General features: G+C 42.6%; 1 protein-coding gene and 1 pseudogene across 1 annotated transcript; one reads left to right on the forward strand and one right to left on the reverse strand.

The window, feature by feature from the left end:
• Window positions 1-13,806: 13,806 nt before the first annotated feature.
• Window positions 13,807-110,687, forward strand: IFI16 (interferon gamma inducible protein 16). The gene is made up of 12 exons (XM_035722176.1): window positions 13,807-14,248; window positions 18,428-18,712; window positions 19,645-19,781; window positions 20,301-20,468; window positions 21,516-21,932; window positions 23,340-23,528; window positions 81,322-81,489; window positions 92,938-93,105; window positions 101,781-101,948; window positions 107,321-107,740; window positions 109,197-109,382; window positions 110,360-110,687. Exons 2-12 carry the CDS (start codon window positions 18,448-18,450, stop codon window positions 110,426-110,428), a joined length of 2,355 nt encoding a protein of 784 aa, XP_035578069.1. The 5' UTR covers window positions 13,807-14,248; window positions 18,428-18,447; the 3' UTR covers window positions 110,429-110,687.
• On the reverse strand, window positions 39,437-39,996 carry LOC113932301 (annotated as a pseudogene).
• Window positions 110,688-144,179: the final 33,492 nt, after the last annotated feature.

Below are 144,179 nucleotides of genomic sequence, written 5' to 3' on the forward strand. Positions count from 1 at the left end.
AAGGGACATGCATTTTGACTTTTGCAAATTTAACATTAATTCTCACATGTCTACTGGCATAAGTTGGCATTTAGAGGAAAGCTTTGTTTTGTCCACTGGAGGATGAGCAGAAAACCTGGTGACTGGTGTTGGGCCTGGGTAAAAGACAAGACAGTAGCATGAGAAAATCACCATGAGCTAACATTAAGTAAAAGGTAAATCAGGACTTAAAGCTGTATTATGTGTATTAATACTAAGGGACTATCCCAATAAAAAAAAAAAAATACTAAGGGACTATCCCAATTTACCAGGAGATAATCTCTCACTTCTACAAACGCAGTTGCACCAAAATGTGGTTTCTTTACTTTTTCACGAGTCTGTTTAATTTTATTTTGAGTTTCATTCTACAACAAAGGCCAAAGGCATTATTTCAAAGCGTTTTTGGATGGTTCCTCCTTTACTTAGTCACAGACAACTTTCATTGGTGCCAAGGGGTGAGGAAGAGTTTTAAATATATGACCTAGCTTTGGGATACATTTTGACCTTGTATGGCCTGGTACATGATGAATATTTTCTAATTATTTCATGGGTGCTTGAGAAGAATTTAGAAGTGTGGGATTTAGCATCCTGTCAGGTAGATAAAGGTTCTTAAGCTTGTTAATTGTGTTGGTCGAATCTAAATCTAAATCTTAACTATTTTTCACCTTGTTCTTTCAGCAATTGAGAGATGGTAAAATCTCCACCACTGATGGTGATTTTGTCAATTTCTCACATTGCAGTTCTCTTGATTTCAACCATATGTTTTTTAAATATAGTTTGCATATCCATGCAAGTATATATACTATGTGTGCATATGTGAAAATAAAGAAAACAAATATACTATATGCTTCTGTGTTGAGTAAAATGATAGCAAATAATATATATTTTTTATTATTATTCAAGTACATAATTTAGCTTTTATTTTCTTGGGAGTTGAACATTTTGTCATTATGTAGTGAAACTCCAACTGTACTGACATTTTTTTTCCCTAAAACTTTATTGCAAGCTACACGACTAAACTGGCTTTCTTCAAGTTAAGTTTTGAATAATATAACTTTTACTACGTTTTTGTTAAGTGACTTAATGCTCTATGTGCATTTGTTCAAGGATGTATAGCTGGATTTATTTTTAATCCAAATTGAAAACACTTGTCTCTGAGCTAGTGAGTTTGGTCCGTTTATATACATATTTTATGACTACGTTTTAATTTGATTCTGTCATCTTAGTTCATTTCAGTTTGCTTTCTTCTTCTCCCTTCTTGCCAGGTTTCTTTAACAATTTTTTATCTCTCTTCTCCTTAAAGACAAATGCCTTAGCAAACTCTCATGTCCTCTGGCTCCTAACCTCCCGTTACTATGTTGATATACTTTCTGTTTTCCTCTCTCTGGTTCTTCCTGTGTTTATTTATAAGACTGCTGAGGAAGACAGTCGTTCCCTCTTACTTCCCTTTTGGTCCCCAACGTTTCTTAGACTTATTCTTTTCTAGAATAGTTCTTGCCAAAGAGTTGTTAGTGTGGGTCTTTGTGTTGCCACACTTTTGAAGCTTTGAATCTGAGATTAATTTTCATTGTGGAAAAACACATGTCACATAAAATTCACCATCTTAACCATTGTTAAGTATACCATTCAGTAGTGTTGAGGGCATTTACACGGTTGTGTGACCAATCCCCAGACCTCTTTTCATCTTGCGAAACTGAAACTCTGTCCCTGATAAACAGCAAGGTCCCCATTCTCCCTCCCTCAGCCCCCAGCAAACATCCAAAACACTGCTTTCTGTCTCTGTGATTTGAATACTCTTGGTACCTCATGCGAGCGAGTGTAATCATATAGTATTTGTCTTTTTGTGACTGTCTTACTTCACTTAGCATAATGTCCTCAAAGTTTATCCATGTTGATCAGGTGCCAGAATTTCCTTTTCCTTTTTTTTCCTTTTTGCTATAAATGATTGCATTTATTTATTTATGTATTTATTTATTTTTATTCAAGTATAATTAACATACAGTGGTACATTAGTTTTAGATGTGCAATGAAAAAGGAGACTCTTAAATATAAAGAACAAAGTGGTGGTTGCCAGAGGGGAGGTGGGGAAGCGACTGGGGGAAATAGGGGATGGGGGTTAAGAATGCACTGATTGTGATGAGAATTTCCTTCCTTTTTAAGGTGGAATGATATTCCATTGTATTGTATACCACATTTTATTAATCCCCTCACCCATTAATGGACAATTGTATTGCTTCAATCTTTTGGTTATTGTGAATGTCGCTGTAAGAAACATGGGTGTGTATATATTTCTTTCAGATACTGCTTTCACTTCTTTGTGGGTATATGCCTAGCAGTGGAATTCCTGGATCATAATAATTCTATTTTTAAGTTTTTGAGGGTTTTCCATATTGTTTGCATAACTGCTGCACATTTCCAACCACCGTATACAGGGGTTGTGACTTCTCTCTATCCTGACTGATTTATGCTATTTTCTGTTTGGTAGCAGCTATCCCAGTGGATGTGTTATGGTATCTCACTGTGCTATATTTCAATTTCCATAATGATTATTCTATAGTGAGTATTGATTATTATTACCCATTTTCTCCTATGCTTATTGTCCATTCGTATAGCATTTTTGATAAAAAGTCTAGTCAAATTCTCTGCTCATTTTTAAACCAGGTCATTTGTTTTTCATTGAGTTGTAGCAGTTTTTATACATTAATCCCTTAGCAGATATATAATTAGCAAATATTTTCTGTCATTCCAAAGGAAAAGGTTTCCTTTCCCCCTGTTGCTTGTGTAGTATGGTGCACAGAAGTTTTTCATTTTGATGTGCTCAGGGTTATGTGTTTCTCTTTTGTTGACAGTACATTGGGTGTCACACTGAAGAACCCATTGCCACCTCCAGTGTCAGAAACCTTTGTCCTGATGTTTTCTGAGAGTTTTATCATTTTAGCTCTTATGTTTAGATCTTTAATCCTTTTGAGTTAATTTTTATATATGGCCTAAGCCAGTTTCATTCATTTGCATATGAATGTCCTGACTGCCCAACACTATTTTTGAAAAAAGAAGAAGAAGAAAAGAGGAATCCATCAAAATCCTAGAGGAGAACATAGGCAGTAACCTCTTTGACATCGGCCACAGCAACTTCTTTATTGATTCATCTTCAAAGGCTAGTGAAACAAAAGCAAAAATGAACTTTTGGGACTTCATCAAGATAAAAAGCTCTGCACAGCAAAAAAAAAAAAAAAAAAAAAGTCAACAAAACAAAGAGGCAACCCACAGAATGAGAGAAGCTATTTGCAAATGACACTACAGATAAAGGGCTGGTATCAAGATCTATAAAGGACTTCTCAAACTCAACACCCAAAAAACAAATAATCAAGTCAAAAAATCGGCAGAAGACATGAACAGACACTTCTCAAAAGAAGACATGCAAATGGCTAACAGAAACATGAAAAAGTGTTCATCATCATTAACCATCAGGGAAATTCAAATCAAAACCACACTGAGATACCACCTTATACCAGTTAGAATGGCAAAAATTGACAAGGCAAGAAACAACAAATGTTGGAGAGGTTGTGGAGAAAGGGGAACCCTCTTACACTGTTGGTGGGAATGCAAGTTGGTCCAGCCACTTTGGAAAACTGTGGAGTGCCTCAGAAAATTAAAAATATAGCTACCCTATGACCCAGCAATTGCACTCCTGGGTATTTACCCCAAAGACACAGATGTAGTGAAAAGAAGGGCCTTATGCACCCCAATGTTCACAGCAGCAATGTCCGCAATAGCCAAACTGTGGAAAGAGCCGAGATGCCCTTCAGCAGATGAATGGATAAAGAAGATGTGGTCCATATATACAATGGAATATTACTCAGCCATCAGAAAGGATGAATACCCAAATTTTACATCCACATGGATGGGACTGGAGGAGATGATGCTAAGTGAAATAAGTCAAGCAGAGAAAGCCAATTATCATATGGTTTCACTTATTTGTGGAACATAAGGAATAGCAGGGAGGACATTAGAAGGAAGGGAAAAATGAAGGGGATGGAAATCGGAGGGGGAGACGAACCATGAGAGACGATGGACTCTGAGAAACAAACAGGGTTCTAGAGGGGAGGGGGTGGGGGGATGGGTTAGCCCGGTGATGGGTATTAAGGAGGGCACGTACTGCAGGGAGCACTGGGTGTTATACGAAAACAATGAATTGTGGATCACCACATCAAAAACTAATGATGTAGAGTGTGGTGACTAACATAACATAATAAAATTAAATTAAAAAAAGAAGAAGAAAAGAAGAAAAGAAGAAAAGAAAAAGAAACAGACTCACAAATGCTGAGAAGCAATGATTTCCAGAGGAGGACGAGTGAAACAGATGTGGGGGATTAAGTGGCACAAACTTCTGGGTATAAAGTAAATAAGTCACAGGGATAAAAAGTACAGCACTGGGAAGATAGCCAATAATATTGTAATAACTTTGTATGGTGACAGATGGTGACTAGGCCTAATGGGGGCAAGCTCTGCATAATGTATACGGTTGTTGAATCACTGTGCTGCACACCTGAAACTAAGGACACATTGCACGTCAACTACACTTCAATTAAAAAAGTGTGATTTAAAAAAAACATTTGACCATATATGCGAGGACTTGTTTCTGTGTTATTGTTTCCCACTGGTCTTTATGCCAGTCCCACGCTGTTTTGATTGAAATCAGAAATGTGAGGCCTCCCAATCTGCTCTTCCTTTTCAAGACCGTTTGGACTGGTGGGAGGGATGGGGTGGCTGGGTGATAGACATTGGGGAGGGTGTGTGCTATGGTGAGCGCTGTGAATTGTGCAAGACTGTTGAATCACAGATCTGTACCTCTGAAACAAATAATACATTATATGTTAAAAAAAAAAGAAGAAGATAGTAGGAAGGGAAAAATGAAGGGGGGAAATTGGAGGGGGAGACGATGGACTCTGAGAAACAAACTGAGGGTTCTAGAGGGGAGGGGGGTGGGGGGATGGGTTAGCCTGGTGATGGGTATTAAAGAGGGCACGTCCTGCGTGGAGCACTGGGTGTTATGCACAAACAATGAATCGTGGAACAGTACATCAAAAATTAATGATGTACTGTATGGTGATTCACATAACATAATAAAAAAAAGATTGTTTGGACTATTTGGAAGCCTTTAAGATTCCGTATAAATTTTAGCATGAATTTTTCTCTATCTGCAAAGAAATGCCACCGGGATTCTGATGGGGATTGCATTGAACTTGTGGTTCATTTTGGGTACTATCAATACCTTAAGGTATTAGGCTTCCCAGTCCATAAATACAGGATGACTTCCCATGTATCCTGTCTTCTTTTATTCTTTTCAATCATGTTTTGTAGTTTTCTTTTTTTGTTGTTGTTGTTTGTTTTTTTTGTTTTGTTTTGTAGTTTTCAATGTACAAGTCCTTTACCTTCTTGGTTAAATTTACTCCTAAGTATTTCATATTTTTGAAGCCATTGTAAATGAAATTGTTTCCTAATTTCCTTTTCAGATGGTACTTTGTTAGTGTATAAGAGTGAAACTGATTTGTGTGTTTGATTTTTTTTGTCCCACAATTTTACTGATTTTATTAGTCGAATAGTGGAATCTTTAGGGTTTTCTGCATATAAGTTCATATTGTTTTGAGTTGATTTTTGTGTATGATGGAAGGCAGGGGCTCAGTTTCATTTTCTCATTTGTGTGTGTGTGTGTAGATATCCAGTCTCCCCAACATCATCTGTTGAAGAGACTACCCTTGGCACCTTTGTCAAAGATCAGTTGACTGAATATTCGTGGGTTTATTTCTGTGCTCTCTATTCTGTTCCATTGGTTTATATGTTTGTCTTTATACCGTGTGAAGTAAAGAAGCCCCCTCCAAATCAATTAAGTGTCTTTGATAGTGATACTGCTAAAGTTGAGAACTCCATTTCAACACAAGATTCAGGAGAATTGTCCGAGCAGGTAAGCATTTTTTTTTTAATTTTTAAAATTGATTTCAATTCAACTATATTTAACACACAATCTTATATTAGTCTCAGGGGTACAATATAGTGATTCAACAATTCTTCACATCAGTCAGTGCTCATCATGAGAAGTGTACTTTTAATCCCCATCATCTCTTTCACCCATCCCCCGCCCACCTCCCCTCAGGCACCCACCAGTTTGTTCTCTGTATTTAGGGATCTGTTTTGTTTGTTGGTTGGTCTCTTTTTTGTTTGTTTTTATATCTGAGTTGTAGGTTAGGTTGCTTTTTAAATAAAAATTTCATCTCATATTCTTCTGTTTTCTGGGAATACTACAGTTTGCATATTACATCCAAAAAGTAAATAAATAAATTTTATAAAATTTACTTATTATATTTTTCTATATTTGCTAAGAATATTACATTTTATAACTAACACATTTATAAGGCAAAAAAAAGTAAAACTTCCTTTTTCAAAGGGCATCATCTGCCAAAGCGCCAGATACAGTCTCTTTAATCCAGGAGCGAGCTGTGTGAGGGTGGTTGATTTGTGTGCTGTGAGCCACATGGGGCGGCGGGGGTGGGGTGCTCTGGACCTCACCAACATGGGGGTCTGCATGCTGACTGTGACTTCCAGAGGGCCCTCGCTGGGGTCAGCCTCAGGTGATGCAGGTTGGTCCCACAGCATCTCTGAAAATCAGTGAGTCCTATGCCCTGGAGAAAGGTTTATTCGGTCCCCCGAAAATAGCTCCTTTCTGCAATTCTGTCCCTCTGAAGGGGAGCATTCATGGCATTGGTTTCTCTGGAGGAAGCACCATTGGTGATTTATACAGAGGGGCCAATATTTTCAAGAAGCTTCCCTATCTCTAGCTACAGTGAAACATCTAGGCCCATCCCCCTGATCTGTAGGTACACCACATTATTACTTTTTCAACGGTATTTTCCCATTCTCTTACGTGTGTGGATTCCAGACCCATGTGACCCAAAGAGGGACATGCAAAGAGCAAAAAGTCAGAAAGTAGTGAGTGACAGGGCGCCTGCGTGGCTCAGTCGTTAAGCGTCTGCCTTCGGCTCAGGTCATGATCCCAGAGTCCTGGGATCGGGGCCCGCATTGGGCTCCTTGCTCCTTGGGAGCGTGCTTCTCCCTCTGCCTCTCTCTCTCTCTCTCTCTCTCTCTGTCTCTCACGAATAAATGAATAAAATCTTTAAAATAAAAAAATGAAAAAAAAGTGAGTGACATCTACCCTATGTGACAACAAATATCACCTAAAGAAATTAAATTCCTAAAGTCAATATTTAAAATAGAGCAGCTGACTCTGTTTCTAGGGATTGCAGAGTAGCCTCCCCCCAGAAGCAACACCATGACTCCGTCCTAGGACGGGAGGTGACAGCTTCAGGCTTGGAGCAGCAGGCTGCACAAGGATAAGACCCCTGAGGGGAAGCCGACTCAGCAGTAAGCACCGCAGGTGCCCGGGGTGGGTTTTCCGGCTGCAGCCGGGGAGCAGGTGTCAAAGCAGAGTCTGGCAGCCACACCGGCCACGGCGGTAAACATCAGTTTGCGTGGCACCAAAACAGCTGGCATCTGGAGAGAAGAGAGCTCTGCGGAGGGCGCCTCGTTCACCGGCTGAGTCCTGGGATCTGCACGTATTGGGGCTCAGATCAAGCGAGGCCCAGGAGCTGCTATGGGGTTGAGCGCAGAGAGGAAGGATGAGGGAGCGCTCAGTGCTGGCTAGTGGATGTTACTACAATAGAGACACATCTTTCCAACCTGGGCAACCAACTAACCAAGCAGGGAGGCTGCACATGCGGGGTAAACATCACACAATGGACAACTCTAGACCCATCCTACCAAGACCAAAAGCAAGCCTCAACCTGATTCAGAAAAAAAAAAAAAAGAAATGAGTCTGAGTTGTGGGTTTTCCCCACTTTCATTTAGATATGATTAATATTTAACATCATGTAAGTTTAAAATGTACAATGTGATGGTTTGATACATGTAGATTTTGGGAATTTATTCCCACAATAAGATGAGTTAGCCCCTCCATCACCTCACACGATTATCTGTGTGAGTGGTGAGAACACTTAAGATTTACTCTCTTAGCTACTCTCAAGTAAACAATGCAGCCTCGCTAACTACCGTGCCATGCTGTGCATTAAACCCCCAGAACTTATTTCGCACCTGGAAGTTTATATCCTTTGTCAGTTACTCAATGCTGAAAAGTTGGCAGGCTATCCTCCAAGATGAGGAGCAAGACGAGGGTGCCCGCTTTTATTCATATGGTGCTGGAAAAGCTCGCCAGAGTGATCAGGCAAGACTAAGAAACAAAAGACATCCAAATTAGAAAGGGAAAGGTAAAATTTTCCTTTTTTGCAGAGGATATGGTCTCAGACATAGAAAATCCTAAAAACTTCACCAAAAAACTTCACTATTAGAACTAATCAAGGAATTCATAAGTTAATAAGATACAAATATCAACATACAGATATCAATTTCGTTTATATACACTAACAACAAACTATCTAAAAAAGAATATCCTACTCACAATATCATCAAATAACAAAATATTTAGGAATAAATTTAACCAAGAAGGTGAAAGGTCTGAACATGATTAACTGTAAGAATTTGTTGAAAGAAATTGAAGACACAAGCAAATGGGAAAATATTCTGTGCTCATGGATCAGAAGAACATATATTGTTAATATGTCCCTACTGCCCAAAGTCAGTTATAGATTCAATGCAATCTCTATCAAAATTACAAAGGTGGTTTCACAGAGATAAAAATTTTAAAATCCTAAAAATTTTGTTGGAACCACAAAGACCCCAAATAGCCAAAAGTAATCTTGAGGAAGAAGAAAAAAAGCTGGAGCCATCACACTTCCAATCAAACTACACTACAAAGCTGTGGTAACAAAAACACTATCATACTGGCATAAAAATAGACACATAGATCAATGAAACAGAATCAAGGACCCAGAAATAAACCCCTGTTAACTAATATTTGATAAGGGAGACAAGAATACTCACGGGGGGAAGGCTAGTCTTCTCAATAAATGGTTTCGGGAAAACTGGATCACCACATGCAGAAGAATAAAATTAAACTCCTATCTTACCACACTCATAAAAATGAACTTGAAAAGGAATATCGATGTAAACATGAGACCTGAAACCATAAATCTCCAAGTAGAAAACATAGAGAAAAGATCCATGACATGGGTCTTGGCAACATTTTTTTAGATATAACACCAAAGCACAAGCAATAAAAGCAAAATTCAATAAGTGGGCCTACATCAGATAAAAACTTCTACATAGCAAAAGAGACAATCAACATAATGAAAAAGCAACCTAAGGAATGGGAAGAAATATTTTCATGCCATATATCTGATCAGGGATTAATATCCAAAATATATGCAGACTCCCACAACTCAATAGCAAAACAAAACAAAAATGAAAACCCCACAACAGACAATCCAATTTAAAAATGGGCAGTTGAACTAAATAGACATTTTTCCAAGGAAGACATATTAAGAGCCAACAGGTATATGAAAAGATACTCAATATCACTAATCATCAGGGAACTGCAAAGCAAAACTGCAATGAGACATCACCTCATATCTGTTAGAATGGCCATTATCAAAAACACAAGAGATAACCAAGGCTGGTGAAGATGTAGAAAAAGAGAACCCTCCTGCACTGTTGGTGGGATGCAAACCGGTGCAGCCACTGTGGAAAACAAGATGGTGCTCCTCAAAAAACTAAAAATGGAACTACTATATGATCCAGCAATCCAACTTCTGGGTGGTGATAACAGGATATCAAAGAGATACACCTGCACCTGCATGTTTACTGCAGCGTTAATCACAATAGCTGAGATATGGAAACAACCTATGTGTCCATCGATTGATGTATGGATAAAGAAAATGTGCATATACACAAAAGAATATTAATCAGGCATGAAAAAGAAGGAAATCTTGCTATTTGCGACAACACAGATGGATCTAGAAGGCATCATGCTAAGTGAAATAATTCAGACAGAGGAAGACAAATACTGTCTGATCTCACTATATGTAGAATCCACACACACACACAAAAGCCGAACTCATTGAAACAGAGTAGAGTGTTCTTTACCAGGAGCTGGGTGGGTGTGGGAAATGAGATATTGGTCAAAGTATTCAAACTGCCAGGTATAAAGTGAGTAGGTTCTGGGGATGTAATACACAGCATCATGATTGCAATTAACAATTATGTATCACATACTTGAGAGAGCAGACCTTGAATGTTCTCAGCACAAGAACGGAATGGCAAGTATGTGATATGAAGGAGGTATTAGCTAAGGCTCAAGTGTCAATCATTTTACGACAGGTAAGTGTATCAAATCAACACACATGCCTTCGAGGTACACAACATTATGTGTCAGGCATGTCTCAGTAAGGCTGAAAAACAGTAGGGGCACAGGAGAGTAAACGGTGCTGGGGGACATTGCAGATGGCTGAAGTAGAGATATAAGCCCTTGCGATCCAGCGTGACACCAGAAAGACTGAATCCTGGGAAGAAGGCCCAAGGACCGGAGTAGGGACTGTTATAAAACACATGCTAACAAAGCCCCAAACCAATCCCTGACATGCGTCCAAGTGTGAGTCATGACAAATAAGTAGGACTAGGCAAACAGCTTGGGATTTACACAAATCCACCTTAACAAAGCCTAAGCCAAGCTCTGACATAGTCCGAGAAAGCTGGTTGGAGACGGGACGAAAAGAGAAGCTTGGGAAATATCTTGGCCAATTTATCAGAAATTCATAGCAATTCAAAAAATGTGTTTAATTAAAGCTTCAAATTATAAAGCAAAGCCTAATAGCATTAATGCAGTATCAGATAAGCCAATAATCACAGATATTTAAAACCTCAGACACAGTAAGTGATAGAACAAGAAGAAAAACACCAGAAAGGAGACTGAAAAATTACAACCCTACATTCAACCAACATGATCTTATTTTCATTTAAAGAACACCAGAAAAACAACTCAATGGTACATACTCTCTTCAAGTGTACATGGAATGCTCACCAAAGTAAGATGTATGCAGGGACTTAGAGCGAGTCTCAGTAAAACTCACCTCTGAAATCTTAGAGTATATTTCATGACCACAGCAGGACTAAATTAGAAATCAACAATACGATATGTAGAACATTTTCAACTTGCTTGAAATTATGTAACGCATTTTAAAATAAGCCATTACTTAATACATGCCAAAGATGATTGGGGACAATAAAATTACACCCCATAAGACCTAGGGAGCCAAACAAAAGCAGTGCTAAGAGGGGAAAAAAATGTTGCTTTAGGTGTTTTAATTTAAAAGAACACAGTACTAATATAATTGATATACATTTATGTCTTACAACATTAGAAAAAAAGGAGCAAAGCAAACAATAAATAGTATATAGAAATAACAAAGCTATAAACAGAAGTCGATACACAAATTTGATTTTGTATATTGTAAATCACAGGTAAACAGACAAAAGAGTAAACAGCAAATGTACAAACAATAAAATAAAGAACATAAAGAAAATTAATACAGGAAGTGTTGGTTCTTATATTAATTCAGGTGGCTGCTAACTTGATCACTTGGTAAATGTGTAAATCAATTTGGCTGGCTCAGGCTCACTCAGGAAAGGTTTTGTTCGGTCCTCAAGCGCCAGAGGTGGGGAGTTTTGATTGGACGATACCCAGCCTGCTGTCCCTCCCACTTTCTTCTCAGAGACTACAAAACGCTCTATACTTTGATCTGGATCCCAAGGTCTAATATGGAAGTTAAGGACCTGCCTGGTATTTCTTAGTGTAGATGCCCTTCCACCTGCCCTAGATCCTCCCCTTAGGAGACCTCTCATATCAGCAAGACATACAAAGGGCATCAACCTGGTGGCGACTCTTGACTGAGGATTTTAAGTGATTCTTTCAGATAGTACTTGGGAATAGGACTTGAGATGACAGGAGGTCACACACATTTTCCAGACATTCCCCTGCCACCCTCCCAATACTAAGAGTTCTTTCATTTCCCAGTTGGCCAATACCATTACAACAATGAAGCCTGGCAAATTCTGGAACCCTGGTCTTTTTAGTGGGTTGAGAGCCTGATAAATCACTGTGTATCTCTAGAATGGCCCAAGTCACTGATTGTTGGACCACTGACTAAGAGTCAGGAAAAGGCATATTTGTTTTTCATCTCTTTGGTGCAGCTTTTAAAATTCTAAGTGCACAGATGTGATGAGGGAGCTGAAAGCAAGCTGAGGACGAAGCACAAGCTGACACCCTGCGACCCCCACCCCACCCCCTGGATCTGTGTGACGTTCCTCAGGCACTCCCAGCTGCCCTAAAGCTAGGGGACGGAAGGAAAAAAAACAAATGGTTAACAAAGATCACAGTCTAGCAAGACAGGAATCTCCCTCGGTTTACCAATGTCTTAGTGATTTACAAGGAAAAAGCTTTCTTATCAATAGGCTAAGTTTCAGAGACCCATAACTCAATTTCCTACAGCCCTAACATCACGCCCCCGCCCCCCCGCCCCCAGCTTCCAGGAGTGATGTGGGAAACCAAGGCAGAAGGGAATGTAAACAAAGTTAAATTTCTTTCTGACCTGCAGCCTATAGACAAGGACTTGAGATAGGAAGACAATAACACTCCTCTAGGAAACTCCCAACTGTCTTATTGTTAATGCTTTGCTAGACGGAAAAGCTACCTTAGCCTGACAATAGCCAGGCCTCCAGTATCCTAAGGGTCCTTAGCATATCAAAGTCCTCTTGGACGCCTCCCTTTTTCCTCACCTCCCCCAACTCCGGAGCATATAATCAGTCACTCCTCACAACCCCACTGCAGCCGCGTTTTTTGCGCCCAGGACACGGGTCCTGTCCCCTGCTTTAATAAAATCATCTTTTTGCACCAAAGATGTCCAAGAATTCTTTCTTGGCCGTCAGCTCGGGACCTCACCAACATTCTAAAACTACACTGTAAAGATGTAGGAGCATTGCTCCGACTTCCCTTTGTTTGGGCCAGTAGCCTGTGTGTTTGCTCCTGGAGAAACAATGGAGGGCATCACCCCACATAAGTTAGTTTCTAGTACAGGGAAAAGAAAACATCCTGAATCATGGATATTTCTGTCCTCTGCCTCCTGGTCTCTAGTTTGGGGCCCTCTGACCTCCCTAATGTCCCTCAACTCCTAAGAGAGCTCAAGTCATCCACATAAGCAGCACTAAAGTCTGTAATGAAGAGTCATGACAACCTGCTGGTATTTTTGGCGCCTGCCAGACTCTCCTTGATTTTGCCCGACTCACTCCTGCATATTCAAAGGTTTTCAAACCTAGACTGCAACTGCCTCCTGCACAAACCTGGTTTCAATGAACTCAATCAGTTTTCTTCTCCCTTCACATGCCCTGGTCTTTGGGACTCCTTTTCATTTCATGGCCCCTTCCTTCCTGCAAGTCAGACAGTGGGTTACCCCCATACTAGATGCTGATTGGCTCCATTTATTTGATGTCTCAGGGTTACAATTCTCCAAATGGTATCTGTTGTAAAATACAGAAAAAACACTGTAGACAAAGTATTCACTGGGCCCTCAACTCTTCTAGAAGCTTCCTGCTCTGCCAGAATTTGAAAGAGTTATTGCTGTAATGATATGAGCCTATTAGTCACTTGTGTTTACCCATGAACAATCCCCCAAGATCTCCTCCTGCCTTGGTTGCTATGTGAACAGAAAGGGAGGAAGTTGGGGTTGGTGACTCACTCTTCCTTCATGGTCTCCGAGCCTCACTTAAGGGACTCTGTCATCTACTGACCCACACTGAAGTCTGCTGGTTCAGAAAGTTCTAATGTTGTAACTCCTTTCAGACATTTGTAAAAATAAAATAAAATAAGTGATAATTTAGCTCTGATTTTTCATTGTGTCTAAGATGTGTAGGAGAAAGCTGTTCAGCTCCTCTAAGGAAACACAGAGCTAAAGCCCTGGATGGGAGGAGTCTCAGATTAAGTTTCGTAATCTCTGCCTCTCCGGGCTGAACTCAAGGCGCGGCAGCCGGGGGTGGCTACTCTGTGATGCTCACCACTGCCGTTTTCTTATCTCAGAAATTATTTTCTTAGCATTTCAGAAGATTGCAGTATCCTGCAGTTCAGTTTCTGAGAGCTTTACTGGTTTATCTTCTTACTCAAGTCAAGCAAATACTGATTGCTCCCTTTCTGAAGAAGATCTCAAGATCCAGACTACTGGGGAGAATCTTCAGTGAGGTGAGTCCGGTCAGGACTTTTGTAGAGGAGATGCGGGTACTTCCTTGATATCACAGGATCACAGGAGGCCAGTGAGTTTTTGAGTCGTTCGGGGAGGGGGGAGGAATGGGGAGTGGGGCCGGTATCAACTGTATCCTGAAAAGTGAAAATCTCAGTGCCTTCTTCCTAATCCTTCCACTACATGGGACGATAACAGGTATCTTTGACTGTTGCGGCTTTAAAATTCATTCTGTGGGTGTTTATAGCACGAGTTGATATTTAGAAGCGGGCCTTGGCTTTCGAGCCTGGAGCGGGCCCAGGGAACTTGGCGGCTGTGGTGGGAGCTGGGGTAGGGCACAGGATGGTGGGATGGAAAAGTATTATGCAATGATATTAAGTAAGAAAACACATCTGGACAGAAAACTATATTCTGTGGTATTATCCCAGTTTCACAAAACATGAGAACATACACACACAGGAGAGCGTTTCTCAGGTTCATGGGCACGCTCACTCAAACACATGGTGCCCTAGCGCTTTCCTGTGGGCCCGCTGTGCCTCAAATGGCGGGCCAGCATTTCAGGTCGTGGCAGACACACTCCCCGGGTTCCTCAAAGGCTGAGGCAAACGGTGGTGGAGTTTGTAGAAAAGAGGTGGTTGGAGACAAATCTGTAGCCACAGTTTGGAAAATGCTTTAGTCTTTCTGCAGAGCTTGGTACACAAACATTTCATGTGCATTTGAGAGAAATGTAACATTTTAAATATTAGCTTCGGAATTTCCCAAGTGTTAGATCAAGCTTTTTATTTAAGCTGAGCAGTGTTACTCAACTTTTCTAAGTATTTTCTGCTTTTCTTCTTGCTTTGTTCAGTAACTAACATATGCTAGAAGCAAACTATAATCATGATTTTGGCCATTTTTCCTTGTAGTTCTCTCAGTTGTTAACCTATATGTATGAATCTATAGTGAGAAATATGCTACATAACTCTTCATAATAATATGAATAACAAAAGTTCATAATAAATAATATGTATTTATTACTCTTAGGCAAATACATAATTAAAACTGTTGCATCTTTCTGGAAGGTAAACCTTCAATCATTGTGCAGTGAAACTAGTTCTGATTAAAGTCTTTGTCTTAAGGTCTATTTAACTCTACACTGACACACGTACTCTGTCTGCTCTCTAATGTTTCCATGTAGAACCTCTGCAACAATTTTTTTTAAACTTTGAGTTACTTTTTGTCAATGATACATACGTAGATTTTTTTTAAATCCATTTTAGAAATGTTGCCTTTTAGTGGTTTATCCCTTTATGTACATTAGGTGAAGTGTTGTATTTTGACTGACTTAAAACGTTTACCTATAGTGTTTATTCTGTGCTTTCTTCTTCTTCGCCAATAATTTTAAATTTCTATCTCCAACCCCTCCTAACAGGCTAGTAGCTCAGTAAGCACAAATCCTTTCTTCCCTGTCCACCCCACCATGTTGATCTACTTCCTGTTTTGTTTCTCTTCAGTTGGGGCCTTATTTATTTTTAAAATATTGAAAGAGTCAATCAAGGTCTTGTTCTCTCTTTCTTTTTTGTCAGCAGCTTTTTTTTTTTCTTTCTTTTTTTCCTGACCTCTTTTATTTTCCAGGGGAATACTGTTTCCAAAACACTGCTTCCTTGGTGTCTTTGTGTTGCAAATCTGTTTACCGTGTTGGTCAGTATCAGAGATTCATCTGTAGTACATTGCATTTCAAAGCCTTTTGAGCTAGATACAAAATTCTGGTTTCCAAAATTATTTTTTCTTCAATTTCTATTGGCCAATGCCTCTCTGAAACATTTGGGTTCACATGAGTTTTGAAATTCAGAATTTGAGTGACTTAGGAAAGGCTGTCTAATGCACACACCACATCTTGTGTGTCATATAGATGATGGAGTAAGATCTGAGTCCTGACTCAGCTCACAGGCACTCATGGTTGTGTAGCAATGTTGTGGGAAACAAAGGCAAAAGGAAATGTAGATACAATTAAATGTGCTTATAACTTGCAGCCCATTGACAGATACTTGAGGCAGGCAGAGAGCATAGGTATTGCTTTGCTAGAGGGAAAAACCACCTTAGTTTAACAGTAGATAGGCCTCCAGTGTCCTGTGCGTCTTCTTTAGCATATGAAAGTCCTTTTTCGAGAACTTCCCTTGAACTTCCCTTATCTTTATTTCCCACAGCCCCAAAGTATATAATGGGTCACCCCTCACAACCCAGGGGTGCAGCAGATCTTTCTGCCCACGGGTTCTGTCCCTGTGCTTTAATAAAACCACCTTTTTGCACCAAAGACGTCTCAAGAATTCTTTCTTGGCCATTGGCTCCGAGACCCAGCAATTCTGCTCAAAACCACATCAGGAAGACATGGGAGAACTTGCATTAAGGTGGAATTAAAAAAAAAAAAAATCTACACAGGCTCCTGAGATCTCACATCAGATATTTTTCTAACAAAATCTGTCATCAAATTGACACACACGTACATGTGCAGTCATACACACCCACATAACTTTTGTTTTCACAATTTGGGGAGATTTCAATAGTGCAGATATGGAATTTGGGTGAAATACTATACGAAGGTACTCCATGCCAGTTTTGCTGTTGAAAATCTGATTTTGAAACTTTGTAAGTGATCTACTCTTTTTCTCTGGAAGTCAAATTTTTCTTGCTGCTTTGGATATTCTTCAGTTCCTCTACATTATGTCCTGATGTGGGTTTTTCCTTTGCTCTCCTATTTGGCACTCTACTGGCCAATCCCTCTGAGAATGTTCATGTTATTTTAATTCCAAGAAGTGTATCTCATTATTTCTTTCAATATTTTCTCCTTTTCATTTTATATTTTGTTCTTTTAACAACAAACAGCATGTGGGTGTGGACACTTTGACCTGTGGCCTGAGAGGTCTCACATGCATTTTCTGTCTTCTATTTCTGAATCCATTCTGTCTTCTTGTGGGACGGCTTTCGATCTCATCTTACAAATCACTCACTTACATTCGAGTATGTGGTCACATGATTATATTCTAGGAGCTAAGTCTTCTGAACTCCATAGTCTAAGCTATTAACAGTCATCTTCTGCTTACTGAGTCATGTGTTGGGGGAAGATACGAGAGGAAAAAAAATGACAAAAGTGACATTTTTCACAAATACTGATTTTCATAAGCTGAATTAGATTCAGAGTTTAGGATACTATGTAAAAATATCCAACATAAGAATATGATTGGATTTGGGCTGAACACCTCTGCACATGTACATAATTTGGCAGAATTTGAAGTTACATTATACTAGTTTCATGAAGACCATGTATTCTCTAGATTTACCTTTCAAAAAAAGGGGGGGGGAAGGAAGTACATTCCATACAGAGAGCCTGACATAGCACGATGCAATGCATATTTCTGGGACCTAAATATGAAACATGGACAAGGGCAGAAGTCAGGAAGAGACATTATTCAAGGCCTCCAAGCCGGGCTAAATATCCAGGAGTACTTCCTAAGGAAAACAGGGAACTACTGAATGATTTTGAGACGGCTAGAAGTATGGCTTATGGAGAGATAACTGAGTAGAGAAATTAGCCGGGAGGAGGAAATTCAAGCAACTCTTAAGTAATTCTGGCCAATCAGGGCTACAGTACTGCACGAGAGAGCAGGTAGACCAGGGCACAGAGGACACGGAGAACATGGCCCGAGCCCCAGGGAGAGAGGACATGAGAAGGGCTGACTAGGGAAGGGTCGGGTGTGCTGGGCTGGTACCCAGCAGGGAGGGGGACGGTGGGAGGACAGTCACAGGGAGTGAGAGGTGACAGAGCCCAGAGTCAGCAGGCGGACATCCAGGGAGAGACCTCAGCCCCAACACAGGATGGGAGGAGGGAGCAAGCGAGCGGGGACTCTGACCCCCTACAGCCCACACTCCACACGGGGCAACAGCAAGGCCTCTTTCCCGACCTCCTGCCACCACACCCACCCCCAACCCAACTCAACTATCATTATTAAAAGGAAAGAATTTCTTAGAAGTCCCGAATACAGCAGTTCTCAACCCACAGTGACACACCTGGAAATTAAGTTCCTCTTTGTCACACACACTCAGGGATGACACCTTGACATGGGCCACTCATTCACATAGACACAGCCAGACTTTCAAATCTTCTGGAGAAAGGTGTAACACCGTATGGTATTTTTCTCTTGCAGGCTCAGCCACACCTGGAGAGATGGGGAGTGAGTACAAGAGGATTATTCTGCTGAAAGGACTGGAGCTCATCAACGACTACCAGTTTAGCATAGTTAAGTCCCTACTGGCCCATGATTTGGGACTGACTTCAAACATGCAAGAAGAATATAACAAGGTCAAGATTGCTGACCTGATGGAAAAGAAATTCCCAGGGGCTGCCTGTGTGGACAAGCTAATAGACCTCTTCAAGGACATGCCACCACTTAAGGACATTGTTAAGCAACTTAGAAATGAGAAGATGAAAGGTAATAAGGAAGATCCCACACCTGACTGCTCCACCCTGACCCCCCCCTCCCCAAATTGAGTAGAAGAGCACTTGGTGAGGGTGGCATACCCCTTTGCCAGTGCGTGACTCAGCAGCGGTGACCATGCAGGATGCAGGGGCCAACAAGCTGACAGCCCTGGACCTTCCCTTTCCCGGGAAGGGGACTGACTGATTGATCTATGCTGGAGGTTGTGTTAGGCGTGAGGGCAAAGAATGAAAGATAGAGGGAGCCCATGAAACCCTGAGGCTTCCAGTGCTTTGGAAATGTTAGAAAATCACAAAATAGTCACTAATTTTAAAATAATTACGTTTAACCAATGAATGTGCCTATTGTAACACTATTTGCCACATGATCATCTGCCTTCTGGTAGCAAAGGTACAGCGTGCTTAACATAAAACCTACCTCTCAGAGAGGCGGACGACTTGCCCCTGGTAAAATCACCGTGTTGAAACAAAATTTTAAAAAATCCAAAGGCCGATGTCGCCATTTGGTCACCTCACCGATCTGTATCCTATTTCCTTTCATTGGTTTCTGTTATTTTAATAGATCTTTTGAAGAACTTGACCAAAGCAGTCAGTATCATGAAAACCTTGGATTTTTTTTTTTTTTTTTTTTTTTTTTTTAAGGAAATGATGGGAGAACAGGCGTGGGAAAGGATGGGATGGCAGCACCTCGGAATCCAGAGGATGGGGAGGAGGTGCTCGCTGCCGGGGAGAGAGTTTGGAAACCACGGAGGAGCAGGTCGCAGTCTCCCAGCCTGCGGTCGCGCCGTGGGTCCCCTCGGGCCAGGCCGGCTCTGGCAGGACAGGCAGACTCGCGGGTACCTGGATCCGCCGCGGGAGCTGAGAGGACTTAGCTTCGACAAGGCTTCAGCTCTGGGTTCATTGTGTCCTCCTTGTTTTTGTTATCAGTTGCAAAGAAAATGAAGACAACAGAAGAAACTCCAAAGAAAAAGCCGCAACAGGCAAGGGTGGGTCCCAGGGCACTTGCCCCCACCACAAGTAGCGCTCTGCTGTGCGAGAGAGCGGAGGGGACCACTGCGTCTCAGGTAAGCCTGGGGACGGGCAGGAGGCTTCCGGGGGCCCGAGGAAGGAGCTCTGCCAGGCACTTGCTTCTTTATCAGTATTCTATCAGCGCAGATTTGCCAAATGGAGGCATTCGGGCCATCTGCTTCGTGCCAGGCAAAAACGTGGAGAACGTTTCCGTGACATAAACATGATGACATCACCTCCTTTATACAGACGAGCTCGCAGCCAGGCCGGCCACGCGACTCGCGCACCCTCGCGCACCCCGATTTTCAGGAGGCTGGAGCTCTTCCCGTGCCAACGCAGGGGCGGCTCCAGCAGTGGGCTGTCTGCGTCCGTGAACATCCCCCCCCCCCCCCCCGTGGGCTGTCAGCCCTGCCCCCTCTCCCCCACTGCCTGCCTCTAGGTGACAGCCGGCGACACCCTGGAGTTTCCCAGGACGCCACCTTCCCTGTAGGAGGAACCTGCAGCCAAGTAATGAAACTGTGTGGTGCTTCTCTTAGTGCTGAAAACCGCTAACAGGAACGTTAAACTACTTTCAGAAAAGAAAACCTGTCGCCAAAGGAACGGCTGCGGCAAAAAAGAACAAGGGGTTCCAGCCGCAGACTCTGCCGGTCTGCCATTCGGGAGCCAGCACGTCGGCAGCTGTCGGCTTTCTTCCGCCGCCCCAGACCTCGTCGTCAGCTCCATTCGTTTCTGCCTTGCCCGAGGTACCGCTGCCCGTTTATCCTTGCCAGGTTTCCTCGCGCCCGGTGGCCGCCCCTGCTGTCCGTCGCAGGCGTCCCAGCTCCCTGGGGCAAAGGGGCCTCCCTTGTTCCGGGTAACAAGACCTCCCTTGTTGGTCCCATGAGGAGAAGCCACAGCCACATAAAGTAGGATGGTGCTCGCCGTGTGGACTACCCCAGGCCAGACCCGTCTTAAGTACCTCCGGACTTGGGGGGGTAAATGGCTTGGCTCCATGCCCCTCCATGTTCTGGGACCCCAACACCCATCCCTGCCGGCCACACTTCCTGCGCAGAGGGGGTGGCTTCCCCTTCCTGACAGGACTCGGCCGCTGCTCACACAGACCAGGCCACGGTGAGAGAGGGGATTAGAGGTGAACACATCTGTCCTCCTTTTTTCTGTTAGAGAAACGTTGTGGCTACATGGTTCCGGGCACATATCCTCTACGGAGCCAAGTAGAATAGGGAATTTGGAGCCACTAACAGCACTGTTTCTTGTGCAGAGATGACATGAGCTGGACCCTCACCATGGCCCCAGATACACCGAGAACCCTGAATCTTTGTGGCTCGTGTGGGTGCTGGTCCCCACCTGCAGCGCTCTTGGCGTTGTTTGTTCACACTTTTTACTTTCTTTAGTCGTTTAAGACTAAATGGGTGGAGGATCTATTTGAATGAAATATCTGAACCTGTTCCTTTGGTGCTTGAGGGCAACGCTCTGGTCATCCACAGTTCTGTGCCGCTCTTGGGAGGATCTGGCTTTAATTCAGAAAGACGCTTCTGTTGAAGTGAGGGTGTTTGGACTCCTAGGCCACTGTCTGCTACCTTATACTTTTGCTAGATAAGCTACCGGTTCATTAGCTTTTCCTTTCTGTTAGGCACTTCCTTTCTAGCCTGGCTCCAGCTCCAAATATCTGTGAGGGTCGTTGTGGTCCCGGTGTTATAATCAAGGTTTCATGCATGAGAAAATGACCTGACTGGTGTTCCCTGTCCAGACTTGTAAGTTTGTTTCCCTGTTTCTGTCCAACACACAACCAGATGATGAAGGGCCAACATCAAGCTGCTCCTAGAGGACGTGTCCTTCAGCAGGGCCCCCTGACTGTCCTGGTACTGAAAGCAACGGAGCCATTTGAATACGAGTCCCCAGAAGACGGGAGAAGCAGAATGTTTCATGCTACAGTGGCCACTCCCAGTCAGTTTTTCCATGTGAAGGTTTTAAACAGCAACCTGAAAGAGAAATTCACAAAAGAGAATATCATTACCATATCAGATTACTATGAATGCAAAGGAATCCTCGAGATAAACAAAACCTCATCTGTGTACGAAGCTGATCCTTTCCAGTTGATCGTGGTCCCAAACAGCATCACCAAAAGAGCAAACGAAACTCCCAAGATTGATAATCTTTACAAGCAAGCATCGGGAACATTTGTGTATGGCTTATTTCTGTTACATGAGGTAATCCCATAAAATTGTTTTTATTTTCTCTGTCCACACCTGAAAGTGAATGTTTTTACTTGCCAAGCTCTGTGTACTGACTCAGGGGTGGAACTCGGCTCCTAGCCCACTCTCTTGACTACAGCTAGGGGGTCAAGTGTGCCACACAGCAGGAAACAGGACTGGTGACCTGATAGTCCTCTACCCGAGATACCTTCATGCAAGTTCTTTGAAAAACGAGTCACTAGAAACCTTGCTATTTCACCAGTAATGATTATTTTCAACCTCCGTGAGCAAGGACAGCACAGGGTATAAATGAGTATGCACATGCTCATATTTTTGTATCTCTGAGCTCCTCCACGACTGTATACATCTTTTTTTTTCTTACTTTGAATAATAGATTGCCCTAACAAAGATTAATTCTGGCTGTGACACATATTCAGAGTAATAAATATATTGGCTTGTATTCTCCTACGTATGAATACCTTCAACATGTAGGCAAATAATATAATCATTCAAGGCTGTCTCCTCTAACCTATTTATTTAACACATTATTTATGAACAGTTTATTGAAGACTAAGGTTTCATATTGTGTGATATTTGGAAGACATGGCAATCTAATTCCATTATATCCCCAAAAGGGGGGAGGGATGGCATGGACAGTTTTACTGATATGTCATGTCCAAATTCAGGGTACTGGTTAGTATGATGCATTCAGTTCTCCCCAGAATTTACAGACTGTCATGAACTCCCCTGGTATCTCATAGGATCTCATATGGTCTTATATGCTTCATAGCCCCATATGCCTGTCTTCCAGGATAGCCCCTTAATTTACTTCCATTCCTTTCTTACACTGTCTTTCAGAGACTATGGTTAAAAATGTATTTATAGAATTGATGAGTTATAACTTAAGAAAGTGAACTGCAGGATCCTGGTCAGTGGAGGTAAGATTTGGAGAAGGATGGGTAAATGGAGAAGGTTGAAAAAAGAATTAGTGAGTCACTGGAACCTTATTTGGTGTATAGGTTCTTTATAATCGGCTGGTGAATAGTCGTGGTCATGTCCATTCCTTTCTGCGTAAGGACAGGAGCTAAAGGAGTCCACCAGGGCTCCGATGCCTCTCTCTGATTCCAGTTGTTTTAAGGAATCAATGCTTCCCTTGCGGCGAAGCAGTAGAAAATAGGAAGAAAACTCATTGTTCTGGAATTGCCAGATAGAAAATATCTAGAACAAGAAAGGGGAAGAAAATACAAAAGCAGGATAATAAAAGGAAAGTTCTCTGATAAGACCTTGCCGAAGCTGTGTGTGTATTTGTGCCCTATAATTGCTTTTTTATGTCTTGGATTTCCTGTGCCACCAGGTGCTTCCTCATACATATGAAAGTCACTACTATGACTTCAGAAACTGAATGTTGCATTTCTGTTGCAGAAAAAAGTGAATAGGAAGACGACAGTATATGAAATACAGGATAATACAGGAGTGATGGAGGTCGTGGGGACCGAGAGATGGCACAACATCAAGTGTGAGAAAGGAGATAAACTTCGACTCTTCTGCTTTCAACTGAAAACAATTGACCAGAAGCTGAAACTGACATGTGGAACGCACAGCTTCATCCAGGTGGGAACTGCATAGAGGAACGTTAGTTTGCCAATAGAGGCAAATAATTTTGTTTAGGTTTTGAGAGCACCAGATTCCTGTTTTTGGACGCATAAGAGTCCAGCGGGTGGGAGGAGAACACAGCCATGCCTTGCATTCATTTTTAAGTGGAGGATTTTTAAAAGGCTGTGAGGAAATGACATTCACATAGATTTCAAAAGGATAAGATACTTACGCTAAATAAGGAAATATTTGAAGACATTAGGAAGGCAGGGAGGCTACTTCTCATAATGGTTGAGAGCAGGGCTTTGAATAGGACAGACCTGATTGGAATCCTGGCCTGACGTTGGGGAGGTAGCTTGACTGGTCCTCTGAAAGGGTCACAGTCTCTACGTCGTTGGGTTGAGGTAAGACCATGCATGGTTAAGTGAGACCATGCACATTATCTAACTGCCGAACACCAAAACGGAAATCAGTCTGCAGTAGGTACTATTTTTCTTAGCAACGTAGACATTGGAAAGAGTTCTAGGCAAAAGAAATGATGCGTGTGTATCCCCAAAAGTGTGAGACAACACGATTTACGTACAACCGAAATGCCATAGATGTAGAGATGGATGGAAGATGAGGCCAGAGAGTAAAAACAGGAGTCAGGGGGTGTATTTGGTGTACTTCTTTTGTCAGAAATAAATGGAAATGGAAAATTCATTGTGAAAACAAGTAACCACTTGAAAAATTTTATGCGGAAGAATGCCTGATGACTTTGACATCTTGGCAAAAAGTAGGCTAGTAACTCTCTGGAGGGATGCATTAGGGAGAGGCCAAATTTGGAGACAGGGACAGCAAGCAACAGCCGTACTTGGCAGTTTAAGGATAATTCTTAAAGTCATGGGTGTGAATGATATTGCCCAAGAGAAATAATAACATAACAACATGTATATTTAAACGAATAAGAAAACACTTAGCTGAGCACTTACTGTGTGCTCGGCACTGAGACAGTGATGAAGATACTGAAGTCGTTATTCCCATTTCACTGATGGAGATACTGATTATCACTATCATTGAAAGATAGGCGATAGCCCTACTTGGCACTGCCTGTACCTGCTGCAACCGAGATTCCTATGCTGGCCCAGGGGCTTTGGCTCCAGAGTCAGATTCTTGGGCTCAGTGGGCAGATCAGTCACATAAGGGTGCAGCTTTGGGAAAAACTGGTCCTTGAGAGTGGCCTGAGGGGAAATATACCACGCAGGAACAAAACAAGTGAGCACAGAGTTCAGCAGTAAAATGGAAAGTGTGTATAATAAGCATCAAAACAAGTTTAACGAAGAAGAGGGGTCAACCGAGCACATGCCAGACACAAATGACCGAGGGGGTCCCAGGACCTTGAATAACTGTATCTTAGAGCCAAAGGCACCACACTGTCGTGCAGTGCACATCTTGGCCCGCATGACACCACACTGTCTTTCTCGGGCACATAGGAACATACACACACATAGAGAGGTCCACCGTGGAATTCCTGATGCACTAATCAACATTAAACTGAGCGCAAATAATTAAAATATTTACCTTTTGTTGCTTCCTGTCACTTTTCTGCTCCAGTGAGGACTCCCCTTCTTTCCCAGTTCCTCCTCACCATCCTTGTGGAGCTGTGCAAATGGACCCGTGGGGGCAGCAGGAGATCTCTCCTTTAGGCTCCAGATGAGGAGGGCTTACAAGAAGGCGGTGCAGTGCAGGAGATGGGAGAGAGAATGAGCAGCCTCCGAGAGAGGACATGGGGTGTTGACGGAGCTGGAGACACACTGCGGGTGGAAGGAAGAAGAGCAGCAGACCTTCAGTGCAACCCCTAGGGTCTCATTGTGTTCTTTCTTCTCTCTCCTTTAAGGTCATCAAGGCTAGGAAAAGCAAGAAGGAGCCAGTCGGTTTTGATTTGAAGGTGGAATTTGATTTGATGCACTCCCCTCCAGATCACTTCATGGGCTTTCATAGTGATATCGTTAAAACTGAGGATTTCTATTAAAAATAGATGCAGTAGAAATAGCCCAGCATATTTAAGGGCTGCATTGTAGATTATATTTCTTTATTTTATAAAATTTACTTGTATTTTTCTGTATTTTCTAAGAATATTACATTTTACAACTAACACATTTATAATGCAAAAAAAAAGTAAAACTTCTTTTTTCAAAGGGCATCATCTGCCAAAGCGCCAGATACGGTCTCTTTAATCCAGGAGCGAGCTGTGTGAGGGTGGTTGATTTGTGTGCTGTGAGCCACATGGGGCGGCGGGGGTGGGGTGCTCTGGACCTCACCAACATGGGGGTCTGCATGCTGACTGTGACTTCCAGAGGGCCCTCGCTGGGGTCAGCCTCAGGTGATGCAGGTTGGTCCCACAGCATCTCTGAAAATCAGTGAGTCCTATGCCCTGGAGAAAGGTTTATTCGGTCCCCCGAAAATAGCTCCTTTCTACAATTCTGTCCCTCTGAAGGGGAGCATTCATGGCATTGGTTTCTCTGGAGGAAGCACCATTGGTGATTTATACAGAGGGGCCAATATTTTCAAGAAGCTTCCCTATCTCTAGCTACAGTGAAACATCTAGGCCCATCCCCCTGATCTGTAGGTACACCACATTATTACTTTTTCGACGGTATTTTCCCATTCTCTTACGTGTGTGGATTCCAGACCCATGTGACCCAAAGAGGGACATGCAAAGAGCAAAAAGTCATAAAATAGTGAGTGACATCTATCCTACATGACAGCAAATATCACCCAAAGAAATTAAATTCCTAAAGTCAATATTTTTTTTTAAAGATTTTATCTATTTATTTAACAGAGAGAGGCACAGCGAGAGAGGGACCACAGGCAGGGGGAGTGGCAGAGGGAGAAGCAGGCTTCCCCACAGAGAAGGGAGCCGGATGCGGAGCTCGATCCCTGGACCCTGGGATCATGACCTGAGCGGAAGGCAGACGCTTAACAACTGAGCCACCCAGGTGCCCCCTAAAGTCAATATTTACAATAGAGCAGCTAACTCTGTTTCTGGGGATTGCAGAGTAGCCTCCCCCCAGAAGCAACACCATGACTCCGTCCTAGGACGGGAGGTGACAGCTTCAGGCTTGGAGCAGCAGGCTGCACAAGGATAAGACCCCTGAGGGGAAGCCGACTCAGCAGTAAGCACCGCAGGTGCCCGGGGTGGGTTTCCGGGCTGCAGCCGGGGAACAGGTGTCAGAGCAGAGCCTGGCAGCCACACCGGCCACGGCAGTAAACATCAGTATGTGTGGCACCGAAACAGCTGGCATCTGGAGAGAAGAGAGCTCTGCGGAGGGCGCCTCGTTCACCGGCTGAGTCCTGGGATCTGCACGTATTGGGGCTCAGATCAAGCGAGGCCCAGCAGCTGCTATGGGGTTGAGCGCAGAGAGGAAGGATGAGGGAGCGCTCAGTGCTGGCTAGTGGATGTTACTACAATAGAGACACATCTTTCCAACCTGGGCAACCAACTAACCAAGCAGGGAGGCTGCACATGCGGGGTAAACATCACACAATGGACAACTCTAGACCCATCCTACCAAGACCAAAACCAAGCCTCAACCTGATTGAGCAGGGTTGTTTGTTTTTTTTAAGATTTTATTTATTTGACAGAGACACAGCAAGAGAGGGAACACAAGCAGGGGGAGTGGGAGAGGGAGAAGCAGGCTTCCTGCGGGGCAGGGAGCCCGATGCGGGGCTCGATCCCAGGACCCTGGGATCATGACCTGAGCCGAAGGCAGACGCTTAACTGAGCCACCCGGGCGCCCCTCAGCAGGGTTTTTTACTGGACCCTCTCTGAAGTCCCTAACATTCCTCTCTCTTTTTTTTTTTTTTTAAAGATTTATTTATTTTAGAAGGAGAGCATGCAGGCAGGGTGGGGGGGAGGGTGTGCAGAGGGGCAGAGGGAGATGAAGAGAGATCTCAAGCAGACTCCTTACTGAGCTCAGAGACCGATTCAGGGCTCAATCCCATGACCCTGATATCATGACCTGAACCAAAATCAAGAGCCAGACACTTAACAGACTGAGTCACTGGGCACCCCTATTCCTCTCTACTCTTAGGACCAGCCCCGTGCATCCTCATAAGCAGCACTAAAGTCTGTGATAAAGAGTCATGAAAACCCACAGGTTTTTGTAGGACTCATGCCAGATCGTCCTTGCTTTTCCCTGACTTATTCATGCTTCAGTGAAGTAAAACAGTTTGCAAATTCAGACTTCACCTTCTCTTCCATGTCACTAGCCTGAATTAACCCTATCAGTTTCTTCCTTCAGATGACGGTGGACGATCTCCATGTTTAGCTGTTACTTGGGGACTCTGTTTCCAGTCAGATAATAGCTTATCACGATACCTACTCCTGATGGGTTCCATTCACTTGACTTCTTGACATTACATTTCACCAGAGTGCATTCCTTATCCCTAACAGAAAAGAAAAGTGTTTATCAGATCCTCAGCCCGTCCACAACCTCAGTGCTCTTTGGGAATATGAAAGCTTTATTGTTGTGGTCATATGAGCTCATTACTCACTTGTGTTTCCTGTGGGTAATTGAGAAAAGCAAGGCTAATAATGAAATTCAATCACTGAAATAATGGATCCTAGGCATAGTTAAGAAGGTACCCAGTGAAAAACTCATTTATAAATATGCCAGGAAGGTTCACATACTTATGATGATGTTGTGCTTCTGTTAGTGTCCAGGAATGCCAGGTGTTAATAATTAGGAGAATGTGTCACATGTTATTGAAACCTCAAAGAGTTCAGAGCAGACCTTCCTCCACCCAGGAGGTGCAGTCAAGTGGGGCTAATGACACATGCTTCTCCCAAGGTCGCCGCCTGCCACAGCCACTCTGAGAGCAAGGAAGGAGAGACAAGCAGTTGGGTGACTCACCTTCCCATTTAGGTCTAAAATAAGGGACTTTGGTTTCTACTGACTCACATTTAAGTTTAGTGGATGAGAAAGGTCTAATGTAACTCTCTTCAGCTATGAATGTGTATCAAGACCAAAAGAGGGTATTTCTGCTATCATCTTTCTCATTTTGATTAAGATATTTGCAGGAAGGGGCACCTGGGTGCCTCAGTCGTTAGGCGTCTGCCTTCGGCTCAGGTCATGATCCCAGGGTCCTGGGATCGAGCTCCCTGCTCCAAGGGAAGCCTGCTTCTCCTTCTCCCGCTCCCCCTGCTTGTGTTCCCTCTCTCGCTGTGTCTCTCTGTCAAATAAATAAAATCTTAAAAAAAAAAAGAAAAAAGATATTTGCAGGAAGGAAACTGCAGTTTTCCTAATAATATCTAAGCTTCGAACATTGATGGGTGGAGTCTCCAAATCACCTCATACCTTCAAAACTCTTTTTCTGGGAGAAAAGCAAAGAGGGGAGAAAACTAGCTCATGGCACAGCATCCCACAGCCAGCACTAATCAACTTTTTAAATCATCCCAACTAGTCTGATTTTCCATCGTAATCTTTCAAAATACTTCATTTCCTTAGACTTTCACAAGGTTTTAACATTCTGCACCTCAGTTTCCAGAGATTTTCACTAATTTATCTTCCTACTCTTAAAAATAAACAGCGCTTTCTCCCATTTCTAAAGAATATCTCAAGGTCTATACTACTACAGAGAAGTTCGGTGGGGTAAGACTTTTAGGGATTTTGTAGAGAAAGATCTGGGTTAGTGATCACGTGTTCACAAGGGCATTTTCTCTTAAATAGGATATTTTCTCCTCATCCCTCCTTTGCTCCATTTTCGTTAACACATATTATTTTGTTTGAGCCTTAAAATAGCATCTCATTTCATCTTCCACAAAAATAACTCCCAATTGTCATTTAATCAAATGCATATAGTGAGTATCCCTTGGTGAATTTGACATTTCTGACCTCAGGAAGTTTTCTGTCTTTTGGTTTCCTGGCAGAGGGAGAGAACTACGTAGCATCCACAAGAATACCTGTGAACACGGCAATGGGTTCATTGTCTACTGAGTCTCTCAAGTGTCTTCCTTTTGCTTTCTACTCAGATTTTCTTCAATACACTGCTTCCTTCTACTGAAGGACTCTCACAAACCTAATTTGGTCCACGCTTTTCGTCCTCTGGCTCCCGATCTAATGTCTCCTTCTCAGGAAATCCTCCCTTAGGCCCTATCTTAAGCTAGAAGTCTTCTTTGTATTTACTTGTATAGGATCTCGGTTTTTCTTTTCTACCACTTGTGACAACTATAATTATTAATTGTCATTTCATCCACACTATAAGCTGCAGGAGTAGGAGTGCCCCGTCTGTCTTTTAAAGTACTTTATCCAAGTTACTAGCTCAGGACCTCCTCAGAGTGTGCTCTCAATAAATACAATTGCCCAACAAAATAACACCAAGTACCAAGATAAGAATTTCACAGGGTCCAATGAAACACACCTGAGGGTCATCTAATCTAGGCAAGAAGTAATATATAAATTGAGGTTAAAGATGTCCAGCCACATATACAGAGACACCCGAGCAAGTAGTGGGCAAAGGACAAGAGTTTAAGGGTCTCGGGAAATCCAGGCGGGAGGAAAACCACACACAAACACCTGGAAGTGAAATGAGTAAGCTGCATTTTATACTTGCATGACTTTATTAGTTCTGATTATATTGCCCTGAAACTTGGATTTGCCAGACTCTTGCTATGTCCCACAAATATGAAGACCGGCCTCATAGGTCATTGAAATACCAATGACTCATTGTGTGAAAGGAGAGTATTGTATTATACACAAGAAAAGAGATGAGATTACGGGGGACCAGAGTGGCAAAACTATATCAACTACAATTTTTTATCTTTTCTTCTCTTTCTTTCCCTTTTTTTTAAACTTTCTTTTTATGCAATTAATACATAATTATCTTAGCAAAAATGACTAAATCCAGACCACAAAGCACTGAAACAAAATGTAACTTACCTGAAATCCAGTTATATCACATATGTGCCCTTCCCGATTTTCAGTACATAGGATACACATAATATTTTCTGAAAATGGCATCCTACATCAATCAATATTCTGTAGCCTATTTTATTTGTTTAAGACCTTATGATCATCTTTTTTTTTTATTTTTTTATTGTTATGTTAATCACCATATATTACATCATTAGTTTTTGGTGCAGTGTTCCATGATTCATTGTTTGTTCATAACACCCAGTGCTCCATGCAGAACGTGCCCTCCTCAATACCCATCACCAGGCTAACCCATCCCCCTACCCCCCTCCCCTCTAGAACCCTCAGTTTGTTTTTCAGAGTCCATCATCTCTCATGGTTCGTCTCCCCCTCTGACATACTCCCCTTTTCTTCCTCTCCTGTTATCTTCTTCTTTTTCTTTTTTCTTAAAATATGTTGCGTTATTTGTTTCAGAAGTACAGATCTGTGATTCAACAGTCTTGCACAATTCACAGCGCTCACAAGACCTTATGATCATCTTACAAGTGCATATGCAGAGGGAGAAATGGACTTAAGGGGTAAAATGCTAAAGTGCATGGCTGTCCTCAAATGCATTTGAAACAACAGTAATCCTATGTCGTATGAACTTTCCTATCCTGTGTTATAGTTATGTCTGTAATGAACATGCTTATATTCTCCTTTATCCTATTATGTCACTCTAAGTAGTTGTACAATTTCTTTCAGGCTGCATTCCATTGTTACTACTGTTACTTTCATATAGAAATCTATTATTGCTGATTCACCTCCCTGGGAAGGTGCTTTCCTGGGTTCTGGTAGATTGGTCACATCGATGAGAAGTCAGACACAAGTAAGGTCCAATCACAAAGGTGACTGCCCTGTGTACTGTCAGCTCACACCACTCTTTTTTTTAAGATTTTTTTATTTGTGAGAGAATGAGCAGGAGGGGCAGAGGGAGAGAGAGAGAGAGAGAGAATCTCAAGCAGACTCCACGCTGAGCGCAGAGCCCGACGCAGGGCTCAATCTCACGACCCTGAGATTACAGCCTGAGCCGAAACCAAGAGTCAGATGCTTAACCGACTGCACCAGCCAGGCATCCCAAGCTCACACCACTCTTAAGTATTTCTGGTCTGAGGAGATGGCTCCATGGACTCCATGGGCTCCATGGACTTGTTTCCCATCCTTGCCTCTCACACTTCTAAAGATGAGGCAACTTTCTCTTCATAAAGCATTCTGATGCAACTCATGCGATCCCAGGCCACTGTGGAGAGAGGATCATGAAGGCGAGCCAGTCTGCTCCCAGGGTTTCTGTTGGCACATTGTCTCCTAGAGCTCTGACACTGACAAGTCCTGTTTATTCATGCTCAAGGCCACGGCTCTAGCAACACAGCCCTGAGACTGATGCATTCAGGGACACATGGGGGTCTACCAGCACGTCTCTCTCATTCCTTGGAGCACAGCGCTTGTTTTTTGGAAATGAACACTGAGTTGGCCACTCAGCCCAGCGCACACTTGTTACAACAAAAAGCAGTTGTTGTTTCTGGCTTGCCGTGGTCATCCGTCTGCAATTTCAATGCTATGCAAGGTGGGCTTTGTTTTTCTTTTTTCTTCCTTTCTTTTTTTTCTTTTTTACTATTTTTATTTTCCTTGGTCACTTAAGTGGTTAAAGGTATATTTAAATTTATTATTCTTTTATCTAGAGAGCAAACAAGATTTCCAAGATCAATATTATAAACTTCAGGAACGATTGTGAATGGGTTGTTCAAGTTACGTAAGGCAAGCCCTCCAATGTTTGCTCAATTTTCTTCTCCAACACATGGAATTAGAAGTCTTGACTTGCCAAATGGAACTTTGGCTGGTGATTGAATGCAAAAAAACTAGGACTATCTTCTGACTTTCGATGGTGGTGAAGTTTTCCCACTTGGCAGGGTGTGGATTGGGGGCCCTATTAATGCACATTCTCTCAAGATATCTCCCTGAAAGTTCTATAGGAAAAGATTCATTAGGCAAGTCTGGCATCTAATCATCTATGATGATCTATTTTTTGCCACAATGATCAATGATCAAAGAAGAATAGTCTATATTTGTGTATGTGAGATACAGTCTTTTTAAGCCCAACTGAACTGTATCAATAGTCATTTATTTTCATTTAAATAACGCATTTCCAACCAAGCTTGGATTCTGGTTGTGACGTGTCATCAGAATAAGAAATAGATTGGCTGCTATTGCCTGGGATGGGAATACATTCAACAGTTAAGCATATGATTAAACATTCAAGACTGTCAACTCTGCTTAATTATAGTTGGAAGGAGTATTTCAATCCATAAAATTATTTGCATGCTGCTATCATCTCGACTAACTCTTATAATATCAGCAGCTTCATAACCCTGCCATATTTGTCTCCTAAGATAGTCCCTTCACTTTACCTTTATTATTCTGTGTGCATTCTCTTAAAGAGATAATTCTTATAAAGCAATTCTTTAACTGATGAGTAATGGCCTCCCTAAGGTCCCTCTCCACCCTTTCCCTTAAGACCAGCCCGATGCACCCACCTCAGCGGTGGTAAAATCTGTAATAAAGAATCATGAAAACCCGCAGATGTCTGCGTCACCCTGGCGTGTCCTCCTTGGTTTTTGCTGACTTACTGCTGCTTTGGTGGAATTATCCAGATGGTTTCCCAATTCAGACTTCAACTTCTTCTCCATCACCCTGGTGTGGATTAATGCAGTAAGCTTTTCCTCCTTTAGGTGGCTTCACTTAATATGCCAAATTTAGCTGGTGTTTGAGAGTCCCCCTTCCGGTCATGGCCTCATCCTTCGTGAAGATCACATAGCAGGTTACAATACTGCCTGCTGATTCCTTCCATTTATTTGACATCTTCAGATTCTCCAGGGTGTATCCCGTGCCCTTCGTAGGATTAAAAAAAAAAAAATACAAGGAAAAATATTTGTCAGGCCTTCAACCCTTTTAGAGGCTTAGTGTTTTTTCAAATTCTGAAAGACTTGGTTATCGTATTCATATAAGGCAACTATACACGTTACACACTTGCTTTCTCTGTATAACTGAGAATGGCAAGAATAAAACTGAAATTCAGTCACTGAAGGGAAGGATTCCAGGCATAGGCAAGCAGACAAATAGTGCACAATTCATTTACAAATACTCTAGGAAGGATTCACGTAGTTGTTATGATTTTGTCCCTTTATCAGGCCCCTAGCATGTGCGTGGCAGGGCGTTGAAACCAAAGGATCTTTACAGCCGACCTCCTCCATCCAGGAAGTGCGCTCAAGTGCTGGTAATGACAGACCTCGAAGGTCCCTCCCCTGCTGCCAGAGCCCCCCCCCCCCCCCCCGAGGGAGAAAGAAAGGGGGGAGAAGTGGCTGGATGACTCATCGCTCCCCTTCGAAACTGGAGCCCCGGTTCAGGGTGTTGGTATCTGCTGATCCACATTTAAGTCTGCCTGCCGGGTAAGAAAATGTCAGGGCTGTAACTCCTTGCAGCTACAGACCATTTTTTTTTTTTTTAACAACAACAACCACAAAAATTAAGAAAAAATAACTTGGCTGTAATTTTTCATTGTGACCAAGATGTTTACAGGAAGGAAAATGTTCAATTTCTCTAGCTGATGAAACTGAAAACTTATAGACATTGATGGGAGGAGTCTCAAATTATTTCATAAGGACACACTCCTGGCCTGAAGGACATCGAAGTTGGACACAGCCAGCCCTCGACAAGAGACTCTAGCCACTGCTTTTGCCTTGTCATCTTCCAAAACACTTCATTTTCCTCTGCCCTTCATAAGAGCCTAACATCCTGCAGGTTTGAGTCCGAGATCTTTACTGATTTCTCTTCCTGCTACTACAAGGCGTGATTCTCTATTTCTCACGAAAGCCTCAGGATCTAGATACCAGAGTAGGAGATTTGCACTGGATGGGTCCTGTGACATTCCCCGTACGGATGGATCCAGGGCTTAGCTTGTCACCCCAAGTTCACAAGGAGAAGAATTCGGTCTGGTTCTTGGGGGGGGCGGAGCAGTGGGGGAAAGGGACCAACTGTGTTCAGAAAAGTGAAAACCACTGTGGCCTGAACACAGCACTTGACGATTGCAGATTTTAAAATTCATTCTGTGGGTGTTTATAGCATGAGTTGATATTTAGAAGCGGGCCTTGGCTTTCTAGCCTGGAGGGAGCCCAGGGAACTTGCCGGCTATGGTGGGAGCTGGGGTAGGGCACAGGATGGTGGGATGGAAAAAGTATTATGCAATGATAGTAAGTAAGAAAACACATCTGGACAGAAAACTATATTCTATGGTATTATCCTGATTTCACAAAACATGAGAACATACACACACAGTAGAACATTTCTCAGGTTCAGGAGCACTCTCAGTCATGCACCTGGCACCTGGTGTTTTCCTAAGCGCTGTGGGTCCGCTCTACCTCGAATGGCAGGACAACGTTTCAGGCTGTGGCAGACTCGCTCCTTGGGTTCCTCAAAGGCTGAGGCAAATCTGGTGATGCAAATTTATAGGAAGGAAGTGGCCAGAGTCAAATCTGTGAACTACCTTGTGAAAGAAAGCTTTAGTCTTTCTGTAGAGCCCAGTATACAACCGTTCCAGGTGTGCTCGAGAGGAACGTAACATTTTCCTAAGTAGTACATAAAGTTTTTTATTTAACCTTTTTAACTCTGGCGGTCAACTTAAAAAATATTTTCTGAAATTTTTTTCTTTATTTTGTCTAATAAGTGAAAAATGCTAAAATCTTGAAACATAAGGAGGAATTTGTCAAATTTTCCACTTAGTTTTCCCAATTTCTAATATAAATATTGCAAGTATATATATGTGTATATTTATATATATATAAGCATATATATATAAAGAGAGAAAATAAGCGACATAATACATCACACTGTTCTTAGTAATACAGAGGAATATAAAATGGTAAAAAATAATATATTTTTATTACTATTAGGAAATACATAATTAGAACTGTTGTACATTTCAGGGTCCTGAAGTTTTCAGGCTGAGAACCCCTTGTAATAAAAGGACAGGTTAACAGGAGCAAAACAAATTTAATTTCATAGTATGAGGACCCCACAAGGAAACGAGCCACAGAGGCAGCTGGAGGCTTATAGACCATTCTGAGCTAAGGAGAGGGGCGGGTGTCTGAGGCTCCAAAGGGCCGGCAGGTGATTCACAGGAGGATGAGAAGAGCAGATGTTTGGTCCCCAGTGTTTGCCCTGCCAGGCAGATGAGGCTCTCTGGTATCTCTGGTAATCTCTCTCCCCCTGGTGCAGGGCCCCTTTCCAAATTCCTTTCAGGCAGGTAGAAGGGAGGAAAAAACCTTGTCCTGAGTCAGCTCCAGCTCCTCACATGCTGAAGTGGCCCAGCGGGGGTGGCACATCCTGCTGCCCTTCAGTGATGAAATCCCAGTTCTGCTGATGCTCTTTGTCTTACAGTCTATTTCTAATTAACTGACTGACATAAAATTGTCTGATTAGATTACAGTTGGCATGACAAAATTTTCCCAACTTTCCTTCAACACTCAAACAACGTTTTGTCAACAACATATACGTAGATTAAAAGAAAACACTTTGTGTCTTCAGGTTTTGCCCTTTATGTGTATTCTTTGAATGTTTTATTTTGGCTAACTTACGCCATCTTTATCTCAGTTTTTTTTATTAAGTTTTATTTATTTATTTATTTGAGAGAGAGAGAGAGCGTGAGAGGGGTAGGGGCAGAGGGAGAGGGAGAGGGAGAGAATCTCAAGCAGACTCCATGCGCATTGCAGAGCCTGATGCATGGCTGGATTGCATAACACTGAGATCATGACCTGAGCCGAAATCAAGAGCCAGACACACAACCAATTGAGCCATCCAGGTGCCCCCTATTAAGTTTTAATTTTAATTCCAGTTAGTTAATGGTGCAGTCTCTATGGAAATCATTATTTCAATTTGTAACCCTTACTCTATGCTTCTTTCTCTCCTTCTTTGTCAACATTTTAACATGGGTATTCCCGTTGTCTCCCAAGGACAAGTAACTTCGTGAGCTCATCTGCATTCTCTCCTCACTACCCCTTAGCCCCAGTGTTAATCTACTCTCCATTTTGTTTCTTTTCAGTCAGGGCTTGGTTTACTTTTGAGATGGTGACAGACCTAATTAAGGTTGTTGTTCATTCTTACTTACCTTTTATCCTGAATCATTTCCTGGCTTTATTTATGTGTTTTCTTATTAAATATTATTTCCAAAATAGTGTTTTGGTGGGTGTCTTTTTTTTTTTTTTTTTTGGCAAATCTGGTTGTTAATTGTGCTGATTAATACCAGACAATCACTTTTTAGGTCCTTACATTAAAATATAATTTTGGCTAGATATAAAACTCTAGTTTCAAAATGATTTTTCCTTTGACATAAGTTGGGGACACCTCCCTGAAGCCATTAGGGTTACATAGGGCTTGGAATTCCTATTTTGAGTAACAAAGGGTATTTAATTCATGCACTATACATAGTGCATTACATAAATGGCTCAGTGGGATCTAGGTAATGACTCCCAAACCCAACGTGCTGATACTTCTACAGCAAAACAGGTCAAGCCACTAATAAAGTAATCCCATTCCATAAATGCTGTGATCCTGCTCTTGGGAACAAGTAGAAGTCCAGCAAGAGAACAATGGTATGGGCACATGGACACAAAGAATTTGGTCCAACATCAAGTTTATTACTCTGGTAGGGCTGCCAGAGCAAAGAAACCCAGAGCCTAGATCAGTACCTTCCTCACAGGGGCTCTCAATAAATATATTTACTCAATGAAGAAATAAAACTCAAGTACTAAGAAATGAATCAGCTAATAAAGGACAAATAAAGGTTATATATATATATATATATGCATATATATATACTTCATCTCATGTTCAAAACCATTAAGCAGAAAAAAAGATCTACTTTCCTTCAAACAATGGAAGACACAATCGTACAAACATGACATCAGAATAATGGAGTCCATCCCAGGAGCCTCCGGGGATGGTGGCAAACAGTGCGTTCTCAGCTAGGTCATCCCCTGTGTTTTCAGATACTTACACAAACCCCACACATCAGTTGCTTCAACAAAGTGCACTCTTTCTGTCCCCATTCCTTTCACCTCCCTGAAATCTACTTACAGGTGTGATCCAATCCTGACAGGGCTTCTCATCTACTCTTGCACTGGATACAATTCCTTTGCCACATCTCTCGTTCCTTTATCAAGCATACAGTTGGACACACCACCAGTTTCTATGTCTTTTGCTATTTACAAGGTATATGTTCATTAAATGGTTCCTGACCTCAAGAGGATTCTTGTCTTTGGTTGGTCCGGGTTCAGAGGGATGGTGTGGGGAGACGGTTAGACACGTAGAGGGGGCCGCAGACATCGGCTCATTCTTTGTGCTCCAGTGCCCATTCCCACCTCTCGCTTCTGCCCACCGACACACCTCCCGCTTATGCAGCACCTTCCATGCTCCTTCCCATGCCATGGATTTTTTAACATGTGCTACTTTGCTACTTTTCTTTTGCTTGGAGTCCTTTTCTCTTGTCTATTCTTTGTGCCAGTCTTTTCCAATGCTGACCCAATCCACTTTGGGTTAAGTCCTCCCTGATGCCCCACCCGGAAGAGCTCAGAGATTTTTTTTTTTTTTTTAAGATTTATTTATTTTAGAGAGTGCGCGTGGGCATGCAAGCAGGTGGGAGAGGCAGAGGGAGAGAAAATCCCCAAGCGGACTCTCCACTGAGCATGGAGCCTGACTCAGGGCCAAAATCATGACCTGAGCCCAAATCAAGAATTGGACACTTAACCGACTGAGCCACCCAGGTGCCCGAGCTCAGATTCTCTTATTGCCTCCTTTCATAGGCCTCTTTATTTTCTGTTAGTGAATTTGTCACAACTAATAAATCTATGGTTTTCTTTCCTACTAGAAATAAATTCAGATTATAGATACCCTGTTCAAAGGAAACAGAAGACATGTTGGAATAGTGAGCTCACTCCTGTGTGCATTAAATCCTGTCCCAGACCATATTTTGCTCGGCGAAGCTATCAGCTTTGCAGTTACCTCCATGCAGGGCACAGAAGCCTGTATCCAGAGTGAAAGGGCAGGTGAATTGAGAGACAGGCAGGAGGGATGCTAAGTCCCTGCTCTATTATCCAGGGTCTAACCCAAGCCCAGGCCGCTCTCTGACCCAGGTTACCAGCCTCTACCACCACCCCATACATACCAGTTGAAGACACACCACTTATATACTGGCTTTCTCAATTAAAAATTGGGTATTTTTATTTTTAGTTCCAAGAATTCATATTTCTCTTAGTAGTTTTAAAGGTTTTATTTGTGGGACAGAGCAAGCATCCTGTGTCTTTTTGTCATCCTGGTACGCGTAGCCATAGATGGAACCCATGTCTGGTCATTACCAGTTCACACGCCACTTTAATGACTTTTGTGAGTACGTTAGGACAACTCAACTTTTCTCGCGTACTGGCTTGGAAAGGTCCATGTCTCCTTGCTAGGATCCCACCTGCCTAATTGGGCAACACAGGAATATATGTTTCCTTGAACCACTTGAGCCCAGAAGGGAAGAGTGATGTGCCTCCATGACACACCATAGATGTACATCTAAACACACCATACCATCATTTCTTCCTTTTTTTTTAATAAATGAAAGGTAACTGTTTATTACTAGAAGAAAAATGTGTACAAGAAAGTCTAGATTCTTTTTCCTCATGCACTACTTTTGTAATAAATTTCCAGATATCAACTTTGAAGATATTTACAAGGATAAATTTTTCTTAACACGTGACCATTTACTGTATGATGGATATTTTTTTATACAAATCATATATGAAAACGGGAATATATTCTTATAGTTTATAAGAAGCTTAGAACTTTGTATTAACAGAAGACGATATATTTTACTGCAAAATATTATAAAAGTGAAACATAAATGTTTAATTACTTGATTTGAACAAGGGAATGAAAAAAAAAAAAACAAGACAGTCCTGGCTTTTAAGATTTTTTGTATTCAATTCGTTCTACTTTCACATCATCTCCAATTAGCTGATACACGTTAAGTGACAACTGTAGAAACCTGGATGTCCATCAACACAAATGAAGGAAAAATGTTTGTTTCCAAGGCATTGTATGCTCCAGTGGCAGAACCTGGGTTAATGTAGAATTTATTTTCATGCTCAAATGCTTCAAGTTTGTGTGTGTGTCCCAAGATAAGAATGTCCACATCAAACTGCCTCTGCAACAGGGCTAGGCTGGCCCTATCTCCCCGTGGAATAACTTGATGCCCATGGATCAAACCAATTTTGAACTGTCCAACCATCACAACTTTCTGTTCTGGATAATTCAGATGCTCATCGAGGTCTCTTCTCACAGTATGAACTTCACCAGCGAAAGTCTTGAGATAGTCATAACTCTCTGGTGCAAAGGTTTCCAGTACAGAGAATATACTGAATCTTTCCTGGCACCAGCAGTTTTTTGAATTTAGCCGGCAAACTGTTGCACTGGTGTGGGATGTGCAGGTCTCCTAATACCAACACTAATCTGTGCCCAGCCATCCAGTCATTGGGCTCCACTCAGTCACCACCATCACCTCCACCTTATTCCTCGGGCTCGTCGGCCACCATTATTTCTTCTCAAGTGTCCAGCCACTCCCAGAGGAGGCCTGCAAAATGATGCTGGAACACTTTCTGTATGAGCCACTAGGTGAACAGGAAATCATTGCTCTTGTTCTTCAGGGGTTCTGCCAAAGATTTTTGTCTCTGATATGGGTTCTTGATGCTTCTGGATTCAGAACTAGAAGCAGACCACCTGTACCTTTTATTTCTTCTGTCATGTCTCTCTTCAAACCAAGAGCACAGAAGGGTATGAACGAACACGGAATGAGGGATGGTAGTCTACAAGGCATTACACTGAAGGGAAAAATAATCACTTGCCATTTTGAAATATTATGCAACCAAACTTTATCTTTGAGATCTCTAAATTCGATTGTTGTGATGGAAACATTTTATTTAACGGATTTTTAAAAGGTAATAGTCAAGCCACTCCTGTTGATGGGATTGCATTACTACAAATGACAGATGTGAATAGAGAGGCTTTTTTTTATAAGGTGCTTCCCGTAACTCCTTAATCTGGGATTTCTCTCAGCAGGGTCATCATAAACCATAAAACAATTGTACTTCAGAGAAGACACACAAACTCTTAACAGACTGTACAATGACAATAACACTAATGTTATTTGCATTTATTGAGCATCTAAGGCAGGGGAAGGGGAAGAACACCAGTGTTCTTTCTTTACACATCTCATTTTTTTCTTTATTACATGCCCCCATGAGCACTCTATTGTTGCTGCCATTTCACATCTGAGAATACTGAGGCTCACAGAGTTTAAAAGTCTTCCTCAAGACCACAAACTTAGTGAGAGAGCCAGAATTCAAATCCAGCCTTGAACTCTAAAATGTGAGCATTTGGTGGGCATATAATGCTTCCAGCATCCAAGTGCAATTGTTACATTGGCTGCAATTTATTTTGAAAATTTTCACAATACAATGATCTGCTTGTTTGTTTGTTTTTGTTAACTCAGCTTCTGTGAGTCCAATGAGGAAGGTGGTGCTTTGTGTGGCAACAGACATTTTAATCATTCCACCTGCAGGAACTTCCAGTAGCTGTCTCTTACCCCTCACCAACAGGTGGCATTATAAAAATTAGACTTCTGAATGCCAGATGGTAACGCAGTAGCAAATTAACCTCAAAATATAAATGTTATAAAAGGGCTTTCATTAGTGGTATTGAAGGTAGTCGACACATAGGATTTTGCATACTCATGGTAGGAGAGAAACCATATGCGTAGGTGGAATCTTGAATTGTCCTGAATATAGTTGATGGTCTAAAGGATGTGGCTGTCGGATGTAGACTACAAGGGCAGCAGAGTCTTGCCTCTAGAACTGTGGCTTTGAGGGAATTCCTTCCATAAGCTGATGATAAGAACACACCAAAGAATGGAGAACTATTATTTCCTGAAGCCTGAAGATCAAAGGACAGAACTGATTTGGAGGGGTTGGTTAGTGTGAAAGATATAGTTGATAACTGTCCAGAAGTGTGGAAGACTTTGTTCTAAGACTAGTTTCCTTATAACCTGGGAGGGTTATCAACTAAAGAATAACCTTGAGAATTCTGTGTGACCCAGTGGCTCAGGCCAGTTTTCAGCTTAGGTAGAGCAAGACCCATCTCAGAATGATGAAATTTCAATCACGTGGTCCTGTAACATCTTAGAGTGAGTGTTCAATACTCGTTAGAGTGGGAGTGGAGGAGGTGGTGAGGGTATCTGAAAATGTGCTGTTATTGCTGAGAAAATGGCAGAGTGAAGATTCTGTTTTAAAAAGGAAGGATGAAATTAAAATATCCTCTATTTCATCTGATTTTAAAAACAATGAGCCAGAAAAAGAACTCAAAAAGTTCTTTTTCTCCAGATGTTCTCCTTATTTGTATATGGAAAACTCACTAGCATGTCCTCCTAAAAGCCTGGATGCCATTAACAATGATGAGTATGAAGATCAAATCTAAGTATAGAAAAAAATACATATATATATGTATGAGAGCAATTCAGTGATAGATGTACCAGCTATTGCTGTTAGGTAATAGAGTGCTAATGGGTACTTTTTATTTTCTTTTTTATACTTTTCCGTGCTATCCTATGGCCATATTTTGCATGTATAATTTTTATAATTTGGAAAAAATAGTAAACTTTTTTTTTCTAAAGGAGTGCTAAACAGGAGTCTAACTCATTGGTATGTTGCTTAAAAGCAAATCGTTTGTGGCCTGCAGATCAGGATGGGGCACCCAGATCCCAAGTAGTATTTGCATTTATACTTTGGGTGTGATCTTGACAAGGTAAGGCTGGGGTCAAGAACAGGCATGTTGAATGAGCTGTGCCCTGCTCAGAGAAAGCCAGCTGAGGGCACATGTTAGCACAAAAACCCTCTGTGCTTCAGTTGCCAAACCCTGTGTCCTAGGGAAGAATTGCTTTAGCTCAGAACAATCTATTCAGAATTAGTGTCCCTGAGGGGGCATAATGGCTCATTGGTCTGTCAAATGAGGGACCGTCCGGCGGTTTGCATGAAGGCACTTCTCTGTTTCACGTGATTCTAGCCCTGTGTGACGTCAAACACCAACAGCTCAGTAGCTGTGCAACCATATTTCCTGGTTCTCATGCTGCACAAAGGTGGATTCCATCAGGAAGTTGCCCCAGGCAAGGATCTGCATCAGGCAAGCACTGAAGAATCATTAGTTTCCTAATAGAGTACAATGGCAGAAAGTAGGTATCCCATAACTGACATTTACAGTCTATTTCTTGATCCCTTATTTACTACCTGGTGTTTTGCAATTATTTTGTATCATTTAGTCTCCAGCCTAGCCGTAGACGGTTGATAGTTTTCTCCTCTTTCTTCTCCTCATATGAGAAAAGCAAGGAACAGGAAGGTGAAATCACTTTCTCCTAAAGATACTCAGATTCAATCCCAATCCTTGGTTGAGAATCAGGCCGTGGTCCTGGTTTGGGGTAGGTGTGTGAGAGGGAGGGAAGGAGCATGAGGTGGAAGCTGTGAAGGATGGAATGGGATGTCTCCCTCTGGGAAGGTCCAAGGCTGTTTATGTGCAACTAATCTAAGGAATAGTGGCATTACAGATCTGCCTTCATGGTTTGGGGCCAAGGTCCGTGGAAAAAGAATGAGTTGTTCTCGCTTGTACTGCCTCCTTTCTGATGGTGTGCCTTGTATTCTGGAGGCTTAGATGCCAAGAGTAAAATATAGACTTATTTTTATCTCCTTGCCCAATACCATTCTATAACATTCATATTATTTTGGTCATTTGGGGAAACCAGAGTTTGAAGGAACTTAGAAGTTACAGAATCCAATTTCTTCATCTGCAATGAAAAAAGGGACATTTAGAAAGATTGAGGGAAGTCGTCAAGACCGTAACATCACTCAACTAGTTAGGAAATGGATTTCATGCTGAGATGTACTGACCGCTAAAACTTCCTCCAAACCAGACTTGATTTTTGGACCTGAAGATTAGGATGGCTTTCATACAGAAATGAGGTATGTATTCTGAGCTATTCTAACACTTCAAAGTCATATTACTTTATATAAGCTTTCTGTGATTGACTATTCTAGACTCTGTATATGATGTGCTGGGAGTAAGAGAGTAAGGCTTTCTAGCGACCTGCCCAATCAATGTCTTTGCTTTCCTGATTGTCATGTGGATTCCCCTTTGAACTTGTAACTGCCAAGCACATTGTGTCTCTAAATGAGAGAAGCAAAAAATGACCCTCCACCCAAACGAATTTGCCTCTTTACTTCTGTTTTCACTTAAATAACTTCATTCTCTAAGGCTGTGGCCCAATTTTATCTTATATTTTTGTACTTTGCCACATACTGCAACTCATCCTTGGGACCAGCATAAAGTAGGGGAGAAGCTGGAACTTCCCCCTAGATTTGAAGGATCATCTTTCAGCCAGAGTGTGTATCTCAAATTATTAATTCATTACTGTGCTGTCAAGAAAAATATCTACTTCCCACATTAGAGTGTAAGCTCTCCAGAACTTGGATTTGTTTTCAACTCCCTGTTTTATCACCAGAACCTAAAAGAGTTCCTATTGCCTATTAGGGGCTCAGTGTATATTTACTGAAAGGACACATGGATGGATGGGTGGATGACATGCAGGCTCCTCGCTGAGACCACCATAATGCAGCTGTATAATCTGGCTTGGTGCCCCGGGCCGATGGCCAAGTTATATTTCATCATGAAAAGCCAAATTCCAGTCATGGTCAATTATTTGAGATACTCTTGGGCAAAAGAAGGAGTGAAAAGTTCTTAGATTTAGTTTCTGATAGAAATGAGTAGTTCTGGGCTAAAAATAACAAGACAATCTATGACTTTAAACTGAGTTTACTAGAAAGAAGAATGATTTAATCATTAGAGCTGTTTAAGAACAATGAGCTGTCTTAAGAGGCAGTGGGTTCTCTGTCACTACCTCTCACTGTAGAGAGTGGCCGGCTCTCTATCAGGGGAATATGGAGAAGTCTCTGCCCTCCGAAGAAGAGAAACTAGCCCTCCACAGGTAAGTTAGTTCCATGAAACAGGTGTCTCAGGAGGTATGCAGATCAAGTCTCCCTTCCGTGTTGATAGCATGGGAGAGACACAGACTCCAGAGAGACACAGACTCCAGAGAGATAGCATGGGAGAGACACAGACTCCAGAGAGATGGAGACACCACATTGTGTCCCCCAGCACGGCAGCCATTGTATCTCACACACAGTGGTACCAAGGAAGCCTTGGTGGTACCAAGGATCTCACTTTCCTTAACAATCAGGTGTACATTTCTATGTATTATATCATTTATAATTTTCAACCTTCTGCTCTAATCTTACAGAGCTTTCAAGACCCTGATCACATCTCCTGTGAGCTCTACATCCTCCTGTTCTTCATCTCTCTGCCTGTAGCAGTCTGTCCCATCTATTGATTATTGACTCTTGTCTCCACTCATGGTTTGTCCCGGTCTCCTCTACCTTCCATGAGGTGAGGTCATGGGGCAGAACAGCACACAGCATTCTGAGTGTGACAGGCAGTGGCTATGCAGAGAGAACATTCCACAAAGGAAAAGTGAAATCCACAGGGAACAGAACAAAACCTGGTTTCCTACCAGAATAGTTCAGGGCAGTACAGATAAATGTTTCCATCCAACGTAGGCCTAAGAATAACTTAGGAAGAAATTTTAGAGCCATAAAGAAATGTAATTGACTTCCTGTATGAGGCTACTGGTTAACTCAGTGCAATTATGTGTAATTACTGCCACCCTTAGACCATCTCTAAGAGCTACAACTTCTAATTTCAGAGAGAAAATACAAAGCAAGATTTGTGAGTTTTATTATTACACGCCAGGGCATTGGTCTGTTCTTCTTGATCTTGGGAGGGGTCCTTTCTGCCTCTAGAACACAAATGCTTGTTTCATTCCCCAGATTAGGGAAGTTCTCAGCTATGATTTGCTCAAATATATCTTCTAGTCCTCTCTCTCTCCACTCCCTCCGGGATCCCAATAATTCTGACATTGGAACGTTTCATCCCGTCACTTATTTCTCTAATTCTGTTTTCATGGATTTTAAACGGTTTGTTCCAGGCTTCCTCCTGTTCCTTCTTTCCTAACAGTTCATCTTCTAGATCACTAATTCATTCTTCTGCCTGGTTTACCCTAGTGGTTAAAGTATCTAGATTAGATTGGGTCTCATTGATAGCATTTTTAAGTTCTGCCAGATCAGCTCTCATTTCTGCCCTTCGAGAATCTATGTTGCCATTAATTATTTTCTCCATCCTAGCTATTGTCTTCATAACTGTTACCCTGAAGTCTATTTCTGACATCTTGCTTATATCTGTATCCATTTTTTCTGTGGCAGAGGTCACAGTCTCTGAGTCTTTCCTATTTTGGGGGTTCCTCCTCTTTGTCATTCTGTTGAGGGGTGGTTGAGGGAATGTACAGAGTCCAAATTATTGACTACAACCCAAGCAAAATGCACCTGTTTTATAGGAACCTTAGGGTTGTCGGCCTCTTGTTCTTCCAGCCTGTCTTCTGGGGGAGGGGCCTGCCACGCTGTTACTCAGGCACCCCTGTTTGGGCAGAGTTGCCCTGCCCCCCTCTGGGGGGGAGTGGGCTCAGTGAAAACCGTTTTTTGGGGGCTTTTGTTCTCTGGCAGCTTTCCCTGGCAATTTTCTGCATCTCTTCCAAAAGTCAGAGCAGAAGTGACCGTATCCAAACCTCTGCCTCAGAACAGAGAGATCGCAGTCTGTTCTTCAGTGAGCTCACCAGGCCACTCTCTCTCTGTTTCTGTCTGTGCTGTTATAAACTGCAGCGTCCTGGGTTGTGCGCCCCAAAGTCCCAGTCCTCGCTTCCAGGTCCAGGCCCGTCTCTGCCCTTTGTGCTTCTAAAACCGCCAGCCACCCCCAGTGCTGGGGGCATCATGTTGCCTGATTTCAAGCTATATTACAAAGCTGTGATCACCAAGACAGCATGGTACTGGCACAAAAGCAGACACATAGACCAATGGAACAGAATAGAGAGCCCAGATATGGAACCTCAACTCTATGGTCAAAGAATCTTCGACAAAGCAGGAAAAAATAGGCAATGGAAAAAAGACAGTCTCTTCAATAAATGGTGCTTGGAAAATTGGACAGCTACATACAGAAGAATGAAACTCGACCATTCTCTTACATCATACCCAAAAATAGACTCTAAATGGATGAAAGACCTCAAGGTAAGACAGGAATCCATCAAAATCCTAAAGGAGAACATAGGCAGTACCTCTTTGACATCAGCCACAGCAACTTCTTTCAAGATACATCTCCAAAGGTGAGAGAAACAAAAGCAACAATGAACTTTTGGGACTTCATCAAAATAAAAACCTCTGCACAGCAAAGGAAACAATCAGCAAAACAAAGAGGCAACCCACGGAATGGGAGAAGATATTTGCAAATGACACTACAAACAGAGCGCTGATATCCAAGATCTATAAATAATCAAGTCAAAAAATGGGCAGTAGACATGAACAGATGCTTCTCAAAAGGAGACATACAAATGGCTAACAGACACATGAAAAAAATGTTCATCATCATTAGCCATCAGGGAAATTCAAATCAAAACCACCTTGAGATACCACCTTACATCAGTTAGAATGGCAAAAACTGACAAGGCAAGAAACAACAAATGTTGGAGAGATTGTGGAGAAAGGTGAACCCTCTTACACTGTTGGTGGGAATGCAAGTTGGTCCAGCCACTTTGGAAAAGTGTGGAGGTTCCTCAAGATGTTAAAAATAGAGCTGCCCTATGACCCAGCAATTGCACTACTGGATATTTACCCCAAAGATACAGATGTAGTGAAAAGAAGGGCCATATGCACCCCAATGTTCATAGCAGCAATGTCCACAATAGCCAAATTGTGGAAAGAGCTGAGATGCCCTTCAACAGATGAATGGATAAAGAAGATGTGGTCCATATATACAACGGAATATTACTCAGCCATCAGAAAGGATGAATACCAACTTTTACATCCACATGGATGGGACTGGAGGAGATGATGCTAAGTGAAATAAGTCAAGCAGAGAAAGTCAATTATCATATGGTTTCACTTATTTGTGGAACATAAGGAACAGCATGGAGGACATTAGGAGAAGGAAGGGAACAATGAAGGGGAGAAATCAGAGGGGGAGTCAAACCATGAGAGACTATGGACTCTGAGAAACAAACTGAGGGTTTGGGGGGGGGGATGGGTTAGCCCGGTGATGGATATTAAGGATGGCACATATTGCATGGAGCACTGGGTGTTATACACAAACAATGAATCTTGGAACACTACATCAAAAACTAATGATGTACTGTATGGTGACTAACATAACATAATAAAAAATAAAAGAAAGAAAGAAAATACAATGCAAGCACAATTGGTCCCTTCTCTAAAGTGCCTTAGATACTGCATGGCAGTCTATATGTGCACAGCACTGTGAGCTTGTATCATCACTTATATGGTTTCATTTAGCCTTCATAGAAATCATCAGAGAGAAGCCATGTTATTCAGGCCATACACAGACACACAGACACACACACACACACACACACACACACACACACAATACTATATAAAAGCATCACAGTTTTTGCTGTAATTTAGAATTGATTTCAGAATCTTAAATTTGTTACATTTGTCATTGGCTAGAGAAGGAGAGAGACCATACTAGGAAGTATTTCTTCCACAAACTTTCTACCATCTTGCATGTCAATATTTTTTTTGTTTCTTTTCCTTCTGATGCTCATGAGGTGTTATCTTAAACATTTTAAGAATACAGAAACATTTATCTGGGTGCATAAGAGTTTCTTCTCTTGGGCCAAAGATTCTTAAGCCCTAACCTGAAACTAAAAGGAAACACAACTCTTAAATCAAACCTTTCTATCATTTGTAAATTATTTTCCTCTTCTCAAAGTTCCAATTCATTTTGTCCTTATTGCTGAGTAAATGTGAGTAAATTATGGTTTTAGTAATTTGTGGTAAGAATTCCCCCAAATTAGATATTTATGGTGGGTTGGAAGTTCAATATTAGCAACAGTAAAGAATCTTATCTCCAATTTTAGAATAGAATAATATCAGGGAAAGTCTTGAGAGCAAAAAGAAGTCTGAAAATACAGCAGAATAAAGGAACTCTTGTTCCAGCAAGGATCATCAGAGAAACCTTCCCAGAGGATGGTCTATCTTAGATGAAGTGATCAAATAAAGAATGGGAATAGCAGAGATAAAGGCAGAGGGATGGGAAAATACACCTTGTCCATTAGATTGAGGGTCAGAGAATAGGAGCTTGGGTGAGCCAGAAGCTGATGCATTCATGTAATTTCCCTGCATCGTGGTAGGAAGATGAGATTAAAGGTGCCAGTTTCAGGCGTGTACAGGACAGAACTGATCAGTCTCTTCTCCTGCCCCAACACTGAGTCTCATTTTTATTCCACTCAAAGTAGAGAGATCAACCACAGGGCTACGGATGCCCTTTCTGCCACCGGAATTGTTTGCACATTATGGTATTGTTTGAGGGCAAAAGAAAGAATACAAGAAGTTAAAACTGAGGCACAGATTTGCAAATGCCAGGGAAGAAGAGCTATGTGGGAGAAGCATTCACTTTAGAGAGGAAAGAACATCACCTTATAATTTAAATGAATTCCCACTTGGTGCTAGGGCACTAACTTCCCCTCATCCTAATGTGTCTATAGCATTTAATCTTCCTGTAGCCATATTGATATCAAGATAGTCACATTTTGTAGAGGAATAAGAACACTATGAAATAGAATAATACAGAAAAGGTAGATGGAGTGGGGGGAGGAAAATGTTACAATATCAAATGTGAAGTAGTAGATTATCATCCCTTTTTCTGCTTTTAACTGAGAGTAATGAGCCAGAGGTCAAAGCTTATATATGAAATTCATAGTTTCATATAGGTGGGAGCTGTATAGACAAATATTAGTTTTCCAAAGAGGCAAAAAAAAAAAAAAATGGTGTAGGCTTTGGGAAAACTATATTCCTGTGGTTTTACACATAAAGTTCAGCTGACACGAAATGAGAATCTCGACAATGTGCTAATATTTTAGATGAAGAATTTTATTAGAGATATTAAAGACATGTAAGCTTACCTTCATATAGGCTTTATTTTTTTTTTCAAGATTTTATTTAAATTCTAGTTAGTTAACATACAGTATTAGTTTCAGGGGTAGAATTTAGTGACTCATCATTTACATATAACACCCAGTGCTCATCACAACAAGTGCCCTCCTTAATGCCCATCCCCCATTTACTCCATCCTCCCACCACCCCCCCTCCAGCAACCCTCAGTTTGTTTCCTATGATTAACAGTCTCTTATGGTTTGCCTCCCTCTCTGTTTTTATCTTATTTTACTTTTCCTTCCCTTCCCATATGTTCATCTGTTTTGTTTCTTAAATTCCACATATGAGTGAAATCATATGGTATTTGTCTTTCTCTGATTGACTTATTTCACTTAGCATAATACCTTATAGTTCCATCCACATCGTTGCAAATGGCAAAATTTCATTCTTTTTGTTGGCTGAGTAATATTCCATTGTATATATGAACCACATCTTCTTTATCCATTCATCTGTTGAAGGACATCCCGGGTCCTACCACAGTTTGGTTATTGTGGACATTGCTGCTATAAACATTGGGGCGCAGTTGCGCCTTCCAATCACTATGTTTGTATCCTTTAGATAAATACCTAGTAGTGCAATTGCTGAGTCATAGTGTAGTTCTATTTTTAACTTTTTGAGGAAACTCCATACTGTTTTGTTTTCCAGAGTGGCTGTGCCAGTTTGCTTTCCCACCAACAGTGTAAGAGGGTTCCCCTTTCTCTGCATCCTCGCCAACATCTGTTATTTCCAGAGTTGTTAATATTTGCCATTCTGACTGGTGTGAGGTGGTTTTGATTTGTATTTCTCTGATGATGAATGATGTTGAACATCTTTTCACATGTCTGTTAGCCAGTTGTATGTCTTCTTTGGAGAAATGTCTGTTCATGTCTTCTGCCCATTTCTTAACTGGATTTTGTATTTTTGGATGTTGAGTTTGATAAATCCTTTATAGATTTCAGATGCTAGCCCTTTATCCAATATGTCATTTGCAAATGTCTTCTCCCATTTCATTGGTTGTCTTTAGTTTTGTTGATTGTTTCTACTCTGCGTAAGCTTTTTATCTTGATGAAGTCCCAATAGTTCATTTTTTACCTTTGTTTCCCTTGCCTCCATTGACATGTCTAGTAAGTAGTTGCTGCAGCTGAGGTCCAAGAGGTTGCTGCCTGTGTTCTCCTCTGGGATTTTGATGGATTTCATATAGGTTTTAAAAAGATATGTAACTTGTGCTAAGTGATAGATTTGTAGACATAAGCAGTGTAGGGAAGTACTTTGCTTGGTGGTTAAAAGCAAGGGCTCTGGAGTAAGATAGATCTGGCTCGAATCTGGCTCCATCAGTCACTAGTTATGTCATGTTCAGAAAAAAGCTTAAATGGACTCTTCTCACATGGAGAAAATCTCTCTCTCACAGGTTGATTTGAAAGTTAAGTGAGAGTATACATACACATTACTTATCACAGTCTTGGTGTGTGGTGGCACAGTAGTATTGTTCTTGGCAAAGTGAAAAAGCAGGAGCTGTTGATAGGTAGAGGAAACATCACATGCAAATGCTCAAAGCATGAGGTGGCATAAATGGTTCTGTACAATGGAAGCTTGAGGTATGTGAGAGGGTATGGGGAAATTAGGCTGCAGAGGGAAAAACGTGTTTTATAGTAACCTACTTTATGTCAGAAAGAAATTGGGTCTTCATTGTAAAAAGTGGGTAAATAATTGAGAGGTTTTATGTAAAAGAAATTATTTTGGGGGCACCTGGATGGCACTGTTGGTTAAGCATCAGACTCTTGTTTTCTGCTCAGGTAGTGATCTCAGGGTACTGGGATCGAGCCCCACATTGGGCTCCATGCAAGTGCAGACTCTCCTTGGGATTCTCGCTCCCTCTGCCCCTCCCCCTCATGCTCTCTCTCTCTCTCAAATAAATAAATAAATCTTTTTTAAAAAAGAAAGAAATTATTTTGGCATTTTAGTAAAAAAGTATTCTAGCAAAGGGAGGCCATGTTTGGAGGTAGGGACATAAATTGGCAGTGACAGCATGGTGGCCTCTTCTCATTCCACAAATGTAAAGAGCTGACTGTCAAATATCTAGGGATTTTGCACACAGTGGATAAACATTGGGCATCATGAAATCAACCTGGGTAGTAGTAGTTACACCATGGAAATTGGCAAATGCTATTAAAATTAAAGAGCTGGTCTAACAGCATAGCTCAGTAGGCAACTTCAGAAATCCAGATAAGAAAAAGAGGAGACATGGAATGATTTAAAAAAAAAAAAAAAGCCTTTTTAAAGGTAATCCTCAAGTGTTTGTGGCTAATAAAGTGATAGTGTTGAGACAGATGAGACATTCAAAGATTATCATCCACTTTTATACTTGGAGATTTCAATGTCCCCTACCAGCATATGACAGATCCAGCAAGCACAAAATAAGTAAGGGTATAGTTGAATCAAACAGCACCATTGATCCCTGGATCTAATAGACATCAAGAATACTTCATCCAACAACAGAGAACACATATTCTCTCAAGCTCCTGTGGAACATTCACCAAGACATACCTCCATCCTGGACCAAAACACACACTTTAACAAATTTAAAAGAATAGAAATCATACAATGTCTGCTTTCAGACCACAGTAGAATTAAACTAGAAATCCATAATGCAAAAATAGCTTAAAAATACCAACAGTATATATAGAAAGTAAACAACAGAGTTCTAAATAACACATGGGTCAAAGAAGAAGCTTCAAGAGAAATTTGAAAATATTTAGAACAAAATGAAATGAAAATATGACATGTTAAAATATATGGAAAGCAACAAAAGAAGTGCTGAAAGGGAGAATCCATGAATTATAAAAGAAAAATGATCTAAAATTAATAATCTCAGCTTCTACCATAGGAAACTAGAAAAAGAAAAGCAAATTAAATTCAAACAAAACAAAATTAATAAAATCAGAGTAGAAATCAATAAAATTGAAAACAAGAAATCAAAGAATCGAAAGCTGGTTCTTTAAAATGATCAATAAAACTGATAAATCCCTAGGCAGGTAAGCCAAGAAAAAAAGAGAGAAGACACAAGTTGTTGACATCAGAAACGACCAAGGGGCCAAACCACTGATCCCATGGAAATTAACAGAAAAATAAAGGAATGTTATGAACAACTCTGTGTCCACAAATTTAATAACCCAGATAAAATAGGACAATTGCCTAAAAGACACAACCTATCAGAAGTCACACAAGATAAGTAGGGAATCTGAGTAGGCTTGTATTACTTAAAGAAACTGAATTAATAATAATCTTCCAAAACAAAAGCACCACGTCCAAGGGGGTTCAATGGTGAATTCTCCTTTCCCAAGGAGGAAATTCTATCAATTCCCCACAATCTCTTCAATAAAACTGAAGCAGAAGGCATACTTTCTAACTCAGTGGTTGCCAGGGGAAAGGGAGGGAGGAAGGATGAACAGACAGAGCATGGGAGATTTTTAGGGGAGAGAAAATATTCTGTACAATATTAAGTTGTGAATACATGTCTATAAGAGAGAAATGTACATATAGGTATATGTCAGTTTTTGCCTCATGTATTCTCATGCTCTGTTAGGTGCATGCACATTTAGAACTGTTTTGTCTTCATGAAGGATTTACCCCTTTATCATTATGTAATGACCATCCGTAACCTTGGAAATTTTCATTGTTCTGAAATCCGCCTCATCATTCAATACAGCTGCTCCATTTCATTTTTATCAGTATTAGTCCAGTGTACCTATCTCTATTCTTTTGCTTTTAACCTGAGTCTTTACCTTTAAAGTGGATTTCTTGTAGAAAATGTAGAATTCGGTTCTCATTTAATTGATGTATTTAGACCATTGGCATTTAAGGTGATTATTGACAAGGTTAGAATGATAACTACCATGTTTATATTTGTTTTTTATTCATTGCATTTGTTCTTTGTTCCTCTGCCCCTGTTTTTTCTGCCTACCTTGGTTTTAACTTAGCATTTCAACTAAGAAAATTTTCAGTTAGTTATTTGAGAGTTTCCAGAATGGTTTTTAAACCATCCAAATCTGTCTTCAGACAGCACTCCTTTGCTTCCTGTATAATGTGGTTAACTCACAGCAGAGCATCCCCTAGCCCTCCATCCCACATTTATAGCACTTGTGCCAGTCACTCACCATCCCTGCAGACCACATCATTACCATTATCACTTGAAACAGACAGTTATCTTTTAGATCAATTAAGAATCAGAAAAGCAAAATATTTTATCTTTATTTATTCTTCTCTGATGTTCTTCCTTTCTTCATGGAGATCTGAATTTCTGACTCATATCATTTTTCTTCTCCTTGAAGAACTTTTAACGTTTCTTGTAGGGCAGGTCTGTGGACAGCAAATTCCCTCAGTTTTTGTTTGGCTAAGAAAGCCTTTATTTCTTATTCACTTTTGAAGGATAATATTTGTGGATACAGAATTCTAGATTGATATGTTTTTTTCTTCAACATTTTAAATATTTCATTTCACCCTCTTCTTCAACATTTCTGATAAGAAGTCCATGACATTCTTATCTTTGTTCCTCTGTAGACAGGGTGTTGTATTTTTCTTTGATGTCTTTCATGATTTTCTCTGTCTTTTGTCTTCTGTCATTTGAAAATGACATGCCTAGGTGTGAATTTTTGGTATTTATCATATTTGACATTGTCTGAACTTCCTGTATCTATGGTTCTGTGTCTGTCATTGATCTTAGAGATTTCTTTGCCATCATTCTTTTAAATATTTTTCTGTTCCAGTGCCTTTTTCTTTACCTTTTGTTTTTCCAATTATGCATATGTGCATCTTATGATGTTATGTCATAAATATTGGACACTCTGGTTTTTATTTCTTTCTTTTTCTCTTTGTATTTCTTTTTTTTTAAAGATTTTATTTATTTATTTGACAGAAAGAGACATAGCAAGAGAGGGAACACAAGCAGGGGGAGTGGGAGAGGGAGAAGCAGGCTTCCCGCTGAGCAGGGAGCCCGATGTGGGGCTCGATCTCAGGACTGTGGGATCATGACCTGAGCTGAAGGCAGACACTTAATGACTGAGTCACCCAGGAGCCCTTCTCTTTGCATTTCAGTGTAAGAAGTTTCTATTGACCTATTTAAGCTCACTGATCCTTTCTTTGTTTGTGTCCACTCTACTGAATACCTTTCTTTTCTGTCACAACATTTTTTATTTCTTGATTTTCCTTTTGATTCTTTCTTAGTTTCCATCTTTCTGTTTATAGCACCCACCTATGTTTGCATGTTTTTTACTTTTTCCATCAGAGCCCTGCCATGGGCTAACGTGGCCCCACACCCCCAAAATGCCTATGTTGAAGCCCTAACAGGCAGTACCTTGCAATTTATTTGTAGATAGAGCCTTTAAAGAGGCAATTAAGGCTACATGAGGTCATGGGTGGGTCCCTAACCCACCCTAAGTCTAAGTCTCATGGGTGTTCTTATAAGTAGAGAAAATGTGGACACACAAAGAGAGATATCAGCAGTACAAGGACAGAGGGTCAACCCTGTGAAGGGGGTGGCCATGTGCACATCAAGGAGAGAGTCCTCTGAAGAAACCAACCCTGCTGATACCTCGATCTTGGACTCCAGCCTCCAGAACTGTGAAAAAATAAATTTCTGTTATTTAAGCCACCAGTGTGTGGGATTTTTTTCATGGCATGCCTAGAAGTGAATACAAGGCCTTGCCATATTAATCATAGTTATTTTGGATTCCCTGTCTGATAACTTCAACATTGATGTCATATCTGAATCTGGCTCTGATGCTGGTTTTCTCTCTTCAGACTGTTTTTCCTTGTCTGTTGACAAGCCCCATAATGTTTTGTTGAAAGCAAGACATGATTTATCTGGTAATAGGAACAAAGTAAACACACTTTCAGTGTTGAACTGTGCTTAATGTTCACTCTGGCTGCATGTGCCAGAAGGTTCAGGCCCTCTGGACTCCTTTCACCTCCCCTCTGGACTTCTGGCTTCCCTGCATATCCTTCCTCAGAGACAGTCTGTCTAGCGGGACTGCTCATGTCCAATATGGAGATGATAGAAATGGCCACTTCTGGTGATACTGCAGATCCTACGGATATTTAAAAGATAATAAAGAGAATACTTGAACAACTTTAGGACAGTAGCTTTGGTTACTAAGATCCAATGGACAAAATTCCTGTAAGACACAGCTTACTGAAACTGCCTCATAAAGAAATGGAACATCTGAATGTCCCTATATCTATGCAAGGAAATTCATTTGTAACAAAAATCTTTCCACAATAAAAGCTCTGGGAATAAACACTTGATGAATTCTAGCAAACAGCTAAAGAGGAATTATTACTAATCTTAAACACATACTTTTAGAAATGCCAACATCACCCTCATACCAAAATTAGATAAAGATCAAGCAAAAGGAGAGATAAAGGCCAACATCTCTCATGAATGTAAATGTAAACATCATTTATTAAATACTTAAAAATTGAATCTAGCACTATGTAATAAGTGATAGTGCCTCCTGGGACCACGTGCTTCTTCTCAGCGATAGAGGACTGATTGCACATGTAAACCTCTATCACGCTTTTCATTTCCTTGGAAGAAGTCAACTTCCCTGAGAAACCATGTTGTTTGGGTGAGCAGTGGTCCCGCAAATTCATAAATCAAGACACCCAAGCCTCCCACTCTAGCAGGCTTTATTCCAGCTCTTTAGCATAAGGATTTTGCCACTCTTCCTGGATTCCTTTGCTAGAACTGCCCTAACAAAATATACAGACTGGGGGGGGGCGGGGCAGGATGGCTTACACAGTAGAAATCTATTTTCTCAGTGTTCTTGAGGCTGGAAAGCCAAGATCAAAGCATCGAAGGTTTGCTTTCTCCTGATGTCATGGAACCTGGCCTGGATCGCCCAACAAAAACCAATTGGCACCCAGAGATCTTGGAGGATAGGAGGTTTATTTAATGCCAGCAAGCTCAGAGGAGAGTGGTCTCCAAAGGTCTGAGCCCCATTCACAAAGGGGGGCAATTTATACACTTCTACTTCTGCATACTTGGCACTTGTGGCAGGGCAAGGAGAAGAACCTTGATTGGTGCGCGGGGGAAGCAGAGCAGGGAGAACCCGGATTGGTGTGTGGGGGAAGCAGAGCAGGGAGAATAACCCGGAAGAGCCCCAGGGCAAGGACTGGGACTCTCTCGCTGGCTTGGTCGGCCATCTTAGGACACAGATTTTCCTTATAATTCCCCCCTTTGATGCCCCTTTAAACAACTAGTTTAGAGGGCATGATTTTCATCTTCTAAAGGGCGATAATGAGTAAGGAGTAAATGGAGTCTGATTTTAGCAATTTGAGTAGTAATAAACCTAGTAAGGGCATTAAAAATACAAGGACCAAATGCTACTATGAGGAGAAGCAATAGGAAGGGGCCAACGAGAGGGGCGAACCAAGGGAGCCATTGTGAGAGGGTATCCCACCAAATTGTCTGCTGGAGTGTTTCCCACCAGCAATGTACTCGTTCCTGTAACTGGGTCAGAGTTTCTTGGACCACCCCTGACTCATTAGCATAGAAACAACATTCCTCCTGTAAGAAGAGGCAGAGCCCCCCTTGTGCAGCTGTGAGTAAGTCGAGCCCACGCCTGTTTTGGAGGACCACTGAGGCCAGTGAATCCAGCTGGCACTGCAGGGCCAGGGCTGACTGAGTGAGGGCGGAAAAATCCACTGTGAGTTGTTGAGTTAACCCCGGTACTGTATCTGAGACATCCCGACAGTGGCATTGAAGGCAACACCTGATGCAGCCAGCAGGCTCACAATAAGAGGGACAGCCACAGGGGAGCATCGAGGGTGGCTAAGAGGTCTCCATATGAGTGGGGCATCGCTCCCAGGGAGGACTGAATGATCGGGTAGGAGACTGACAAACGTGCATGATTGATCGTACGGGGTGATGCAGATGTATACACCTTGATCACAAGCCAGAAAAGTGTTGTTAGGCGCACAGACCTGACTGTGGCCCATGATGGAAGAGGAAGAGTTGCCATACAGCGGTACCGGAGCCAGAAAGGGATAATCTGAGGTCCCCAGTGCCGAGGTGGGAGGTGGCATGGTAGACTGGTTGGGGATGACACCAATCCAGTGTCAGGACCGGGCTTTATACAGATCTAGCAGTCAGACACTAAGGGTGGATTCGAGTGGTTAAGCACTTGGTGGGAGGCGTTAATCATACCTAACGGTTGCACTATAGATGCTTGCTGCGTGTGGATGGGGGACCCAGGGATGTGCCAGGGCAAGTTATTTTCTGTCTGACTCTGGGGGTTGACTGTAAGGCTTGGAGTGAACATCAACTTAATCATAAACTTGGCCATGGGGTTGGTTCCCATAGGGTGATATTGGCCCAACAGGAGAATGATTCCTGTAGCCCATAATGTGGCACTGGGTTCTAAGACTGAGAGGGTGAGAGGTATACAGTGATCGTTAGAGCAAGAGGATGGGGTGGCATTGCATGACAAGGAAATCCAGATGTCACTGCACTGTTTGAGGTGCCACCACCTGGTGGAGCATCGTTCCATTCTCGGCCAAGTTGCCACCCATGACTTACATCCCCAGGATTGCAAGCAGAAGTGAGGGCAGGTGTTTGGCTGTTGAGGCGTAGGGCCCCCACAGATGTAGATATCTACCAGCCAGTAACCTGAGTGAGGGCTATGGTAGGAACACCGTCTATGAGGTTCCCAGGAGGTATCAAGAAGCTGGAATCCATCAAAATGGAGGTTAACCCTTGGTGTGTGCCCACCCCAGTGGAAGAAGTTAGTGGGGGCACTGGTGCAGGATTGAGGGGGATAAGCTGAAAAGTCCATTTGCCAGTAACAGTGATACAAGAGTTTGCCCCCCTTGCCTGGCTGGGCAAGCTAGAGGCACTGAGGAGGAAGAGCACACCAGGTAGCAGAAGACCAGGACTGAATGGGGCCAGGAAAACCATGGTGAAATGCGCTCAGGAGTAGACAGCAGAGGGCCAGTAAAAGTGGGATCTATGACCTTAGGTAGAGGGAGCCATCATGGTTAACCCATCAGCAGATGAAACCTGTGGACAAGTAAGTGCAGTAATACACCCTAGGGACACCCAATAAACAATGACAATAGTAAGCCTCTGGGAGAAAGTCCAGCCCGGTCAACAGTGTGGAGTCCAACTCCCAAGATGAGGGAAATCACACCAATCAGAGCCAGATACCACGGTGAGCAGGTGTCCATCAGTCGGTGGGGTCTCTTTGAAGGTGAAGCCGGAGTGGGTTCATGAAGTCTGGCTGGACTCTCCACTGGCACGGCTCCTCATCTGAATGATGAGCTTTCTTCACTCGGGAGTGGTGGACCCACGGGGTGACACCTGAGACCTTGAGGGCAGTAGGGGAGGTTAGAACAACAGTGTGGGGCCCTGTCCACTGTGGTTTGAGGGGGTCTTTCTTCCAATCTTTGACCCAAACTGAGTCCCCTCTCTGGAAGGAGTGTACCTGAGACCCTAAGGAGATTGGGGCCCTCTCAATGGTGTACTTTTGTAATTTATTTAGGGTGGCCCCCAGGGCCTGAAGCTGCTCCTTTATCCCTTTATCTCCAACCTGATGCAAGTTTCCTGGAAGACTTCCCAAGCATGGGGGAGACTGTCCATATATTAATTCGAATGGGGAGAAACCTAATGTCCCAGGCATGCAGCAAGCACACAGGAGAGCTAGGGGTAACAGATTCAGCCATGGGAGGTTAGTCTCCTGACAAAACTTTGCTAAGGTTCCCTTGAGGGTGCGATTCATTCGCTCTACTTCCCCTGACCTTTGGGGCTGATAAGCAGTGTGGAGTCTCCAGGTGATGTTGAGATATTTGGTCAAGACCTGTACAATGTCTGCCACAAATGTGGGTCCATTGTCACTATGGATTGTTAATGGCAGACCGAACCAGGGCACGATCTCCCACAAGAGGACTTTAGCTACTTCCCGGCTTTGCTCCATCCTGGTCGGGAAACTTCGACCCACCCAGAGTATGTGCATACTATTACTAGGAGATATCTGAACCCCCTGCTCGGCTGCACATCTGTGAAGTCTACCTCTAGATCTTTGAAGGGGGTTGCTCCCATCCTCTGGACACCTGGAGGGGGCTGTGGTGCAGACCAAGCATTATTTTTAGCACTTGTCATGCATCATTCCCTCGTTGCTCGGCATAGTGCTGGCAGCTGACTGATGTAGTAGTGCTTCTTGAGAAGTACCTCTAATGCAGTTTTTCCCAGATGAGTGAGTTGGTGGTATTCCTTGATTAGATGCCCTCCAGTTGCTGTTGGAACAAAGATGTGCCTTTCTGGCATCATCCACCATCCCTTTTCAGTCAGGGTGGCTCCCTTAGCCATGGCCCATTCCTTCTCCTTTTTAGTGTAACTGGGTGGAGGGACTTCTTCCAGGTGTGTTAGGGCCATGGTGAGGGAAGGGGCTCTGTCCATGTTCCTCACCTCACCACTGCAGTCTTGGCTGCCTCATCTGCCAGACGATTTCTCCACACTATGGGGTCATCTCCTTTCTGGTGTCCCCTACAGTGCAGGATTGCTACTTCCTTTGGAAGCCAGATGGCTTCGAGGAGTCTCAGTATCTCCTTGTTCTTGATAACATTTCCTGCTGCGGTTAAGAGGCCCCTTTCCTTGTAGAATGCTCCATGTATATGTACCTAATCAGTATAGACATTGACTCGTTTGCCTTCACCAAGGGTGAGGGCTCGGACTAAGGCATATAATTCAGCCTGTTGAGCTGACCATCCAGTTGGTAATGCCTTAGCTTCTAGGACTTCAGTGGTTGTGGTTACTGCATAACCCGGGCACCCTCTTGTAGGTAACTGCTGCCATCACTTAACAGCGTGAGCTCTGGATTCTTTATGGCTTGATCCTGCAGATCTGGACAGCTCGTGTACACTTCATTAGTCACCTCGGAGGAGTTGTGGTCTGGTTTCCCCTCTTCCTTGGGGAGAAGGGTTGCTGGATTTAATGTCCTTACCGTTTTGAGGATGACCCACAGGTTTCTGCAGAGGAGCCCTTGGCATTGTGCTAGCTGAGAGTTGGAAAGGAAGCGGTGTCCCTGTGCGTTCATGAGGGACACAACTGCATGAGGGACCTTGACATTAAGTTCTTGCCCCAGGGTAAGTTTGTCCACCTCCTTGATGAGCAGGACTGTGGCTGCCAGGGCCCTGAGGCACAGCGGCCATCCTGCTGCCACGGGGTCCAGCTTCTTTGACAGGTAAGCAACTGGCCATTGCCAGGGTCCAACAGTCTGGGTGAGTATCCTGAGCACTATTTTTTCCTTTTCATGCACAAAGAGATTGAAGGGTTTTTCTACATCTGGTAGGCCCAGGGCTGGTGCCCACCCCAGAATAATCTTTATCTCTGTGAAAGCGGCTTCTGCTTCCTCAGTCCAGGCAGGGGGTTCTCGATCTGGTCCTCCTAAGAGATCATAAAGGGGTCTTGTTATTGCCGAGAACCCAGGCATCCAGATGTGGCAGAATCCTGCAGCCCCCAGGAATTCTCGTAGGCCCCTTTTTGTCTGGGGCTGTGGCAGGAAGATGATGACCATTTTCCTCTCTGGCCCTAGTTCTCTTTTCCCTTGGGTGAGAAGGAAACTGAGGTATCAGACCTGTTGTTGGCAGCTTTGCGCCTTCTTCCATGAGGCTCGGTATCCCGAGTCTGACAGGAGCTGTAGGAGGGCCTTTGTGCCTTTTGTGCAGTCTTCTTGTGTGTCACTGGTGAGGAGGAGGTCATCCACATACTGGAGGAGGGTGCATCAGGTGGCCTCTCTTGGGAAGCAGGCGAGGTCCATGGCCAGCGCTTCCCCAAAGAGGGTTGGTGAGTTTTTAAGCCCCTGCAGGAGGCGCGTCCAAGTCAGTTGCATCTGGCGCCCTGTATCAGGATTAGTCCATTCAAAGGCAGACAGTGGCTGGCTCTGGGGGCTAAGTGGAGGCAGAAGAAGGCATCCTTCAAATCTAGGCAAGTGAAACATCTGGCCGACCCTGGGATTTGGCCAAGGAAGGTGTATGGATTCGGGACCACTGGGTGCAGAGAGATGGTCACCTTGTTGATGGCCTTAGGTCTTGAACTGGTCAGTATCCCCCTCCCGGCTTCTTGACTGGCAGGAGTGGGGTATTCCAGGCTGACTGGCACTTGACTAGAATACCTGCTTCTTTGAGTTTGGTCAGATGTTCTTGGATGCTGATCTTAGCTTCTTGTGGAAGAGGGTATTGCGTTTGCCTCTGAGGTTGGGCTCCTGGGATCAGTTCAACAATGTTAGGGGCCTGATTCTGGGTTAGTCCAGATGGGTTGTTTTTAGCCCATACTGAAGGGAAGGCAAGTTTGAACTCCAGCAGGCTGCTAGGTTGGGCCTGGGCACAGAATAGCCTCCATTCTTCTTCCCTTGGCATGGTAATTGCTAGTATTAGAGACCCCGTCTCCTCTTTCCTTGGGTTCAATCAGAGGCTCGTGTGTCCTGTGGGCTCAATGGTTATTTGAGTCCTAAGCTTGGAGAGTATGTCTCGGCCCAGGAGAGGGCTGGAACAATCAGGCAGATAAAGGAATTCATGTTGGACCTTGTGCCCCCGAGTTCACACTGGTGAGTCTAGCAAAAGGGCTGTTGTATTGCCCACATCCCAGTGGCCCCAAGGACGGTCGCAGTCCTTTTGATGAAAGGTGCCACTGGGGAGTGACAAGAGTTCTCGGCCCCAGTATCAACCATAAAAGTCACTGGTTGGCCCCCCACCTTCATTTTGACTGTGGGCTCATTTCCTCCTTTCCAAGGAGGAAGGAGCCCAGTCCCCCTCAGTCTGAGTCCATTCCCACAAGGCTTATGAGGTCCTCCTCTCGGGGTTCTTCCTTGTAGCGGTTGAGCTTTTGAGCCTTTCCCTGGTTGGGACATTCATTTTTCCAATGCCCTTTCTCTTTACAGTAGGCACATTGATCCCTTGCCAAGGGGGTTCTGGGCTTCCCCACTTTTGGTAGTTGGGGTCTCCCCATCTTTGTGTTGTCCTTTTCTTTCAGGGTGGCGGCGAGGAGGCTGACTTTCTTTTTCATCTTTTTGTCAGCTTCCCATTCAGCTGTGACCTCCCTGTTCATGTAGACATTATTGGCAATCTCTATTAGTTGGGTGATATTCATCCTGACAAAACCCTCTAGTTTCTGAAGTTTTTCTCTGATGTCTGGGGCGGCCTAAGCCATGAAGGAGGTGCTTACCATCTGTGGGCTTTCCAACATTGACTCTGTGCCTCAGAGTCAAATGGAGCATATATCCTGTAGGTTTCACATAGCCTTTCATAGTAGTCCCCGGGGCACTCCCCTGGTTGTTGAGTGACCGAGGGTACCTTAGTCATCTTCATGGGTTTCTTAGCTCCTGCCCAGATTCCCCGGAGGAGGGCCTCCTGGTACCAGCAGATGTGGGCCTGTCCCTCAGTTGTGGTGAAGTCCCATGCTGGGCGCTCTTCAGGTGTGGCCATATTAGCCCAGGCAGCAGGGTGGATGACTCCCGCTGGTGCGTGCTCTTCCAGGTACTGCTGTGCACCTTTCATTATTCTCCTCCTTTCCTCTGTGTTAAACAGGGTGTGGAGTAACTGTTGGCAGTCTTCCCAGGTTGGCCGATGAGTCTGGAAGAGGGATTCTATGAGGTCTACTATAGCCTGTGGTTTCTCAGAGTAGGATGGGGTGTTATGTTTCCAGTTGAGGAGGTCGGTGGTGGAGAAGGGCTGATAATACATCATGGAACAGCCGGGTTGGACCGTCCCATCTTCATCGTGACTCTTGGGTTCCTGTGTCTCTCGTACTGGCATTTGGGGGGCACTTGCACCCAGCCTGGGGCACAGCCTGGTTGCTGGTCCTGGAGATAGTGGATCTTTTGGGCCTGGGGGTGCTGGTGGATCCTCTGGGCCTGGGGGCACCAGTGGATCTTCTGGGCCTGGGGGCACCAGTGAAACCGATGGTGGCAGAGTGTCTGGAGCTGAAGGGCCAGGTGTGGATGGTCTTGGGGGTACATACGGTGGGGCCAGGGTCGGTTCATCCTTGGGATATCTGGCTAGGATTTGTGGATACTGGGGCATTTGCTGATTTTCTTTAGGTTGCTTGGATGAGGTGATTAAGACTCAAGTGAATTGCACCCAGTGGGGAAGGGTCTGAACAACTCCTAGCCAGGAGTCAATGTACGGAAACTGGTCAGGGTGTCCTGGTTCTGCTGTTACAACTCACCATACTCGATGAATCATTGGGGCATCCCATGTCCCCTCTGAAGGCCACCCAACATCAAAGGTGGGCCATTCCAATTCACATAGGGTTCTCAACTTGCCGGGGTTCATCCTGACTCCATAGTCTCCCCAAAACTCCTTCTTGAAATTTTTGATCATGGTCTCTAGAGCCATAGGTTTACTCTGCCCTGACCCCATGGTGATGTCCCCATGTGCAGTGGCAGAGACAGACAAAACGGGGGGTGCCTCCTGAGGTGAGGAGACCAATCAGATGCCTGTCTGGCCATGTCCCGAAAGAGCTTAGGTGAGGCTTAACTGTAGGGGTCTCATTGTTGTGACTTATAATCAGAAACTATTCAGATGCCACCATAGACTGTATGCCTTTCACCATGGAATCACAGATGGGCCCACATAGACTCTGTAGGCTTCTGGGGACCTTAAGGGTGCCCACCCGTGGAGTCACAGAATCAGTCTGCTTGAGCAAGCCAGGTCAGACTGCACATTCACTCACACATTCACACTCCAGAAGTTATTACATTCCCTCCCTGGGAATCCCTATCTGTGAGAGCTCTAAGAGGTCTCTGGGAGGTGATCAGGCTCCCCTTCCACCCCAATGGGGGTGGGCCTGTCTGGGTCCTGGAGCCCATGGCCTTACCGGAATCCAGTGTTGGGACCTGGTCCTTACCTGCCAAGTCTCCTCAAGTCTGGCGGGAAGAGTGGAGCGGGGTTGGCCTGAGGTGACTGGGGCGGGAGACTGCCGAAAATCAGGCAGGGCGCGCCTTCTCCATTTCAATCATCCCTCATTCAGTCACCGCCCCGCCGTTGCCCCCAAACCAGGGGCAACAATGGGGCAGCGTTGTTGGGTTTCCCAGTCAGGGAACCAAATGTTACAGGACCTGGACTGGATTGCCTGACGGAAGCAGCACCTGGAGATCTTGGAGGATAGGAGGTTTATTGAACACTGGTGGGCTCAGAGGAGAGAGGTCTGCAAAGGTCTGAGCCCCGAGCACAAACAAAGGGAGCAATTTATACACTTTAGACACAAACTTTATCACTAAGCCGTTCTCCATGGGCCCAGTGTGGATTTGAGAAGGCCTGATCATGGTTTCCTGATGTGATTTTCTTTTACTTACTTCTGCTTTTCTCCTTAGATTCCCTCTGCTATGTCCTAGACTGATGGCTTAGGGTGCAAGTTGACAAAAATTTTTTTCTATGAAGAGCCATATAGTGAAACTTTAGGCTCTGTGGCTAGTCAGCTCCACAGTCGCATCATGAAGACAGACATAGACAATGCATAAGTCAATGAGCATATCTGTGTTCCTTTTTTTTTTTTTAAAGATTTTTATTTAACAGACATACAGAGAGAGCACAAGTGGGCAGAGCGGCAGACAGAGGGAGAGGAAGAAGCAGGCTCTCCGCCAAGCAGGGAGCCCGATGCGGGGCTCGATCCCAGGACCCTGGGATCATGACCTGAGCCAAAGGCAGCCGCTTAACTGACTGAGCCACCCAGGCGCCCCTGTGTTCCAATAAAACTTTATTCACAAAAACAGAGAGTGTATTAGGTTTGGCCCACAGGACATTAATCCAGTGGGGACTTTTCCTGAGGATTTTGACTATGTGAATTAATACTTCAGATAATAAAGAGTCATGTAAGTGTATCCATTTTTCTCTGTATCAAGAGTTCTTGTATGTTCTACTAGTGAGCTTTTTGCATGACAGCATAAATCACCAATTGTTTGGCTACTGCCTGTAAGTCAGGAAAATGCACATTTCTTTTAACATTCTGTTGTTTCATCTATTATAATTACAACCGTACTGAATGAATTATGGAACATTGCTCTGAATTGTCCTTACTGATGACAGTTATCTGCGTGTTGCGTGCTGGAGTCACAAGGACGTTATTCCACATGAACTGATGACAAGAAAAGGAGCAGGAAAATATCCTGATATCGCCATTCCCTCCAGTGTCCCCTATCCTCTGATCTCTGGGATGGGGTCCTCTCTGACCTCCCTAATGTCCCTCTCCACCCATTACCTTAAGACCAGCTCCCTGCACCATAAAAACCTACAGCCTTGAAAAGAAGGAGGGAACACCCACAGGTACTTGTGGAGATCCCGCCAGATCCCGCTCACCTTCCCATGACTTTACTCATGCTTTCAGATGCTCCCACATCTAGACTTCAGCTATCCACTCCACTACTATAGTCTGGATTAAAATAATCAGCTTTCTTCTCTTTAGATGACCTCGGATCATTCACCAACACCAGCTATCCTTTGGGATCCTTTTCCAGCCCTGGCTTCATCCTACTTGCAGATCGGCTGGTGGGTTTCAACCATCATGTCAGCTGATTGATGCCATTTATTTGACATGTCATTGTTTATGGAACTCTGGAATGCATCCACTGTCCTTCACAGAAAAAACACAAGGTTTATCAAGCCCTTCTCAGTCCAGAGGTTCAGTGTTCTTCCAGAAATTACAAAAGCTTATGCTGCCATGATATGAGCTTACTACCCACCTGTGTTTTCTCCATGAATAATGCAGAAAATGTGAGTGATCATTAATTTTATTAGTGAGGTAAAGTAGCCTAGACATAGTTGAGAGGGTAACTTCCTTGCTATATCTTTGAGGAAGGATTCACATATTCGTAATGACCTACGTCTGTCAAGCTCCAGGTGTGTCAGTTATTAACTGGGTGAGTGCTTCCAGCACTATTTAAACCAAGAGTGATTTCATAGCCGACCTACCCTCTTCCTGGAGGTACAGTCAAGTACTGGTAGAAAGAGATGCCTCTTCCAACATCTCCTCCTACCACTCTGAGAACAGGAAATGAGGGATAAGCAGCCTGGTGACTCATCGTAATTTTTCTTACATTTGAGTGTCATTTACGGGAATATAGGTTTCTAATGACCCACATGTAAGTCTGCTGGAGTTCTAATGTTGGAACTCCTTCCATCTACCGACATTTGTAACAAAAACTCAATTATACTTTTGCTATAATCTTTCATTTTGATTAAGTACAGGAAGGAAACTGTTTATTTTCTCTGACTAATGAAATCGAAAGCTAAGAGCACGGGAGGGGAGGTGTCTCAAAATCGTGTTGCAACTTCTCTCTCCAGGGCACAGTGCAGTTTCAGGAAACCACCACCAGTGAAGTTTTCAGTGACTCTAAGCAGTGCCATCTGTGTTTGTTATCTTTCAAAATACTTCTTTTTCCTCTGCCCTTCAGGAGATTATCACAGCCTGCAGTTCAGTCTCTGAGAGCTTTGTTGATTTATCTTCCTCCTCAAGCAAAATAAGCAGTGATTCCTGCATTTCTGAAGAAGACCTCAGGATCCGGACTCGTGGAGATTTTCAGCAAGGTGAGGCCCTGTGGGCTTTGGGCAGCTCTGGGCCCCTGCTGGCTAAACACAAAGCAACCAGGGGGCTTCGGGTATGAAGAATTGGATGGGGGGGGGGGGCTGGTATCAACTATAGTCGGAGACATGAAAACATTAGTAGCTTGATTCTAATCCTTTAATACCTAGACAAGGAACAGACATGGTTATCCCACCACACCTGACACCTGCACGAAGGCAGATGCATTTTGACCTTAGAAGACATTAAAATTTGTTTCCCAGGTGACTATTGGCATGAGTTATATTTAGAAAAAGGGTTTGGTTTTCTTCCCTAGGTGGTGTCCATGAAACTCTTGGTGGCCTTGGTAGAGTTCTGGGCAGAAGTCAAGTTGGGGCCATGAGGAAAGTATGAGAACATAATATTAAGTAAAAAATACATCTGGGTTTAAAGCTGCGTTGTATGGTCTTATCCTGATTTTAGAAAACACTCACATACATGCACAGAGCAGAAAAACTTTCACTTCCGCAGACACAGTTACTCAAAAACATGACTTCTTTACCTCTCTTAAGACAGTTTTAATTTTTTTTAAGATTTTATTTATTTTTTTGACAGAGAGAGACAGCAAAAGAGGGAACACAAGCAGGGGGAGTGGGAGAGAGAGAAGCAGGCTTCCCGCGGAGCAGGGAGCCCGATGTGGGGCTTAATCCCCGGACCCCGGGGGTCATGACCTGAGCCAAAAGCAGACGCTTAACGATTGAGCCACCCAGGCGCCCTGTGACAATTTATTATATTATACTTCAGACTATACCGCCAGAGCTTTTATTTCAGTTCCTTTTAGCATTACTGTCTGCCTTCCTGAAAATTACTGATTTTTTTTCTAGTGGCAAAGTATAGGGGAGAGGAAGGGAGAATCAGTTACAAATAGACTTTCAGAATTGTTGAGCGATTTTCTGTATGGCCTGTATAATAATATTCCGTATGTGCTTGATTAGAGTGCGAGATTTTTAATGCTGATTTCAGAATTTTATGTATGTTACATAAAACTTGTTAATTATGTTTATTAATAATGTCAGTCCTATTTCCTAAATCTCTACTGAATTTTTTTTACCTTGTTTAGTAATTAAGAAATATGCTAAAATCTCCTACCATAAAACTGTGAGGTTTTTGTCCCGTAGTTCTCTCAAATTTATATATACAATAATATAATATATATGTACACATGTATATAAAATGTGTTTGGATGTGTGAAGAGAAACATGTGTGAAGAGAAACATGCTACATAATACTACAAATTTAATTTTTATATTATAATATGTAAATCATGTTATAAAATATAATATGTAGTAGTATAGCACTATAAAGGAATATAAAGTAACAATAATATATATTTACTATTAGCAGGCAAATACGCAATTACAACTGTTTTGTTTCCCTAGGAGGTCAGCCTTTGTCATTGTGTGGTACTCTGGTGATACTTTTTTTTTCCTTAAATTTTTGTATTGTTATGTTAATCTCTGGTGGTACCTTTTATCTTCAGGTCTATTTAAAGCTACACTAGTATAGATAACTGGTTTTCTTTTAGTTACTCTTTGCACGATAAAATATTTTTCTTTCACTTTCCCACCTTTAAGTAATATTTTCTTAACACTCTATTGGCAGATTTCATAAATGCAGGGTTTTTTTTTTCCATAAATGCAATTTGACTAAATTTGTCAGTTAACTGGTTAGGCCATTTATGTATATATTGATGATTAGCATGTATGGTTTTGTTTCTGCTATCCTCAATTACATTTATGACATTTCTATATTCTCCTTTCTTGTACTTCTGTTTCTGCTCATTTCTTTATCTTACCCTTGAAGACAAATACTTTAGTGAACTGCCCGATTCACTCTCCTCCCTCCCTCTGCCATGTTGATGTGCTTCCTGTCTCTCATCTTCAGTCAGAGCTGTATCTATGTGGAAGACATAGGCACACCTCATCAAGCTCAGTTCCTGCTCTTACTTACCTTTGGGCCTGCAGTATTTCTTGGCTCTATATGTTATTTTTAGTATCGAATATTTCCTCCAATAGATGTTTACATATAGGTCTTTGTCTTACAACCTAGCAAGGCCTTGAATATCAGAGAATAGTTTCTGAGGCGCTCACATTTATTTATGTTTTTTTAGTAATTTTTTATTGTTATGTTAATCACCATACATTACATCATTAGTTTTTGATGTAGTGTTCCATGATTCATTGTTTGTGCATAACACCCAGTGCTCCATGCAGAATGTGCCCTCTTTAATACCCATCACCAGGCTAACCCATCCCCCCACCCCCTCCCCTCTAGAACCCTCAGTTTGTTTTTCAGAGTCCATCGTCTCTCATGGTTCGTCTCCCCCTCCGACTTACTCCCCTTCATTCTTCCCCTCCTGCTATCTTCTTCTTTTTTTTTCTTAACATATATTGCATTATTTGTTTCAGAAGTACAGATCCATGATTCATCAGTCTTGTACAATTCACAGCGCTCACCGTAGCACATACCCTCCCCAATGTCTATCACCCAGCCACCCCATCCCTCCCACCCCCCACCGCTCCAGCAACCTTCAGTTTGTTTCCTGAGATTAAGAATTCCTCATATCAGTGGGGTCATATGATACATGTCTTTCTCTGATTGACTTATTTCACTCAGCATAACACCCTCCAGTTCCATCCACGTCGTTGCAAATGGCAAGAGCTCATTCCTTTTGATGGCTGCATAATAGTCCATTGTGCATATATACCACCTCTTCTTTATCCATTCACCTGTCGATGGACATCTTGGCTCTTTCCACAGTTTGGCTATTGTGGGCATTGCTGCTATAAACATTGGGGTGCACATACCCCTTCAGATCCCTACATTTGTATCTTTGTGGTAAATACCCACTAGTGCAATTGCTGGATCGCATAGTAGCTCTACTTTCAACTGTTTGAGGAACCTCCATACAGTTTTCGAGAGTGGCTGCACCAACTTGCCTTCCCACCAACAGTGTAGGAGGGTTCCCCTTTCTCCGGATCCCCACCAACATCTGTCGTTTCCTGACTTGTTAATTTTAGCCATTCTGACGGGTGTGAGGTGGTATCTCTTGGAGGTTTTGATTAGGATTTCCCTGATACCGAGCGATGTTGAGCACTTTTTCATGTGTCTGTTGGCCATTTGGATGTCGTCTTTGGAAAAATGTCTGTTCATGTCTTCTGCCCATTTCTTGATTGGATTATTTGTTCTTTGGGTGTTGAGTTTGATAAGTTCTTTATAGATTTTGGATACTAGCCCTTTATCTGATATGTCATTTGCAAATATTTTCTCCCATTCTGTCGGTTGTCTTTTGGTTTTGTGGACTGTTTCTTTTGCTGTGCAAAAGTTTTTTTATCTTGATGAAATCGTAATAGTTCATTTTTGCCCTGGCTTCCCTTGCCTTTGGTGATGTCTCTAGGAAGAAGTTGCCATGGCTGAGGTCGAAGAGGTTGCCGCCTGTGTTCTCCTTTACGATTTTGATGGACTCCTGTCTCACATTGAGGTCTTTCAACCATTTGGAGTCTATTTTTGTGTGTGGTGTAAGGAAATGGTCCAGTTTCATTCTTTTGCATGTGGCTGTCCAATTTTCCCAACACCATTTGTTGAAGAGACTGTCTTTTTCCATTGGACATTCTTTCCTGCTTTGTCAAAGATGAGTTGACCATAGAGTTGAGGGTCCATTTCTGGGCTCTCGATTCTGTTCCATTGATCTATGTGTCTGTTTTTGTGCCAGTACCATACTGTCTTGATGATGACAGCTTTGTAATAGAGCTGGAAGTCCGGAATTGTGATGCCGCCAGCTTTGCTTTTGTTTTTCAACATTCCTCTGGCTATTCGGGGTCTCTTCTGGTTCCATACCAATTTTAGGATTATTTGTTCCATTTCTTTGAAAAAAGGGGATGGTATTTTGATGGGGAATGCATTGAATGTGTAGATTGCTCTAGGTAGCATTGACATCTTTACAATGTTGGTTCTTCCAATCCATGAGCATGGAACGTTTTTCCATTTCTTTGTGTCTTCTTCAATTTCTTTCATGAGTATTTTATAGTTTTCTGAGTACAGATCCTTTGCCTCTTTGGTTAATGGTTTTAGGTGCATTTTAATCCTTTGCCTCTTTGGGTTATGGTTTTGGGTGCATTTGTAAATGGGATCGACTCCTTGATTTGTCTCTCTTCTGTCTTGTTGTTGGTGTATAGGAATACCACTGATTTCTGGGCATTGATTTTATATCCTGCTACTTTATTGAATTCCTGTATGAGTTCTAGCAGTTTTGGGGTGGAGTCTTTTGGGTTTTCCACATAAAATGTCATATCATCTGCAATGAGTGAGAATTTGACTTCTTCTTTGTCGATTCGGATACCTTTTATTTCTTTTTGTTGTCTGATTGCTGTGGCTAGGACTTCTAATACTATGTTGAATAGCAGTGGTGAGAGTGGACATCCCTGCCGTGTTCCTGACCTTAGGGGAAAAGCTCTCAGCTTTTCCCCATTGAGAATGATATTGGCTGTAGGTTTTTCATAGATGGCTTTTATGATATTGAGGTATGTACCCTCTATCCCTATACTCTGAAGAGTTTTGATCAAGAAAGGATGCTGTACTTTGTCAAATGCTTTTTCTGCATCTATCGAGAGGATCATATGATTCTTGTTCTTTCTTTTGTTAATGTATTGTATCACGTTGATTGATTTGCGGATGTTGAACCAGCCTTGCAGCCCAGGGATAAATCCCACTTGGTCACGGTGAATAATCCTTTTAATGTACTGTTGGACCCTATTGGCTAGTATTTTGGTGAGAATTTTTGCATCCATGTTCATCAAGGATATTGGTCTGTAGTTCTCCTTTTTGATGGGGTCTTTGTCTGGTTTTGGGATCAAGGTAATCGTGGACTCATAAAATGAGTTTGGAAGTTTTACTTCCATTTCTATTTTTTGGAACAGTTTCAGGAGAATGGGTATTAATTCTTCTTTAAATGTCTGATAGAATTCCCCTGGGAAGCCATCTGGCTCTAGGCTTTTGTTTGTTGGGAGATTTCTGATGACTTCTTCAATTTCCTTAGTGGTTATAAGGTCTTTTCAGGTTTGCTATTTCTTCCTGGTTCAATTTTGGTAGTTGATACATCTCTAGGAATGCACCCATTTCTTCCAGGTTATCTAATTTGCTGGCATAGAGTTGCTCATAATATGTTCTTATAATTGTTTGTGTTTCTTTGGTGTTGTTTGTGATCTCTCCTCTTTCATTCAGGATTTTGTTGATTTGGGTCATTTCTCTTTTCTTTTGGATAAGTCTGGCCAGGGGTTTATCAATCTTGTTAATTCTTTCAAAGAACCAGCTCCTAGTTTCGTTGATCTGTTCTACTGTTGTTTTGGCTTCTAGTTCATTGATTTCTGCTCTGATCTTTATTATTTCTCTTCTCCTGCTGGGTTTAGGCTTTATTTCCTGTTCTTTCTCCAGCTCCTTTAGGTGTAGGGTTAGGTTGTGTATTTGAGACCTTTCTTGTTTCTTGAGAAAGGCTTGTATTGCTATATACTTTCCTCTCAGGACTGCCTTTGCTGTATCCCAAAGATTTTGAACAGTTGTGTTTTCATTTTCATTGGTTTCCATGAATTTTTTTTAATTCTTCTTTAATTTCCTGGTTGCCCCCATTCATTCCTTAGTAGGATGCTCTTTAGCCTCCATGTATTTGAGTTCTTTCCGACTTTCCTCTTGTGATTGAGTTCTAGTTTCAAAGCATTGTGGTCTGAAAATATGCAGGGAATAATCCCAATCTTTTGGTACCGGTTGAGACCTGATTTGTGACCTAGGATGTGATCAATTCTGGAGAATGTTCCATGGGCACTAGAGAAGAGTGTGTATTCTGTTGCTTTGGGATGGAATGTTGTGAATATGTCTGTGAAGTCCATTTGGTCCAGTGTGTCATTTAAAGTCTTTATTTCCTTGTTGATCTTTTGCTTAGATGATCTGTCCATTTCAGTCAGGGGGTGTTAAAGTCCCCCACCATTATTGTATTGCTGTCAATGCGTTTCTTCGCTTTTGTTATTAATTGCCTTATATAATTGGCTGCTCCCATGTTCGGGGCATAGATATTTACAATTGTTAGATCTTCTTGTTGGATAGACCCTTTAAGTAGGATATAGTGTCCTTCCTCATCTCTTATTACAGTCTTTGGTTTAAAATCTAATTTGTCTGTTATAAGGATTGCCACCCCAGCTTTCTTTTGGTGTCCATTAGCATGGTAAATTGTTTTCCACCCCCTCACTTTCAATGTGGGGGTGTCTTTGGGTCTGAAATGAGTCTCTTGCAGACAGCATATGGATGGGTCTTGTTTTTTACTCCAATCTGATAGCCTGTGTCTTTTGATTGGGGCATTTAGCCCATTTACATTCAGGGTAACTATTGAAAGGTATGAATTTAGTGCCATTGTATTGCCTCTAAGGTGACTGTTACTGTACATTGTCTCTGTTCCTTTCTTATCTGTGCTGCTTTTAGTCTCTCTCTTTGCTTAGAGGACCCCTTTCAATATTTCTTGGAGGGCTGGTTTTGTGTTTGCAAATTCCTTTAGTTTTTGTTTATTCTGGAAGCTTTTTATCTCTCCTTCAATTTTCAATGAGAGCCTAGCTGGATATGGTGTTCTTGGCTGCATATTTTTCTCATTTAGTGCTCTGGAGATATCATGCCAGTCCTTTCTGGCCTGCCAGGTCTCTGTGGATAGGTCTGTTGCCAATCTAATAGTTCTACCATTGTAGATTACCTATCTCTTCTCCCGAGCTGCTTTCAGGATTTTCTCGTTGTCTCTGAGACTCGTAAGTTTTCCTATTAGATGTCGGGGTGTTGACCTATTTTTATTGAATTTGAGAGGGGTTCTCTGTGCCTCCTGGATTTTGATGCCTGTTTCCTTCCCCACATTAGGGAAGTTCTCTGCTATTCTTTGCTTCAATATACCTTCTGCCCCTCTCTCTCTTTCTTCTTCTTTTGGGATCCCAATTATTCTAATGTTGTTTCATCTTATCGTATCGCTTATCTCTCGAATTCTGCCCTCGTGATCCTGTAGTTGTTTATATCTCTCTTTCTCAGCCTCTTTATTTTCCATCATTTGGTCTTCTATATCGCTGATTCCTTCTTCTGCCTCATTTATCCTAGCAGTTAGTGCCCCCATTTTTGATTGCACCTCATTAATAGCCTTTTTGATTTCGACTTGGTTAGATTTTAGTTCTTTTATTTCTCCAGAAGGGGTTTCTCTAATAACTTCCATGTTTTTTTCAAGCCCCCAGCTAATATCTTTAAAGTCATGATTCTGAACTCTTGGTCCGACATCGTACTAATGTCAGTATTGAGTAGGTCCCTGGCTGACGGTACTACCTCTGTTCTTTTTGCTGAGGTGATTTTTTTCGTCTTCTCATTTTGTCCAGAGGAGAACAGATGAATGAGAGAACAGAATGCTAACAGGTTAACAACGTCTCCAGCAAATATAGTCTATACAGATCAGAAATGACCTGAAACCAGGGGACAAGAAAGGGCAAGAAAGAAGAGAAAAAAAAAAAAAAAGGAAAAAGAAAAAGATAAAAACAAACAAAAACAGAACAAAACAAAGAAAAACAGAATATGATCAAATATGATCAGGCTAGTGCATAGATCAGTGCCACACACTAGCTTTTGGGCATATTTTGGTCTGTTAGAAGAAAGTTCCTGCTAAAACTTTAAAGGAAGAGAGACTTACATATGTGCAAAATAACGGTTGATACAAGGAAGGGATGGCAGATGACTGTAAAGATGAAAATTATAAAAGATTTTATAAAAGGAATTGATAAGATAAGAAGTTGTTTTTAAAAAGAAAGAAGAAGATTTAAAAAGAAATAGAAAACAGAAAAAAAAGAAAAAAAAGGGGGAGAGAATGTGATCAGGCAGGAGAATAGAACAAAGCCATACACTAGTGATTTAGGGTATATTTTGATCTGTTAGAAGAAACTGTATCTCAAAATTTTAAAGAGAGAACAACTTATATATATATATATGCCAAAAATAAGGGTAACTACTATAAATCCCTATAAAGGGATAAAAATATGACTCTAAAAATGAAAAATAAAGAATGTTTTTTTTTTTAAAAGGGATTGATAAGATGTTGGTTGAAAAAGGGAAAAAGAAAAATTCAAAAAAAAAACAGTGAAAAAAAATTAACTTTGAAAAACTAATGAATTATGGTAAAAAAAGCCATGAATTCTATGTGCAGTATTCCCCTAGCGCTGGAGTTCTCCCGTTCTCCTTGATCGGTAAACTTGGTCTTGGCTTGCTGGCTGTTCATGCTGATCTTCTGGGGGAGGGGCCTGTTGCCGTGGTTCCCAAATGTCTTTGCCGGAGGCGGAATTGCCCCGCCCTTGTCGGTCCGGACTAAGCAAACTGCTCCGGTTTGCTCTCAGGAGCTTTTGTTCCCTGCAAGCTCTCCGTACAGCTTTGGAGGACCAGGGTGAAAATGGTGGCCTCCCAGTCTCCACCCGGAGGAGCTGAGAACTCGGGCCCCGCTCCTCAGTGCGCCCCCAGAGAAAAGCAGTCCCTCCCGTCTCCCCGGTCTCCGGCCGCACTCCGTGCTCACCCGGCCTGTGACCGAGCGTTGCTATCTCTGGCACCCGACCCCGCTCGGAGTCTCCAAACCCAGCAGATCCCTGCAGTGCGTTCCCGCGCCGCTCCTCCCGGGGGAAGAAGGGGAGTCTCCCCGGCTCTGCCGCTTGTTGGGTCCCTGCTGGAGGCGCAGTGGCCCGACTGGGCCGCGGATCACAGTTTATGGCCACCCCGAGCTGCGAGCCCGTGCCTCGGCTCCGTCTCTGCAGCCGGCTTCCCCGCTCCGATCCCTGGGAGCTCTGGCGCACTCAGGCACCCCCGGTCTTTCTGTGACCCCTAGGGTCCTGAGAGCACACTGTCCCGCGAGGGTTCCACCCCCCGCTTAGCCACTGCAGCGACGTCCCTCAGCAGAGCTGACTTCTAAAACTTCCGATTTTGTGCTCCGCGGCTCTATCACTTGCCAGAAGCGGCCGGCGGAGGCCCCTCCCCCGCCGTCTATCCTCCCGAATATCAGAGACCCTCACATTTTTTTTAATTTTTTTATTGTTATGTTAATCACCATATATTACATAATTTGTTTTGGTGTAGTGTTCCATGATTCATTGTTTGTTCATAACACCCAGTGCTCCAGGCAGAACGTGCCCTCTTTAATACCCATCACCAGGCTAACCCATCCCCCCACCCCCCTCCCCTCTAGAACCCTCAGTTTGTTTTTCAGAGTCCATCATCTCTCATGGTTCGTCCCCCCTCTGACTTACTCCCCTTCATTCTTCCTCTCTTGCTATCTTCTTCTTTTTCTTTTTTCTTAAAATATGTTGCGTTATTTGTTTCAGATCTGTGATTCAACAGTCTTACACAATTCACAGCGCTCACCGTAGCACATATCTTCCCCAATGTCTATCACCCAGCCACCCCATCCCTCCCACCCCCAACCACTCCAGCAACCCTCAGTTTGTTCTTGAGATTAAGAATTCCTCATATCAGTGAGGTCATATGATACCTGTCTTTCTCTGATTGACTTATTTCACTCAGCATAACACCCTCCAGTTCCATCCATGTCACTGCAAATGGCAAGATCTCATTCCTTTTGACGGCTGCATAATATTCCATTGTGTGTATATACCACCTCTTCTTGATCCATTCATCTGTCGATGGACATCTTGGCTCTTTCCACAGTTTGGCTATTGTGGACATTGCTGCTATAAACACTGGGGTGCACGTACCCCTTCGGGTCCCTACATTTGTATCTTTGGGGTAAATACCCAGTAGCGCAATTGCTGGATCGAATGGTAGCTCTAATTTCAACTGTTTGAGGAACCTCCATACTGTTTTTCCAGAGTGGTTGCACCAGCTTGCATTCCCACCAACAGTGTGGGAGGGTTCCCCTTTCTCCACATCCCCGCCAACATCTGTCGTTCCCTGACTTGTTAAATTTAGCCATTCTGACGGGTGTGAGGTGGTATCTCATGGAGGTTTTGACTTGGATTTCCCTGATGCCGAGCGATGTTGAGCACTTTTTCATGTGCCTGTTGGAGAGGCCCTCACATTTAAATATCATCTTGGCTAGATTAAAATTCACCTCTTAAAATCATTTTGCCCTCAAGATAGGGAGACAGTACCTTTTCTGATAGCCCTGGGGCTACATATGTTTTGAAATTTAGAATTGGGGCATTTTAGAAACGTTATTTAATACGCCTACTTTAAATACTCTAATACTGGACACTGTAGTGGGATCTGGATCATTACTCTAAAATCAAAGACACCGATATTTTAGCAATAAAACATATGAGTGTTCACATTTGAGTAGAATGAATAAAGATTATACATAGCCTCCTGTCACCTTATATCTGGTTTTATTTTGCAAATAAATTATGTTGTCACACACACAAAACACAAAAATTTCACTTGAAAAATTATTTGGTTTTTAAATCAGTATGGCATTTGGACGAGTCCTGATGAAAATCACCCTATTTCCTGTGGTGGGCAGCTTTGCTGTTGAACATCAGTTTCAATCTGATCCTTGAATCTTTACAGGTGATCTACTCTTTATCTCTAGAAGCTTTCAGAGTTTTTACTTTGTTTTTAATAATCTTCAATTCCCCTATAATATATCTTGAGGATTTATCCTTCACCCTATGGACCTGATCAATCTGGGAGTGTTCACATTTTCTCAAGAAAGAATAATTCACAGCCCTGGGAATTTGAACATGCCAATTATACAAAAAGTACACAAATACACGGACCCTAAATGAAAAGAATTGATTAATTTAAACAGAAAATTGGAATTCTTACCATGTACTGAGTGCCATCAAGGAAGTACATAAGGTAATAAAGAGGCCCAGAGGAGTGACACCCAGTCCCAGATTCTGGGGGCTTTCAGAGGACAAAACCTCAGTGGAGTCTTGAAGGCTATAAGGAGGTAGTTGGGGGAAGTTAAAGTGAGACTCACCCTTTAAGAAGAAGAGAGGGAATTAGCCAAGTCATGAAACATGGAAAAGCAAGGTGTGTTGTATATTTCTGGAGTATACGACATACAAAATGCAAAAGTTACAGATGTAAAAACGATGCAGAGTATTCAAGGCTTTCCAAGCTAGGCTAAAGAGCAAGAAATTTTTCAAAACCAAAATGGGGAACTATTGGAGGATGTCAAGTGGGCTAGAAACGTGGCCCCATAGAGGGATCTCAGGCTCTCCAAAAAGAACTGATAAGAGGAATTCAGCCTAGAAGGGTGAAATCAAGCAACTATTGAAATAATTCCAGACAATAAATGCTGGGTTCTTGCTTTAGCAAGAAAGCAGAACTCCAGCCACAGGACTACTAAATAGTGCCAGCCAATCATGGCTGTGATTCTGCACGAGAGAGATCAATCGGGAGCAGGGCACAGAGGACACGGAGAACATGGCCCAAGCCCCAGGGAGAGAGGATGCGAGAAGCGCTGACTAGGGAAGGGTCAGGTGTGCTGGGCAGGTACCCGGCAGGGAGGACAATCACCAGGGGTGAGAGGCTGCAGCCCACTCTGCACATGGGCTCCTTCAGGCAGAGTGGGTGGCAGAGTCCAGAGCCAGCAGGCGGACATCCAGGGAGAGACTGCAGCCCCAACACAGGATGGGAGGAGGGAGCGGGGACTCTGACCCCCTACAGCCCACACTCCACATAAGGCAACAGCAAGGCCTCTTTCCAGACCTCCTGCCATCATACCCACCCCCCACCCAACTCAACTATCATTATTAAAAGGAAAGAATTTCTTAGAAGTCCCGAATACAGCAGTTCTCAACCCATAGTGACACACCTGGAAATTAAGTTCCTCTTTGTCACATAACACTCAAGGACGACACCTTGACATGGGCCACTCACTCACATAGACACAACCAGACTTTTAAATCATCTGGAGAAAGGTATAACACTGTATGGTATTTTTCTCTTGCAGGCTCAGCCACACCTGGAGAGATGAGTGAGTACAAGAGGATTATTCTGCTGAAAGGATTACAGCCCATAGATGACTACAGGTTTAGCATGGTTAAGTCCATACTGGCCCATGATTTGAAACTGACTACAAAAATGCAAGAAGAATATAACAAGGTCAGGATTGCTGACCTGATGGAAAAGAAGTTCCGGGGGCCTCTCTGTGTGGACAAGCTAATAGAGCTGTTCAAGGACATGGAAGGACTTGGAGACATTGTTAAAATTCTTAAAAATGAGAAGAAAAAAGGTAATGGACAGGAGCCCTCACTGTCAGGGTCTGGGCCCCCTAGAGACATCCCCCAGAGCCCTGGTGTTGGCACACCTGAGAGATCCGTTTCCCAATTTCCAAATGGGCAGCTGAGCATGAGATGGCCCTTCAGACACCAACAAGTTGACAACTTAGACAATTCCTTTCCTACAAAGAGGTCCACTGTATTTTACAGGGTGTATTTGGGGGTGCCAGTAAAGAAAAAAGCAGAAAGAGTTCACTAGAAAGGCAGAGACTTCTACATATTATGAAGGTTGATCAGGGACAAAAAAATTAGGAAAAATTGTGAGATTTAAAAATACTTCATTCAGTTCATATACTGCTCTGTTACAATATTTACTCCATCGTTACTATATTCTTTATGAACAAATATAAGGCAATGCTTAAAGAAAAAGCCAACTCTCAGGGATGTGAGGAATTTGCCTCTTCTAAAATCACTGGATCCTAAAAACTTTTTAAAACATCAAGTCCAGTATCACCAATTTGTCCCATCACCAATTAGATCAGATTTTCTTTCTCTGGTTTCTGTAATTCAAACAGACCTTCCGTAGGAGTTAACCCACCAATTGCATCATGAAAACTGCAGATCCTTTTTTTTTTTTAAGATTTTATTTATTTATTTGATAGAGAGAGAGAGGGAGAAAAGCAGGGGGAGGGACAGAGGGAGAAGAAGACTCCCCACTGAGCAGGGAGCCCCATGTGGGGCTCAATCCCAAGACCCTGAGATCATGACCTGAGCCAAAGGCAGATACATAACAGACTGAGCCACTGAGGTGCCCCAAAACTGCAGATTCTTGAAAAGAACATATAGGATAAGTGGGTTGGAAAAGGGTTTGACTGAGGTACCTGGGAGTCCAGCGGATGGAGGGGTGTGCTTATGTCCCCAGGGAAGCAAGGAAACTGGCAGTGTGAGTCAGCTCCGGTCACCTGTCTGGTGCGCTGACGCAGGAGGGGAGCACACTAGCATTCCCAGACCCACAAGCAGGAGGGCAGAGCACTGGAAATGCTACAGCTGCCCTAGACCAGCTCCTTTGGGTTTATCATGTTCTTTTTGACTGCTTCAGCTATGAGGAAATGCAGAGTAAAAGGAAAAATGCCCGTGAAGAAAAGAAAGCAGGATGCATCCAGTACTGGCGAATCCACATCTACTATGAATGAACCTTTGGTATCAGTCCATGACACACCCATGTCCAAGGTAGGTTGGCAGAGGTCCCGCTGAAGAAACTTCTTCTATGCTCTACCACTTATTACCTTCTTGTGTACACTGAGTGCTTTATTCATTTCTCAACCTGCAAATAGAAGAATGGAGAAAAGGGATTCCAGGGGCAGTATGAAAATGAGGTTCAGTGTCAGCAAACTCTTAGTTATTAATCACCCATGATGTTTCAGAACCGTATGCACATAACATGTGTGTATAACTCCACATAAACGAGATGTGGAGTCATGACCCCTCTTGAGATGTGCACAAAATTGGAAGTCACACTAGGAGAGCAGCTTGCCAAAGGTTGCTTAAAGACACAAAATTCAAATGTAGATTTTATAAATTCCAGCACAGCATTCTTGACACATTGATGAGGGAAATTTCCAGGCTCCTGTGTGCATCAGTCATGGGTGTGGGTTGCCTGCTTTCCAGTCGCCTCCTGAGAGGATGGAATCCATGTACCTCCTGGAATTTGCGAGCACAGAAATTTTAGCACAATTAGAAACTAGTAATAAAAAGTTGATTTGCTCACTAGTAATGATGTGTTTCATCTAATGTTGAAAACCATTAACCAGGGGCAAAAATTACTTTCAGAAAAAGAAAATCAAAACCAAACAAAATGATGAATCCAAGAGGACCCAGCCAACCCAGGGACAAAGTCAGCTTCCAGGACCATCTGTAACCAGTACACAGGCAACTTGGAGCTACCCTCAGACTCCTCAAATGACTCCACCAACCCCAGCCAGCAGTTCTTCAACCAAGGTACCATCTTCCTCTTCCCATTAATTGTACCTCTCCACAACATGCTCTTGGACTTGTCATGACCTTGAAAGAGCTTCTTAGTAATTTGCTATGATGTGTAAATACTATAATTACCAAAAACCACCCATTATTTTATCAAATGCAGATACTGAGATTTTGTGGTATTAGAAGGCCTTTGCTATTTGCAAGGTATGCATTTTGACATAATTCTTGATCTCAAGAGGGTTACCGGCTTGGTCCAGGAGTAGGGGTGGGAAGTGGCCAGACAATTAGAGATGAACATAAGAGGATATTTATCCCCTATGTTCTCCATTCATCCATTTCTCCTTGACTTACTGACCATTCTTCTGGATTCATGTCCAGCATTCTGTGCTTGCTCCCACATCAGCTCTGTAAACATATGCTAATTCTGTGATTTGGAATACATTGCTCCTACCTTTTCACTGGCCCAGAGACACCCCCTTCAGACTCCAAGTTGACTCATTTCCTCTGACAAGTCCTCCTCAATACCCGACCACAGTACATCACATCTTTCCACTGCTCCCTTTCATAGGTCCCTTTATTTTTCCTGCCTAGCTTTTGCAACCATTATAATGAGTCTAAGTTCTCCTTTCTTCATGGACAATAACCTTAGATTATAGGGCAAGACAGGACAAGGGTAGACAGGTGAGTGTCTACAAACATGCATTAACTTCTTCCTACCAACCTCTGTGCTGCCCTGACAAGGTCCCAGTGGCTGCCATCACTCGGGGGTACAATGTCCATTCTGTGGTGAATACACAGGCAACCTAAGGGATGGGCAAAGCAGCATTTTAATCACTGACTTCTAGTATACTTTATTACCTGACCCTAAGCTGCCCCCTGACCCAGGCTGGACCCTGCCCCCAAAACATACATAGAGTTGAGGGCAGACTCCCTATGGACAAAGTTTCTCAAGTTCTGTCTTCTTATACTTCCTGATGTCAGCCCCCATAACTGATAATTCCTCCACAGTCTCTCCAGGACATACTTATTGGATGGAGCTAGCAAGCTGTGCCTGTTTGCCTCTAGACCAGGCAGCCATGGCTGTGACCTTATCTGGTCGTTGGAACTTCGGTCCCCCTGTCTCTTTGTTATGACAATGACATAGGTGCCCATCTCAAGATAACGTTACTTTTGCCATGCATACTGGCTTGGAAGTGACAGTTTCTACATCTCCATTTGCCTGTACATGCGACACGGTCATTTCTTCTCACTTAAGAATCCTTCTGCTGCCCTGAAACCTCCTGGGAGCACAGGGACCCCAGGGAGGCTCCTCTGCCCCCTCAGCCTCTTACACCTACATGTTCTATGGTATCATTCCTCCTCTGGGGTCCGGCCACCTGCACGAAAGGCCTACAAAAATGTGTCCAACCTTTCACTCTATGCTTCATTAGGTGAGCAGGAAAACCTTGTTTCGACTCATTTCGGGGTCCCCCAAGGATTTTCTCTAAGGTGTGGGTTCTGTTTGTTCTGTTGCCTCAAAACCAGACACAGAACAATATTATCCTTGAGACCTGCTGCTATGTCTCTGCTGAAGCAAACAGCTCAGACCATCCTGTGTGCTGAACGGGGCAGGGAGATAAAGGAATTAATCTCCAGGAAAATCATCTGTTATGTTTTTTTTTTAAAGATTTTGTTTATTTGACAGAGAGAGACAGCGAGAGCAGGAACACAAGCAGGGGGAGTGGGAGAGGGAGAAGCAGGCTTCCCGCGGAGCAGGGAGCCCGAGGCGGGGCTCGATCCCAGGACTCTGGGATCATGACCTGAGCTGAAGGCAGACGCTTAACGACTGAGCCACCCAGATGCCCCATCTGTTATGATTTTTAAATATTATCCAATCAGAAAGTATATTTTCAGCATATGAATCCTGCTATTCAATTAGAAGCTTTCAGTTTAACTGAATTTGAGAGAAGCTTACAATGTTCTTGTCAATGTGTTTAAATTACTACATGTGGCAGAAGTGAATTAAGAAGTTTTTTATTTAAATTCAACTAGGCAACATACCGTACATCATTAGTTTCATATGTACAGTTCAACAATTCATCAGTTACACATAACACCCACTGCTCATCACCTCTGGCGCCCTCATTAATGCCCATCACCCCATAACCCCATCCCCCCACACACCTCCACTCCAGCAACCCTCAGTTTGTTTCCTATAATTAATAGTCTCTCATGGTTTGTTTCCCTCTCTGATTTCTTTCCATTCCCTTTTCCCTCCCTTCCCCGATGATCCTCTGCACTGTTTCTTATATTCCACATATGAGTGATAGCATATGATACTTGTCTTCGTCTGATTGAATTCTTTCGCTTATAGTAGTACCCTCCAGTTTTATCCATTTCGATGTAAATGGTAAGTATTCATCCTTTGTGATGGCTAAGTAATATTCCATTTCATATATATGTCACATCTTCTTTATCCATTAATCTGTTGATGAACATCTTGGCTCTTTCCATAGTTTGGCTATTGTGGACATTGTTGCTATAAACATCGAAGTGCATGTGCCCCTTTGGATCGTTACATTTGTATCTTTGGGGTAAATACCCTAGTAGTGCAATTGCTGGGTTGTAGGGTAGCTCTATTTATAATGTCTTGAGGAACATCCATACTGTTTTCCAAAGTGGATGCACCAGCTTGCATTCCCATCAACAGTGTAGGAGGGTTCCACTTTCTCTGCATCCTCACCAAAATTTGTTGTTTCCTGACATGTTAAATTTAGCCATTCTGACTGGTTTGAGGTGCTCTCTCTTTGGGGGTTTTATTTGTATTAAGAAACCATTTCTCAAGTCTTGAGAGGAGGAGCAAGGTGGTGGAGGAGGAAATTTCATTTGGTTCCAGGAATTCAGCTAGATAGGTATGAAACCATTCTGAACACCTACAAACTCAACAGGAGATTGAAGGAAAGAATAGCAGCAACTCTGAACAGAAAAGCGACCACTTTCTGGAAGGTAGGACGTGCGGAGAAGTGACTCCAAGGTGATATTTGGGAAGATAGACGGCAGGGGAAGGGGGCTGGCTACTGTCAAGTGATAGAGCAGTGGAGCAAGAAATTTGAAATTTTAGAAGTCTGCTTCACTGAGGGACGTCGCTCCAGGGGCTAAGTGTGGCGGGGGGAGTGGGGGCGGTGGAACCCTCGCGGGACAGTGTGGTCTCAGGACCCTCGGGGTCACAGAAAGACCGGGGGTGACTGAGTGCAGCAGAGCTCCCAGGGATCGGAGCGGGGAAGCCGGCCGCAGAGACGGAGCCGAGGCGCGGGCTCTCAGCTCGGGGTGGCCGTAAACTGTGATCCGCGGCCCAGTCAGGCCACTGCTCCTCCAGCAGGGACCCAACAAGTGGCAGATCCAGGGAGACTCCCCTTCCTCCCCCGGGAGGAGCGGCACGGGAGCGCACCGCAGGGATCTGCTGGGTTTCAAGACTCCACATGGGGTCCTGTGCCAGAGATTGAAACGCTCGGTCACAGGCCGGGTGAGCACGGACTGCTGCCGGAGACCAGGGAGACAGGAGTGACTGCTTTTCTCTGGGGACGCACTGAGGAGCGGGGCCGAGTTCTTGGCTCCTCTGGGGCAGAGATTGGGAGGCTGCCATTTTCAATCTCATCCTCCAAAGCTGTACCGAAAGCGTGCAGGGAACAAAAGCTCCCGAGAGCAAACCCAAGCAGATTACTTAGCCCAGCCCCTGACAAGGGCGGGGTAATTCTGCTCCAGCAAAGACATTTGAGAATCACTCCAACAGGCCCCTCCCCCAGAAGATCCATAAGAACAGCTGGCCAAGACCAAGTTTACTGATCAATGAGAACGACAGAATGCCAGCACTAGGGGAATACAGCACATAGAATTCATGGCTTTTTACCCATGATTCTTTAGTTTTTCAAAGTTAATTTTTTTTTATTTTCTTTTTTCTTTTTCTATTTTTTTTTGAATTTTTCTTTTTCCTTTTTTCAATCAACATCTTATCAATCTTTTGTTTAAATCTTTTTTATTTTTCATTTCTAGAGTCATATTCTATCCCTTCATTGTAGTAAACCTTATTTTTTTTTGTATGTATATATATATATATATATATATATATATATATATATATATAAGTTGTTCTCTCTTCAAAATTTTGGGATACGCTTTATTCTAACAGACCAAAATGTACCCTAAATCTCTAATGTATAGCTTGGTCTAGTCTCCTGCTTGATCACATTCTCTCACTTTTTTTAAATTTCTCTTCTTTCTTTTTTTCAACCAACTTCTTATCTTATCAATTCCTTTTATAAAATCTTATAATTTTCATCTTTACAATCATATTCCATCCCTTCATTGTATTTACCCTTATTTTTGTACATACACAAGTTTTTCTGTCTTTGAAATTTTGGGAGGCATTGTCTTCTAACAGACCAAAATACACCCAAAATCTAATGTGTGGCTCTGATCAATTCACCAGCCTGATCATATTTGATCATATTCTTTTTTTTTCTTTCTTTCTCTTTCTTTTCCCCCCTGGTTTTGGGTCTCTTCTGATTTGTTTAGTATATACTTTTCTGGGGTTCTTGTAACCCTGTGAGCATTTTGTTCTCTCATTCATCTATTCTCCTCTGGACAAGATGACAAGATGGAAAAACTCACCTCAAAAAAAAAGAACAAGAGGCAGTACCGACTGCCAGGGACCTAATCAATACGGACATTAGTAAGATGTCGAAACTAGAGTTCAGAATCATGATTATGAAGATACTAGCTGGGCTTGAAAAAAGCATGGAAGATACTAGAGAACCCCTTTCTGGAGAAAAAAAAAGAACTAAAATCTAACCAAGTTGAAATCAAAAAGGTTATTAGTGAGGTGCAATCAAAAATGGGGGCTCTAACTGCTAGGATAAATGAGGGACAAGAGAGAATTAGTGATATAGAAGACCAAATGATGCAAAATAAAGAAGCTGAGAAACAGATAAACAACTAATGGATCATGAAGGCAGAATTCTAGAGATAAGTGATAGCGCAAGACGAAACAATATTAGAATAATTGGGAAACAGGAAGAAGAAGAAACAGAGAGAAGAGCAGAAGGCATATTGGAGCAAATTATAGCAGAGAACTTCCCTAATCTGGGGAAGGAAACAAGCATCAAAATCCAGGAGGCACAGAGAATCCCCCTCAAAATAATAAAAATAGGTCAACACCCCGACATCAAATAGTGAAACTTACAAGGCTCAGAGACAAAGAGAAAATCCTGAAAGCAGCTCAGGACAAGAGGTTTGCAACCTACAATGGTAGAAACATTAGATTGGCAGCAGACCTATCCAAAGAGACCTGGCAGGCCAGAAAGGACTGGTATGATATCTTCAGAGCACTAAACGAGAAAAATATGCAGCCAAGAACACCATATTCAGCTAGGCTGTCATTGAAAATAGAAGGAGAGATAAAAAGCTTCCAGAACAAACAAAAACTAAAAGAATTTGCAAACACCAAACCGTCTCTACAGGAAATATTAAAAGGGGTCCTCTAAGCAAAGAAAGAGCCTAAAAGTAACATAGACCAGAAAGGAACAGAGACAATATACAGTAACAGTCACCTTACAGGCAATACAATGGCACTAAATTCCTATCTTTCAATAGTTACCCTGAATGTAAATGAGCTAAATGCCCCAATCAAAAGACACAGGCTATCATATTGGATTAAAAAACAAGATCCATCGACATGCTGTCTGCAAGAGACTCATTTTAGACCCAAAGACACCCCCACATTGAAAGTGAGGGGGTGGAAAACCATTTACCATGCTAATGCACACCAAAAGAAAGCTGGGGTGGCAATCCTTATATCAGACAAATTAGATTTTAAACCAAAGACTGTAATAAGAGATGAGGAAGGACACTATATCCTACTTAAAGGGTCTATCCAACAAGAAGATCTAACAATTGTAAATATCTATGCCCCAAACATGGGAGCAGCCAATTATATAAGGCAATTAATAACAAAAGCGAAGAAACGCATTGACAGCAATACAATAATGGTGGGGGACTTTAACACCCCCCTGACTGAAATGGACAGATCATCTAAGCAAAAGATCAACAAGGAAATAAAGACTTTAAATGACACACTGGACCAAATGGACTTCACAGATATATTCACAACATTCCATCCCAAAGCAACAGAATACACATTCTTCTCTAGTGCCCATGGAACATTCTCCAGAATTGATCACATCCTAGGTCACAAATCAGGTCTCAACCGGTACCAAAAGATTGAGATCATTTCCTGCATATTTTTTGGACCACAGTGCTTTGAAACTAGAACTCAATTACAAGAGGAAAGTTGGAAAGAACTCAAATACATGAGGCTAAAGAGCATCCTACTAAAGAATGAATGGGTCAACCAGGAAATGAAAGAAGAATTTAAAAATTCATGGAAACCAATGAAAATGACAACACAACTGTTCAAAATCTTTGGGATGCAGCAAAGGCAGTCCTAAGAGGAAAATATATAGCACTACAAGCCTTTCTCAAGAAACAAGAAAGGTCTCCAATACACAACCTAATCTTACACCTAAAGGAGCTGGAGAAAGAACAGCAAATAAAGCCTAAACGCAGCATGAGCAAAGAAATAATAAAGATCAGAGCAGAAATCAATGAACTAGAAACCAAAACAACAGTAGAACAGATCAGCGAAACTAGGAGCTGGTTCTTTGAAAGAATTAATAAGATTGATAAACCCCTGGCCAGACTTATCAAAAAGAAAAGAGAAAGGACCCACATAAATAAAATCATGAATGAAAGAGGAGAGATCACAACCAACACCAAAAATACAAACAATTATAAGAACATATTATGAGCAACTCTATGCCAGCAAATTAGATAATCTGGAAGAAATGGATGCATTTCTAGAGATGTATAAACTACCAAAACTGAACCAGGAAGAAATAGAAAACCTGAACAGACCTACAACCACTAAAGAAATTGAAGCAGTCATCAAAAATCTCCCAAAAACAAGAGCCCAGGGCCAGATGGCTTCCCAGGGGAATTCTACCAAACATTTAAAGAATTAATATCTATTCTTCTGAAGCTGTTCCAAAAAATAGAAATGGAAGGAAAACTTCCAAACTCATTTTATGAGGCCACCATTACCTTGATCCCAAAACCAGACAAAGACCCCATCAAAAAGGAGAATTACAGACCAATATCCCTGATGAACATGGATGCAAAAATTCTCACCAAAATACTAGCCAATAGGACCCAAAAGTATATTAAGAGGATTATTCACCATGACCACGTGGGATTTATTCCTGGGCTGCAAAGGTGGTTCAACACGTGAAAATCAATCAATGTGATACAATACATAATAAAAGAAAGAACAAGAACCATATGATCCTCTCAATAGATGCAGAAAAACCATTTGACAAAGTACAGCATCCTTTCTGATTAAACTCCTTCAGAGTGTAGGGATAAAGTGTATATACCTCCATATCATAAAAACCATCTATGAAAAATCCACAGCAAATATCATTCTCAGTGGGGAAAAACTGAAAACTTTTCCCCTAAGGTCAGGAACGCCGCAGGGATGTCCACTCTCACCACTGCTATTCAACATAGTACTGGAAGTCCTAGACTCAGCAATCAGACAACAGAAAGAAATAAAATGCATCCAATTTGTCAAAGAAATCAAACTCTCACTCTTTGCAGATGATATGATACTTTATGTGGAAAACCCAAAAGTCTCCACCCCAAAACTCTTAGAACTCATACAGGAATTCAGTAAGTGGCAGGATATAAAATCAATGCACAGAAAGCAGTTGCATTTCTATACACCAACAAGACAGAAGAAAGAGAAATTAACGAGTCAATCCCATTTACAGTTGCACCCAAAACCATAAGATACCTAGGAATATATCTAACCAAAGAGGCAAAGAATCTGTACTCAGAAAACTATAGAATACTCATGAAAGAAATTGAGGAAGACACAAAGAAATGGAAAAACATTCCATGCTCATGGATTGGAAGAATAAATATTGTGAAAATGTCTATGCTACCTAGAGCAATCTACACATTTAATGCAATCCCTATCAAAATACCATCCACTTTTTTCAAAGAAAAAAAAATCATCCTAACATTTGATACAACATAACATACAAATAACCCTAAGATTTGTATGGAACCAGAAAAGACTCCAAATAGCCAGAGGAGTGTAGGAAAAAAAAAAAAAAAAGCAAAACTGGTGGCATCACAATTCCCTACTTCAAGTTCTGTTACAAAGCTGTAAGCATCAAGACAGTATGGTTCTGGCACAAAAACAGACACATAGACCAATTGAACAGAATAGAGAGCCCAGAAATGGACCCCCAACTCTATGGTCAACTAATCTTTGACAAAGCAGGAAAGAATGTCCATTGGAAAAAAGACAGTCTCTTCAACAAATGATGTTGTAAAATTAGATAGCCACATGCAGAAGAATGAAACTAGAAGTTAAGGAAGTTAAGTAAGTTAAGGAAGTTAAACCACTTCCTTACACCACACACAAAAATAGACTCAAAATGGATGAAAGACCTAAATGGGAGACAGGAATCCATCAAAATCTTAGAGAAGAACACAGGCAACAACCTCTTCGACCTCAGCCGTGGCAACTTCTTCCTAGAAACATCGCCAAAGGCAAGGGAAGCAAGGGCAAAAATGAACTATTGGGACTTCATCAAGATAAAAAGCTTTTGCACAGCAAAGGAAACAATCAACAAACCCAAAAGACAACAACAGAATGGGAGAAAATATTTGCAAATGGCATATCAGATAAAGGGCTAGTATCCAAAATTTTAAAAAAACTTATCAAACTGAACACCCAAAGAACAAATAATCCAACCAAGAAATGGGCAGAAGACATGAACAGACATTTTTCCAAAGAAGACATCCAAATGGCCAACAGACACATGAAAAAGTGCTCAACATCACTCAGCAACAGGGAAATCCAAATGAAAACCTCAATGAGATACCACCTCACACCAATCAGAATAGCTAAAATTAACAAGCCAGGAAACGACAGATGTTGGCAAGGATGCGGAGAAAGGGGAACCCTCCTACACTGTTGGTGGGAATCCAAGTTGGAACAGCCACTCTGGAAAACAGTATGGAGGTTCCTGAGAAACTTGAAAATAGAGCTACCCTATGACTCTGCAATTTCGCTACTGGGTGTTTACCACAAAGATACAAATGTAAGGATCCGAAGGGGTACATGCACCCCAATGTTTATAGCAGCAATGTCCACAATAGCTAAACTATGGAAAGAGCCAAGATGTCCATCAACAGATGAATGGATCAAGAAGATGTGGTATATATATATATATATATATATATATATATATATATATATACACACACACACACACACACACACACACAATGGAATATTATGCAGCCATCAAAAAATGAAATCTTGCCACTTGCAACGACGTGGATGGAACTAGAGGGTATTATGCTAAGTGAAATTAGTCAATCAGAGAAAGACGAGTATCATATGATCTCACTGATATGAAGAATTTTTAATCTGAGGAAACAAATGAGGGTTGCTGGACTGGTGGGGGGGTGGGAGGGATGGCGTGGCTGGGTGATAGACATTGGGGAGGGTATGTGCTATGGTGAGCGCTGTGAATTGTATATGACTGTTGAATCACAGATCTATACCTCTGAAACAAATAATACATTCTATGTTAAAAAAAAAAGAAGAACATAGTAGGAAGGGAAAAATGAAGGGGGGCAAATCGGAGGGGGAGATGAACAGTGAGAGACGATGGACTCTGAGAAACAAACTGAGGGTTCTAGAGGGGAGGAGGGTGGGGGGATGGATTAGCCTGGTGATGGGTATTAAGGAGGGCACGTATTGAATGGAGCACTGGGTGTTATGCACAAACAATGAATCATGGGGAACACTACATCCAAAACTAACGATGTACTGTATGGTGATTAACATAACATAATATAAAAGAAACTAATGATGGAATGAATGGTGACTAACATAACATAATAAAATAAAATTTAAAAAAAGAAACCATTTCTCATGGAATCAAGTGGGTCCCATATACAGCATGAAGAATCTGAACATCACAGTGGAAATACAAGCTCCCTGCATAGACATGAAATGCTAATGACAATCTTGACATTTCTATGTACTGAACATTTACTGACTGGATTCTAAAATTTGTGTGATTCCAGGTGTGATCTCATTCTTTCTTATAAGACCTTTTATTATGAGTCATTCGGATGCTATTTTTAGTCCATTTCACTGATGAGAAAAGTGAGGTTTGTAGAGGGTAACAGCATTCTACAAGGCTCAGCCAGACAGTGAAAGTCATTAACTCTACAACCTGAGCACTTACTGGACACTTCTGAGTCCATGGTAGGTGTGCAGATGTTCCAATATTTATTAATTTATTTCTTAAAATTGATGAATAAACAGGGTCATGTCTGGACTTTGTTTCCACAGCCCAGGCTCTGAACACACTTTCTAATGAGAATGAGGTTTGGGGGGAATTGGGGGCGGGAGGGATTCGAAGTCACTCTAATCAGGAAGCTGCGCACCAGAGACAGCTATTTCCAGGAGCTCCCTCATCCACAGCTTTGACAACAAGTGACGCTTTATGTATTAGACAAACAAATCCCAAAAATGGTGGAACTGTGGCAAGTTTATACTGGATGGAGAATGGGCAAAAGGGCTTTCATTAGTAAAAGTAAGGGTAGTCAAGAGCAAAGATTTTACTGACACTCCCTGCCCTTGCTTAACAATTATGAAAATCCAGGTACTTGGAATGGCCTAGGGCAATTCCTGCATGAGCCTGTGTGTTGTCGAGATCTCTGAAGGATTTGGTTGCTTGGTCAGAATCCTGCCTCTAGAATTATGAGTCCGAGGGAATCTCTCTGGGCTGATAAACAGAGCATCCCAATGGATGAAGATGGGGCTTTCTAGACCCAAAGAACAGGTGATGGACACCAGTATGCCTATTTGTGCAAGGTGCAAGGAGATAAAGGAGAAAAATGTTAAAAAAAATTTTAAACCCAGCTGATATTCTTCTGAGACCTGCTCTTCTTAGAGCCTGGTAGGACTTTTTGTCCGTCCATAAATCCAGTGTTCTCCTGGAGAAGAGACATAGGCCAGTCTGCAGCAGAAGTAGAAGAGAATTCCACAACAGAGCAATGAAATTGGAATTATCTGAGTTGTTAAAATTTGCAGAGTGGCATTTGTAATCTTGGTTGGTGTGTGAGGTGGGGAGATGTTGGAGGTATCTAAATATGTGCTATAATTCCAGAGTGAAGATTCTGGTGTGGGTTAGGGGTAGAAAAAGAAAGCAAAATAAAGAGAGACAGAGAGCGAAGAAGGGAAAGTGAGGGAGGGAGATAAAGGAAGAGAGAGAGAGACAGATGTTCTGCTTTATCTGATATTGAAAACCATTAACCATGGGAAAAAACTACTTTCAGAAAAAGAAAACCAAAGCCACACAAAATGATGAATCCAAGAGGACCCAGCCAACCCAAGAACAGAGTCAGCTTCCAGGACCATCTATAACCAGAACACAGTCAACTTGGAGCTACCCTCAGACTCCTCAGATGCCTCCACCAACCCTAGGCAGCAGTTCCTCAACCAAGGTACCATCTTCCTCTTCCTATTCATTGTACCTCTGCACAACATGCTATAGGAATCGTCATGACCTTGAGAGAGCTTCTCAGTAATTCCTTATGATTTATAAATACTCTAATTACCAAAACCACCCATTAGTTTATCAAATGCAGATACTGAGATTTTGGTGTATTAGAAAGCCTTTGCTTTTGCAAGGTATGCATTTTGACATAATTCCTGATCTCAATAGGGTTACTGGCTTGGTCCAGGAGTAGGGGTGGGAAGTGGCCAGACAAATAGACATGAATATAAGAGGATTTTCCCCCTACGCTTCCCTCTCCATTCACCCCTTTCCTCTAACTTACTGACCATTCTTCTGGATTCATGTCCAGCATTCAGTGCTTGCTCCTACATCAGCTGTATGAACACATGTTATTTCTATGATTTGGAATTCATTGCTCCTATCTTTTCACTGGCCCAGAGACACCCCCTTCAGACCCCAGGCTGACTCATTTCCTCTGACAAGTCCTCCCCGATGCTCAGACCACAATACATCCCATCTTCCCACTGCTCCCTTTCAAGGGTCCCTTTATTTTTCCTACCCTGCACTTTTAACCACTATAATGAGCCTATATTCTCCTTTCTTCCTGGACAAAAACCTCAGATTGGTTATATAAGAGATGATAGGGAAAGACAGGTGGAAATGTGAGTGCATTAACTCCTTCCTAGCCTGCCTTTGTGCCACCCTGACATGGCCCCAGTGGCTGCCAGCACTTGGGGGTACAATGTCCATCTGTGGCAAATACACAGGAAACCTGAGGGATGGGCAAATCAGCATTTTATTCACTGATGTCTAGTATAATTTGTTACCAGACTCCAAGCTGCCCCCTGACCCAGGCTGGGCACTCCTTCCCCCACACAGACATAGCAATTGAGGGCAGACTCCCTATGGACAAGGTTTCTCAACTTCTGACTTCTTTTCCTTATTTTTTTAAAAAGATTTTATTTACTTATTTGAGAGAAAGAAAGAGCATAAACAGGGTAGTAGCAGAGGGAAAGGGAGAGAGAGGCTCCCTGCTGAATAGGGAGCCCAATGGGAGCTCATTCCCAGCACCCTGGGATCATGACCTGAGCTGAAGGCAAACACTTAACCACCTGAGACACACAGGTGCCCCTCAAGTTCTGTGTTCTTATTCTTCCTGATGTCAGCCCCCATAACTGATAATTCCTCCACAGTCTCTCCAGAACATACTTATTGGATGGAGCTGGCAGCCTGTGCCTGTTTGCCTCCAGCCCAGGCCGCCATGGCCATGAGCTTATCTAGTCATTGGAACTTCGTTCCCCATCTTTCTGCTATGACAATGACATAGATACCCATCTCAAGACACCTCTACTTTTGCCATGCATAGTGGCTTGGACGTGATACTTTCTTAGTCCTGTCTACCTATACAGGTGACAAGGTCATTTCTACTCTCATAAAAATCCTCCTGCAGCCCTGAAATGTCCTTGGAGCACAGGGACTCCAGGGAGGCTCCTCTACCCACTCACCCTCTTACACCTACACATGCTATGCTTTCGTTCCTCCTCTGGCATCCGGCCACCTGCATGGGAGTCCTTTAAAAAGGTTTCTGACTATTCAGTCTGTGCTTCATTGAGTGAGCAGAAAAACCTTGCTCTTACCCATCACGGAGTCTCCCAAAGATTTTCTCTAGGGCATGGGTTCTGTTTGTTCTGTTGCCTCAAAACCAGACACAGACCTATATTACCCTTGAGATCTGCAGCTATGTCTTTCCTGAAGCAAACAATTCACACCTGAAAGCAGCTTGGGACAAGAGGTCAGTAACCCTCAAAAGCAGAAAGATTAGATTGGGGTGGGGTCATGGGGTATTTGGGTGATTGACATTAAGGAGGGCGCATGACATGATGAGCACTGAGTGTTATATGCAACTGATGAATCATTGAACATTATATCAAAAAGTAATGATGTACTATATGTTGGCTAATTGAATTTAAGTATGAAAAAAGAAACATTAGATTGGCAGCAGCCTATCCACAGAGATGTGGCAGTCCAGAAAGAACTGACATGATGTATTCAGGACGCTAAATGAGAAAAATATGCAGTCAAAAATACTTTATCCACCTATGATGTCATTCAAAATAGGCAGAGTGAGAAAAATCTTCCAGGACAAATAGAAAATTAAGGAATTTGTGATCACCAAACCAGCCCTACAAGAAATATTAAAAGGGATCCTCTAAGCAAAGAGAGAGCCCAAAAGTAACATAGACCAGAAAGGAATAGAAGCAATATACAGTAACAGTCACTTTACAGGTAATACAATGGCACTAAATTTGTATCTTTCAATAGTTACTCTGAATGTAAATGGGCCTAATGTCCCAATCAAAAGACACAGGGTATCACTTTGGATTTAAAAAAAAAAAAAAAGACCCATCAATATGCTGTCTGCAAGAGACTCATTTTAGCTCCAAGGACACCTCCAGAATTAAAGTGAGGGGGTGGAAAAACACTGATCGTGCTAATGGACATCAAAAGAAAGCTTGGGTGGCAATCCTTATATCAGACAAATTAGATTTTAAACCACAGACTGTAATAAGAGATGAGGAGGAACATGATATCATAATTAAAGGGGCTATCCAACAAGAAGATCTAACAATTGTAAATATTTATGGCCCTAACAGGGGAGCAGCCAAATATATAAGCCAATTAATAACAAAATCAAAGAAACATATCAACAATAATACAATAATAGTAGGGGACTTTAACACCCCCCCCACTACAATGGACGGATCATCTAAGCAGAAGATCAACAAGTAAATAAGGGCTTTGAATGACACACTGGACCAGATGGACTTCACAGATATATTCACAACATTCTATCCTAAAGCAACAGAATACACATTTTTCTCTAATGCACATGGAATATTCTCCAAAATAGATCACATACTGGGTCACAAATCAGTTCTCAACTGGTACCAAAAGATTGGGATCAGTCCCTGCATATTTTTTTACCACAATGCTTTGAAACTGACTCAATCACAAGAGGAAATTTGGAAAGAAGGCAAATACATGGAGGCTAAAGAGCATCATACTAAAGAATGAATTGGTCAACCAGGAAATTAAAGAATTGAAAAACTCATGGAAACAAATAAAAATGAAAACACAACTGTTCAAAATGTTTGAGATACAGCAAAGGCAGTCCTAGGGGGAAGTATATAGCAATAAAAGCCTTTCTCAAGAAACAAGACAGGTCTCAAATACACAACCTAACCTTACACCTAAAGGAGCTGGAGAAAGAACAGCAAATAGGGCCTAAACCCAGCAAGAGAAGAGAAATAATGAAGAGTAGAGCAGAAATCAATGAAATAGAAACCAGAAGAACAGTAGAACACATGAACAAAACTCAGAGCAGGGTCTTTGAAAGAATTAATAAGATTGATAAACCCCTGGCAAGACTTAACAAAAAGAAAAGAGAAAGAACCCAAATAAATAAAATCATGAATGAAAGAGGAGAGATCACAACCAACACCAAAGAAATACAAACAATTATAAGAACATATTATGAGAACTATATGCCAACAAATGAGGCAATCTGGAGAAATGGATGCGTTCCTAGAGATGTATAAACTACCAAAATTGAACCAGGAAGAAATAAAAAACCTGAACACACCCATAACTAGCAAGGAAATTGAAGTAGTAATCAAAAATTTCCCAACAAACAAGAGCCCAGGGTAAGATGGCTTCCCAGGGGAATTCTACCAAACATTTAAAGAGGAAATAATACTTATTCTTCTGAAGCTGTTTCAAAAAATAGAAATAGAAGGAAAACTTCCAAACTCATTTTATGACGCCAGAATTACCTTGACCCCAACCAGACAAAGACCCCATCAAAAAGGAGAATTGCAGACCAATATCCCTGATGAACATGGATATATTCATGTTTTGGTGAAGGGTGTAGGGATAGAGTGTCCATCCATACCTCCATGGACACTCTATCCCTACACTGTGAAGAGTTTTAATCAGGAAAGAATGAGAATATCATTCTCAATGGGGAAGAACTGAGACCTTTTCCCCTAAGATCCGGAACATGACAGGGATGTCCGCTATCACCACTGCTATTCAACATAGTACTGGAAGTCCTAGACTCAGCAATCAGAAAACAAAAAGAAATAAAATGCATCCAATTCATCAAAGAAGAAGTCAAACTCTCACTCTTTGCAGATAACATTATACGCCATGTGGAAAATCCAAAGACTCCACCCCAAAATTGCTAGAACTCATACAGGAATTCATTGAAGTGCAGGATATAAAATCAATGCACAGAAATCAGTGGCATTTCTATACACTAACAATGAGACAGAAGAAAGAAAAATTAAGGAGCCGATCCCATTCACAATTGCACCCAAAACCATAAGATACCTAGGAATGAATCTAGCTAAAGAGGCAAAGGATCTGTACTCAGAAAACTATAGGACACTCCTGAAAGAAGTTGAGGAAGACACAAAGAGATGGCAAAATGTCCCATGCTCATGGGTTGGAAGAATAAATAAACAAATATTGTGAAAATGTCTATGCTACCTAGAGCAATCTACACATTCAATGCAATCCCTATCAAAATACCATCAACTTTTTTCACAGAGCTGGAACAAATTGTCCTAAAATTTGTATGGAACCAGAAAAGACCCTGAATAACCAAAGACACGTTGAAAAAGAAAAGCAAAGCTTGTGACATCACAATTCCGGACGTCAAGCTCTATTACAAAGCTGTAATCATCAAGACAGTATGGTACTGGCACAAAGACACATAGATCAATGGAACAGAATAGAAAACCAAAAAAGGGACTCTCAACTTTATGGTCAACTAATCTTCGACAAAGCAGGAAAGAATGTCCATTGGAAAAAAGACAGTCTCTTCAACAAATGGTGTTGGGAAAATTGGACAGCCACATGCAGAAATATGAAACTGGACGACTTCCTTACACCACACACAAAAATAGACTCAAAATGGATGAAAGACCTAAATGGGAGACAGGAGTCCATCAAAATCCTAGAGAAGAACACAGGCAACAACCTCTTCGACCTCAGCCGTGGCAACTTCTTCCTAGAAACATCGCCAAAGGCAAGGGAAGCCAGGGCAAAAATGAACTATTGGGACTTCACCAAGATAAAAAGCTTTTGCACAGCAAAGGAAACAGTTCACAAAACCAAAAGACAACCGACAGAATGGGAGAAAATATTTGCAAATGACATATCAGATAAAGGGCTAGTATCCAAAATCTATAAAGAACTTATCAAACTCAACACCCAAAGAACAAATAATCCAATCAAGAAATGGGCAGAAGACATGAACAGACATTTTTCCAAAGAAGACATCCAAATGGCCATCAGACACATGAGAAAGTGCTCAACATCGCTCGGCATCAGGGAAATCCAAATCAAAACCTCAATGAGATACCACCTCACACCAGTCAGAATGGCTAAAATTAACAAGCCAGGAAACAACAGATGTTGGCAAGGATGCGGAGAAAGGGGAACCCTCCAACACTGTCGGTGAGAATGCAAGCTGGTGCAGCCACTCTGGAAAACAGTATGGAGGTTCCTCAAAAAGTTGAAAATAGAGCTACCATATGATCCAGCAATTGCACTAGTGGGTATTTAACACTAAGATACAAATGTAGGGATCCAAAGGGGTACGTGCACCCCAATGTTTATAGCAGCAATGTCCACAATAGCCAAACTGTAGAAAGAGCCAAGATGTCCATCGACAGATGAATGGATCAAGAAGATGTGGTTTATACACACACACACACACACACACACACACACACACACACACACACACAATGGAATATTATGCAGCCATCAAAAGGAATGAGATCTTGCCATTTGCAACGACGTGGATGGAACTGGAGGGTGTTATGCTGAGTGAAATAAGTCAATCAGAGAAAGACATGTATCATATGACCTCACTGATATGAGGAATTCTTAATCTCAGGAAACAAACTGAGGGTTGCTGGAGTGGTGGGGGGTGGGAGGGACGGGGTGGCTGGGTGATAGACATTGGGGAGGGTATGTGCTATGGTGAGCGCTGTGAATTGTGCAAGACCGTTGAATCACAGATCTGTACCTCTGAAACAAATAATGCAATATATGTTAAGAAAAAAGAAAGAAGAAGAAGATAGCAGGAGGGGAAGAATGAAGGGGAATAAATTGGAGGGGGAGACAAACCATGAGAGATGATGGACTCTGAAAAACAAACTGAGGGTTCTAGAGGGGAGGGGGGTGGGGGATGGGTTAGCCTGGTGATGGGTATTAAAGAGGGCACGTTCTGCCTGGAGCACTGGGTGTTATGCACAAACAATGAATCATAGAACACTACATCAAAAACTGATCATGTAATGTGTGGTGATTAACATAACAATAAAAAAAATTTAAAGGAAAAAAAATTACTACATGTGGCAGAAGTAAATAGAGAAGCTTCTTTTTTTTATTTAAATTCAATTAGCCAACATGCCATACCTCATTAGTTTCATATGTACAGTTCAACAATTCATTAGTTACACCCTGTGCTCATCACCTCTGGTGCCCTCATTAATGCCCATCACCCCGTGACCCCATCCCCCCACACACTGCCACTCCAGCAACCCTCAGTTTGTTTCCTATAATTGACAGTCTCTCATGGTTTGTTTCCCTCTCTGATTTCTTTCCATTCCATTTCCCCTCCCTTCTCCGATGATCCTCTGCACTGTTTCTTATATTCCACATATGAGTGACACTATACGATACTTGTCTTTCTCTGATTGACTTATTTAGCTCAGCAAAATACTCTCCAGTTCCATCCATTTCGAAGTAAATGGCAAGAATCCATCCTTTTTGATGGCTGAGTAATATTCCTGTGTGTGTGTGTGTGTGTGTGTGTGTGCGCGCGCGTGTGTATGCCACATCTTCTTTATCCATTCATCTGTGGATGGACATCTTGGCCCTTTCCACAGTTAGGATACTTAGGATATTGCTGGTATAAGCACTGGAGTGCAGGTGTCCCTTTGGATCATTACATTTGTATCTTTGGGGTAAATACCTAGTAGTGCAATTGCTGGGTTGTAGGGTAGCTCTATTTTCAACTTTTTGAGGAATCTCCATGCTGTTTTCCAGACTGGTTGCACCACCTTGCATCATCCACAGTGTAAGAGGGTTCCCGTTTCTCTGCATCATTAACAAAATTTGTTTCCTGACATGTTAATTTTGGCCATTCTGACTGGTGTGAGGCGCTATCTGTTTGGGGTTTTGATTTGTATTAGAAAAGCATTTCTCATGCCATCAAGAGGGTCACACACACAGCATGAAATATCTGCACATCAGAGTGGAAATGCATGCTCCCTGCATCGACATGAAATACTGACATTCTTGACATTTCTCTGTACTGAATATTTAGTGACTAGATACTAATACCTGTGTGCTTTGTGTGAGTGATCTTGTCCTTCCTTATAAGACCATTTATTATTTATCACTCAGATGGTATTGTTAGTCCCATTTCACCGACGAGAAAAGTGAGGTTTGTAGAGGTTAACAGTCTTCTACAAGGCTCAGCCAGACAGTGAATGTCATTAACTCTACACTTGAACACTTACTGGGCACTACTGAGTCCGTGGTAGGGGTGTGGATGTTACAGTATCTATTAATTTATTGTTTTAAATTGATGAATAGACTGGGTCATGTCTGGACTTTGTTTCCACTGCCCAGGCTCTGAACACCTTCTAATGAGGAATGAGGGGCAGGGGGTGGTCCGATGTTGCTCTAATCAGGAAGCTGCGCACCAGAGGCAGCTATTTCCAGGAGCTCCCTCATCCACAGCTTTATCAACTAGTGACACTTTATTTATCAGACAAATGAATCCCAAAAGTGGTAGAACTGTGGCAAATTTATATTGGATGTAGAATGGCACAAATGGGCTTTCATTAGTAAAAGTAATAGTAGTCAAGAGCAAAGATTTTACTGACACTTCCTGCCCTTGCTTAACAATTATGAAAATCCAGGTACTTGGAATGGCCTAGGGCAATTCCTGCATGAGCCTGTGTGTTGTTGAGATCTCTGAAGGATTTGGTTGCTTGGTCAGAATCCTGCCTCTAGAATTATGAGTCCGAGGGAATCTCTCTGGGATGATAAACAAAGCATCCCAGTGGTTGAAGATGGGGCTTTCTAGACGCGAAGAACAGGGGATGGACACCAGTATGCCTATTTGTGCAAGGTGCAAGGAGATAAAGACGTGGTTAATAAAACATCCTTAAACCCAGCCGGTATCCTCCTGAGACCTGCTCTTCTTAGAGCCTGGTAGGATTTTCTATCAGTCCATAAATCCAGTGTTCTCCTGGAGAAGAGACATAGGCCAGTCTGCAGCAGAAGTAGGAGAGAATTCCACAACAGAGCAATGAAATTGGAATTATCTGAGTTGTTAAAATTTGCAGAGTGGCATTTGTAATCCTGGTTGGTGTCTGAACTGGGGAGATGTTGGAGGTATCTAAATATGTGCTGTAATTCCAGAGTGAAGATCCTGGCGTGTGTTAGGGGGAGAGGAGAGAAAGAGAGAGTGAAGGAGGGAATGTGAGGGAGGGAGAGACAGGAAGAGAGAGACGGATGTTCTTGTTTATCTGACCTTGAAAACCATTAACCAGGGGGGGAAACTACTTTCAGAAAATGAAAATGGAAATCACACAAAATGATGAATCTAAGAGGATGCAACCAACCGAGGGACAGAGTCAGCTTCCAGGACCTTCTGTAACCAGTACACAGTCAACGTGGAGCTACCCTCAGACTCCTCAGATGTCTCCACCAACCCCAGCCAGCAGTTCCTCAACCAAGGTACCATCTTCCCCTTCCCACTACTTGTACCTCTCCACAACATGCTATTGGATTCCTCATGACCTTGAGAGAGCTTCTCAGTAATTCCCTACAATGTGTAAATACTCTAAACACCAAAAACCTCCCATTAGTTTATCAAATGCAGATACTGAGATTTTGTTGTATTAGAAGGCTTTTGCTACTTGCAAGGTATGCGTTTTGACATAATTCTTAATCAATCTCAAGAGGGTTACTGGCTCGGTCCAGGGGTAGGGGTGTGAAGTGGCCAGACAATTAGAGATGAATAAAAGAGGATGTTTATCCCCTATGTTCTCTATTCATCCATTTCTTCCTGATTTACTGACCATTCTTCAGGATTCATGTCCAGCATTCAGTGTTCACTCTCACATCAGCTGTGTAAACATATTCCATTTCTGTGATTTGGAATTCATTGCTCCTATCTTTTCACTGACCCAGAGACACCCCCTTCGGACCCCAGCCTGACTCGTTTCCTCTGACAAGTCCTCCCCAATGCTCAGACCACAATACATCCCATCTTCCCACTGCTCCCTTTCATGGGTCCCTTTATTTTTCCTGCCCAACTTTTGCAACCATTAGAATGCACCTAAGTTCTGCTTTCTTCCTGCACAATAACCTCAGATGATAGGGCAAGACAGGGCAAGGGTAGACAGGTGAGTGCCTACAAACGTGCATCAACTTTTTCCTAGCCTGCCTCCTGTACTGCCCTGACATGGCCCTAGTGGCTGCCAGCACTCAGGGGTACAATGTCCATTCTGTGGTGAATACACAGGCAACCTGAGGGATGGGCAAGACAGCATGTTAATCACTGACGTCTAGTATAGTTTGTTACCCCATCCAAGCTACCCCCTGACCCAGGCTGGACCCAACCCCCAACACACACACATAGAGTTGAGGGCAGACTCCCAATGGACAGGGTTTCTCAAGTTCTGTCTCCTTCTTCTTCCTGATGTCTCCATAACTGATAATTCCTCCACAGTCTCTCTAGGACATACTTATTGGATGGAGCTAACAACCTCTTCCTGTTTGCCTCCAGACCAGGCAGCCATGGCTGTGTGACCTCATCTGGTCATTGGAACTTCAGTCCCCCTGTCTCTTTGCTATGACAAGGACATAGGTGCCCATCTCAAGATAACTCTACTTTTGCCATGCATACTGGCTTGGAAGTGACAATTTCTACATCCCCATCTGCCTGTGTATGTGACACAGTCATTTCTTCTCACTTCAGAATTCTTCTGCTGCCCTGAAACTTCCTGGGAGCACAGGGACCCCAGGGAGGCTCCTCTGCCCCCTCGCTCTCTTACACCTACATGTTCTATGGTATCATTCCTCCTCTGGGGTCTGGCCACATGCGCAGGACCCCTGCCAAAATGGTTTCTGACCATTCAGTCTGTGCTTCATTACGTGAGTAGGAAAGCCTTGCTCTGACTCATCTCGGGGTCTCCCAAGGATTTTCTCTAGGATGTGTGTTTTGTTTGCTTTTTTGGATTCAAAGCCATGAACAGATCACTCTCACCTTTGATTTCTGCTTTATGTGTCCTTGAAGCAAGCAGCAGAGAATGGCATGACTCATGAACCAGGTGGGAGGTTGAGGATATACTCTTAGAGAAAATGACCAGCTTATGCATTCAAACTATTATCCAAATGAAGATTGTATTTTCATCATCTAAGTCCTATTATTGTGATTCCAGTTTCTGATCACTGAATTTTGAAAAGTAATAGCTCAAGATGATCCTGTCAATAAGATGACTAAGTATTTGTGGCTGACATGAATGGAAGGTTACTTATAACAGAGTTGCCATCAACAGGGTCATCATAAACCATGAAATACTGCTTATCGGAGCAGAGTACAAACTTCTGAAAATCCATGGAAAAACAATGACGCAGACATTTCTGTGCACTGGGCATTTACTGGTACTGGATTCAAATCCAGACTTTGAAATCGAAAGTTTAACATTTAGTTGGCATATCCCTAATCTAGAGTAGATATGCTGACGTTAAAATGTCTACAATTCATTTTTATACATTTAAGCCGTTAGTGTTAGGTTTGGGGTTGTTTCCATATGCCAGGTGCCCAGGGTGGCTAGAGGTTGTATAATCAAGAAGCTGCCCTATAGAGGCAGCTCTGTAATATGCCTTTCAACAATTGGCACTTTAAAAATTAGATTACTGAACGTCAGAAGTGCTGAAAACTGTGGCTAATTAACTAATGTGGTGAATATTTAATAGCTTTCATTAAGCAATGAAAGGCAGTAAAGGCCCATGATTACAGCACTATTTCCCAAACTTACTGACAAAATGTACAGCCAGTGGCCATGGTTTGGGTGGGATATTGAATATACTGAACACAGCTCAGAATGCTGAAAGTTTCAGGTTGTCTGGCCCACTCTGTAAAGACAGCAGAATCCGTGGATGAGAAATCACATGTTGAGAGAACGTCTCCGTCAGGGTTAGGATTAGAGCTCCCACTGGATGGAGGGCTAGATCTTCTAAATGGTGAAGAGCAGATGATAGAACCTGGGGTACTTGATGAGAAAGGCTGAGTTAATAGGTGCCCATAAATGTGGCCAACCTTGTGTGAGACATGCTATCCTTACAACAGAAAGATAGCTCTGAGAGTTACACCTCATCAGTTGATTTGGACCAGTTCTGCAGGAAATGTAGAGCCACCATATTCTACCTCAGACCAATGAAATTTCAGTCATCTGAACTTTTAAGATTTGCAGAGTGAGATGTCTAATCCTGGTTGAGATGAGAGGAAGGTAAGGGTAGGATGTCTGCATATTCACTCCTAGTCCCCCTGCAACAGGATCTAATTAGTAGAGTTAAGGTCCTGTTTTACAGAGTAAGAATGAAATGAAAGCATATTATATTTCATCTAATTTTGGAAACAACCACAAAAAAGAACAAAAGTCTATTTTTCTACGGAGAAAAGATGATATAACCACCAAAATTGATGACACCATAAAGATGCAGGTATTCCAGGAACAGAGCCAGCTTCTAGAAACTTCAACAACCAGCACATGCCCAAGTGCAAGCTCTCCCTGCATTCTGCAGACGCTGCCAAAAACCCCATCCAGCAGTTCCTTAACCAAGGTACAAGGTGCCTGTTTCCAGTATTTCCCTTCCTTGTTAGATGATGACAAGGACCAATGGAACCCTGGAAGGGCTTCTTAGTAATCCCCAACTGCATACAATTATTTCTTTATTTAAATCACTCATTTATTTACTGGGTATATATTTTAATATCCCACCTAAATTCAAATTCCAACTCTAATTATATCCCCCTCTGCATTAAAATAACCTAAGAGCCAGTGGACAGATAATCATCCTTATATCCACACGGGATATAATTGGTCATTTATTTGTTTGATTTTATTTTTGTGTTTCCCTCAATGCACAACAGAGACCGCTTATGTGGAAGAAGGTGTAGAAATACAGTCAACCAGAGCATTATCACCCATTCTTCCTCTCCCATTTTTTTATTACATAAATAATATTATCTTAGGAAATTTAGGAAATGGAGATACACAGAAAAAAATAGGTAAATTTTTACGGTCTGATCTCTCTTACATCAAACATCACATTTTGAAAATAGTCTTTCTGATTTTACCCTTTGTTGCGTATGTACAAATAATATCATTTTGTCACATGACATATTTTTCTATAATCCAATTTGAGGGGTTTTTTGTCACTTAATATGCCTTAAAGTGCTATTTAAGTCAACCAATGTAGATTTAAATTCTTATATTAATGTATAAGAGAAATTACACAGTTATTCCATAAATTAGAAAAATAATTCTGTATTATTTGACTTTAGGTTATTTCCAGTATGCCTCAGACCTGCAATGAGCAAAAGAAGAACATGTGTCCATTAGATATGCTTCCATGAGCCTCAGGGTAGATTCATAATAGTTTTCCAGGTCAGATCACAAGAAGCATTGCTAGTCTCTGTGACAGCCAACTTGTAGCCTCGTACTTGACCCTGAGGCCTCCAGAGCCCACCTTTGTCCTTGCCTTCATACTTCTTTTACTTCCTTTTACATATCAATACTTCCCTCCAATTCCAAGTGCTCTCTTGAAACTCTAATGTGATTCAGGCCACTGGGGAGACAGGATATCAGAAAAATTCCCCTGACACTTGCCTCCTCCACTGATGTGCTTCTCCTCAGGGTCCTGCCATTATTCCAACAGAGAAGTGTGGTAAAGGGGGAAATTATTCTCCTCCTTTACCCTTCTAAGTTCTTGGCTAAGACTCCTATATAATAAGAGACAGATTAATAAGAGAAAAACAAGCAGAAGTTTGTTATAATATATATACTTCATATATACCTGGGAGAAACCAGGGAAAAATTAGTAACTTCGAGGTGGCCTAAACCACCAGCTAAAATATCATCTTCAGCTTAAAGACAAGAGAAAGGAAGGTGTGGAGGCCACTTATGGAGATTACCAGGAAAAGTGGATAAACAAGTGTGTTTGTTATGCAGATTTCAGTCAGGTCATTTTTCATCATAAGATTTTCTTGTGATTTAGAGTTGTCCTTCTCTTCCTGGTGGAGAGAGAGACACTCTTACAAATGCATGTTCCTTACAAAAGGGCAATTTCTATTCTCTTTGTAGAGCTTTTCCTGTATCTGCTATTTTTTTTAAATAATCAGCTCAAAATAATTCTATGCCAAGGAAGCATATTTTCAGATGGCTCATTCTGCTACTCTTCAAGAGCCTGGAGCCAGGGCATTTCCAAATTAGTGAAGTTCATGAGATTCTCCAGTGCTTGTTTAATCTCTTTTTAGCACAGTACTTCTTGGAAAACGGCTAGTGGTTTCCGTCTTTCAATTGTGACATCTACTGGGATTGATTCCAGATGAAATCAGTTGTTTCTGACTGGAGACTTTCCCACTGTCAGTGATGTTAGGATGATTTATTTCCTTCCCTATATCTTACTTTGCTCACTAAAATGAGTTGATTGGTAAATTAAGATGATATATTCATCCTCATCTCTACCAGGAATCCCTTCACAACAACATGGCTATTGCCCACTTCCTCTATGCTCGACAGAGCTCTCCTAGGAGAAATACTGTTTATCTTGGATTAATCACATTTAAAGAAAAAATATTCCTCCCAAACTCATAAAACAATGAAGAAAATAAGTAAAATCTTGTTTAACTCTTTTCCATGTCTTTCACAGGCTACATTATACCAGGTCAGCCATTTCTGCCTAGCTCATTTTTTTCCAAATCTAGCCAATCAGGTATTTCTGGAGGCTCAACATTGAGCTTAGGTGACTCTCACTAGAAAGTGACTGTGTATTCCCTTTCTTAACTGTGGCTCTTTTTGGTGTGTACTTCCAAGTAGAAACCAAGATTGAAGACTGTACCTAGAGAAGCTTCCATAGAAGAGGGTTTCCAGAAGGGCCCCAAGGAAGTGATGGTGCTGAAAGCAACAGAACCATTTACATATGATCTCATGGAAGCAGAGAGAAAGATGTTCCATGCCACTGTGGCTACTGAAAGCCAATTCTTCCAAGTGAAGGTTTTTCATGTCAGCCTGAAGGAGAAGTTCATCCCAAAGAAAGTCATCACCATATCAGATTACTATGGTCGCAATGGGTTCCTGGAGGTGTATGATGCCACATGTGTGTCTGATGTCAATGCTGACCGAAAGATGGAAATCTCAAGCAGACTGATCCAAAATGCAAATGCGACTCCTAAAATCAATAATCTTTACTCACAGGAGCCAGGAACATTTGTGAGTGGGATATATCAGGTGCATAAGGTAAGCCCAACACCATTGTTTTGTACTATTTCCTCTGCAACTGCAGAATTTGAAGGTCTGACTTGTTAACGCCTGAAACACAGGAACTCAAGGTCCCAGTGACCAGGGTAGTTGGGTAGAAGCTTCCCACTTCAGGATACAGGATAGAAAAACTCTTCATATTCTGCTTCCCAAGGTAATGCCATGCAAATTCTACAGAAAGAGATTTCCCAGAATCCTTGGCATTTATCAGATATGATGATCCATTTACAGGTATCCTGGTCCAGTACAGTGCAGACTTTCTATTAGTATACATAGCCTTATGATTTTGTTTGAGTTTTGTTCCATCCATTTCAGTGACAGCTTAAGTTACCTGTGAATAGTTACCCTCCCAAACTTGGATGCTAGTTGTAACAACCAGAGTAAAAAACAAAAAGACGACTCTGCCCTAAAATGCAGCTGTTTCCAATAGTTAGCTAAGATTCTGATCATCTGAATCCTAAAGTGCTCTTCTCTTCACATTCACTTATCAAAATATTGTTGGGCAACTGACTTTGGCATTATCTAATAGGGAATATAGATATTGAAAAGACTAGAGAAATCATGTTGTTTAATACTCAATTTATGGGGCGCCTGGGTGGCTCCGTCAGTTAAGCGTCCAACTCTTGATTTCAGCTCAGGTCATGATTTCAGGGTTCTGAGATTGAGCCCCACATTGGGCTCCATGCTGGGTGTGGAGTCTGCTTAAGATTCTCTCTCTCCCTCTCCAATGGGCCCTCCCCCCAAAAAAATTTTTTTAAATACTCAATTTATTAATATGGTCAATAAAATGCAGAATTTGGGTTAATTCTTTTTTTTTACTTTCTTTAAATTTTTTATTGTTATGTTAATCACCATACATTACATCATTAGTTTGTGATGTAGTGTTCCATGATTCATTGTGCATAACACAGAATTTGGGTTAACTCTTAGAATTAGTGAAGGTATTTCTGTCCCAACTCATCATGGAAATACTAAACTGAGCCAACCTTACTTTTCTATGGGAAGTTTTGTTCCATATTCCATTAAAGGTGTCTTTCCTTCTACCCCTGTTGTTTCCTGTGCCCTCTGTGTAAGTGGCTGTGTACACAGGTGCATATGCAGAATTAGTGAGTAGTGAGTGAGAAGGAACCTAGAACAATGGGATTAGATGATCTAGATTCAGGATTCAGGCAGAATGGGAGGAATGAATAAATAGACAATGAAGAAGAATTACAGAAATGACATAATCTACTTCATGATGATTAGTGGCAATCCTCAGACTCATAAGGAGAATTCTCTGAACAAAATATTTTAAGCTAATCACTACCCCTCATTCTGAACCTCCAGCTCATATTAACCTGTCAGAGACAAAAGTTTATACCCACACCCTGTGTTTCTCATAGATGTGGAAACCTGATCCAGTTCTCAGGAGAAGGGTGTTGATTTTCTTTTGCAGAAAAAAGTGTTGAATGAACACATCATTTTGTATGAAATACAAGATAATACAGGGAAGATGGAGGTCTTGGTGTATGGACGACTGACCAAAGTCAACTGTGAGGAAGGTGATAAACTCAAACTCATCTGCTTCGAACTAAGTGCGGATCCGAGACAGCTGAGATCTGTAATTCACAGTTTCATCAAGGTGGGAACTTCTGAGGACCATCATTTTTCCAACATAGAAGATTTAAAACTAGACTGACTGTCTTTTCCATTATTCTTTCTTTTTTTAAAGAAAGAGATTTTTAATCATGTTGAAGAGAGAAACCCCAGAGAGGCCTTCAAAGTATATAAAATTAGCTAAGTATTGTAGAGTTGGTTGAATGTATCAAAGAAGGGAGATTATTTAGTAAATTTGGGCTTCATTAAGGCAGATTTGCTTCAAATCCTGGCTCTGTGATTTCCTAACTGACTAGTGAACTTAAATACCAGGAACCTCAGATTCTTCATCTAAAATATAGGGGAAATGTCATCTATCCCAGAGGATGTTAAAGAGAGCTCACACCAGACCTAAATGATCAACAGTGGCCCTGAATATCTCAAAGCACAAAGTGACCTGCCTTTAGTGAGATATACAGACTGGTCTACACAGACAGGTGGGGTTGATACTAAAGGACTAAGTCCATGCTCTTTGTCACACACATCCATGAGGGATTGTGGGAAGACCATCAAAGGCTAATACCAGAGTGAAACAGATCAGTACAAAGGTTGATGCATTCAGACACACAGCAGTTCCTCACTCTTAGGTCTCTCCAGTTCTGAGGCCCTCAAACTTTCCAGCCTTTCCCTCACAGCCTCACACTCTCCTCCCACCTGTCTTCCCAGTGAGAACCTTCCCCCTCAGCTCTTGGCATTGAGTACACTTGCTCCTTCCTCTCTCCTGCCCTGTTCACATGTACTCATGCTGTGTGTGAGTGACTCCCTCATTTCAGGATCTCAATCAAGGTTGGGGGGTGAATCAAAGGACAGGAATTCCCTGAAGGGGAGAGGTGAGAGTGAGAGCTTTACAGGAAGAAGAGAGAAGGGGATGTAGTCAGTGGCTGGGAGAAAGAGTCAGTGCAGGGAGCAAGATAGAATCAGCTGCATCTCAACTGCTCTGTCTTCATCTCTTTCTTCTTCAAGGTCATCAAGTCTAGGAAAAACAAGAAACAACCACTCAATCCTGATTCACATACGGAAACCTCACTATAATACCCTTCTAAAAACCTGGATGCCATTAACAATGATGTCTGTGGAGGTAAAATCTAATTATAGAAAAAATACATATATATATGAGAGAAATTCAGTGATAGATGTACCAGCTATTGCTGCTAAGGAATAGAGTGCTAATGGGTACTTTTTATTTTCTTTTTTATACTTTTCTGTGCCATCCTATGGCCATATTTTGCATGTATAATTTTTATAATTTGGAAAAAATAATAAACTTTTTTTTTCTAAAAGAGTGCTATAATAGGAGTCTAACTCATTGGTACGTTGCTTAAAAGCAAATTGTCTGTGGCCTGCAGATCAGGGTGGGGCACCCAGGTCCCAAGCAGTATTTACATTTATACTTTGGGTGTGATCTTGACAAGGTAAGGCTGGGGTCAAGAACAGGCATGTTGAATGGGCTGTGCCCTGCTCAGAGAAAGCCAGCTGAGGGCACATGTTAGCACAGAAACCCTCTGTGCTTCAGTTGCCAAGCCCTGTGTCCTAGGGAAGAATTGCTTTAGCTCAAAACAATCTATTCAGAATTAGTGTCCCTGAGGGGGCATAATGGCTCATTGGTCTGTCAAATGAGGCACCTTCTAGTAGTTTGCATGAAGGCACTTCTCTGTTTCACGTGATTCTAGCCCTGTGTGACGTGGGATAACTGGCTCCATTCCTTTAGTCAAGCACCAACAGCTCAGTAGCTGTGCAACCGTATTTCCTGGTTCTCATGCTGCACAAAGGTGGATTCCATCAGGAAGTTGCCCCAGGCAAGGATCTGCATCAGGCAAGCACTGAAGGATCATTAATTTCCTATAGAGTACAATGGCAGAAAGTGGGTATCCCAAAACTGACATTTACAGTCTATTTCTTGATCCCTTATTTGCTACCTGGTGTTTTGCAATTATTTTGTATCATTTAGTCTCCAGCCTAGCCATAGACGGTTGATAGTTTTCTCCTCTTTCTTCTCCTCATATGAGAAAAGCAAGGAACAGGAAGGTGAAATCACTTTCTCCTAAAGATACTCAGATTCAATCCCAGTCCTCGGTTGAGAATCAGGCCGTGGTCCTGGTTTGGGGTAGGTGTGTGAGAGGGAGGGAAGGAGCATGAGGTGGAAGCTGTGAAGGACGGAATGGGATGTCTCCCTCTGGGAAGGTCCAAGGCTGTTTATGTGCAACTAATCTAAGGAAAAGCGGCATTACAGATCTGCCTTCATGGTTTGGGGCCAAGGTCCGTGGAAAAAGAATGAGTTGCTCTCGCTTGTACTGCCTCCTTTCGGATGGTGTGCCTTGTATTCTGGAGGCTTAGATGCCAAGAGCAAAATATATACCTGTTTTTATCTCCTTGAGTGATACCATTTTAATAACATATAGAAATAGTGATATGCATTAATATATTAATAAATTAGTTAATAATATATATTATTAGGATAGATATATAATATAAATTAAATATGGTATATACATAGTATTTATACATTCAAGGTAATTTTGGTCATTTTGGGAAACCAGACAGTGAGGGGACATAGAAGTACTGAGTCCAGTTTCTTCATCTGCAATGAAAAAAGTGAAGTTTAGAGATTGAGGGAAGTCATCAAGATCATAGCATCCCTCAACTAGTTAGGGAACGGATTTGATGCTGAGAAGATGTCACCGACTGCTAAAACTTCCTCCAGATCGGACTTGATTTATGGACCCTTAGGATTAAGAAGCTTTCACACAGAAATGATTTGTGTTCTGAGCTACATACTCATAGTCTTTATGTTCTTACTCTGATTACTTCAGATTCGTATTACTTTATACAAACTTTCCGTCATTGACTATTCTATAGGATGCAGATAATGGTGATTAAGAGGTAAAGAATGAGCTCTTCCAGTGACCTGTCCAATCCGTGTCTTGACTTTCCTTACCGTTATGCGGATTCCCTCTGGAACTTTATTGCTTCCAAGCATACCGTGTCTCTAAAGGAGACAAACAGGATATGACCCTCCACCCAAAAGAATTGGGGTCTTTGGTTTTGTGTTCACCTAAACAGCTTCATCCTCTAACGCCATGGACCTGCTCTATCTTTTATTTTTGCACTTTGCACCCTTTGGAGTTTCTCCTCTACCCCAGCATGAAGTAGGTGAGAAGCTAGAAGTTCCCCTAGATTTGAAGTGTGGGATCCAAGAGAAATTCACAACTCAGAGATGCTATCTACCATCACAAACTCCTCATTGCTAGAGTTGTACCAAGTGGTCTTAAGGTGTGCAAGAGGCAGAGAAATATCTCCAACTATCTCAAAGTATCACCGTACAGCTCTGATTAGAAGATGTACATCCAAACTGAATGCCTCGTTTTCTTCATTTGTAAAAATAGGGCTAATAATGGTGAAGACATAATAGTTATTATCTGTGGTGGCCATTAAACAAGGCATCTATATAAAGCACTTAACAATTAGCTAGCCTGTAATATTTAATAAAGAAAGCTATTACACTGCTGTTTGTAACTTGCATTTCTTATTTAACGTATGTGTTATGAATCTTTATGTGTCAGAACATAGTCATAAACTGTAGTCATATTCAATAACAAATTTATCATGACTGTTTTAACTCATTGTTTACTTCAATTATTTTGGATTATTCTTTATTTAAAGCAATATTTATGTAATGCCCATAAGCCAACATATTTCTAGGTTAAATACGTATAAGTGGGGTTTTTGGATCAAGGAATATGAATATATATGTTAATGATATTGCCAAATTGATGTGCTAATTAATAGTTCTGAGAACACTGTTCTTAATTATATCATCATCACATTCATAAACTGCATATTATTAAATCTAACAGATAAGAAATACTCATTGTTTTAAAATCCTTGATCTGGGGGCACCTGGCTGGCTCAGTCATGTGAATTCTTGATCTTGGGGCTATGAGTTTAAGCCCCAAGTTGGGCATAGAGATCATTAAAATAATAATAATAATAACAAAATCCTTGATCCAGTTTTTGTGAGTCTTTAAAAAATAGTTTCATCTTATTTATTATAAAAACAATGGGTGCTTATTCTAGAGAGATCAAAACACAATCAAAAGAGTATTAAAAATATACACAATTTTATCTTCCTATGTGGTAAATATTTTCCATTTTTTAAATTAAGGTATAATATGCATACAGTAAAATTCATCGTTATTAGTGCAAAGTTCTTTGAGGTTCTTTTTAAAGATTTTATTTATTTATTTATAGAGTGTGCATGAGCAAGGGGCGGGGTAAAGGGACAGGGAGAAAGAGAAAGAATATGTTGGGTTTTTTTTAAGATTTTATTTATTTATTTATTTGACAGAGAGAGAGACAGCAAGAGAGGGAACACAAGCAGGGGGAGTGGGAGAGGGAGAAGCAGGCCTCCCGCGGAGCAGGGAGCCCGATGGTGGGGCTCGATCCCAGGACCCTGGGATCATGACCTGAGCTGAAGGCAGACGCTTAACGACTGAGCCACCCAGGCGCCCCAAAGAGAAAAAATCTCAAGCAGACTCCTCGCTGCATGAGGAGCCTGACACTGGGCTCAATCTCATGACCCTGAGATCATGACCTGAGCCAAAATCAAGAGCCACCATGCACCCAAAGTTCTTTGAGTTTTTACAAGTGCATGCAGTTTAACCACCACAAAATCAAGATCTAGAACAGTTCAACTGTAGCCAAAAGTTCCTTCATGCTACTTTATTATTTACTCTTCCCCTGATTCCAGGCTCCTGACAACCACTGATATAGTTTCTTTTTTTTTTTTAAGTTAAATCTACCATTAAAGTATAATCGATGTATAATATTATATTAGTTTTAGGTGTACAACATATTGATTCAGCAATTCTGTACAGTATTCAATACCCACCATAAGTGTGGTCCACCTCTGTTACCATACATGATTATAATATTATCGACTATATTCCCTATGCTGTACTTTTCATCTCCATGACTTGTTTATTTTATACTTTTGCCTGTTCCAGAATTTCACAAAGTGGAATTAAAAATGTATATATGGGGCACCTGAGTGGCACCGTTGGTTAAGTGTCCAACTCTTGATTTCGGCTCAGGTCATGATCTCAGCATCCTGAGATCAAGCCTGGCCACAGGCTCCCCTCTGGTCGTGAAGCCTGCTTGAGAGTCCCTCACTCTCTCTCTCTCTCTGCCCCAGCCTTCGCTTGTGAGCACTCTCTCTCTCTAAAAAAATAAAATAAAATAAAAATTTGTATAGAATTCCGAGTCAGGCTTCTTTCACTTAGTATGATACATTTATGATTCATCCATGTAGTTGTGTGTATCTGTAGTTTATTCTTTTTTTGTTGTATGGAATTCAGTTGTGTGGATCTACCAAAGTTTGTTTATCCATTCCCCAGGTGAGGAACAATTGAGTGGCGTACATTTTTGCCTAATTACACAACAAACTTCTAGAAATATTCACATACAGATGTTTGTGTGGACACAGGTTATCATTTCACATGGAAAACCTTGGATCAAGATGCTGGTTCATGCAAGCATATGCTTAAATTGACAAGAAATTTCCAAACTGCTTTCTAAAGTGACTGTAACATTGTTCATTCCCAAATGCAGTGTGTGAACATTTCATTGGCTCTGCATCCTCCATGGGCTCAGCCTTGCATGTATGCGTTAACTTTTTAAAAAGCCTGCAGAATGCTTTTGCTAAGTGGTTGTGTCATTTGACGCTCCTACGGTTCCGGTTCCTTCCTGACCCCATCAGTACTTGGCGTGGCCAGTCGTTTTCAATTTCAGCCCATAGCAGCTTTAATGTGCATTTCCCCTAAAGACCAATTATTTTGAGCAGCTTGTTAGGTGCTCATTTGCCACCTGTGTATCTTTTTTTTTTTTTTTCCTTTTTAAAAATTCAGTTGTTTGTTCTTATGGAGTTTTAAGAGTTCGTTATAAATTCTGGGAACAGGATCTTTAGCAGCTATGTGACTATCAAATACTGTCTCAAATTATGATATACTTTTCTATGCCTTAAAGGCAACTTTCCAAGAGAATTTTTTTACGTTGATAAAGTTAAATTATCGAAAAATGTATCCTGTGTGCTTTTGGAGTTATATCTAAGAAATCTTTGCCTAAACCAACATCACAGATTTTCTCTTGTGTTTCTTCTAGTTTTATAGTTTTAGGTTCTGCATTTAAGTCAAGGATCCATTTGAGTTAATTTTTATGCAGAGAGCAAGGTATGGATCAGGTTCATTTTTTTAAATATGAATATTCCATTCTGGTATTATTTGTTCAAAAATGATCCTTTCTCCATCGAATTGTGGTTGTACTTTTGTAGAAAATCAACAGATTGTATATGAGTGGGCCTATTTATGAACTGTTATTTCCATTAGGTCTGAATGCCAATCCTTTTTCCGATATGACAAGCTATCTTACTATATATGTCTCTTTTAAAAATATTTTTTAGTCCATGCCTTAGAGCTTACAACACATGTCTTCAAGCAGAAAGTATCCTCAAATATCATCAGGCTACTTAGCATGTTGTGTAAGGATCTTCCAGTAGCATATTCTTAATTCCTCCCTCTCCTATTTTGTGCTATTGATGCCAAATATTTTACTTTTTTTAAAGATTTTATTTATTTATTTGACGGAGAGAGACACAGTGAGAGAGGGAACAAAGCAGGGGGAGTGGGAGAGGGAGAAGCAGGCTTCCCGCCCAGCAGAGAGCCTGATGCAGGGCTCAATCCCAGGACCCCGGGATCATGAGCTAAAGGCAGATGCTTAACAACTGAGCCACCCGGGCATCCCAGCCAGATATTTTACTTTTATTTATTCTACAAACACATAATACTTTGCTAATATTTTTGCTTCAGACTAGGAATTGGCAAACGATGGCCCATAGGCTTCGTCCAGCCTGTTGACTGTTTTTGTCAAGATGCTAACCTGTTTTTGTACAGCCCACAAGTAAACAGGTCTTTACCTGTTTTTGATGTTTGGGTGGAAAAAAATCAAAAGAATATTGTATTACACATGAAAATTATAAAAAATTCCAATTTCAGCATCCATAATACAGTTTTACTGGAACATAAGCATGCTCATTCATTCATGAATTGTCCAAGAATACTGCTGTAGCCAGTACAGAGGTCAGCAACTGTAACAGAGACTGTGGGGAATGTGTATTTTAAAGTAAATGTTTGGCCCTTTACAGAACATTTTGCCAACCCCGCTTTTTGAATATCCGTTATCTGGTAGAGTACTTAAAAATAAGAAAAACAAATTTTATAATACCTTCAGTGTACTTTTCTTTGTATAGATTTAAATTTCCATAGGGCTTTAAATTCCTTTGCCTGGGGCTCCTGGATGGTGCAGTTGGTTGAGTGTCCGACTCTTGGTTTCAGCTCAGGTCATGATCTCGGGGTTGTGGGATTGAGCCCCAGGATGGGCTCCACACTTAGCACTGAATCTGCTTGAAACTCTCTCTCCCTCTCCCTCTATCTCCCCCCCCCGCACAATCCCTCTCTCTCAAATAAAGAAATAAATCTTTTAATAAATAAATTCCTGGGGCGCCTGGGTGGCTCAGTTGGTTAAGCATCTGCCTTTGGCTCAGGTCATGATCCCAGGGTCCTGGGATTGAGTCCTGCATCAGGCTCCCTGCTCAGCCGGGAGTCTGTTTCTCCCTCTACCCCTCCCCCCTGCTCATGCTCTCTCTCACTCTCTCACTCATGCTCTCTTTCTCTCTCTCATAAATAAATATTTAAAATAATAATAAATGAATTCCTTTGCCTAACATTTCTTAACATTTTCTTTAATTCAGTCCCACTCTGAGTAAATTACCTCAATTTTGTGGTTCTGAAAATGTCTATTTCTCCTCCATGTTTGAATATTTTTACTAGTTTAGAATTCTGCTTTGACAGTTGTCTTTATCTTTCAGAACATTAAAGATGTCAGTACACGGTCTTCTGGCTTCCATAGTTTCTGACAAGAAATCTGCTGTCATTCTTCTGTCTGTGTCTATGTGTCTCCGCCTTGCCCATGCTGCCTTCAGGAATTTTGCTTCGTCTTTTAGCAGTTTGAATATGGTATACCTAAGTGTCTGTGGTTCATTACTAACATTTCATTATTTATTCTGCCTGGTGTTCTTGAGATTCTTGGATCTGTGGTGATTTGTCTGTAATTAGTTTTTTTTTTAATTCTTTGCCTTCATCTCTTTTCACATATTCCTTAGGTCTCAATATCTGTTCTCTTTATGGGATTCTAATTGCCGGTATTTTAAACTGCTTGCTATTGTCCCACATCTCTTAGATACTCTAATCTTTTCATTCTTTTCATTTTTTTCTTTTTAATGTTTCCATGTGAGTATTTGTTTTTATCCATCCCTAGGATCTTGACTCTTTCCTGTGCTGTGTCAAGTCTACTGATGATTCTGTCGTAGACTTTCCTCATCCGTATAACTGTGTTTTTCATTTCTAGTATTTCCAATTCATCCTTTTTCTTAGTTTCCCTTTTTCTACTGAAATTGTCCATCTAATGATGCATGTTTTCCATCTATTTTAAATACCCTAACTGATCATTTCAACATCTGAATCCTATCTGACTTTGTTTTGGTTGATTTGTATCCTCCTTTTTTTTTTTTTAAGATTTTATTTACTTATATGGGACAGAGAGAGAGGGACAAAGAGAGAGAGAGCATGAGCAGGTGGAAGGGCAGAGGAGAGGGAGAAGCAGATTCCCCACTGAGCAGGGAGCCTGACACGGGGCCCAATCCCAGGACCCTGAGATCATGACCTCAGCTGAAATCAGAGGCTTAACCAACAGAGACACCCAAGCACCCCAAGATTGATTTGTCCCTTGACATATCTTTTTTCTTCTACTTCCTTGTATGCCTCACAAATTTTATCAAAAGCTATCCATGATGGTAGAAACTGAGGTAGACAGTATTTCTACCTGGAAGTGAGCACAGATTATCTTTTGCTATGACTTTACCATAGTAATTGAATTAATCTGGTCAGGAGCAGAGCTGGCTTTGAGATTTACTGGTGCTACTCGCTCTCGGGGCACCACATGTTTAAACTTCTTCTAGTGCTACACCATTAGCTTTAGGTCTTCCCTTCACACCTGAACCTAAGAAGATATATCTTTTACATGCTCTTGATCATCCCCTAGCAACTGACTTGTTATTTGGTGCTTGTTTAGCCTGGCAGTCAGCAGCAGGTTGTGGAGTGATGGGGGAGTTCCTCGCTCAGCATCCGCCTTTGGAAGGCATTGTATCCTAAGTCTTATGGGTGAGATTTTTACCCCTATCTTGTCCCTCCCTCAGATGTAAGAGAACCCTTTATATTCTGCTCCCAGAACCTATTTCTACCCTTTTTGCAGGAGTAGAACAACTTTTTCTTCCCTCTGTTTTAATAAGTCTTCATCCATGCCATGCCAGATGGCAGAATTTTGCTTCAATTTTATTCATTCAGTGGGTGTTTATTGAACAATGACAATCTCCCTAAATGTCCACATAGAGCAGAGCCCTATCCTTACCCCAAACTAAACCTGACAGAGGGCTGCCGTGAATGAGAAATAAACCTTTACTGTGACAATATGTCGTGATTTTGGAGTTGTTCATCCAATAGTGACCCCCTCCTGGCTAATCTGTGCGGGGGGAACCCTGCCCGTTGCTGTTCTCGGGCAGCTCAGTCTGGTTGAAGAGAGTATATCAGGTATTCTTCAATTAAATGCTGTTTAGACCAGTTGATCTGAATTGATCCATTCATTTCAATTTTTGGGCTTAATAACCTGCATGGAGAAAAAATACATATAGTCTGAGAAGTAGTTGATCAGTTACCCCTCCTCTGCTTTCAGTGACTCCATCCTCGTAAAGTGTACCTTTCTTTTCTTCTCATAAAATTATCTCCTTCCCTTCCTTCTAGTACATTCTTTCACTCTTGAGTCTGTCTCCTTAAGGTTATGTCTGGGCTGAGATATACAGTCCTGCTTAACAAGAGCATGGCACTGTCTCCTATCTCCTATCACTCCCACTCTTACAGAGACAAGAGCCAGAGGAAACAATGTTGGGGCATGGGGAAGAGGGCCAAGTGGTGGCAGCAGCATGCACCAGTGTGAAGGACAGACAAAGGACAGGGGGAGGGAGGCGGCTTATCCTGACTCAGTTGCCCTGGAGTATGGTAAGGGCAGGGATGTCTGGACTGACTCTGAGAAATGAGTCCTCAAGATGTCGGGGACTGTGCCTACTTTTATATACATCTCTCAGAATAGTTTGCCCAACTTTGGGCACACTGTCTGCACTAGACCTACAGTGTCACCAGTGAGCTCTGTGGGACTGTGTGGGCACCTTCATGTATGTCCTCTGCCTTGTGAAACCCCCCATGTCCTCTTGACTGTGTGGGTAGGATACGTGTTTCAGAAAAGGGAGGTTCCTAAGTTCCATGAGATGCAGGTGTACTAAATATCATGGAATTTCACACCATATCTTGTTCTAGAGCACCTGTCTAGCTTTCTGAAAGTAAATACAAAATATCATCCCCTTGGAGGAGAGACTTTCCTCCATGCAATTCCCACCTTAATGAAACTGTGAGCCCCAGATTTCAACTATACTTTTTCTCCAGTTTTTGACAGCCTGAAGAATGTAAGTCAAAGTGTATCCCTTTCCTCACATTGACTTTGTTCTGTTTTCCAAGCACCAATGCCTCCATGCTCCCTGTGTTGTCATTTAGGTCAAATAATATATGACTCTTCTGTTTTCTGCAGAAAAAATCAACACCCAACCTTTGATAGTCTAATTAAAAAATCAGTCAGATACTAGAAGTGCCAGCAACAGCCTCCAGAAGGAAATACAGATCTTTCTCCACTTATGATGGGGTTATATCCCGATAAACCCATCATAAGTTGAAAATATCATAAGTTGAAAATGGTTTAATACATCTAACTTACTGAACGTCACAGTTTAGCCACACTTACCTTAATCGTGCTCAGAACACTTATACATGAACCTACAGTTGGGCAAAATCATCAAACATAAAGCCTATTTGATAGTAAAGTGTTGCATATCTCATGTAACTTATTGAATCCCATACTGAAAGTGAAAAATGGAATGGTTATATGGGGCAGAATGGTTGTGTGTCAATTGTTGACCCTGGTGATCACGTGGCTGCCTGGGAGCCATGGCTGCTGCCCAGCATCCTGAGAGGGTACCGTCCACACATCACTAACCCAGGAAAAGATCCAAATTCAAAACTCGAGGTACAGTTTCTACTGAATGCATATCACTTTTGCACCATTGCAAAGTCTAAAAATGGTAAGTTGAACTATTGTAAGTCTGTAGAAGAAAACAAATTCAGATTTGAAAGAGGCAGGTACATAAGTAATACATGTTAGCAAATTCCGTTAGACATAACTGTCTTACGTAGGACAATTGCCTCCTGTGTCCGTCTTTCCAGTCCAAAGCTCCCCTCCTTTGGGAGGCCAGGATGGTCTGAGCCAATAACCGGCAGATGGAAAATATGGGTTTTTTCCAGGGCCAGTAGCCAGAGCAGGCAGTGGAAAGAAGATCCCAGAGTTGGAGGACAGTCACTTAAAACAACCAATCCAGGAGAGACATGAGCAAATGATGCAAAACCTAGTAAAGAGTCTAAGTAAGAGTTAGGAATGAGGGAAACAAATATTTACCCTAAAATGTGCCATTTGGCATGCAGATTGTTTTCAGCTGAAGGCAATTAAGACCCACAAGACTCAGGAAGTTTTTTGCCTCTCCTTTAACTGTATAAAAAATATTTAGATGGGGGCCTATACCAGGAAAAAAGCTTTTACCCAAGATAAGTGTTTATGTAAGACAGACTTAGTGGCATGGCAGGGCAAACATCTGTGTACCAAACATCGGATCTTCTCATCTTCCTGTGAACTGCCTTGCTCCTCTGAAGCCCCAGACCCCTGCCCCCTTCTCTTTAGCTCGGGATACCATATAAGCTTGACTGCCTGAAAATCTCTGAGTCTCACATCTTTTATGGGGTCCCAGTTCATACAAAATTAAGTTTTTCTCCTAAATTTCTGTCTTATGTCAATTTAATTATTAGATCAGCCAAAGAACCTAAAAGGGAAGAAGGGGGAGGTTTGCCACTCTTACAGCAAATGACAAGAAATAATCACAATCAAGTACAAGTCAAAATGGAGCAGGGTATTGATCAGTTACATGAAAGATCGATAGAACGTTAGGTTTAATTCAATGGGCTAAATGAGTACATGTTTGTGGGTGGTTGCCATACTAAAGGCTCAGAACTGGGATGGAGAATATGGACATCTTATCCAAGGTCATTTTTGGCTTGAATTTTCCAGGAGGACAGATTTGCCCTTTTGGTTCCTCTGCAACTAACTCCAAGCGGTAGGGCTCATCTAAGGCTCCTGGAGGCAGAGCGAGTGGGTCCCTCCCTGTGGTCCTTCAGGTCTGACCCCAGTCCAGGGAAGTAGTCACAGCCAATCCCTCTGAGGCTCCGAGGCAAATACGTGATCAGTCCTCACTTCTAGTACCTCTCCTCGAACCAACTCTCCTCCTCCTCCTCCTCCTCCTCCTCCTCCTCCTCCTTCTTCTTCTTCTTCTTCTTCTTTTCTTCTTTTTCTTCTTCTTCTTCTTCTTCTTCTTCTTCTTCTTCTTCTTCTTCTTCTTCTTCTTCTTCTTCTTCTTCTTCTTCTTCTTCTTCTTCTTCTTCTTCTTCTTCTTCTTCTTCTTCTTTTTCTCCTCCTCCTCCTCCTCCTCCTCCTCCTCCTCCTCCTCACTCTTTAGCCTGCTCTACTTATTGGTCTTCCCAGTCAATTAATCTGGCTTATCACTCTACTACAGTGATTGTATATTCACAGAAATAGTAACCTAAAATACAGTTCCTATGTATAAAGTGCAAAAATCACCCAGAGGGCAAATGCTGTTTGTGTATGAAGTAATCCCTCTTTCAGAAGCTACAAGGATGAAAGGAAGTTGAAACAGGATTGTGACAGCTTTTTGAGAATAAAACACTTTTAATGTATTTTGGTTTGAGCGTATTCACTCTGCAGCTCTTTAGTTTTGGGGGAGAGGTTATTACTTTTGGCTTTATTCTATATAAGAGACTTTGAAATGAATAATTTCTAAATGCTCTTCAAGCTCCTAGTGGAGAATAAGCTAATCTTAGTAAGCAGTATAAAATCATGTATAGAAACGTACCTTCAGGACTGCAAACAGCCTGTTCACAATTATTCCAAGGGGCTGAGTTTGAAGCTCATTGATCTTTGGGGTTTCACTAGCATTTCTGATAATGCACTTTGGGACACTGATCTGCATCAAACACAAATGAGGCACCATTCACTTCCAGGAAATGACTGTGCCAATAATATTTGATATTATAATTATTTTTTAGAGTGAATTTATCTTTTACCTCTTATGAAAACTTTCACAAAGGAGAATTGACTGTCTGTAACCACTGTAGCATGGGTACATTTCACCCTGGCAAACTGAATTGTTTGAATGAAACCAAAGCATCTTCCCTGACAGTACTGTTCATTAGCCTTCCACTCCCAATCTGTCACAAATCCTAAGCCTTCTACCAAATCTCTTTCAATTCAGTGTATTTTCCTCCATTTCCATTTTACGACCTAAGCAAAGCTACTACTTACTTTTCCTGACTTATAGTTGTTCTTCCCACAGTCAAACTGGCCTATCACATTTTGCCCCAACAATATCCAGAAGGATCGCTTCAAAATGCAAATCTGGTATCATTCCCCTGCTTAAATCCTTTTGAGCACTTCTGATTTCTCTTCAAACAAAGAGAATTCTAATCATGCTCCACCCAGCCAGACCTTGGGTATCTCTCAAAGGGCATCTCGTCATTCTCTGTGCTCCAGCCACACTGGTTTTCTCTCAAGGCCTTAAGTAAGCCAATATGATGTCTGCACAAGGCTTTGTCACACCGTGTTCCCTCCGACTGAAGGCACTGTCCACTCCTATCCCTTTCTCAGAGCTGAGCTCAAGGCTCACCTGTTGCGAGAAGCCTCATCTGACACCTCCATCTCTCACTCCTGGCTTTTGTTAGGTTCCCTTGACACCTGCTCTCGAAGGACTAACTCCTTTGTTCAGAGCCTGTATCTCAGCTTATTAATTCATTAATCTTCATTAATCAATAATCTATTGATTATTGATTGATCAAGGATTATTGATCAATCAATAATATCTACTTCCCTCATTAGAGTGCAAGCTCTCCAGAACTTGGATTTGTTTTCAACTCCCTGTTTTATCACCAGAACCTAAAAGAGTTCCTGTTGCCTATTAGGAGCTCAGTGTATATTTACTGAAAGGACACATGGATGGATGGGTGGATGACATGCAGGCTCCTCACTGAGACCACCATAATGCAGCTGTATAATCTGGCTTGGTGCCCCGGGCCGATGGCCAAGTTATATTTTATCATGAAAAGCCAAATTCCAGTCATGGTCAATTATTTGAGATACTCTTGGGCAGAAGAAGGGGTAAAAAGCTATTGGATGTTGTTTCTGATAGAAATGACTAGTTCTGGGCTAAAAATAACAAGATAATCTATGACTTTAAACTTTGAGTTTACTAGAAAGAAGAATGATTTAATCATTAGAGCTGTTTAAGAACAATGAGCTGTCTTAAGAGGCAGTGGGTTCTCTGTCACTACCTCTCACTGTAGAGAGTGGCCGGCTCTCTATCAGGGGAATATGGAGAAGTCTCTGCCCTCCGAAGAAGAGAAACTAGCCCTCCACAGGTAAGTTAGTTCCATGAAACAGGTGTCTCAGGAGGTATGCAGATCAAGTCTCCCTTCCGTGTTGATAGCATGGGAGAGACACAGACTCCAGAGAGACACAGACTCCAGAGAGATAGCATGGGAGAGACACAGACTCCAGAGAGATGGAGACACCACATTGTGTCCCCCAGCACGGCAGCCATTGTATCTCACACACAGTGGTACCAAGGAAGCCTTGGTGGTACCAAGGATCTCACTTTCCTTAACAATCAGGTGTACATTTCTATGTATTATATCATTTATAATTTTCAACCTTCTGCTCTAATCTTACAGAGCTTTCAAGACCCTGATCACATCTCCTGTGAGCTCTACATCCTCCTGTTCTTCATCTCTCTGCCTGTAGCAGTCTGTCCCATCTATTGATTATTGACTCTGTCTCCACTCATGGTTTGTCCCGGTCTCCTCTACCTTCCATGAGGTGAGGTCATGGGGCAGAACAGTACACAGCACTCTGAGTGTGAACATGCAGAGAGAACATTCCACAAAGGAAAATGATCACATCTCTACACAGAGAGAACACTCCACAGAGAAAAAGTGAAACCGACAGGAAACAGAACAAAACCTGCTTTCCTACCAGAATAGTTCAGGGCAGCAGGGATAAATGTTCCCATCCAAAGCTGGCCTAAGAATGACCTAGGAAGGAATTTTAGAGTTACAAAATAGGAACTTAGCTGACTTCTTCTATGGGCTACAGAGCTACCAGTCATTCTTCCTTCCTACCTGGTCCCAAATTGAATCACTTTTACCTAGTTGGGGTTATAAAATCCCAGGATCATTATTATCACAGCAAAATTGAGAAAGGCTGCAGAAGGGGAAATTGGGTGCTATCCCAGACAGAGAGAAGAATGACTTCTTGATTTAAGAGAAAAACTGGAAGACATTTCTAAATGTTGTCAACCTATGTCCGCCCAAACTTCTAGATTCCTCGCTCAGAATCAGAAGAGCCCTGCGCGCTCACTTCTGGGAGCAATTACGTGTAGTTACTGCCCTCTTGGGGCCAACTTCAAGAGCTGCACTTCTAACCTCAAACGGCCAAGAAAAATAAAATCTAGAACACAGAGATTTCTGCCAAGTGTCTCTGGTGCCACAGCATCTAGCCCCATGTGCTTACATCATTACCTACATTTACTGTTCACTCACTGGAGGATCATGTGTGGAAGCCGTGCTATTCATGTTGCACACACACAAATATTTTATATAAAAGCTGTTATAAATTTTGCTATGGAAGTTGTATGTAGAATCCTAGAATTGCTGCATTTGGACACTCTCACTGGGAGAGGCCCTTGGGTGAGAGGCTCCTTTGCTGGCTCTGGTCGTCATCCAGATGTAAAGCCAGATGTATCCGTTGCTCTTAGGGAACAAAATCAGGAACATAAAGCAACTGTAGGTACTTCAGATGGAGACATTTGTGATTTTCCAAATAATATAAAAAGACAGTCTTGGGGCGCCTGGGTGGTTCAGTCAGTGAAGCGTCTGCCTTTGGCTCAGGTCAGGATCCCAGGGTCCTGGGATCGAACCCCATGCCGGGCTCCTGCTCGGCGGGGAGTCTGCTTCTCCCTCTCCCTCTGTCCCTCCCCTCCTTGTGCTCCCTCATTCTTGCACTATCTTAACTAAATAAATAAAATCTTAAAAAAAAAAAAAAGCAGTCTCTTGTGGGAAATTGGTACTGTCATCAGTGGCAGGAGATAGAAGAAGGAACCCCTGAGTCAGAAGGGAAAGATCTGTGGCCAGAAGAGGCCAGACTACAGCAGGCTGGGGACTAAGAAGGGGGTGGGCAGGGCATGTGGAGGGGAAATGGGTTTACATCCCAGGCTGCAGTGTTCGGTGCTATCATCTCGTTACGCTACCTCGGGCCTGTGGCGAAGGTTGAGAACACTACATACTTGCATAAATGGTACTTGAAGAACGCATGGTGCCCTGAGTCCACGTCCAAGAAAGGGAGTCTCCAGAGGTCACCCAATGCCTCTGCAATTCTCAGAGAATAGCACACCTTCTACAGGTATTTCTAAAACAGATTCCACTCACTCGTTTTTGCACCTTTGCTGAAAATCAGTTGTCCGTGTATCAGTTGGTCCATTTCTGGAGTCTTTATTTTGTGCCACTGATTTTTCTGTCCTGTTGCCAATATCGCCTTGTCATAATTTTACTATCTATGTGGGATATCCAAAATATAAAATATTAAAAATTACAACTCAGCAATGTTTTTAGAAACTAAGACGAACATACAAAAATTGCATTTTTTTTTATTTCAGGAAGACTCCAATAGAAAAAAAAATCTTGAATAAAAAAGTGCAATTTCCAGTAACAAATAAACTACGACTTACCTAAGAGCGGCCCACAAAAGATCCGTAAGTACTTTAAAGAGAAAATTTTAAAACTTTATTGAAAGATTTATAAGAAGATCTAAATAAATAAGAATATCTATGATATTTTTAATCAATAAAGATTCAATACAGTGAAAATGGCCACTTGTCAAATTAACCTATAAACTCCACACAGAGCCTCAAAGGGCTTTCTGGAGTGCTCTTCAAGATGAGCCTAAGACCTCCATAAAAAAGTAAAAACAAAAATACTCCAAGTTTAAGAGATTCGTTAGGAAGGACCATCCCTACTAGATATCAACACTTACTATGAATACATGAGAATTAAAGCAATCTGATAGTGGCACAGAGAAAAATCAACTAATAAATAGAGAAGGTGAGAACAGGATCACATGTCCATGAACATGGTCTATAACGAAGTGGCATTACCTATCACAAGGAAAGAACAGGCAGCTCTAAGTGTTGGGACAAATGGCAATCTGTGGGGATAGATGATATGGAAGGCTTATCTCACATCATACAAAAATACATATATCAAATACCTAAATAGGAAGAGCGTGCTGCCGAGGAACTCACAGCAGAGTCTCTCACTGAGGTGGGGGAGGGCTTCTCAAGTGAGGTACAAAAGGACAAGCCAGAGAGAAAAATTTGGTCACATGTAACTGCATGAAAGTTCTGAATCTTTTTGTGGGAAGAAACACACACACCAAAGTAAAAATACAAGCCCCAAATGAATAAAATGTCTGCAATGTGTAGAACTAATAGAAGTTTTGAATTCAGAACATATGAAGAACCACCCATTAATAAGGAAAAAGATAACCGGTCTGTCTGAAAAGTGAGCAAAAGATATGAATAAGCATTTATTCACATGTCTGATTAAAAAGAAGATGTCTGGCCTCACTAGTAGTTGAGGCTGCCAGACCAAGTCTATGGAGTGGAAGACATAAGCCAAAGAACAAGAATGTTCATGAGCTGAGAATAACCGAGGGCGTGTGCAGGGGGCCCAAGTGCCCCTGTCAGTGGTCAGTGGACAGGCTCCAGTGACAGTGGTTTTTCCTGATGTTTTTCCTGCAGCCTGGCGACAACTGGAAAAACTACCTCCACGTGTAGCGTTCGTAAGTGAAAACTCAAACTATTATCAGAACTATTTTCTCAAATTAACAAATCCGACTGGAATGCTTGGAGTGATAAAGTCACCCGAGTGCCCCTATCCTGTGGATGAAAGGAGGAAGGGGAGCTGACTTTGGCTGAGTCTCTACAATACATAAACAGTCAGGTTAGCACGTTTCCCACTCGTAAGAATTCCACCTTATATAAGCCTTGTACATAATAACAATCGTGTTTTGATACATTTTACACACTGTGTAAGAAAATAAAGGCTTGGCTGTTTCTCTGAAGATCTTCTTTTATCTTGTAAATGTAAAATTTGCATTTTGCTCCAGAGGATCTGTTTACTTAAACTTTTGTTTATAAGTATTTGTCATATGGTAACATGAAGGAAAACTCATCCGGATCTCTCTGGAAGCCCCGTGACTTCAGGGGTGCACACCCTAGTACCGCTCCCCGAATGTGACTCATCACTGGCCGGCACCTACCCATCCCCAGAGCGCTATCACATGGCGCCTGGCAGATGGAGAGGAGAGCAACCTTCTTACCTCTGAGCTGGGGATGTTAATTCCTACCTTTCAAGAGTCGCTTGGAAAACAGGGGCTGTAAATACTCAGCATGGTGTGCCTTTCATTGATTACAATCTTCCAGTTACTACAGATTAAATTTGGTATCTGAAATGGAATGACTGACCCAAGGCCACACAGACAGTAAAGGGAAGTACGAAGACATCACATGCAAGTCTTCTGAATCCAGGCCCTCTGCTTTTTCTATTGCCAACTCCTTTTTTATTGTGCAAAAAAAAGTGTCAAATTGAGTAAGGGACAGACAGGGCTAAGTAGGGAGAAATAGGTAGGGGCTACGGGATGAGGCTCACATAAATCCCCAAAATGCAGAGGTGTAAGGAAACCAAAGATAAGGGAACAAACCAGACCACCCTGCCCTGAGGTGTCAGAGGTGGGGTCTTGTTCTAACAGTGACTTGTGACCAGCAAAGCATTACCAGAGCCTAAAAAAGGAAGTAAGCCATGAAAGGTGTTATTACTAGTCCTTACTCCGTGGTGCTATCAGTAGAGATGTTAAAAGGCTTTAAGTTCCCTGGCCAGCCCTCAATAAAAGACCAACCCTAAAAGCCCTCAGGGGGCAACCTATCAGGACCCCTGTCACTCCCAGGACTTTTTTTCTGTATCCTTGCTTAATAAAACTATCGTCTTACTCACTCTCCTTTGTCCGCAAGATTCAGTCTTCCACCTCACTCTCCCACTTCAAGATGATTCCCTGTATTAAAAAAATTAAAAAGCTGGTGCTATTGGCTTTGATTTGGAAGGAACCCGCCCCCCCCATATCTGGCCCTCTTCAAATTCTGATATTAGACATTCTTTTTTTTTTTTTTTTTGATGGGTACAAAGATGTTTATTCTCATTCAGAGAGGTACAAAGTAAGACAACAATGAGTTCATCACTTGTCACACTTTCAGTTTTAAAGACTGTATATAAAAGTTTTATAATATCAAGTTTGGGTTAGGATATGACGAAACGGGACTCATACACTACTGATCAGCATATAAATTAAGATTGTATGTATATTGGAGAATGATTCGGTAATACTGTCAAAATGTACTTTTATAAAATATATGACCCAATAAAATCATTTCTGATACTTTAAATAATGATAGATTGCATACATGTATTTATATAAACATGAACGTATGTTTAAGGATGCTTATGTTTGCAAATATGCAGTGTATCTCTAGAAAACACATATGATTCAAAAATAAATATGTGAATACGTTTTGACAGTTTTTGACCCTCATAAACACTTAACGGACATAAAAAAGAGTCAAAGTACTGAGAAAGGATTGACTTGTGAAGTTACTTCTTTGAAAAGAGCAGTTACTCTTTTCCCCTCATACCTAATAAAAGGCTTTTGCTTGAGACCCCATTTCCTGGGGTCTGGTAATCTAGTGAGATTGGGCTGATTGACTACTTTGGAGTGGTCATGCCAAAAGAATACTGCTGTACCCTCGAGGGCCCGTGGGGTCCTAAACTCTCCAAGATCATTATTAGCCATTCTTTTCTTTGCCTCAACCATCAGCTTTCCACCTCGCTCTATTTAGAGTTCAGCATACTTGTCCCCCCGCTAAGCCCAACCTCCCCTGAGTGAAAAGGAGTTTGGCTCAGGATATATCAGTGACTGAGACCATCCAATGCGTCAGGAAGTCATGGTGATTTAAACCAAGAGTCTGTGCAGGATGTAGAATTCAGGGTCAGGTGGAAATCGGGGCCAGGCTTCAAGCCATCTGACCTTTCACGGAAGGATCTTACTTAGCAGCCGGTGTCTGAGGATACAGGCTGTGGGGGAGGGAGTTGGAGTGGAGGACTTGCCAAACAAGTTAAGCTTCGGAGAATCTCACTCTTGGGAGGATGAAATGTCCAGCATGGAAACAGAGGCAGGCACTCTGTGGTACAAACCCTGGCAATTCAGAGAGAGGAGATATAGGGAGGGAGCAGAAAATGTCCACAGTTGCACCTGTCTCACTGGTTCTATGGCAGCAAGACAAATTTTAGGTTCTTTGCGAGCTGGGTTCTTCATGCTAAGGGCCAGGATGGGCTTAGAAATTCAGTGGGTTTCAGCGCCTGGAGCAAATGACAATAACGAAGGGGATGGAATTTGCAAGTGAACATCAGTCTTTAGTTTCAGTGGTTGAGCTGAATAATATTCTCTCCAACCTTTAAGTCTGGCTTTTATTACTCACACATACACTCACACACATGCAATCATTTGCCTGTTTCTGCAAGCTTGGAAGAGAGGCTCATTTCTCCATTTTTTAATTCAACAAATATTTAACAAATACCAAATATATGATGTTTTGGGGGGGGGGCACTATGAATAAATAAATAAGCAAAAGAGACCAGAGAGAATCTCTGCTTACAAATGAGCTTCTTTGCTGGGAAGAGAAACTGAAAATAAACACATGAACAAGTATATGAAAATACCTTGGATGGTGCTAAGTCCATAGGGAGAAGTGAAGGAGGGGTGGGCAGAGGGTGCAGAAATGGGGCGCAGTTGATAACCTACAGCGCTCATTAAAGGTGGGGACCAGGGAGTGAAACAGCAAAAAGTAAGCAGAGGACTCAGGAAAGGAGGGTAAGCCCACAGCTTCAAAGGGAATGGGGCTCTGGAAGACAGACCAGAAAGCGCAGGGAGCTGGGACGAGAGTGTCTCTGGAGCATTCCAGGGATGTTAAATCAGTGTGGACAGGAGGGGCAGGGAAGAACAGTTGGAGATGAATGCACAGAGGAAGAGTTAGACCAGATCACGTAAGGCGCCATAAGCAACTTGCTCTCTGAGTGAAATTAGATGTTTCTGAGCAGAGGAGTGGAGTATAAGATACGCCTTTTCAGTACCTCCGTCTGGCTGCCTGATGGAGAATGTGCTGAAGGGCAGCAAGGACTGATGGAGCGGCACGGCCAGTTCGGAGGCTGTCGGGATGCAGGTGAGAGACAAATGTGCCCGGTCCAGGAGCGGGGCAGTGGATATAGAAGGAGCGGTGGGGTTTTATACGTATTTGATTTGTACCCAGTGGGATTTGCTGATAGGCTGGATATGGAGTGTCAAACAGGAGTTAAGAAAAACACCCAGATTTTCGGACTGAGCACCCAGAAGAATCAGGTCACTCCTGATGGTTGGAAGGCTGTCAGAGGAGCAGGGATGTCAGAGGAGCAGGTCCTAAGGGTGTTGGGGGTTGTTCAGGAACTTGGGCTTGGAAATGTGAACTTTAGATGCCTATTAGGGCTTCAGGACCATATTGCAGGTGCGCAGGCAGAGTTCCAGAGAGAATGCTGGTCTGGAGAGAGCAGCTTGGGAGTCATTAGCACATGGGGAGCAGCAGGTAGAGCTCAGGCCCGGGCCACTCCAGCGTTCAGAGCGTGAGGGAGGAAGGCCGACCAGCCCCAGGGATGGTGAGAGAGCAGCTGGGGAGGGAAGATGAAAACCAGCACAAAGGTGTTAAGATAGTTCTTAAGGAGATAAAGGGATCAACTGGGTCACATGTTTCTGATGGGCCAGACCAGGTGAGGCCCGCAGGAACGTCCCCTTATCCGCTTGGTCTCCCTGGTGCCCTGAGCAAGGGCAGATTTGACGGAGAGACGAGGGAGACTGTAAGCAAAGCCAGTGCTGTGGCTGCAAGGGGCCAGCGAAGGTGCTGGAGCAGGAGGGAGGTAGGGCACGGGAGGGTCTCCCGATGTCGGCTGGCTTTTCCAACCCTGGAGAAATGACAGCGTGTTTTCATGCTGATGGGGATGAGCAGGCAGGGGGAGAAAATTAGTGATGCATAAGAACACAATTAGAGTTGCTTCAGGAAGTGCTGCCTTCTTAGAAGGGTTTCTGTTGGGGACACGCCCTGCGTTAACAAAGGAGGCCCACCAGGCTTTTCCCGCGTGGCACCTGCTCTAAAGGAGAAGTGCCCCCCTTCCTCACGCCAGGATTTCTGAGCCCCCGAGGAGTTCAGGCTGTTAACCTGCTCCTGAAGCCTGACAGCTCAATAGTCAGACAGGCACAGACCCAAATCCTGGTTCTGCCATTTACATCTATGTGTCACATCCGGAAAATCACAACCTTCCAAAAAGTGTCTATATCCTCAACTATAAAACGGGGAAAATGCTGTCAATCCGCCCTGAAGGACACTGTTAGAACAAGATGAGCCCATGCTAGTAAATCAGAAGCCTCTACTCAAGCCTTGCAAAGAACAGCCCTTCCAAGTTAGCTGTCAGTACACAACGCGCCGGGAGTAGATACACAGCAGCAATATTTTGTGGCAAATAGCAGTTTTACCTGGGATGGGAGGTGGGAACCTGGACCCAAAACTTAGAAGAGAATGTGGGTGGATATCCATTAAAAATGCTTCCCCAAAGGACGGAGACAGGAGAAGGACGGGGAGGTGTGTGCGCGGGGTGGGAATGGAGAGGATTTCCTGGCTGGAGTGGCACGTGGCTCACCAGTGACAGAGAAATGGTGTGGCCTTAAGTCACGCCAGGGCAGCTGTGGGCCTGGGGTCAGGAGGACCAGACCCGGCACCGCGTGCCAACAGACACTGTTTATCGAGAGGTCCCCAGGTGCTACTGGTGAGGGAGCAGAAGGCGGGCTGAGGACAAAGCACAAGCTGACACCCCACCAGCCCACCCCGCCTCCCGCGGGAGCTGTGTGACCCTCCTCAGGCACTGCCGGGTGTGCTACGGGAAGGAAAAGCAAACGGTCAACTTACAGAGATCACAGTCCAGCAAGACACGAGTCTCCCTCAGTTGACAAAACGTCTTAGCGATTTACGAGAAAAAAAGCATTCTTATCAAGAACCTAATTTCCAGAAGCAAACTCCCAACTGTCTTCCTGTTAATACTTTAGGAGAGGGAAAAACAACCTTAACTTGACAGGCAAGGCCTCCAATACCCTGTAGGTCCTCTTTAGCGTACAGATATTCTCTTGAAAACCTTCCTTTTTCCTTACCTCCCACTCCCAGTTATATAATCAGCCACCCCTCACACCCCCCAGGGGCAGCCGTTCTTTCTGCCCACGGGTCCTATCCCCGTGCTTTTATAAAACCTCCATTCTGTACCAAAGACTCCTCAAGAATTCTTTCCTGGCCGTTGGCTCAGCACCTCACCCCACCAAACCTCACCTATATTCCAAAACCACATCACTGTGTGGGGCTTAAGCCACGTAAACTGGGCCACCACCCCATAAAGCAGTGTGGGGACCCCGCCAGGGGAACTGTGGCATAAAGAACCATGTCACAAATCAGCCGTAGGGAAACCGCCAGGGAGGCTAAGGCTTATGAGGGACAACACAGGCTCAGAGACGCCGCTTAAAGTGACAGTAAAATGGAAGTAAATCCACGCTTTCGAGCCGATGCCCACCAGACCCTTCACGAAGCTAGCACTCAGCTCAACTCTCCACCAGAGGGGAAGCAAAGGTCTCGAAGTGTGCAAGATTCCACTGCAAACCACGGATCTACTCTGACAAATTTTCATTTTATTAAAAAAAATTTTTTTTGGGCGCCTGGGTGGCTCAGATGGTTAAGCGTCTGCCTTCAGCTCAGGTCATGATCCCAGGGTCCTGGGATCGAGTCCCACATCGGGCTCCCTGCTCCTTGGGAGCCTGCTTCTCCCTCTGCTTCTCTCTCTCTCTCTCTCTCTCTCTCTGTCTCTCATGAATAAATAAATAAAATCTTTAAAAAAAAAAAATTTTTTTTGCACAATGTGATTTTTTAAACGGTGATCATTTAACGCACATATACAAAGCAGCGTTATTAGAAACTATTAACCTCTCTGATCATGGGGACGCCTGAAGGACAGTCAAGCCCAAACTGAGAGAAACCCACTGATGTAGGAAAGAATGTTACGGTTCAAAGCCGACGGCCAAGAAAGAATTCTTGAGACATCTATGGTACAAAAAGGTGGTTTTATTAAAGCATGGGGCAGGACTCGTGGGCAGAAAGAACTGCATTGGGGTCATGAGGAGTGGCCCAGTATATACTTTGAAGTCGGAAGGGGGTTAGGGATAGTGTAAGCCACCCAGGTATTTTGGAAACAAGGTTCCCAGGATCCTGAGGGGGCTACCTATTGTTGGGAAAGGCCATTTATTACTGTTTAGTAGAAACTCAGTCATGAGACCCTTCAGATGTATATCGGTGGGTCATATGCTTGGGGGTTGATTGCCAACATGTATCTTCAGGGGTAGAGATAGAGGAAATTTCCAAAAGGATTTTTATATGTTAAAGTAGACTTACAGGATCCTGCAGGGGGGGGGGGGGTGTTGGGGGTTGGGCTAGGATTGCTTTCTGCCCTTAGCAAAGCGTCAACATCGAGGCAGTTGAGTCCCTAGAGGAAGGTCACTCTGCCTGTTTCAAGGACTTGTCAATGGGCTATAGGGAGTAAGGAAATTTAATAATTTCTCTTCTGCCTTTGTTCTCCACATCACCTACCACTATGCCTCTATCATCATCTCACCTGCCCCCGACCCGCAAGGATGCCACAAACCAGGCAGCAAAGCTGGATGAACAAGCTCCATGCTTGTGTCCAGAACTGCCTGCCCTGAAACCTGAAACTTGTAGTCCTAACGCCACGTCCAGAGCAGGGATTTGACCTTGTAATCGCTGCTGTCCCCTAAAAGCCAAGCGCATCTGAAGCCAGGTGCATCAACAAGCATGGTTGTCATGGCAATAACTTGCAGGTCCAGCCTCACCGGGAAGGAACGAACTGGCAAGCCTGTGCCCCGTGAGTGTGATCCTGGTCTGCCAGAAGAATGGCCAGTTTGACCTCTGAATGCAGAGGTGATCTTCTATATGTGAATTATTTAAAAGATCTTGGCCACCCCCAAACATGACAACGTGTCTGCTATAAACACATTCAAAGAGATAAGGAGTAAAGAATCACTTTCAGGTTTCTGGCTCAGGAAAGCCGGTGAATGATGGGATCATTGCAGAGAAAGGGGGGTGTGCAGGAGTCCCTGGGGATGGGGGGAGCAAGCGACTTCAGTGCTGGAAGCCTCAGGTTTAAGGGCCCTGTCAAGTGTGTAATTGGAGATGCTTCATTGTATCCACCAGCCTGGAGCTGAGATGAAAGGTCGGGACTCCAGGTAATGACGTGGGCAGTGTCAGAATACAGATGGTCCTCGATGGTGCAGAGCTGGGTGAGCTCACCAGGACTGCGCTCGCCGAGTGAGGGGAGGGTGGGCCTGGGAGCCACTGGACCTGGGACAGTTTGCTGTGGGGCTGAAGAAGAAGAGTCGGCCAGGGGGACTTCCAGAGAAACGCCAGAGCAGACAGCAAAAGGAGCAGGGGCTGGGGGAGTCCCGGAAGGCCAGACAGAGTTTCAAGAGGATGAGGTTCAGACCTAGCAAATCCTTCCAGGAAAGAGTCACTAGAGAATTGTTCATATCCTCCGAATGTCCTGGACCACACACACGTTTGCATATGTTCTCGGTGCCTCTTCCTCACGAGCACCGGCCCATTGCTGGGGGTATGTGGTCGCCGCCTCATCTCAGTACCCTGTGGTCAGGCCTTTCCCCGCGTCCCTTGGCCCCGGTGCGCCAAGCTCCAGGCCACTCAGCACCCCTGGCCCTTCACCCTCCCGCATTGAACGAATTCCCACTCACGTCTTCATAGTTCACTTTCTCCAAAAGTATTTTCAAATCCTGCCGGCCTCAGTCCGGGTTGTATGCTAAGTCCAGGTTCATTCCATCACACCCAGGACAATCCTGTACTTCTTTAGCACACGGGCTCTGGCACACGCTGTGGGGGTTCAAAGCCCTGCCCCTCCCACTGTGTGACCTTGGGCCCGTCTCTTAACCCGTCCACGTCTGAGAGCGCCGAATCCACACGGTATTACAGGAGTTGATGCATTTAAAGCACTGAGCAAAGTAATGGAGAGAGAGAAGGCGCTCCACAAGCACTCTCCACTCATGAATATCTGCATTATCACTGCCATCATATTGATTTATGAGGCCCCAAGTCTTGTCCACCTTACCCACCAAAATGTAAACTCTGCAGGGGAAGAAACTAAATCTATCATGTTGAAAAACAAAAGCAAAAAATCAGCACAGCAATGCAAATTTGTTAAATATTCATGCCTCATGTCCTGCGTACAGAAAAGAATTCACCCAAATGACCAAGACTCCCACCACCCTGACGGCCAAAACTCAGGGTGTGCATGCACATGTTCACGCTGCCCATTTCCCTCCAGACATGGGATGAAAATCTCAACCTCAGTGTACCCTGAATCAGCGATGACCGAGCCTCTCCGTACCTCCGCCTCCTGACCCTGCGGGTGGAGGGAGCCTCCATTCTCCATTCTCGAAGGGAGCAAGCCTCCAGCCCCACAGCCTCCCTCCCCTGGGCCCCCACAGCTGGCCAACGTCGCTGAGACGGGGGGGGGGGGGGGGGGGTGGGATGGGGGAGGGATGGGGGAGGGATGACGGCAGCCAGGCGACGCTGTGATGAAAAATCAAGATGATCACCAAACCTGACACTAAGTTACCCTTTAAACGCCCCCACCGGGAAGCCTCTCTTCCGCCCCCGGAAGGCACCAAACTCGCGCCGAGCTGCGTGAGGGGCCCTGACGTAAGTAAGAACGGGGGGGGGGGGGGACCAGACCAGAACGGCGATTTGGGTATTTAAATCCCAACATTTGTATCAATCGTGTTAATGGATTTTTAATGATGATCATCTGTCACACCATGTGTGTTATGAACGGCAACCCCAGGCTTCTTCCTTCCGGAGAGCTCAGTTTTGAATTTAACCGTGACAAGTTGCACCGTCGGGGAGATTTCTGGCAGTGCCAAACGAATCTTTGATCCCTCAGGTTTTCTGCATCATCAGAAATTTCCCCTATTTCTCATTTCCCAGGGCAGCTGAGGGGAAATACAAATGGTGCAAAGCAGGAGGGCAGCCTGCGATGAGGCGGGAGAGCGGGACATGGGGACATCAGGCGGGCAGGAAGGGGGAGGGGACGGAACAGCCCCGGGTCACTTTGACCGACCGTCGGGGGCTGATGGCCTTGGCTGGGCGGCGTTGCGTCGGTGTATGGGAGACTCAAGTTGTGTCTCTGATGCCTGGATCGTCCATCTCCTGACCAGGTGGCCAGGACCTTCCTTCATGGGTGGAGGCGTGCAGGCTCCGGGAGCCTCCTGAGTCACTTGGGCCTGGGTCTGGGCATGACCTACAGCTTCGGCCTGGTTTTCCCAATTAAATTCCAAGGGACACGGCCCCGAGAAGGCAAATGGTGTTCTTCCACCAAGCCCCGACCTCCGCGACACGGTACTGTCCACTTTTCCCTTCGTATGGATGGCTCAAAGTAGCTCTTCTTGAGGCTATATCCATTCTCGAGCTGGGCTTTAGTCCGTCATCCGACCCACTCTGTCTCCCTTCCCTCCTCTTTTAGTCAAAGAAAACACAGTGTCCTTGTTAACAAAGTCTGCTGAGGACTGTGCCGCGTTCCAGGTGCACAAGGTTTGTACAGCAGCTCCCGGCCGGGGTGACCCGCTGTTTCTGAGCCACTCGCGCAGGTGCTTACAAGTACGCCCTCAATAAAGATGGCTACAACCGTGCCAAGTGAGCAATAGAACCGTCCGCGTCTTATAGATGAGGAAGTAGAGGGTTAGGGGTGTTCTGTGAAGGGTGGTGCACACAGGGTCTGATCTCCAGCCTGCGAAGCCGAGCCCCGGCCCCTGAAGGTGACACAACGCTGCCGCCCGGTGGCAACGTGCAGAACTACACCTCTAACCAACAAGAACCGGCCGCTAAGAGGAGGTAGGAGACACACAGGCATGTCTCGCTTCCCGAGGCTCCTATTTTGGGTTGTTTGTCCAGCCCCGCTACAGCCTGGCCTCCCTACTCAGTCTATCTGGTCCTTCCTTAAGAAGGAATTTCCTAGTTTCATCCCTTTGCTGTCAGGACAGCTGAAATGCCACACAAAACACAGGGCCACTCAGCTTGGTTCTTCACATTCTGTAGCAGCCCAAACAAAGGCATTTCCCTGACCCCCCAAATCCCAAGAACCCAACTGCGACTGTCTGGAGGCTGCAGAGCACCAGCCGGGTGCCAGAGCCCCCAACTGCAGCCCTCGGTCTGGCTGCCTCCCGGAGAGCAGAAGGAGGCTGCCTGCTCAAGGGTGCATCTTCCCTGGAGACAGCCTGCAGCCAGGGGTCCAGCAGAGCCTCACGGTGCCAGCCCCCTCACTTGGCTGGGGACAATTGCAGGCCACCCCTGGGACCTCGGGAGATTGGCTGAGGCCCCCCGCTCCCGTGTCCACCTTCACCCTCTGCTGGGTCTGCCCCGCATCTCCTTTCAGGGGCTCCCGAGCCCCCCGCCCGACAGGCCAACCTTGTCTGCTTCTTGGGGAGCAACCTAAGACAACACTCAGCCCCCACATCAGGCGTGTTTACAAATGCTGCCCCTTTAAATGGAGCCCAGGAGCGCCGCAGGAAGGTGTTTGCCAGAAGAGCACCTGCCAGAAGGTAGAAAGAACTCACCAACTGGAAGTCAGGCAAGGAGCCCTTCCCCTGCGCCCCCGGGAGGGTGCGTGGCCTCGCATTTCAGTACTTGGTCATGGCCGTTGTGCCCCTTGAATTCCCTGACCTCCGGTTATTTCATATCCAAATAAAAGGCTTTCCTTAGAGATGCTCTATGAGCACTCTAGGCCGAGTCCAAAACTTTACCTTAAATCTTCATAGCGAAAACTCTCACTGTCTTTCCTACAAGGTCCTGTGGAGGTTATTTGTTTGTTTTGTTTTTGCTGTGAGCTGTGTATCTGGTGTTCTCAGGTATGACAAGGCTTGGGGGTCTTTCCACCAGTGTCAGCATCAGACACGGGTAAGGCATGGCGCTCCCCGAGGAAAGCCCTGGGTCAGTGAGTTTTGATCCCCTTTTGGGGTAAAGCTGTCTCTTCAGTGGATGTTGCAAATGTTCACTAGGAAACTCTCTGCTTAACCATGTTAGCGTGAAGAGTCTCGTCCTCAAAGACTCAAGCTCTTCTGGAGTGACCTCCCATGACCTTCCTTCCCTCTAGTTTCTTCTTCAAGTGCAAACACAGGCTGTGAGAGTAGGAAAGATGAATCAGCTGAGTGAGAAATCTCAGTCCAAAGCTTTATAGAACTCGGCTCGTGAGGTCCTCCTCTGCCCTAGGAGGGCAGAAAAAAAAAATCAGGAAAAGATAAAGTAGTGTAAATAATACAGTTGAAAAAATGTGTAAGTTTTCCACATTCAGCCATTGTTGGTCTCACAAGCATGGAGGACAGGACCTCCATGGGATTCTTACTGTGTGTGGCTTCAGGACCCCTGAAAAGAGCAGGGCAGAGTCAGCACACAGTGACACCCTTGTCACACGGGGCTGGGGGGACCCCGTCTTTCCATTCTCATATTATAGACTGGGTTCCTTCCCACTGTCCCTTCTGGGGGAGGGGAGGACGAGCTCCCGTGAACCCTGAAGACTCACAAGTCACAAGACCACCCTTTATGCTTGCGGGCCGACAGCATGTCGCTGAGGACAATGAAGAAAAGTCTATACATACAAGATACCAGCATCACATGCATCCTCATTGTCTCTTTCCTGGGAGCAATCTGGAGGAAAGCCTGAATCAAGGCAGTCAGCTCAAGGATTTCCTCTCCAGATACCTTTTTCATTTAGAAAGTAATTTAGGGGGGCTGCAATGTAAAGGATGTATTCACAAATGGGGTGTGTGTGTGCGTGTGTGTGTGTGTTCATCAAAATACCTGTAATTTCCAAACCAAAAGAAGTGGCTTTGTCCCTCTCCATTAAAAAGTTCATCTTAAAGAGGTGGACATTTAAACCCATCTCATCTATAAAAATGTTCTGTCACAAAGGGGGCTTCAAGGACACATGAGACACAGAACAGAAAGCGAATGGTGTCCTTGGAGTTTTGCAAGGTAAGAGGGGCAGAGGAAGCAAAGAAGGAGCTTTGTCCAAAGACACACCCCCCTTAAGAGAGCCCTGTTTCTAGTTCACAAACTAAGGAAGGAAATGATCGACGGGAAATCCTTAGATTAGTGTGGCTCTTACAAATGGCCATAACCTGGCAATGCACATACATTCAGTATGTTAACTTAAGAAGCACACGTGTGAACTCAGACTTACGTAAGTGGCTATTCATCCTAACCCAAGTTGAACAGTTAAAAACGAAAACATTACCTGCAGAACTAAGAGTCCAGCCACCAAAATGCCATTGAAGAGGAACGTGAAACAGGGACCAGCGTACCATGTGCCCTTACCTGAAAACAGTCAGTTGCTACCTACTGTACACGCGGTGACCTACATTCCGTGCATATGTATGCTGCAAGGGTTTGATGGTACAGAACAGTTTCAGCCCTAACTAGGCAGAAGTTAAACTCCACTAGCATGCTCCACCACTACACAGATTAGACACTCCGCCAGCCACACAGCATCAGACAGGAACAGGCCGACATTCTCTTCTGGGCAAGGGGAGCACCTGGGGGCCGTGGACACAGACAGCCCATGTTGGGAAGCTGAGAGGGCGAGGGAGCATCCTCATGCCAGGTTGGGGATTCTCCAGGCCCAACCACAACCCTACGGATGGGAACAATTCTGGTGTCCATATTCAGCTAGAGAAACAAAGGTGCGTAGAGGATAGGTTACCTGCCCAAGGTCACAAAGACATAGTAGAGGAGTCAGAATTTGATTCCAGGTAGTTTTTCTCCAGAGCCTAAAATCTTAACCAAATACCAATCTGTTTCTGCATAAATAGAATATTACAGAGATGCACACACACACACACACACACACACACACACACACACACACACACACACACACACACACACACCCCTCCATGACATTTACAAATGGAAAAATGTATTGGTGGCAGCATGCGTAATTCCACAAGGCATGGCACGTTCTTTCAGCTCCCCTCCCTGGCTCTAGAATATTCAAAGGCATCTGAATTTCCTGCAGGTTAGTGGAGTGATGTAGTCAGGCAAGTTAGATTTCTGGGGGGAAAAATGGATTTAATCTTTGCAACAGATAACCTAGGAAAAAAATAAATTCATGATACCGATTAGTGAATCTGCAGGTGCTTTGAAACGTGCACCTCTGAGTTTTGATTTGTGGATAGAATTCAGCCTGGAAGAACAATAATGCAGAGGTGTGTCACAGGATTCTGTCGTGATCCAGCTGTTGATCATTCACTCAGAGCCACAGAGAACCCTGGGCTGGTGTCCTGAAAACCCAGAGACGGAAGGGGAAGCTTGCAGATGTCGGTCAGCACAATAGATATCTCAGATAACCTAAAAGGACCAGAAAAAATATGCACCAAAAATTGGCAGAATAAATTTTCATCAAGTTGTGGAACAGAGAAAACACGAAATGTGTCAGTGCATATTTGACCAGGAAGAACTGTGTTGATAGCACTTTGCATATTTCCATATGAAACAAAAAGGAAACGACACACATAAATCCGTTTCAAGTCGATTGAAAACTGAAGTGAGAAAGACGAAACCATAACACTTTTAGGTGAAAACATAAACCAACAGCTTCACGGCTGTGAAACTGTAAAGGATCCAGAACGAAAACCACGGGGGAAAAAAGTTGATAAATTATATTACGTTAAAATCGAGACTGTTAATTAAAATGTATCAGAGAAAGTGTAAAGAACACGCCAGAACCTGGGGGAAGGCGTGTGCAGGCCCATAACTGACAAAGGATCCGTGTGCAGAACGTGCCGAGCAGTAAATCTGCAAGAAGGAGGCAAAGCGCCGCAGTAGACAGATGAGCATCGGTCGTGGGCGACACTTAGCACGGAGGAAAACACAGCTGCAGGGTGAACACAGAAGCTGCTTAACCTCATCACAGGACATCAAGGAAAGGAACGCGGAGACCCCAGTGAGACGGTGTTTCTCCATCCACAGGGAAGAACACGCAGGTCTGACACAGCCCAACGCTGGTGAGCATGTAGCCAAACAAAACATCTTACCACTGCAGGCGGAGGTGTGGGAGGCATGCCGTGTTTGGAGCGTAACGTGGCGTTATCTAGTACACTGGGGTTTTTTTTCCAGTTTTATTGAGATACAATTGACATGTTTATAAGTGTAATGCGTATGACATGATGATTTGGTATTTGTATATATTGTGAAAGGATCACCACAATAAATCTAGTTAACGTCCACCAATATGCATAGTTACAGTTCTTTTCCTTGTGATGAGAACTTTTAAGATCTACTCTCTTAGCAACTTTCAAATATACAATACGGTATTGTTAACTGTAGTCACCATGCTGGACATCACATCCCCAGAATGTTTTTATCTTCTAAGTTTGTACCTTTTGACCACCTTCACCCGAGTCCCCCAGCCCTGACTCCCCATGCTGGCAACCACAAATCTGACCTCTGTTGCTATGAGTTTGGCTTTGTTCTGATTCGACCTGTAAGTGAGGTCATATAGTATTTGTCTTTCTTTGACTTAATTCACTTAGCATAATGCTCTCCAGGTACATCCTCAAATAGTAGAAGGCCCTTCTTTTTGATGGCTGAATAATATTCCATTGCAGATACACCACATCCTCTTTGTCCATTTGTCTACTGACGGACACTTGGGTTGTTTTCATGTCTTAGCTACTGGGAATAATGCTGCAATGAACACAGGGGTTCACATACCTGTTCAGGACAGTGATTTCATTTCCTTCAGATTTATACCCAGAAGTAGAATCACTGGATCAGACGTGGTTCTATTTTTAATTTTTTGAGAAACCTCCATACTATTTTCCAGAGTGGCTGCGCCAGTCTACATTTCCACCAACAGTGCACTTAGGCTCCCTTTCCTCCACATCCTTGACAACACCTGTTATTTCTTGTCTTTTTGGTGCTGATCATTCTAACAGGTGTGAGGTGATATCTCACCAGGGTTTTAATTTGCGTTTTCCTAATAATTACTGATGTTGAGCATCTTTTCATATACCTGTTGGTTATCTGAATATCTTTTTAGGAAAAGTATCAATTCAGGTTCTTTGCCCATTTTGAAATTGGAGTGTTTGTTTTTTTGCTCTTGAGTTGTATGAGCTTCTTATTTATTTTGGATATTAACCCTTATCAGATGTGCGGTTTACAAATATACACTGCTTATTAATTTTAAAGATACACCTATCCTTTGACACAGTTCTCCAAGTCCTAGCGGATTTTTAGAAGCAGTTTATTAAAGCAAAAAAAAAAAAAAAGTAACCAACTGTCAAATGGACAAATAAATTGTGGTATATTCATAGATTCGTGTAGTGGAATATTATACAACTGTGAATTGTGACAACAGTCACAATAATAACATGAATGAATCTTAGTGAGTTGCAGAAGAATATACACAATATAATTCCATTTATTTAACATATAAAAATGAACAACTTAAATAATATATTGTTATTGATACAAAACTTGAAAGAAAATCAGAGGGATAAAGACCCGCAAAATTCAGGATAATAGCTATTTCCAGGGTGGCGGCAGGAAGTGGGTGGGACTGGAGAGCAGCCGGGGAGTTTCCGAAATGACAGGAATAGTATATTTTATAAATCAGGTGACAGGCACGAAGATACTTGTTGTGCTGTGTTTTATACTGGTTGCATCTTAAACAGGTCCTGTGTGTAATATGCTGTATTTAATAATGTTGAAGAATCAAATGCTCTCAATGATTTTTTTAAGTATGGGCAGCTTGGCAGACCATAAAACTCTTCTGCAACTATTTCTAAAGATTTTCATTTTTCCAAATAATTTCTCCAAAATTAAGGATTTTGTTCTACCTTTTTGTTTCATACGTTCAATTTATTTTCAGCCAGTTATTCTTGTTCTCGGCTGCTTATGCTAGAAAAAAAAAAAAGAAGTAAAACAACCTGAATATAAAAAAATTATTTTATTATTTCTTCCAATAAGCTCATGCCTTTTTCTTTTTGTTGTTGTTGCAAAAGCAATTAAAATCATGACTGAAAATCAGAAAATGTAACCAAACAAATGTAGAAAAAAGCCAACACTCATAACCCACCATCCAGAGAGACAAGCACTCTGACCCTTCTG

Source organism: Zalophus californianus, chromosome 10 (genome assembly GCF_009762305.2).
Source record: "Zalophus californianus isolate mZalCal1 chromosome 10, mZalCal1.pri.v2, whole genome shotgun sequence".
NCBI classification, from domain to species: Eukaryota; Metazoa; Chordata; class Mammalia; order Carnivora; family Otariidae; genus Zalophus; species Zalophus californianus.

Excerpts from the sequence above, each read along its gene's own strand:
- IFI16 (XM_035722176.1), top strand. The coding sequence starts at position 18,448 with ATGGGGAGTGAGTACAAGAGGATTATTCTGCTGAAAGGACTGGAGCTC. Across the intron at positions 81,490-92,937 it reads CCAGCAGTTCTTCAACCAAG|AAAAAGAAAACCAAAGCCAC; the intron begins GTACCATCTTCC and ends AACTACTTTCAG. Across the intron at positions 109,383-110,359 it reads TAATTCACAGTTTCATCAAG|GTCATCAAGTCTAGGAAAAA; the intron begins GTGGGAACTTCT and ends TTCTTCTTCAAG.